At 38.4% G+C, this 108817-nt stretch overlaps 13 protein-coding genes, 1 long non-coding RNA gene and 1 pseudogene across 29 annotated transcripts in view; 8 read left to right on the top strand and 7 right to left on the bottom strand.

Annotated features, from left to right (window-relative positions):
• Positions 1–7111: 7111 nt before the first annotated feature.
• LOC137717566 (uncharacterized) lies at positions 7112–11873 on the top strand. Its single transcript, XM_068456972.2, has 12 exons — positions 7112–7672; positions 8084–8258; positions 8529–8612; positions 8887–9128; positions 9396–9627; positions 9812–9976; positions 10059–10190; positions 10276–10389; positions 10634–10681; positions 10944–11022; positions 11135–11191; positions 11416–11873. Exons 1-12 carry the CDS (start codon positions 7482–7484, stop codon positions 11472–11474), a joined length of 1578 nt encoding a protein of 525 aa, XP_068313073.2. The 5' UTR covers positions 7112–7481; the 3' UTR covers positions 11475–11873.
• Positions 11874–22915: 11042 nt separating this feature from the next.
• LOC137718463 (cold-regulated protein 27) lies at positions 22916–25375 on the top strand. 3 transcript variants are annotated; one of them, XM_088699085.1, is made up of 6 exons: positions 22916–23153; positions 23626–23829; positions 23919–24213; positions 24895–25007; positions 25102–25144; positions 25184–25375. In XM_088699085.1, exons 1-5 carry the CDS (start codon positions 23052–23054, stop codon positions 25132–25134), a joined length of 747 nt encoding a protein of 248 aa, XP_088555211.1. In that variant the 5' UTR covers positions 22916–23051; the 3' UTR covers positions 25135–25144; positions 25184–25375. The 3 variants fall into 3 exon arrangements, with proteins under 3 accessions (XP_088555211.1, XP_068314119.2, XP_068314121.2); XM_068458018.2 differs by having other exon boundaries at positions 25102–25375; XM_068458020.2 differs by lacking the exons at positions 25102–25144; positions 25184–25375 and having other exon boundaries at positions 23919–24233.
• A 947-nt stretch (positions 25376–26322) lies between these two features.
• Positions 26323–28798, top strand: LOC137718345 (uncharacterized). The gene is made up of 4 exons (XM_068457873.2): positions 26323–26827; positions 27113–27308; positions 27961–28092; positions 28250–28798. The coding sequence occupies exons 1-4, from the start codon at positions 26544–26546 to the stop codon at positions 28370–28372; spliced, it is 735 nt and encodes a 244-aa protein (XP_068313974.2). The 5' UTR covers positions 26323–26543; the 3' UTR covers positions 28373–28798.
• Positions 28799–43792: 14994 nt separating this feature from the next.
• On the top strand, positions 43793–47267 carry LOC137718277 (abscisic acid 8'-hydroxylase CYP707A1-like). The gene is made up of 8 exons (XM_068457796.2): positions 43793–44132; positions 44247–44568; positions 44760–44909; positions 45006–45254; positions 45562–45651; positions 45754–45832; positions 46341–46447; positions 46747–47267. The coding sequence occupies exons 1-8, from the start codon at positions 43927–43929 to the stop codon at positions 46960–46962; spliced, it is 1419 nt and encodes a 472-aa protein (XP_068313897.2). The 5' UTR covers positions 43793–43926; the 3' UTR covers positions 46963–47267.
• Positions 47268–47837: 570 nt separating this feature from the next.
• Positions 47838–49181, bottom strand: LOC137718644 (thioredoxin-like 4, chloroplastic). The gene is made up of 3 exons (XM_068458194.2): positions 48659–49181; positions 48487–48540; positions 47838–48207 (listed from the first exon to the last, which is right to left on the bottom strand). The coding sequence occupies exons 1-3, from the start codon at positions 49115–49117 to the stop codon at positions 48085–48087; spliced, it is 636 nt and encodes a 211-aa protein (XP_068314295.2). The 5' UTR covers positions 49118–49181; the 3' UTR covers positions 47838–48084.
• Positions 49182–49787: 606 nt separating this feature from the next.
• LOC137717996 (sterol carrier protein 2) lies at positions 49788–51089 on the top strand. Its single transcript, XM_068457523.2, has 3 exons — positions 49788–50103; positions 50196–50256; positions 50705–51089. Exons 1-3 carry the CDS (start codon positions 49975–49977, stop codon positions 50887–50889), a joined length of 375 nt encoding a protein of 124 aa, XP_068313624.1. The 5' UTR covers positions 49788–49974; the 3' UTR covers positions 50890–51089.
• Positions 51090–51921: 832 nt separating this feature from the next.
• On the top strand, positions 51922–54211 carry LOC137717995 (alpha-amylase-like). Its single transcript, XM_088699030.1, has 4 exons — positions 51922–52094; positions 52203–52332; positions 52528–53333; positions 53744–54211. The coding sequence occupies exons 1-4, from the start codon at positions 52014–52016 to the stop codon at positions 54002–54004; spliced, it is 1278 nt and encodes a 425-aa protein (XP_088555156.1). The 5' UTR covers positions 51922–52013; the 3' UTR covers positions 54005–54211.
• A 1437-nt stretch (positions 54212–55648) lies between these two features.
• On the top strand, positions 55649–58987 carry LOC137717693 (protein CYPRO4). Its single transcript, XM_068457137.2, has 2 exons — positions 55649–57445; positions 58505–58987. The coding sequence occupies exons 1-2, from the start codon at positions 55805–55807 to the stop codon at positions 58805–58807; spliced, it is 1944 nt and encodes a 647-aa protein (XP_068313238.2). The 5' UTR covers positions 55649–55804; the 3' UTR covers positions 58808–58987.
• A 2063-nt stretch (positions 58988–61050) lies between these two features.
• LOC137717936 (protein HEAT INTOLERANT 4) lies at positions 61051–62978 on the top strand. Its single transcript, XM_068457446.2, has 2 exons — positions 61051–61189; positions 61667–62978. Exon 2 carries the CDS (start codon positions 61673–61675, stop codon positions 62726–62728), a length of 1056 nt encoding a protein of 351 aa, XP_068313547.2. The 5' UTR covers positions 61051–61189; positions 61667–61672; the 3' UTR covers positions 62729–62978.
• A 493-nt stretch (positions 62979–63471) lies between these two features.
• Positions 63472–67675, bottom strand: LOC137718245 (protein WEAK CHLOROPLAST MOVEMENT UNDER BLUE LIGHT 1). 2 transcript variants are annotated; one of them, XM_068457758.2, is made up of 4 exons: positions 67490–67675; positions 67298–67357; positions 65836–66716; positions 63472–65637 (listed from the first exon to the last, which is right to left on the bottom strand). In XM_068457758.2, exons 3-4 carry the CDS (start codon positions 66670–66672, stop codon positions 63754–63756), a joined length of 2721 nt encoding a protein of 906 aa, XP_068313859.2. In that variant the 5' UTR covers positions 66673–66716; positions 67298–67357; positions 67490–67675; the 3' UTR covers positions 63472–63753. The 2 variants fall into 2 exon arrangements, with proteins under 2 accessions (XP_068313859.2, XP_068313858.2); XM_068457757.2 differs by having other exon boundaries at positions 65836–66709; positions 67490–67642.
• Positions 67676–81646: 13971 nt separating this feature from the next.
• On the bottom strand, positions 81647–85905 carry LOC148695216 (uncharacterized). The gene is made up of 4 exons (XR_015965004.1): positions 85633–85905; positions 85413–85527; positions 82556–82628; positions 81647–82133 (listed from the first exon to the last, which is right to left on the bottom strand). It is a non-coding gene; the product is annotated as an uncharacterized LOC148695216 (long non-coding RNA).
• Positions 82773–85124, bottom strand: LOC148695217 (topless-related protein 1-like). Of its 9 annotated transcripts, none has more exons than XR_015965000.1 (8): positions 84795–85124; positions 84529–84625; positions 84191–84417; positions 84014–84075; positions 83725–83879; positions 83220–83534; positions 83009–83074; positions 82773–82913 (listed from the first exon to the last, which is right to left on the bottom strand). XR_015965000.1 is itself a non-coding variant. In XM_088698153.1 (6 exons), exons 3-6 carry the CDS (start codon positions 84325–84327, stop codon positions 82887–82889), a joined length of 345 nt encoding a protein of 114 aa, XP_088554279.1. In that variant the 5' UTR covers positions 84328–84417; positions 84529–84625; positions 84795–85117; the 3' UTR covers positions 82773–82886. The 9 variants fall into 9 exon arrangements, 1 of the variants encoding a protein (XP_088554279.1); XR_015964996.1 differs by having other exon boundaries at positions 83420–83534; positions 84795–85120; XR_015965002.1 differs by having other exon boundaries at positions 83440–83534; positions 84795–85120.
• Positions 85906–90130: 4225 nt separating the features above from the next.
• Positions 90131–93738, bottom strand: LOC148695215 (uncharacterized). Of its 4 annotated transcripts, none has more exons than XR_015965067.1 (4): positions 93418–93738; positions 92456–92554; positions 92082–92180; positions 90131–90496 (listed from the first exon to the last, which is right to left on the bottom strand). XR_015965067.1 is itself a non-coding variant. In XM_088698239.1 (4 exons), the coding sequence occupies exons 1-4, from the start codon at positions 93525–93527 to the stop codon at positions 90465–90467; spliced, it is 321 nt and encodes a 106-aa protein (XP_088554365.1). In that variant the 5' UTR covers positions 93528–93736; the 3' UTR covers positions 90131–90464. The 4 variants fall into 4 exon arrangements, 2 of the variants coding, with proteins under 2 accessions (XP_088554365.1, XP_088554364.1); XR_015965066.1 differs by having other exon boundaries at positions 90131–90512; positions 93418–93735; XM_088698239.1 differs by having other exon boundaries at positions 90131–90512; positions 92117–92180; positions 93418–93736.
• A 4811-nt stretch (positions 93739–98549) lies between these two features.
• On the bottom strand, positions 98550–101372 carry LOC137716963 (UDP-glucuronate:xylan alpha-glucuronosyltransferase 2 pseudogene; annotated as a pseudogene).
• A 5612-nt stretch (positions 101373–106984) lies between these two features.
• Positions 106985–108817, bottom strand: part of LOC137717666 (UDP-glucuronate:xylan alpha-glucuronosyltransferase 2) — a 4209-nt gene continuing 2376 nt past the window's right edge. For both annotated transcript variants that reach the window (XM_068457103.2, XM_088699243.1), the window contains exon 3: positions 106985–108134. In XM_068457103.2, coding sequence (XP_068313204.2) covers positions 107191–108134 — 944 coding nt within the window. In that variant the 3' untranslated portion in view covers positions 106985–107190. The remainder of the gene's footprint in view (positions 108135–108817) is intronic.

Below are 108817 nucleotides of genomic sequence, written 5' to 3'. Positions count from 1 at the left end.
TATTCGCTTGGCCCACCGAAGACATATCTGGCCTTGATCATTTGGTAATCTGTTAGCATCTTCATCTGGACCCGACCATAAAACTGGTTATCCAGCGAAAGTGCAATCATGTAACGGAGAAGAGTAAACTCATTGAGGTTGAGATTGACAAACTTAGGGACGCCAGCTTTATTGTTGAAGTCCATCATCCAAATTGGCTGGCCAACACAGTCCTTATGCAGAAGAAGAATGGCAAGTGGAGAGTCTCTGTAGATTTCACAAATTCGAACAAGCATGCCCCAAGGATCCTTATCCTCTACCTCGAATAGGCTTACTTGTCGACTTTTCATTTTAAAAATTTTTAGGTCTTATTGTTTTAAAAACTAAAACTTAGTTACCAAACAAATTTTCAATTTTAAAAAAAAAAAAATTAGACAAAAAGTTGTAAACAAAATGATTGTCGAACACCATTTAATGTCAAAGTTCTATAATTGTGCATGATGGCGGAATCAAAATCAAGAACCGGATTCGTTTGTAGGTATTTCACACTGAGCTTCTTCAAATGAACATCTTGCACAAGGCGATGAAAATCTTCAACGACTATTTTCTTGTACACGCGGTTATATACCCAAAGTTCATAATAACGAACAAATGTGTTAGAAGACACCTTCGACATCTCTTTCAAAGATATGTTTGTCATTTCTTTCGTTCTCCTGCTATGCTCACTCTCCACCCCCTCCAGGAAACCATTACCAGAACAATTAAGATCATGCCAGTTCCACCGTTGGAGGCATGTCCAGCAAAATTCGAATCCACAAGGCGCGCTGCATGTCATATGGTTACATCCAAATTCCTAGGCAGCTAGGAAAAGCGAACCAAATTCCTTGCTTGAAAAGGAACAGAAACCCTAAAAATTTCCGTAAATTAGGAGCAACCCTAAATCGTCTGAGGCGTAAAACTGTTAGACAAATAAGGAATATGGTTGGAGTCCTTGTGTAATTGTATATAATATTATTATTGGAAGAATAACCCGTCCTACAGCCATCAAGCCGTCCTACAGTCGTCCTACCTTGTCCTACCTACACACTAGCCGTCCTACAGCCGTCCTACCTTGTCCTACCTACACACTTGTATCATGTATATATATCCTTGTAATCTTGTAGAGAAACATAATGAGAAAAAAAAAAGCATTCTCTTCCATTTCTCTTCCATTTTTCCACATTCACGTATCAATAACAAATATATTTTTTAGCCTACATACCTTTTTCTACATGGTATACAGAGCAGGTTTATAACCCTAGCCCTATTTTTTTTTTCCGGCAGCTTTCTCTGCCGTTCCCATGGCTGTTCGTGGCCCGTCCCGTCCCTTCTCTGCTCGTCCTCCCCTCCACTGCACCTACTGCAATTTTGATTATCATACCCGAGACACCTGCCATAAACTTCATGGCTATCCCGTTGGCCATCCCCTCCATGGCCAACCGTGGCGACCACCGCGCCGTGCCACTGCTTCCAGTTCTTCCCGCAGCCATGCACCTTCCAGTCCTCCCCGGCAGCCACGGTTTTCTGCTTCCCGGCCCCATAATTTCACCCAGGCCCATCACGTGCAAGGCACCCAGGCCCCCGCCTCCTCTTCTACTCTAGCGACCCACTAAGTGCACGGGGCCCAGCCCACTTTGCATGACTTGCAGCTTGCCATGCCTGACCTCTCTGCCGAGCAGCACTCCCGTGTTCTAGCTGCTCTACGTGACACCACCACCCCTCCTCAGGCCAATGCCATGCTCACTACTGATTTTGCCCAAGGTTTGTTACCTGTCACCTCTCGTCATGGTCAATGGATTCTTGACAGTGGTGTTACGGATCATATTACTTCTTCCGCTTCATGTTTGGTTAATCGTTCTCCTTCACATTTGCCGCCTGTTTCTTTGCCTAGTGGTGCTTCCGCTCCCATTACTTTTACCGGCACTCTTCCTTTAAATTCATCAGTTACTTTGAAGGATGTTTTATGTGTCCCTAATTTCCGAGTGGACCTTTTATCGGTTGGTAAACTTACAGATGGATTATCGTGTTCCATAACCTTCTTTCCTTCTTGGTGTGTTTTGCAGGACTTGGTTTCGAAGGCGATGATTGGTGTGGGTAAGCGATGTGGCGATCTGTATTACCTTGTGGCCCTTACCTCTTCTCTCCCCACCCGTCAACCTCTCTGCAACATCATTACCATCCCCTCCTCCCTCTGGCATAGGCGTCTAGGTCACCCCTCCTCCACTCGTTTGCAAGCTTTAGCATCTAGCTCTCTTAATTGTACTTTTGATTCTAGTCATATTTGTGATGTTTGTCCGTTGGCAAAACAAACTCGTCAACCTTTTCTTTTGAGTTCAATTTCATCAACTTTCCCTTTTGCTTTAATTCATTGTGATATTTGGGGCCCGAATCGTCAATCTTCTCTTTCTGGTGCTCATTATTTCTTAACCATTATGGATGATTTTTCTCGCTTTACATGGGTCTTCCTCATGAAACATAAATCCGACACTCAACAATTAATTAAGGATTTTTTTGCTTATGTCACTACCCAATTCCGCACTACCATCCAATGCATTCGTACTGACAATGGTGGTGAATTTTTATCTCTTCGTAGTTTTTTCTCTGATCATGGGGTGCTTTTACAAACTTCTTGTGTTTATACCCCCCAACAAAATGGCGTTGTTGAAAGAAAACATCGTCATCTTCTTGAAACCGCTCGGCCCTTTCGTTTTCAATCCCATCTTCCTATCAAGTTTTGGGGGGAATGTGTTCTTACCGCTACTTATCTCATCAATCGTCTCCTTACCCGTCTTCTCCATCATAAATCCCCATTTGAGGTTCTCTTTTCGAAAACCCCATCTTATGACCACTTCCGCGTCTTTGGTTGTCTGGCATATGCCACATCTGTCACTCCCACCACCAAATTTTCCCCTCGGGCTCATCGTTGCATTTTTCTCGGTTATCCTCATGGACAAAAAGCCTATACCCTTTACGATCTCGACAATCATCGCATTTTCACTAGTCGAGATGTCATCTTTCACGAAACTACTTTCCCTTATGCCGTTTCTCACCCTCCTATCCCATCCTCTTCGCCTACCCTACCCATCCCACCCCCTCTGGACTTTACATATAACCCACCCCTTCCTGCCTCGACGCCTCACCCTCCTCCACCTTCCTCCCCTTCCACTCCTCCCACAGATTCCCTTGCTGCCCCATTACCCGTTCCTTCCCATGCCCCTGCCCTCTCGGCATCCCCTCCTTTCCCCCCCCCCCCCGCTACTTCCTTACCTTTCACCCTTTTACCCACGGACATCCCTACCCCCCCACTACCTACCAATCCTCCTCTTCCCCGCACCTCTTCCCGTGCCCATAAACCTTCATCCTATTTAAAAGACTACGTTTGCTCGCAGGTGATTCTGCCATCCCACCCATCTTCGACTTCGCAACCCGGTTCTACACAAGGTACGCGATATCCACTTTGTAATTTTCTCTCTTATCACCGTTACTCTCCCAAGCATTTTTCTTACATTAACTCTGTCAGTCGGACTGTGGAGCCTTCCTCCTTTGCCGAGGCTGCCACTGACCCCAATTGGCAACGTGCTATGACTGAGGAGCTTCAAGCTTTACATGCTAATGGTACTTGGACTTTAACTTCCTTGCCCCCTGGCAAAATTCCCATTGGTTATAAGTGGGTGTACAAACTCAAGCACAATTCCGACGACTCTATTAACCGCTACAAAGCTCGTTTGGTTGCTAAAGGCTTCACTCAGGCTGAAGGTATTGATTATCATGACACTTTTTCTCTTACTGCTAAGATGATTACGGTGTGTTGTCTTCTTGCTCTTGCTGCTAGTCAGTCTTAGTCTCTTCATCAGCTTGATGTTAATAATGCTTTCTTACATGGTGACTTACATGAAGAAATCTATATGTCTCCTCCTCCTGGTCTTCGGCGACAGGGGGAGAATCTTGTGTGTCGCCTTCACAAGTCACTTTATGGTCTTAAGCAGGCTTCTCGCCAATGGTTTGCCAAATTCACTAGTGCCATCATTTCTGCCGGTTTTCAACAATCCAAAGCTGACTATTCATTGTTCACTAAAAGGTCTGGTATTTCTTTCACAGCTTTGCTCATTTATGTGGATGATATTGTGATTACAGGCAATGATGCTAGTGCCTTTAATTCTCTGAAGTCTTTTCTCCGTGATCATTTTCGGATAAAAGACCTTGGTGATTTAAAATATTTTTTGGGTATTGAAGTTTCTCGTTCCAAACAAGGGATTTATATTTCTCAATGCAAGTATGCATTAGAGATTCTCAAGGACTATGATTTTTTGGGAGCACGACCCATTGCTTTTCCTATGGATGACACAAAATTATCTGATAAAGGAGAACTTCTCAAGGATCCTGAAAAGTATCGACGATTAGTAGGTCGGTTAATATATCTCACTATCACTCGGCTGGATATCACCTATTCTGTGCATGTTCTAAGCCGTTTTATGCACGAGCCAAGGATATCTCATATGGATGCTGCGCTTCGTATTGTTCGTTATTTGAAGGCTACTCCAGGTCAAGGTTTATTATTTCGTTCTGACAACCAGACCAAGTTAACTGCGTTTTGTGATTCTGATTGGGCAGGTTGCCCTATCACTCACCGTTCGACTACTGGGTATTGTGTATTCTTGGGCGGTTCTTTGATTTCTTGGCGGACGAAACGACAGAAAACCGTTTCGCTCTCTTCAGCAGAGGCGGAATATAGGGCCATGGCAGGTGCTTGTTGCGAGATAGTTTGGCTTCGTTTTTTGTTGAAGGATTTGAACATTCCTTTGGATGGTCCTTCCATTTTATTTTGTGATAATCAAGCAGCGTTACATATAGCTGCCAATCCTGTTTTTCATGAACGAACTCGTCACATTGAGATGGATTGTCACTTTATACGAGATAAGATTGTAGATGGCACAATAGAGACCAAGCATGTGGGTACGGCACAACAGTTGGTAGACTTGTTTACCAAACCTCTTGGGAAAGAAAAGTTTTCGGGTATGTTACGCAAGTTGGGAGTTCTTGACATCCACTCTCCAACTTGAGGGGGAGTGCTAGACAAATAAGGAATATGGTTAGAGTCCTTGTGTAATTGTATATAATATTATTATTGGAAGAATAAGCCGTCCTACAGCCGTCAAGCCGTCCTACAGTCGTCCTACCTTGTCCTACCTACACACTAGCCGTCCTACAGCTGTCCTACCTTGTCCTACCTACACACTAGGACGGCTACCTTGTCCTACCTACACACTTGTATCATGTATATATATCCTTGTAATCTTGTAGAGAAACATAATGAGAAAAAAAGCATTCTCTTCCATTTCTCTTCCATTTTTCCACATTCACGTATCAATAACAAATATATTTTTTAGCCTACATACCTTTTTCTACAAAAACGCACCGTTCCAATAAAACATTGCTACCTTAATTAGGAATTTAGGACATAGAGCCAAATTATAACACTATATATATAACAAACGATACTATCTGCACTAAGGAGGAGAGGTGAATTTAGCCTCACAATGAGTTAACAATAATGTAGTTTAAATTCGCTTTTAGCGAGAATCGAACGTTAGATCTCTCACTTACAAGTTTAGAGGAACATGTTTTTGGTTTATTTTATAGAGGGACAAAATTTATCCTTCTAGCAAATGATGTTATGATTTATTTTTTAATTGTTTTTGCATTTACAATTGAGGTATCTATCATACAATTCTTTTTCTCTCTTTCATCTCATTCTTCCTATTTTTCCCTCTCTTCCTAATTTACAATTGAGGTATCTATCATACTATTCTTCATATTCTTCTTCCTAATTTTCTCTCATATTTCTTCTCTATCAATCGCATACTTCTTGTTCTTTGCACTTCTCTCTCCTCCTCTTCTTTTTTCGCTTTGTTCTCTATATTTATGACATAAATCTAGATTTACCATCATTGTAGTGTCCTCTCCTAACAATATAACATCATATAAACAAAAACTCTTGTCGATGTATTCTTGATAAAAAAATGATTTAGTTGTGTTGTGAATATAGTCTGAATGATAGAAAATGATTTAGTTGTGTTGTGATGTGATGTGAATATAGTCTGAATGTTACGTATATGAATGTATAAAGAAGCAAATCAAAATGGACTTTGGTGACAATTATTAAAAAATTTAGGTGAAATAGTAAACTTGGATGATGACATTTTTGTCAATCAATTTTTTCCCATGGGTGTAAGACTTTCCCATATAAAGGGACGGTTGTAATGTAAAAATTATCCCATCTTTCTACCTACCTATCTTAGCAAACAATTTTTTATTATTTTATTATTTTTTTATTTTTTTTATCAAACGATAGATTTTGTTTGATTACATGTTAGATTACTCACCGACGAGGTTTGAACTCACACCGTCATGCAATGACTCAACATCTTTCCATCACTGTAGTAAATAACCACTTGCTCCTAGCAAACAATTTATGCTGATCTTTATTTTTCCAGGCACACAAGATCAAAAGTAGAAAGTACCAAGCTCCTTTCTCTTTGTACTTGCACTTATTGTCTGATATAATTACGAAAATAAACAGTTTAATACATTGCTCCCGTTCCACTTCAATTTCTAACAAAAATCCTCTTTTTAACTTTTGTCTATTTATAATTATATTCATGCTACACAAATCATTTACACATAATTTGTTTGAAGTACCGGTCAAAGCAGTAACTCAAAATACCAACGCCGAAGCATCATTCCAAATTTCCAGGTACAAAGTAGGTTATGTCCTCTCCAGGTCCACCCCCAAAACCGTAAGTCTCACGCGCTCGATCGACACTCGTACATTCCAGCCATATTCAGATCTCCCCCTTTTCTTCTCTCTCTCTCCTTCTCCTCTCAATAACAAGTCAGAATAAAATTAATAAAATGATAATAAAAAATCCGTCCACCAAGATTCCAGTTCATGCAAGTAAAACGCTGCCGTCGATTGCACTCCATTTCCAAGAAAATCCAGAAAATGTAAAAACAAAAATGATTATTATTTAATTAATTAATTTATTTATTTATCCAGTCAGCATATAAATACTGAATATATTTATAATATTATACTCTCGAGCATATGCCAGTGCAGAAAAAAGATCTTCTTCGGATTCCTTCAGTAAATCCATCAATCCACCAATTTGATTCTTTGAAATTTGTTAAAAATATGGGATTTGTTTAAAAAATTATAATAATTTTAACCGTTGGATTAAATTTCAACGGTCCAGATTGATGACCGGCCGGAAAGAGATCTGGAGAGAGACAGTGCAAACTCCCTGGCATCCTCTTACTCTGTCATTTACGCAAACACTTGGGGGGCCAGATCTCTCATCGAATTCCCGCCACCGGAAGCTTCTCTTCTCCGCCGCTGAAATGCTGAGCTTTTGATCCGTTTTTCTGTGGATTCGAGCTTGATTTGATCGCGTTCGTCGGTGGAAATGGACGGCGGCGATGGGACGATGAGGCTCGGCGCTCTCAACTTGAAGCCGGATCGGGTCGGCGGCTTCGAGTCGGGTCCCGACGTGTCGGTTTCGTCGCCGGTCACACGGCAGAAGGCGGTGGCGGCAAAGCAGTTCATTGAGAATCACTACAAGAACTACCTTCAAGGTCTGCAGGAACGCAAAGAGAGGTACTTTGTGATTGCTTTAGCTTTTAATTCGTCAAAATTTTCAAAATTTGTATTGATTGTGATAGTGTCAGCTTGTTAGCAATAGTTCTAATTGGAATTCTCGAACTTCGTCTTCGATTTCGTGCACACAGTTCTGCTAAGGCTGCATTTGTGCGTTTAAGCTCGATCAAAAATGCTTCATTTTTCCCTTTTTAGCACTTTGCAAATTAATCACAGTTTCAGTTTTTCTTTTGCTGTTTATGTTTTCTGTTTGGCATTTCGAAAACTCGAGCAAGTGGAAGAACTAATTCTGATACGATTACTCGATTAGCTGTAAACTTTAGATTCCGTGTTGTTCACATTGATTGAGTGCTGAAAAAAGAAGGTACTGAAAATGTGTTGATACTGAGATTATATATTTATCTGTTTTAGACGTCGAGCGCTTCAAAGGAAAGCACAAGAAGATCAGATACCGAGTGAGGAACAAGAGGAGATGATGAGGACTTTGGAACGCCGGGAAACAGAATATATGAGGCTGCAAAGACGTAAAATCGGCATTGATGATTTTGAGCAATTAACTGTGATTGGCAAAGGCGCATTTGGTGAGGTATGTAAAAGGGTAGAATTATCGTATTTCACGGAACTATTTCGGTTTGCCCTTATCGACAAATGAGAATCTCTCCAGTTCAAATAGATAGCTTTATGAGTATGTAAGTCCCCTGACATAGCTTTGACAATATTGGGTGTATTCTGAATGAAAAAAGTGGTTACATATATTCTGAGATTTTTAATTGGATGTTTTGACCTACCTATATAGAAATGAGATATACCCTGTCACTAAAATATGGTACCATTCTTTTGTAATTAACAAATGCAGGTAAGGTTATGTCGTGCTAAAGGTAAAGGAGAGATTTATGCCATGAAGAAATTGAAGAAATCGGAGATGCTTAGTCGCGGACAGGTAGCTATGTTTGAAACTTTAAGAACGGTCTACTTCTAAAATTTATTCCTTGCGGTATATAAGAAGACTTTCTTTGCTGCTGTATCCATTAGCTCATTGTATAGTAAGCAGTTGTATGAAGTATTGGTTTTAATCAGAAAACTGAGTATCCTAGAATTTGATTTGTACCAATATACCTACTACAATCAAGTTACTCTAACACAATACGTGTCCTGATACTGCATGACATACATTATCAATTTGCATCATGATATATTGTCTTTTCGCATTTTAGGTTGAGCATGTGCGTTCTGAGAGGAACTTGCTTGCGGAGGTTGATAGTCGGTTCATTGTACAACTTCATTATTCGTTTCAAGATTCTGATTTTTTATACCTTATCATGGAGTACTTACCTGGTGGCGATATTATGACATTACTGATGAGAGAAGATACTCTTTCTGAAGATGTTGCTCGTTTTTACATAGCAGAGAGTATTCTGGCTATTCACTCAATCCATCAACACAACTACATTCATAGGTGTGACAGTTGTGTAACATTTCAGTTTTAGTCAATAGTAACAAATTTTTTCTCCTTTTGATTTTTTTTTTTATCTGTAGTATCTTTCAGTTAAAAAAAATATGATTTAGATGTGTACACATTTGAGTTTTCTAGCCGGTTCTTTCCGTTAACATACACAGACACAAAAGGAACACATAAGCACACGAAACCACATGTTATTTAAAAAGAATGTACTTGTTTAGGAGTAAAAACATGTAAACTTACGGGACCTTGTTCTTCTTATAGGGACATAAAACCAGATAATCTGATACTGGATAAAACTGGCCATTTGAAGCTTTCAGATTTTGGCTTGTGTAAACCTCTGGATGACAAGTATTCCACATTGTTACTGGAAAATGATGATTTGACCTCCCAGGAATCCATATCTGAAACTGATGAACAATCTGGTTGTGACAAGGTTCCTTGGTTGATGCCAAAAGAACAGTTACAACAATGGAAACGAAATCGCCGTGCCTTGGTAATTTTATCCCGTTGTCTTTTCAATTCTTCTTGAAATACTCATCCAAAATATTAAATTAAGTATGCTGACATATCAAGCAGTGATGCACTTTTTTACCTAGAATATTTCAATTTCTAATTTCACTTATTGGGTAATTAATGTGTACATATTCTGAGTTACCAAAAATATCCGAATTGTTTAGGCTTATTCAACCGTGGGAACTCTTGACTATATGGCACCTGAGGTGTTGCTCAAGAAAGGATATGGGATAGAGTGTGATTGGTGGTCCCTAGGGGCAATCATGTATGAGATGCTTGTAGGCTATGCTCCCTTCTGCTCTGATGACCCAAGGATTACATGCCGCAAGGTAATATCATGCTCCTCTTTCTTTGAAATTTGACACGATCCTCGATAATTGCAGAGTTCGACAACATTACTGTTTTCTGTAGATAATCAATTGGAGGACATGCCTGAAATTCCCTGACGAACCCAAAATCTCAGAAGAAGCGAAGGATCTGATCTGTCACTTGTTATGTGATGTTGAGTCAAGGCTTGGGACACATGGAGCAGAAGAAATTAAGGTAGCCAGGTTTAAAAGAACTAATGACGTGGTGTATGATGTTCTTGTTTGATATTTGTTCGCTTATAAGCTAAATGTTTTCTCAGGCCCATCCATGGTTCAGGTCTACTCAGTGGGACAGGCTGTATGAAGGCGAAGCTGCATATAAACCCACAGTCATTGGAGACTTGGACACTCAGAATTTCGAAAAGTTTCCTGAAGTGAGTTCACTGAAAATCAATGTATTGGAATCTGTTATCCTTTAGTGGGACAAAATTTTAAATTTTTTTAGGATGAAGATAATGCCTTTCTTTGCAGATTTGTATTTCCTTAATAGGCCTGGCACTATCTTTTTGTGTCCAGGCTTCCATTTTTAAGCATATTTTTGTTCAATCAAAGCGAAATATTGATAGTAGTTGCCACCCTATGGTTAACTTTATTCCCCTCCCTTTTTCCCTATTATAGGTAGAGGGACAGCCATCAACAATGCCAACACTGGGACCTTGGCGGAAGGTAAACTTCATATTTTCTCCTATATTTTCTAGTTGTGAGTAAAGCTTTGTTTTGGAAACCAAGTTGCTAAAATCTCTTTTATGCTCTTTCAATTTTGTTTTCCTTTAAATAAAGCATTTTTGTCACATGTCCAATTGCGTCCCCTGGTCCCCCTGCCAGCACGTGTAAAAGGATTCTGTGAAGGGAATTGGTTTAGTACTCTTTGCTAATCTGTGTTGCATCAGTACGAAAGCTTATATGATTTGCTTGTTTGGCGTTGCAGATGTTAACATCAAAAGATACCAATTTCATTGGATACACTTTTAAGAAATCCGATGTCCTTAAATCACTTGAAAGTTCAGGTCTGCTTCTGGCATGAGAAAATGGATCATTTTTAATGTGGATTTCACATTATTTTTTATGCCTCTTTCAAATATTATGCCTAGACTTATAATTGGAACATGCATTGTGTAGGTACAGACATGCGATCAGATGGATCTTCAAAGTCCCCTTCTCTGATTTCCTTGTTAGGTACGGTCTTCTTGCAGTTACATCTTTTATCTCAAAGTCTCGGTGTATAGACTTAAAGTTACAATGTCATTATGTTTAGGGCACAATGACAGATTGCCTTGTTCGTGCAAATCCTGTTCTTCAATACTTCAGGATCATCCCAAAATTATAATTATTTTAGTTGTTCCTGGAAAACAGCAGCTGGCGTAATTTGAACTTGCTTTTTCTGCTTCCTGGTAATGCAGGTAGAATTGACTTGCAAGACACCATGATACCGGAGGGTGATCAGAAGCAGGAAATATAAGTTTCGTATTCAATGGAGTATATTCTTACTTTCTTCACGCACGTAATCTACAACAGAAGCAGTTGTTACTATGCAAGATCAGATTCGGCAAGATGTGCTGTTTACACGAAGACATGAATAAAAAGGTCAGCTCAAAGTTGATATGTTCTTGGGTGCTATTTTTTTATTACACCACCCCAAGTATGCCTTGATGTATACCTACTAATCTACTATTGTAAAAACCATCATTCTTAAGTAAACATTTACGCACGCCCCACCCCCGGTGGGAGCTTTGTTGTTTTAACATACAGAGATCCCCATCAAGAAACCAAGATTAGTTTATTTTTGGGACAAATTTTCTTTGTACATTAACAGGTTATTCAGTTTCGGTTATCAGAGCGGATACGCGTTTGAATTTAATATTGCATTAAGTTGTATGGACTATGGATGCTTTGGCAATTCGATACTCTAGGCATTATTTTGACGATGCGATATTCTAAACCATTACTTGCGGGGAAGAAGATTCGAACTTTACTCTGACCAATTCGCCTTACCCACATGTGCCTGCATATGTTGTTTACAGAGTGGTAAGAGCAATCCATTAGCTAGCAATTTAGCAGTAGTTATCTTATCTACTTTCTCTTGGCGCCTTTCCCTTCTATCTTCTATGTTATCTACTCATTAATTGACTAAGTAGTTATATAAGATTTATCCAAAACAGTAAGTTCGTAACTTTGTTTAGTTAACAACTGGATGATTACACGATGATTGATCAATTTTTGCAAAGATGTTTCACAAGATAGATGGTTCCGATTCTAAGATCACATTGCAGGATGATGTAAATTTTTGCAAAGAAATGTGTGCAAAGGTAATTTAGCTAGCGTTCTCAATCAATACTAAAGGATAATGCGTACTTGCTCTACACTCAAATTCGAATCTCTTTTTCGCAGTTTAAATAATTTAGTAGTTTTTTTTTTATTCAAAATCATATTGAGATTGACATAACTTCTCACTTTGGTTCTTAAGATTTAAAATTTATAGAAGAGTATGTGAGATTGTTGACCGTTAATAATTTTGATCTTTCTGCGAGAAATCTCCCTTAAATTAAGGGTATTGTTGTCAAATCAACCTCTCCCCTTGGACTGATAGTTTCTTCAATTTAACGGAAATTTGTCATTGAATGACCAAAATGATTGACACTGAACAATCTCAAAGACTAGTTTTATCTAATGATTTTGAATTTTTGTAACCAAAATGAAAAATTATGACAACTCAATAATCATTTTGGCTAAAAAAATCTAATCCAGTATAATAATTTTATCGTTTGCTATTTTGACTAAAAAGCCATATTTAGTATAATAATCTAATCGTTTTTCAAAAAAGGTTTTAGAATTGGTTTTCAAACATCATTTTATTCCAGTTGATGGAGATGAAAGTTGCCTTTAATTGTAATGATGCAATCCATTACTTTTGCTCGAAAAAGTACCAGAAAGAATGAGAATAGATATGCAATGCACCTGACCTAAAGTGATCTGACTCTGACCACCCCAATTATCTCCTTGTAATTTTCTATGATCAAGATAGCGGCTCAAATATGTGGTCCCACTCATATATTCTTAGCTCAGATTTACGTTGATATTATCTATATTAATGTGATGGAAAAATGTGCTAAGTATCACAATAGGTTAGTAATAATATGGTTTAAATACATCTTTAGTAATAATTGAATCTAAAATCTCTCATTTATAAGTGAAGAGAAATATCATTAAACCGTAGTATTAAGTAACAAATATTTGACAACTTAATAAAAACCAACTTAAAATCCATGAATCATGAGGAAACTCATTTTCTTGTTTTGATTTATTAAGTTGTCAACTATTATAAGATTTTTAAATATAAATTAATAAAATCTTGTAGCTAATATATGTTTGGTCTACACATGTACTAAAAAAAGGACCTTAAGAGAGGAAACATTAAAAAAATGTCCAAAAAAAAACTTTTTCTTCACAAAAATCACTGAACCCTTATTTAATGGAAAAGATACAAATTATAAACTTACCCAACATTTATTAACAACAAAGCCACAAAAGTAATTGAATATTAAAAAACAACAAAAAAAAACCTGTAAACATTAACCGCTCGTGGTCCTGTCAACTAGCGCACACAGACCTACATGCCAGTCAGAAATAAGTGTAATACTAGAAAAAATAAATTTGTAAACTAAATTTTGTAATCTAAATAACATAAAAATTGATAACTAAATTAATATTTAAATATTAATTAACATACTTATTTTTTATTTAACACCTTATTTATTTTGAAAATATAATCTACGCTTTACTCTAAAAATAAATAGCAACCATTTGTGATAACCATAATCATTGGCGTTCATGCGGGAGAATTCAATCACAAGGCTAGGAAGAAAGCCGGTTGGAAATGGTAAAAATTGGCAGCTTTCCCGCCGCATGTCTCTCTCTCCTTTCTCTTTCCCTCTCCCTCTCCGTTCTTTTTTTCTCGTTCACGTCACTCCTTCTCCTTGCTTCATGTTTTCTCTCTCTTGTAGCTCTTTCTTCCATAAACAATCAACTTTTTTATTTGTTTTTTATTTTGTATAAAATTTAAAAATTAGTGAATGAACATAATAGATTTGGACCCATGTTGTTCAAATTGCAAATAAAACATTAATCAAGAAGCAATCATTATCTTTTTTTTTTAACAAATTATTGAAAGAAGTGTCACATCCCGGCCCGGGGCGGATCACTTCCCGGACCCGCTCCACCACCGTAGCACGATATTGTCCGCTTTGGGCTTACCATTCCCTCACGGTTTTGTTTTTGGGAACTCACGAGCAACTTCCCAGTGGGTCACCCATCATGGGATTGCTCTAGCCCTCTTCTCGCTTAACTTCGGAGTTCCTACGGAACCCGAAGCCAGTGAGCTCCCAAAAGGCCTCGTGCTAGGTAAGGATGAGAATATACATTTAAGGATCGCTACCCTGGGCGATGTGGGATGTCACAATCCACCCCCCTTAGGGGCCCGACGTCCTCGTCGGCACACACGCGACCAGGGTTAGGCTCTGATACCAATTTGTCACATCCCGGCCCAGGGCGGATCACTTCCCGGGCCCGCTCCACCACCGTAGCACGATATTGTCCGCTTTGGGCTTACCATTCCCTCACGGTTTTGTTTTTGGGAACTCACGAGCAACTTCCCAGTGGGTCACCCATCATGGGATTGCTCTAGTCCTCTTCTCGCTTAACTTCGGAGTTCCTACGGAACCCGAAGCCAGTGAGCTCCCAAAAGGCCTCGTGCTAGGTAAGGATGAGAATATACATTTAAGGATCGCTACCCTGGACGATGTGAGATGTCACAGAAGTCACTATTTCTTGAAACATTAATTGAGAAATTTCATTATTTTTAAAATATTCATATTTCATGATAAATATTCCCTATTATTAAATATTTATTGCAAAATTTTCACTAATTTCTAACAATCACTATTTTTAAAATATTGATATAAATATAAATATTTTTGTGTTAAAAAACACCTAATTATTTCTATAAAAATACATTTGGTTGTTTGGGAGGTAAGACTGTAGGAGTGACATGAGAGAGAGAGAGTTAAAGCAGTTCTAGTGTTGATAGGCCTCCTGGACAATAGGCAATTCAATCTCCTAAGTAAATAGTAATTGTCTTTAATAATAATAATAAATAATTTTATTTTTAAATTTGGATAATGAAAAAAGATCGGTTGAAAGTATTTGAAAATATTGAAATGTAATATGGTTAAGTATTTATAAAAAAAATTCATAATTTTTTTATTTTTAATTAATTTTTCATAATTTTTTGTATTTTAATTAATTTTTTATAATTTTTCGTATTTTAATTATTATTTTTTATAATTTAATTAATTTTTATAATTTTTTAATACTGACTAACTGTCACAGCCCGTCCCAAAGGTGTATATTATTTTATCCTCGAGAGTAAGGAAATGACTTAATTACCCTTGGACGTTGAGATGTGTTGTGTGTGATATGTTTTTGGTTGTGGTCCAATTCCTAACTTTCCTATACTTTTGGAACTACTTAGGACTTAGGTTTTATTTTCTTTTGTTTTTGGTTGGTGACCCACTAGGACCACACGCACACCCAAACCTCTCCGTTAACCCTCTCTATCTCATTTTCTCAGATTTCATCCGTTGTTCGTACAAGTTGTACGATCATTCTTCAAACTAGCATCATTTTACATAGATCGACGTTGAGGAGGTTGCTTTTATGTTCTTTGTGAGCTCAGGAACTCATCCATACCATTAGTTTGACGTGAGAGCTCGTAAAACCCGAAAACCAGAGAACCTAGCTTTGGGTTACTGTTCATGCAGTTGTGATCGTGGACTTTTCCTCGAGTTTGGAAGTGTTAGAGAGCCTTAGAACTTCTTCACGAAGATTAGGGAGGAATTTTGGAAGGTTTTGGACATTAGGAAGCTCGGGTTTGACAAGTTGCAGAGGTGGCCGGATTATCGTGATTTTTCCGGCGAGATCCCATGAGTTTTAGGACCTAAAAGTGGTAAGGTTTTGTTCCTCTCATCCTAAGCTTCATTTTGGTTTAAATTTCGTGAAGTTTGGTTGAAAAATGAAGAAGATATGACGATTAGAAGTTTTTCCAGTTTCCGGCGATGCAGACGGCGGCGGCTCCGGCGATGATCACCGGAGAAGAAAAATAATATTCCGTCAACTTTGACGGAATATACTAACGGCGTTACTAATGGCATCAGGTATATTTAACAGTATATTCCATTTTTGGACGAAATATTCCCTAACGCTGTTAGGGTTTCTGTACGTTTGCCAAACATGTGCCTGCGCGTGGCCGGTTCGTGTGTCTGTGCCTTGGCCGGTGTGTGGGTGGTCGGAAAATTTTTATAAAAATATGGGGATGTTCGTGGTGTTGAGTAGATTACGTTGGTATATTCAAACACCCAATTTGAGCAATGTATAAGAAGTTATTAGTTAGTTTCGTTTATGTGCTTTAAGTAAACATTTATATGGTTGTTTCGCATATAGGTGAGACCTATCCTCAGGACGAGCGCAGTCAATCGAGGCTTGGGGGCTGCAACCCTTCCACATACCAGTGAGTGAGCTTTTGGTTTTCAGTATATACTTATATACTTGCTATGTTCCCATAAAATGTGTCTAAATGAAATTATGTTTGAAATGCCATGCCTATTGATTTATGCTTAGACTATGAATTTGTATGATATGTGCATATTGTGATTTGACGCGGTGGATGCTCAGGTGAGTTGTAGATTCTTTATGTGAATTGATGATTATGTGAGATGTGTTGAGAGCTCATAAACCTGCACATCGGTGTTAGTGCTCCCGCCCGTGATTAGGGGCACAGTCTTTCAAGTGATGTTCACCTCATGCATCATACGCTCACCTTGGATCCAAGTTAGGTGTATAGTCCTGTCGTACAGACCACTATAGATGGTTCCGACTCGTAGGTGACCCATGATCATTCGCACAGTCTTCACGTGATCATAGCACTTGAGCGTATTTATTTACATCTGGTCCTGTCATACATACCACTTTAGGTAGTTCCGACTCGTGTGCAGGTATATTTGTTGAGATGTGGATTTGAGCTGTACAGGTCACGTTAGGTGACTCCGGCTGACATATTATTTGCATTGATTTATATCACCTGACTTACATATTTTTTTTATGCTGAGATATTTGACATGGCATATATGTGGATTTTGCTATTATGAGCATGGTTGTGGTATAGATATGTATTCTATTTTCTAGGAAATTATACAGGTTTTACGGCGATGGGTTACTATCTTTGATAATTGAAATGGTTTTGAAAAGCTTTATTTTTGATCACTCACACTTTTTGTTTTGCGCCCCTCCATGTTCTAGTTAGGAGTGTTTTTTTGGTGGCTTTCTAGGAATCCATGGCAGCTCTGATAGATTATCACCATTGTATGGTCATCTTTAGGTGTTGTATAATTAGTATTTGTCATGCTGGACTGCACTTAGGCTACTTATGCTCTGGTTGTGAATTCACACTTATTTCGTCTTGCACCTTATTTTATCTAGTGCTCTAGTTAGTTGGGTTTTTATTTATTTGCATTTCTTATATTAATATTGCTTCCGTACTGTGCACATGGCTGCGTCACCTTCACGTGACGGCCAGCACGCATTGATTTCGGTCGGGGTGTGTCACTAACGTCACCATGACATCACATAACTTAGGGGCTAGGCTAGGCAATTATTGCGTGGGGCACTAAGGTCATCTCTAACTCCAACCGATCTGGCCAAAGGGTCAGAGGGCTAAAAATAGCTCCGAATAACACGAAAACCGTCTCCAACCGAGGGTTGGCTGGCTAGAGAAGGCCAAAGAGTCATGTTTAGCCCTATAGCCCTGCAAAAAATTATATTTTAATAAACAATGTCAGGCCATATTTTATACCCTCTCCAACCTAGGGGTTCAAAGGGTCATAGGCTAAACATAGCTCTTTGACAAAAAACTCATTTCCAATCGAGAGGGCCAAAGGGCCATAAGTCAAACATAACCCCCTCAATAATTTATTATTTTAACTAAATTAATATAGTTAATTAAATTAAACTACCATATTAAAATAAAATTTTCAGACATATTTTGAGTATCATTTGTCGCTAAATGAGTAAGCCTTCGAACATCTTATCTTTATATTAAAATAACTTTCCAGATTACTTCTCTTTCTCCTTCATCTCTCTTGTTTTGATTTTCCATTGCAGTTCGTCTTGATTTAGAGGTTTCGGCCCAATGGGGCCCACAGACCATTTGGCCTAACCCTCGATTAGGCCATCTCCAATCGAGGGATGGCCAGAGGGCTCGTTTTAGCCATCTGGCCCTCCAAGATATTAATATTTTAATGAACAGTACAGTGCCATATTTGCCTCCGTCTTCAACTGAGGGCCAAAGGGCCAGAGGGCTCGATTTAGCCCTGTCACAAAAAATCGTCTCCAACCGAGGGCCATAGGGTCAAACATAATTTATTATTTAAATTTAAAAACTACAACAACTTAAATTTAAAAACAACAACAACTTAAATTTAAAAACTACAATTTATATTTAAAAACTACAACTAAAATTTAAAAACGACAAATTAAATTTAAAAACTACAAATTAAATTTGAAAACAACATTAACTTAAGTTTAAAAACTACAACAACTTAAATTTAATATCCATAATCAACATCATCTTCATCATCCACCATCGTAGGAGTATAGTCAAAGGTAAACAACTGTCGTCGGCTCATAATTTTTTTTTCTTTTTTTCTATCAAAATAGGCCTTACTTATAGGAGTGTAATTCGAAGTGTTCTTTTCCATATTCTTATCATCAATCTCTTCTTGTATTTGTTTGGCCCGTTCTTCATGCCTACACTTTTTTCTTCCACCTCAAGGGCATTTTGCTCCGCTAATAATCGCAATGAGGCCGCCACTTCATGTTGAGCAGTGTAATCATCATTTGCCTTGCCCTTTTCCTTCAACCTTCACGCCTTGTTTTGTCCCATAACCCTAGGTATGGAACCTTCAACCGAAGACGGATTTTTTACCCTTGTTTGTTGAATGGTTGGAGATCCATCTTCATCCATATATGCAGCTGAGGATGCAGTTCCGAACACCGGCGTAGGAGCTCTCTGTGGTGGATCTTCAAATAATACCCACCCTTTACAAATTCCCCAACAACTGTGAAACTAAAAGGGTTTCGAGTTGCTGTCCATATACAATTCCTCCGCTTAGCATACCTTGAAAAAAACTAAAGGAAATTAATTTATGAAATTAAATGTAATATAATTAAATATTTAAAATAAATTGTGAAAACACTTACTTCGTCGTAGTGATTAGTGCCGCTTTCATGTCTACTTGCGGCTGCTAACAATGCTTGATGCCATTTGTTCAAATTTGGCTGAAGATGTTTCTTCCATCTTGAAGAACAACTTTCGTGGTTTTGAATATTCACTGGAGTGGTGCTTTCATAGAACTCTTAAGTATTTTTTGAACACACGAGTCCAAACACCGTCATTTGTTTAACAGTTCCCCCTGACACTATCTTCCGACACCCATCTATAAGCCTTGCAAAAAGCTTTATCTTCTTTTTGGGTACAAGCCCTACCTTTCATTGCAACAAGGCCATTTCAAAATTATTAAAAAAATTGAAGGATAGATTTTTGAAAGAGGAAGGAAAATATGAGAATTGAAATGGTGAAATTTTTGTGAGGAATGGTTTAGGTATTTATAGAAAAAAAAAAAAAGGCCCAGAAAACCTAAAAAAAAAAAAGAAAAAAAAAAGAAAAAAGAAAAAAGAATCCAACGGTAACTGGCGCCAGCTAGCCGTTGGATTCAAAATTCTTTTTAAGAATTCTTGTCGGTTATAACTGACATGATTAATCAGTTTTCAGGCCAGCCCTTTCAAATTCTGTGGGGCCTTATCAGATTCCACGAGCCCTCTAGCCTAGCCCTTGATTAGAGATGGTTTTCGGGCCTATTTTCGGCTCTTTGGCCCTCTGGAACCTTCGGTTGGAGATGGCCTTACATATGGTTTTTGTGTCATTCTGATCTATTTTTAGCACTATAGCCATTTGACAGGGTCGGCTGGAGATGGACTAACTAAGCTCCTTATAGCCCAGTGGACTTAAGAGGGTTGGAGGAGATTTTGGTGGGGGAAGGGGATATTATCACGTTGGAAGTGCTCTTAAAGAGAGAGAAGATAGAAAGAGAAGGGGAAAAGGAAAGAAGAGTGAGAAATAACGTGTGAAAAAGAAAGATATAGTTGATTTAGGCTACTTAGTACTACAGTTGAATGATATTCATCTTCAATGGTAAGTGTGAGGTTTTAAGTTTGATTCTTACCAAAGACAAACTTGAACCACATTATTGCTTGCCCTAAACTTAGCGTAGCCCCCACCCCCAACTCTTTAGTGTAAATAATATCATTTGATAAAAAAATAAAATAAAAATAGCTGACCAAGGACCCGCACATTATCCTTCTCATAAATAAGAATAACTTATTGAGGATGGGGACCTGCACTTGTTTGTTTTTTTTTAATATTTTATTATCCATCTTATTGGTAAAAAAATTTTAAATCTCTTTTCATTATTTTTTTTTTTAAAAAAATTCTTAAAAAAAAAACAATTGACAACATACTGCTTAAATATCGATAACATATTAATCATATATATATTGGTAGTAAAAAATGAGATGTTAACAACATATTGAAAAATTAATTATTTCAATAATTGACATTTGAAAAATATCTTTATCCTTGAAAAATTTGAGAGAAGGTTACGACTTATGAGCTTAAATGTCATTGCCAAATTGTTTCCTTTAAAAAAATAATATTTGATTAAAATATATTAGATGAAGCCCGCAGACTACTTGTGTGTGTGTATATATACTATGAAAGAGCAAACTACTTGTGTGTGTGTGTGTGTACAATTGAAGAGAGAGAGAAGATAGAAAGAGAAGGGGAAAAAGAAAGAAGAGTGAGAAATAACGTGTGAAAAAGAAAAAGATCGTTGATTTAGGCTACTTAGTACTACAGTTGAGTGATATTCATCTTAAATGGTAAGTGTGAGGTTTTACGTTTTATTCTTGTCAAAGACAAACTTGAACTACATTATTGCTTGCCCTAAACTTAGCCTAGCCCCCCAAACTCTTTATTGTAAATAATATCATTTGATAAAAAAATTAAAAAAAAAACAGTTGACTAAGGACCCGCGCATTATCCTTCTCATTGATAAAAATAACTTACTGAGGATGGGGACCTGCACTTGTTTGTTTTTTTAATATTTTATTATCCTTCTTATTGGTAAAAAAAAAAAAAAAAAAAAATCTTATTGAGTGCTTTTTATCAAGTTTAAGTTTTTAAATCTCTTTTCATTATTTTTTTTAAAACAAATTGTTAAAAAAAAAAAAAAAATCAATTTACAACATACTGCTTAAATATCGATAACATATTAATCATATATATATATTAGTAGTAAAAAATGAGATGTTAACAACATATTGAAAAATTAATTATTTCAATAATTGACATTTGAAAAATATCTTTATCCTTGAAAAATTTGAGAGAAGGTTACTGTCACATCCGGGCCCGGGGCGGATCACTTCCCGGGCCCGCTCCACCACCGTAGCACGATATTGTCCGCTTTGGGCTTACCATTCCCTCACGGTTTTGTTTTTGGGAACTCATGAGCAACTTCCCAGTAGGTCACCCATCATGGGATTGCTCTAACCCTCTTCTCGCTTAACTTCGGAGTTCCTACGGAACCCGAAGCCAGTGAGCTCCCAAAAGGCCTCGTGCTAGGTAGAGATGTGAATATACATTTAAGGATCACTCCCCTGGGCGATGTGGGATGTTACAATCCACCCCCCTTAGGGGCCCGACGTCCTCGTCGGCACATCACGGCCAGGGTTAGGCTCTGATACCAATTTGTCACATCCTGGCCCGGGGCGGATCACTTCCCGGGCCCGCTCCACCACCGTAGCATGATATTGTCCGCTTTGGGCTTACCATTCCCTCACGGTTTTGTTTTTGGGAACTCACGAGCAACTTCCCAATGGGTCACCCATCATGGGATTGCTCTAGTCCTCTTCTCGCTTAACTTCGGAGTTCCTACGGAACCCGAAGCCAGTGAGCTCCCAAAAGGCCTCGTGCTAGGTAGAGATGTGAATATACATTTAAGGATCACTTCCCTGGGCGATGTGGGATGTTACAGTTACGACTTATGAGCTTAAATGTCATTGCCAAATTGTTTCCTTTAAAAAAATAATATTTGATTAAAATATATTAGATGAAGCCCGCAGACTACTTGTGTGTGTGTGTATATACTATGAAAGAGCAAAGTTTCAGAGAAATGTAAGAGAGAGAAAGAGAGAGCGAAAAACAATCTAAGTTTTTTTTAATTTTTACAATTTAGATATGCTATGATAACATATGCAAGGTTTGAAAAACAATAACACATTTAGTTTATGAAAAATTATATTACTGTCTATAATTTTATTTTATGATAAAATTTTCTTTTGATTGACAAAAATAATTTTATTAATAGTTTAAATTTTGGTCAAATATATTCAGGAAATGCTATGTCAAATATCTTTGACCTCGAAGTTGAAAGGAAGAAACCAAACAAATATCAAGACGAAAACGGTTGGACCAACGACCCGACCCGAAAGCAAAAGAGAGCGCGCGCGTGGAAGCTTTTGCGGGTTGACAGTTAAAAGCGTGGGCGCCACGAAATCTAGAAAGATCGAAAATCAATCAACAAAAGATATTTTGGGCGCTCCCCCAATAAATATCTGGGCTGGACCCTCGAACCCGGAGTGACGTGGCAACGCTATGGCCCCACGACACGTGTAAAAAGCGTGACAACTGTACCGATCTTTTTGTTCCCATCACCTCCCCCAAACCCCCCCCCCTCCACATTTCCTCACATTCCCATTCCTCCAACCATTTCTTCTTCTTCTCGAATCATCTGAAATTTTTCAGAACTCAAAAAAAAAAAAAAAAAAAAAAAATCATAGATTCTGAGAGGTGGGTTTTTTTTGGGTAATTATGAATAATTTCATGGGGGGAGAGTTGAAGGCTTCTATGCAGAACGGTGAGCGGCGGGGCGGGGTTGCTGCGGCGGCGGAGGACCCTCCTTCCGACGACTTGGTACTTCCTCTTTTTTCTATCTGCTGCAAAATTGTTACTTTGATCTTTTTCTGTGTTTCCCAGTTCTTAGTCTTGAGAATTACATATTTTGCAGTAAAAAAACCCAATTAAACTTAACTTTGTATGAGAAATTTTTCATCTTTGAGCTGGGATCTATGGAAATTGCACCCAGATGGGGTTGACTTGTTCAATATATTTTTGTAAATAATTAGAATATAAATTCCTTTTTATGTTGATTAGAAATATGGGTTTTTATTTAATTTTTCTTTTTCTTTTTATAATGTCTGATATTTGTCATGCTACTGCTGTAACTGCTCATCTGGGTAAATATTAATTGAAATTTAAGAATGTCAAAAAAGAAAATTCAAATGATCGTTTTGAACTTTTTATTTGCGTAATATATTGTCAGGATGTAAGAAATTGTTTGAATGTTTCCTGAAGATTTCTGATCATTGTGTGTAACTTATGTTAGGGTACTCCGGCTCTGACGGAAACCATGTCTACAGAATGGACGGATGAGAAGCACAGCATGTACCTCAAATCCATGGAAGCATCATTTGTCAACCAGTTGTATAATTCCATGGATTCGCGTGGTCGGAGCTTGCAAAAGGGGAATTCATTGCACCATAAATTGTCAAAGCAACCGCAGTTTAACTCTCGTGCCTCTTCCGGCCAGGTCTGAATTCAATCTGTTACTTTAAATGGATTTTCATGTTGTATTGTATGATTATGGTTAATTCATTCGGAGTTTATTGTTTATTGCAGTTTAAGGTACTTCGAGGTGGCTGTTGGCAGAAGATCAATTTTGTAAGAGCTGAAGCTGAAGCAAATAAGGCAGATGAAGATCTTCTGACAAATCCGTGGGTCGTGCACTTTAGATCTGCCGGCAAGCCCAAAGAGTTTGAATATCCCGATGTTCAAGAACTGGCTGCATCACAATGTGAAGAAGTCGATTCAAGTAGGAAGAAGGAAATGACGGGTGCACCAGCGACATGCTCAAAGCAGTTTCATGCATCTCACTCTCAGTTGCGCCATCAGGAATTGGTCGGAGGGAATACAGGTGCTCTCAGCTAAATTTTGGTGTGTTTGCTGGAAGATATTTGCCTAACTGTGTCTCGCATTGTTTATCTGCTGTGCTGGTATTGATTTTATGTGTTTTGCTGTACATGTCTTCATTTTGTGCCATCTGTTTACTCGATGATCACTCCACAGAAGAAACAAACAGTCCCACCTGCCATAGTTTTTGACTGAATGGGAGATTCAAAATCTTAATTGATTAGTCAATTATTGTGCCTCATTAATTCAGTCTTGGATTTTTTACCTTTTTGGGTTTGAACTCAGTTATAGTTTGTTTGTTTGCTACTCGCTCACAGTGAGTGGGGCGCCTTACCAACCCAAGTAGCTTAGGGCGTGCTTAAAGTGACCTCACAACAGTGGCGAACAGATCTCAAAAACCATGTCTCACTTGAACTCAGTTATAGTCACTGTGAAGTAGTTGCGATTTAGATGGCCCGGACATAGAAATAAGAATAATGGAATTTCGTAATATGGTTGGACTTCTTTCATGCACTGTTTTTAGACAATGTTCATTTTCAGTGTTGCAAAGTAAGGATGGATGTTACTCCATCAAGGTCGAATAGATCATAATCTGTACTCTCTCTACAATTGCCTGAAACAAGACTTCTATTTCTATCATCTACCTGCCAGAAAGTGTTGACTCATACTTTGTTAATTCTTGCAGAGGTCACAGATCAGAACTTTGTCGATGAAGATATTAAAGAAGAAAAGGAAGTCGGTTCATGTGACGGTAAGAGTATAAAAATGCTTATACTTAATGCCTCAAGTAACGATCAGGTAATTATGGCTTCAATGCATTATGTTATGACCATATTATCATGTCATATAGCAATGGAATCCTAAATTTGTTGTTTGCTTTCTGCAACTTTAGGTTGTTCCACTCCGCAAGCCTGCCGATTCCTGACGACGTAACCAAGACCGTATACTATTTCTACAGTTAGAGGAAAGGAGACCGGGTAAGAGAAAAACGGATGCATTGGACGATTATTTTCTATCCTATGAAATAATGGATGGATATTGGAGACTGCAGATAGAATGTAGACACCGAGTTTAAGGTGCTGTTGTGTACACGCCTACTTTAATGTGTATCTCAATGAGAGGAGGTAGATAAAATTTAATCAAGGCATATGTTCGTATGTTTTGAACACGAGTACAAGTGGCATCAGAACGGCAGGAGAAGGAATCGGGTGCGAGAATGTGCTGTTATTATGCCCGTACAGATTTTGTTGATCTTGTTGTTTGTACCATTGCCAATTACTAATACTGTACTGATTGAATGTAGTATCTCATTTTTTCGGGTGAGGTGGAAACCGGCAGTTTAGACAGCTTATTGTCTACTGCGGCCGAGCCTTCTGCGGCGCAATGACTGTTGTCCCAAGCCTGAAATAAAGTAAAGCATTTCTTTAGGCAACGTATGTATTGCGGAGGTGGATTGTCTGTCCTCCTATTTTCATACTTTCTTCATGTCCTCCTGTGATGTGTGGTCACGGTAAAACTATGTTAATATTTTATAAAAATAATAAAACAAAACGTAATAGGAATATAAAATGTTAACGTGGTTTAACCGTGATTACACAAACATGAGGGTATGAGGAGAGTATGAAAATGAAAGGGCAGACAATCCACCTTCATGTATTGCTTGAAAGTTGGGGATATCTACGAAAACAAGGTAGACGTCACTTGTTGATCACTAGTGGGAAAGATTCTCTCTTATAACAGGTGATATCGCATGATAACTATCTGGATAGTGTCACCCTTCTTGTTAGCGATCTTTGAGATTGTTATTGCTAAAGTTGGTTGTTCCAACTACTTCCGGGATGGAGTACGAACAACGACCTACTTTTCATTTTTTGGTGAAAAGACAAGCAGGTTCTTTTTTGGAGAGTTATGATTTTGTAGTGCTAGATTCATTGGATTAAATCTTTCCAGCGATTTACTAGCTTTAAAAATTGAATTCAGAACGTGTGGATTACGTGCTTGGATATGACATCATATCCGTCTCTTTCTACTCGAGTTGTATCACCTCGTTGTAAATTAAAATAGTTTAAAATATAGACACGTCACACCGATGGAAAGCCAAAAACGCATGCGTATCATCCGATTTTTTGGTGCACCGTCAAATCTAATCCCTCGGCGTCAGAGATTTACGCGGTAAATAATTCTCCTTCTCTCACGTAAATCCCTAGCCCTTAGTCGGATTCCGAATCTCAAGCTTTTCCGTCTCCAGCTTTCCAAACAATTGGGGCTTTCAATCTCCTGTCAATTCGATCCCATCCCGTCGCAATTAGGGTTTCCCGATCACCGAAACTCACAATGCCGCCGTTCTGGTCGAGCACGACCTCCTCTAAGGCGGTGAGGTCCTTGCTCTCCTGGAAAATTGGTCCCAGGTATCTGGTCCGGTCCGGCCGGAAATTTGACCAGATTCGATGCTTTAGTAGCATTGCAGGCATAGAAACCCCTTCGTCATCGGTCCACAAATGGACCGCCGATTCCCAGCTGGATTTCAATTACAGGTCACGTAGGCAATTTCTCGGCTGCGGCGACGGCGAGGAAGGCGGCGTATTATCCAAAGTCTATGAGGAGAGGCGCGTATTGGGGTAAGCCTTGCTCAATTTCACAATTTTCTGATCGTCCCCAATTTCAGCTGCTTTATATGATTTTACCAGTATTTAGAATTTCTGTTGAATTCCATAGCAACGGAGTTCTTGATATGTTCTGTGGCATTACAATGTTTGACATTGCCTTACTTAATGACCCAATTGATTGTCACCCATGAAAGACTGCATCTTGAATGCTGAATTTCAGTTTTGTATCGTTTTGATGTTTCCCTCATTTTATAACAATGTGAGATAGACATGGGCTGATGCATTTTTGGAATCTAGGTATTCTCCAGAGCAGTTATACGATGTGGTTGCTGCGGTAGACTTGTATCATGATTTCGTTCCCTGGTGTCAGCGGTCTGCCATAATTAAAAACTACCCTGATGGATCATTTGATGCTGAGCTCGAGATTGGGTTTAAATTTCTTGTTGAAAGTTACATCTCCCATGTCGAATTAGAGAGACCGAAGCGTATAAAGGCAATCAGTTTTCTTCAAGCTTGCTATGATTCTTTCTTTAAGTTTTTCATTACCATTGGTTTGTTTACTTTTCTACTTGCTGTTAGATAATCAATAGTATTGTAGCTGTTCCATGGGAATATACTCTGGTTTGTTAACTTTGTGAAACAAAATACCTGAGACGTATAAGTTAACTATCATAGAATATCTGAATAAGCTGTTGTAGTAGTTGCCTGGTGATATTCTCTGGTTTTCACTTCTCCTGTTGAAGGAGTTCGGCTTGGGTTTTAGTACACTGGTTTTGAAGTTAATTTATATATATTATGTTGCTGTAGCACTTAGGAGCTTGGAGACGTGGGTTTTTGTGTTAGTGAGTTTGTGAGCAAAGACTAATGTACCCACTGTACACATTTGGAGTTTTGAAGTAATCTTAAGTATGTTTGTGAGTTTTGATTTAAACATTGACAAATAAAAGCAACAATAGATTGCTGCTGATGGTTGAAAAGAAAAACCTCACTGTCACTTTTATGAGTCGTTGGATAGTTGATGATATTTTTCTAACTAGAGTTTTAAGTGGTTCTTACTGAATATACCCTGAAATTGTTTCTTTGCTTTTGGTTTCATTTTTGGAATTTCTGTTCTAATAGTCTCTATTTCTGTTTTTTAATTCTAGACCACTGTGTCAAATAGTTCCCTTTTCGATCATCTCATAAACATCTGGGAATTCAATCCGGGGCCAGTTCCAGGATCTTGCAGCCTTTATTTCTTGGTGGATTTTAAGTTCCAGTCGCCACTTTACCGACAGGTAAGGTTCCTTATTCAGTATTAAAATTTCTCCCGCGGCAGTTATTCAGTAACCATTTTATCCTGAATCCTTCATTGTCTGAAGTTTGAAGATTGGAATTTAAATCATGGTGAACTGTAGATTAAGAATTGTGATGTGGCAATGATTTTTGTCCCAGGTGGCATCGGTATTCTTTAAGGAGGTCGTCTCTAAGCTTGTTGGTTCATTTAATGAGCGATGCCGTTTGATATATGGACCAGGAGTTCGAGTTCTTGAAAACTCATATGGACAAAGGGCATGAGGTTTGACATTTTTCCCCATTAAACAAGGCATTGGACGAGCTTCTGTGGAGTGCAGTCTGCAATATGATCGAATTCAGTTTAACAGTCCCCCATGCCGAGAGGCTCATTGATCTTTTGATCATACGTCAGTGCCTAGGCCACCGGGCGGCGGAGGATTTCTTCTGTTATAACCCAATTTACACTTAATAGTTCAATGGATTTTTTTTTTTAATGTTTGTTCCTTACATGTGCTCAATAGAATGAAGTTTAACATCACAGCAGCATCTCTAGACTAGTATTCAGTTCAATAGGACTACATTTTCATTCTGAAATAGGTTCCGTCGTCGACGTTATTGTTTCCTTGGTTCATGATTAAACATATCTGGTCATAAATTTCTGTCATGTACCTCCGATGGTGACTTCAATCTATAGTTCATTTCTTTGAATCGATTCATGATTGTGTATTGAAATCGTATTTGCGTAAAAACCAACACGGATCCAACAATTATTGAACCAAAATGCGACTGAGGAGACGATGGCAGTAATGGAGGGTGGCAGAACAGATGAAGATAAACTTAGAAGACTATCAAAATGGGTTGTTGGCCCTCATAAGCGTTAGGAATGGGATGTTGACTCGTTTGAAATTTTGTGTTATGCATGGCTTTAGAGGTGAACCGATCTGAACCAAACCGTTCATGATGAGGTACAAGTTGAACCTCATCGTGAACGGTTTGATTCAGATCGGTTCACCTCTGAAGCCATGCATAACACAAAATTTCAAACATAGGTTATTGAAAAGCAGGTCAGGAAAGTATATGGGTCAATACTGATCGAAACCTGGGCAGTAAAATCTTAATCATGTCTCATGTTCTCCTTTTCGCTTGACGATCTGATCATGAAATTCATCCAAGATTTTCTTGTGAAAGTATTTCTTACATGTACACTGATAACTGGTCCGGTTCGGTATTTTAACACCAAAACCGGAAACCAAATCGGTTCAAGCCATAAAAGTTTACGGGTTCTTTTTCTCCGGTTCAGATGCTCACCTATAGCTTAGAGGATTGTATATTTTTGTCCCGATTACCAACCGTACCAAATTGATTTTACACTAAAATTGGTTTTAGATGGGATATGGTACGGTTTTTGTAGCCGTCTTTTGTACGTTTCTACGGCACTCATCCAATCAAATACAAATGCAAGCTATGGTGAAATGTAAGCAAAGCCATCCTTGATCTTGACTCTCGAAAAGGATCAAAGAAAAACTACTAACCCTAATGATCTGAAGCAATTGGGGACCTAAGAAATCTGGGTATTCTTGTGACCGACATTTGGTTTTGTCAGGTTCGAGAATAATTTGATCCACCAATTTTCATGAGAATAATTTGTAAAGAGTTGTGACGGTCTAGCAGCCCATTTGAGGGCACTGTAGATTCTTAGATACCACAAAAAAAACCCTTTAATTCAAACACCTTTGGAGATTCGTCAGCAAGAACTGCGATGTGGCACGTTAAAACTTTTGATTTGGATCCTACTAGGATTGTCTTGTAGTTGGATTGAAGAACAATCGTCAAGGAAAATCTTGGTCTAGGCAAAAGCTACCTTGTATCTTATCCAAACAACCAATAAGATGTTATCAAATCATCATTTACTTTTCATTTAGGCTTTCAATAGTAAGATATCTTATCGATAACTATGTATTTGAAGTATCAAAAATATTAATCATATACGACTTGTTTATAGTTAATAACTTGTCAATTGAGTTGCAGAACATTAAAGTAGTCAGACAACCTAATTAACCTACTATTCTTTAAATAACTACAAACATTGAACAAGGAAGCCTCGAGAACACAGCTGCCTATATAGAATATCTTGCTTCAGTTGCCCTAAGCACCTGTATTGTCTGATCACTCAATCACACATCAATATATTTGTCATTTATCTTTTACTTAGACATCAACCATTGATAGCAGTGACTTAACAATAAGCTTGTTGAAATTAAATAGTCAATATGTCACGTAATCAAGCAGCTTGATTAAAAAATTTCTTTAATAACTATTGGGGATAGCTATATCACAAATATTTCATCAAACGACCCCAAAAGGGCAAATTTATTGGATTACATGGAAGTAAGACCACAGCTGGCTATATGGAATATCTTTGATCTTCTCGATCAACGACTGATTGATGGCGGCAGAACTCGGTTCTTGCCAAAGAGGGGCTATGGAGATATTGGATACATTTAGTTTTGGATATAATCAGTGTTTCGTTCGTTCAATTAATCTAATCACTTGATTTAATTAAAGTCTAAAGATCACTTGTAGGTGACTACGGAGGATGAAACATGTTATCTGCTACATCATTACAACGAGATTACACATACTTATGGGTAGAATTGTTCCTCCTTCCCGGGAAGGAGGAAGGTGCTCGTATAAATCAAAGAAATTAAAAGTTCATTATAAGAATAATGCTTATTACTATAACTATAACTATCTATTTATTCTACATGAGTGACCAAATGGCCTCTAAATTGAATAAACACTAGTAGAGAATATGAAGAATTGCATTTGGCAAAATTTTGTAGGTGTCGACTTTTTCTTTATTAATCTAAAGGCAACGAAAGATATACGGCTGGTTCATGCAGTAGTTTTTACGAGCCGAATATACAATCCTCAAATTTTAACTCAATAATTTGAATTGTTGGAAGAAATATCTAAACTTAGTTACAAAAACAAAATATATTCTCTAACTAATTAACGTCGACGTTCAGCTTGACTCATTTCAACATCTTTAAAATCACATGGTAAATTTAACGTGCATGGTAAACCACATGTACTATTTATAAGTTTGTGTCAAAACATACATGTGCTTTAGGGATTTCGGATTTGGTAGTTGTCTCAATGCAAATTGATGCCTACAATGAAAATGAAATGAGGCATTCCGAATTTAGTACTTTAATTAATATGATTTTTTCACAATAATTTGAATTTAAGGTGCATCAAGTTAGATTTATGAGAATAAGAGTTTTTTTTTTCTTTTTTCTAATCAAGAATATATGAGGACTGATGAAAATTTTAAGATATATAAAAGCGTATGAGACCTAATTTAAAATGACGCACAAAGCGCATATCTTGTTCTCCTTGTCTCTAGTACATAAATAACACTTGTCAATGGATTGGATTTGGATCTAAATTTATGCAGTTAATAGGATATGGATCGTTACTTCCAAACCGATTATCCGAAAAGGATCCGAATTTAATTAATAATCCGATTATAAATGGATTATGGAACAAGTCTGATTCGAAATAATAATAATACAACCCGACTTAATTAGTATGACATATTATTTGATTTTTATATTATTTATATTTTTGTAAGACGGTAGTTTAAGTTTTTATGCAATAAAAATACATTTATATCATATTTTCTCATTATCCAACGTGAAATTTTAATTAAAAATAAAATATTATTCAACTTGAATCACGTTCAAACTTAAACATCATGTTGTAAGACAGTTAAATGTGAAGGTTTTGGGCCCAAAATTGAATAATGTTGATTGGTAATTTCACATGTACACTAATAACAGCTTACATCTATGCTATAAAAAGACTGTCATGATATATGATTTTAATATACTTTTATAACATTCAAGATAAATAATTAAACCTTAATCAATGATCTTAGTTAATTCAAATGTATCTAATGAACAAGATAATTCATTCAATTTAATCAATGGTCTAAATTACTCTTTTTATTTTATTAAAATAAATAGAAATCGCATTTTTCTGTGAAGAGTACTGTAGAATTTCTTAAATAATAATACCCAAACTTTGGATATGTTATATGAATATCATATTATAGCTAGCTAGGTCTAGGTGAGATATCATATGGCCTTCGTCTCTTTTGTTATCTGTAAAGGGAGCTGCATTTTGTGTGTGAATCTTTGGGGCGGCTATCAAACGACACTACCGGTAACCTGACTCATCTCTCTCTCTCTCTCTCTCTCTCTCTCTCTCTCTCTCCAGGCATGCATTGCATATCGCAAACCAAGAAGTGACCGAGTGACAGAAATATATTATGATGACAATCCGAGCACAAATCTTCCTCTTTATTTGATCTGTTTTCTGGAGTTTTGCATGCATTAGGGCAAATCTATAGTCGATATCTATAGCCGCAACTTTGCTCATCTTACATCATAATATATCTAATACTTCCTATGAACTTCAGACCTAATATCTCCCAGTATATTTTTCTACTGGATTTACTTTGGACTCGACTAGATCTCACACAATCTATATCATGACCAGCCCCATGATTATGCTTCTAATTAAATGAGTCCAAGCCGAGATATTACGCTAGATCTTTAGGCATGAAAATTGAAATACCTATTTAATTCCTTCTATACAGTACATTTAGTGTTTAGTGCCGGTGCATGGTATATGAATCATAGGAAGAAAAAAAAGAAAGAAAAAAAAGACCTTATATGTGCCTATCACATATTTGTCAACTAATTTTATTGTGAAACCTCAACTTAATTTGTTCATTTAGGATTTACAGTTTAGGTCAAGTAGTGGTGTGCATATATACCTACATGTGTGTGAGCTAACTAAATACCTATGTGGCGTGTCTAGGATCTGAACCTTGGGGGGTCCCAATGTTAAATACAAGTTTTTAGGTAGGAACAAAATGCAAAGTGTGTAAAAAAAAAAAATCTGTTTAATCACTTGGTGGACTTGTTGTGCACATGTTAATAGATATTGGCATATGTAAAAACAATATGATAAATGATATAGAAAGATTTGTCAAGTGTTATCGACACAACATGTTAACATATGCCTATCATTCATTATATCAAATAAACACAAAAGAAATCCGTTCCAAATATTCGAAAAATCTTCATATGTATATTTTTTAGATTTGAGTGATTCTAGTTAGTCGCTATTTCCATCCGCCCCATGGGTGTGTTGCATATATGTGTGCGTCGCACCTTCTTCGAGCACCATCTAATACGTGATATTGCTGAGTGTTACAAACATTGTTCCCCACTAAAACCAGTCTTGGCAGCCATGAAGATAACTCTCCAAAAAGTTGATTCCTAATTGCACATGTACGTGGTAATGGGGCAGTAGCTAGCTAGCTAGTCCATCAACCTAACAAGTACTCAACATTTCCTTTCTCATCCACGATGTTATTTTGTTAGATTGTTTGATAGTGTAAGATGTTTATATTGTTAGAATATGAATCTGATAAAATGCTAAGATTGATTTTTTACTTTTTCATCAATTATATTTCAAATGTGTATTGCTCATAGTTTGACAACATAAGAAGACAAGATAGCATTATCCAAACATATCTATACGTAACCTTTAAGAGTCTCTCCAAGAAAAGCTCTAAATAATGTTGTCAAAAAACTATTTTGGTTACTTAGATAAACTTTTCATCTCCAACACTGCACTCCCTATTATAACAAACTTTCAATATTTTATTATTAACAATTTAAACTCAACCCACTGATTTTCTAAAACAAACTTTTCTCTTTCCTTTCTTCTTGCTCAAGGGTTTACCTTTGAGTTTTATTATATTTTTAATATTTAGCTGATGAACTATTTGTAATATCCCACATCGTCCAGGGGAGTGATCCTTAAATGTATATTCCCATCTCTACCTAGCACGAGGCCTTTTGGGAGCTCACTGGCTTCGGGTTCCGTAGGAACTCCGAAGTTAAGCGAGAAGGGGGCTAGAGCAATCCCATGATGGGTGACCCACTGGGAAGTTGCTCGTGAGTTCCCAAAAACAAAACCGTGAGGGAATGGTAAGCCCAAAGCGGACAATATCGTGCTAAGGTGGTGGAGCGGGCCTGGGAAGTGGTCCCACCCGGACCGGGATGTGACAAATTGGTATCAGAGCCTAACCCTGGCCGCGTGTGTGCCGACGAGGACATCGGGCCCCTAAGGGGGGGTGGATTGTAACATCCCACATCGCCCAGGGGAGTGATCCTTAAATGTATATTCCCATCTCTACCTAGCACGAGGCCTTTTGGGAGCTCACTGGCTTCGGGTTCCGTAGGAACTCCGAAGTTAAGCGAGAAGGGGGCTAGAGCAATCCCATGATGGGTGACCCACTGGGAAGTTGCTTGTGAGTTCCCAAAAACAAAACCGTGAGGGAATGGTAAGCCCAAAGCGGACAATATCGTGCTAAGGTGGTGGAGCAGGCCCGGGAAGTGATCCGCCCCGGGCCGGGATGTGACAAATTGCTTTGTAAAATCAGAGTAACTGTTCATCTTGCTATGTTAAAGAATCTTTTATACAGTTCGGTGGAGATGTATTTTTTTCATTTGACTCTTTAAAATAGAATTTTGATTGTTTTACGGCACCTCCAAGAGATGCTCAAATTTGGATTTTGAATTTTCAGCCAGAAAGCGCACTAATACATCAAATCATGACTAACCTTACAATTAGTTAAGGTGAAGTATAATCTCTATGGCTAATGGAAGACTTGGCGCAAAATCGTGCGCAATGACTTTTTAGAATTCATATAACCGACCTCACTTAATTGGATAAGACTTGGTGGTTGTTGTTGTTTGGAGTGTACTCTCTACAATATTCTATACCATATTAAAGCACCCGTCCAAGTTGATTAGATTGGCACCACCACCATTTCTCCACCAAACTTGTTCTTAGAATGCTTACAGTAAGTTTGTTTTCTTTCTAATTTCTTCAAAGCATGAACATAAGTAGTACTACTACCACTGCCTAATCAAGTATTAATGCCTTTGAAAGCTTTAAAGCTTAATCGTACATTTGTGGTGTTATGCATGGTGGGATTAATGGTAAATTTGGGCAGCAGAAACAGACACCTGCCCCTATATTACTGACCATCCTAAGTGTATATATCTTCACTAGGATTTCTCTGTCTCAAAACTCCAATCAGTGTCGAACACCTCCCCAACTCTGAAAAAAACAGGGAGTCGAAGAACTTGACACGTCTGGAGGTTGTACACTTTGTGCCTTTCAGTGACGTTCGTCCCATGCATGATTGCCACTTAGACAGGCTGCCAAACCTGCCATAAAAAACCAAACAAACCCGTAACATTGTGTGGGGAGACTTTGGAGCAAGCAAATGTTCGTAGCCTTGTATTTCAATTGTTGGGCATGGGAAATGTGAAAGCGACGGAGACCAACAGAGAGAGAGACCACGACCAACACAAGATATATTGCATCTGTAGAGGCATACACCAGTCACTCGGCCGTTTTGATTTGGACATCATTCAGGTGCGTATATTCGACTTCTGTCGGGAGAAGTCGACAGCACTAATAACTTAAGCTCCGTCTACAGCCCTAAGAGCTGAATAACATGTGGTCAGGGTTGCCGGTGTAGTTCACAAAACGTGGGAACTACATTCTGTGTTAAGGCACTCCTCGTAGTTTGTACATATCTAGTTAGTGTATTGTAAATTAGATGGTAACTAATGTTGTGCAAACACTACATATGGTTTATACAATACTATCGAAGAAAGCTTTGAAACAATTTACCACTTGAATTCTACTTTTAGCTAGCGTGAATGTGTCACATCCGTTAGTTTTCATCAGAAAGGATCAGGGACGAAGTTAGAGATTTGTATGAACGGGGACATCCTCAAACAACAAAGTCAAAATTAAAAATCTCAAGAATTTATCGAACAAAACACTAATATATTAATCCATAAAGTTTTTCATGCAACATATTACAATATTCCTCAAATCGTTTTCATATTTTGAAAGCGTTGCATGACAATATCATTACCAATACCATTAAATATCTCTTTATCTAAAAATAATCATGTTATCATTCATCCATTGATTTCTAAATTAGAAAACTAAATTCTAAATTGAAATGCCAAAAATAAATTAATGAAGTAAAATCGTATAAAATACCTTGTGGATTAAATTCTTGTTTTGAATTTTGATAATTGATTACTTGAACTCCAATTGTCTATAACACTCCAAATTCAATTGAGTTTTGGTTGAACGAAAGGGGAGGAAAAATTTGGAGAAGTTGAGGACTGGAATTGCTTTGCTGTACATGGTGGGATGAGTTTTGTGTGGATTAACGACCTACGGTCAGAAAAACGAGGAGGCACAATTAAATTAATTGTTAATTAAATTGTCATCAAGTAGGGCATTGGGGATCCAAAACGGTAGACTAGTTTAGCTGCCTACCAATTTTTTTAATTGTAGTTTAATTAGGGCTGGTTAGTGAGAATTGGAACACAAACATACTCTTTTTTTTTTAATGAGTGGGATCATCCGTCCCCTCAGGCCTACACTAGCTCTGTCCTTGGAAAGGATTACATGTCGCAAACGTGGGCCCTTTGATTTAGGGTATTTCGTGCTCACTAAATGTGACATCCCATATCGCCCAGGGGAGTGATCCTTAAATGTATATTCCCATCCCTACCTAGCACGAGGCCTTTTGGGAGCTCACTGGCTTCGGGTTCCGTAGGAACTCCGAAGTTAAGCGAGAAGGGGGCCAGAGCAATCCCATGATGGGTGACCCACTGGGAAGTTGCTCGTGAGTTCCTAAAAACAAAACCGTGAGGGAATGGTAAGCCCAAAGCGGACAATATCGTGCTACGGTGGTGGAATGGGCTCGGGAAATGATCCGCCCTGTGCCGGGATACCAAATTGTCATATCCCGGCCCGGGCGGGACGACTTCCCGGGCCCGCTCCACCACCGTAGCACGATATTGTCCGCTTTGGGCTTACCATTCCCTCACGGTTTTGTTTTTGGGAACTCACGAGCAACTTCCCAGTGGGTCACCCATCATGGGATTGCTCTGGCCCCCTTCTCGCTTAACTTCGGAGTTCCTACGAAACCCGAAGCCAGTGAGCTCCCAAAAGGCCTCGTGCTAGGTAGGGATGGGAATATACATTTAAGGATCATTCCCCTGGGCGATGTGGGATGTCACAATCCACCCCCCTTAGGGGCCCGACGTCCTCGTCGGCACACACGCGGCCAGGGTTAGGCTCTGATACCAAATTGTCACATCCCGGCCCGGGCGGGACGACTTCCCGGGCCCGCTCCACCACCGTAGCACGATATTGTTCGCTTTGGGCTTACCATTCCCTCACGGTTTTGTTTTTGGGAACTTACGAGCAACTTCCCAGTGGGTCACCCATCATGGGATTGCTCTAGCCCCCTTCTCGCTTAACTTCGGAGTTCCTACGGAACCCGAAGCCAGTGAGCTCCCAAAAGGCCTCGTGCTAGGTAGGGATGGGAATATACATTTAAGGATCACTTCCCTGGGTGATGTGGGATGTCACACTAAAGCTCGTTGGCACAACATACTTGTGCAAACTTGATTTGGTTCTTTTGTGCTCACGAGCTTTAATAATTGCAATTCACATCCAAGTGCTAAAGGTTTTGAAATGCTGAAAATGCCCCTGAAAAATGTTAAGAGAGTGAATAACAAATCGGGAGAATTATGGAAATATTTCATGTGCATATAAGAAACTGTGTTACTTCTTATGTTGCCAATTGGTTGGACTATTTGATTATCATTTTGTTTTTAGTTGAAAATTGAAAACCCGTTTGGTAGCTACTTTTTGTTTTCAAAAAGCTGAAAACTAAAAGCCAAGTTTGAAAACTCAAGAAAAATAATTTTCACTGTTTTATTTTCATTATTAATTTTTAATTTTTTGAAAACAAAAAATTGAACTCGTTGCCAAACCGGATTTTTGGTTTTTTTTTTTTTTAAATGAAAACTAAAAACGAAATGGTTACCTATGACCTTCAATTTATCATTTGATGGTAATAGAATAATCATCTTACAAGAAAAATGAAAATCTTTTATTTCTATGATATTTGAATTATATTATACACAATTTTTCTTCAATATTTGTGAGTACCGAGTAGCCCGAGAATGAACAGTGAATATTAACTCTACGAAATCGAACTGTGAAAATTGTAACCCATTACATATATTAAAAGAACGGAGGTGACAGATTGCACCATTGTTTGATTGCTTATTTATTTGTCAAGCTATTCATTGTTTGATTTCACATGTCAAGAAACTCCTACAATGTCATGATGGCATTGGTTTACCCTTTTTTTATTTGCTAGATCAACGGACGGTCGCCCCTGCAACAAGAAAGAAGTTCGACACTAGTCACATATACTACTGAAAGGACATACAGGTCCTTTCCTCATTCCCATTTCGAAAGAGAATCTTTCGTTTATCCTTTTAAAATGATTGAAAACTTGCACTCATATATGCCCTACTCATGTCCTGTGCTTTATCGTGCCAAATTTTAATAGGTCTATAGACTATATATTCCCACTTTTGCTCGTACTTTGTAATTGTACATTGCAGCATAATTATTGTCTCAATGAGATTCACTCGGAAATCCACCTTATTTCCTTCAGAGTTCCACATGCACCCGACCAAAATAAAATTTGTGAATATTTCTTTTGCCCAGATTCCAAGTAAATTTCAGTTTGTATATGTCAATAGGGCAACGATTGAATTCAAACTCACAACGTGTACGTGTGAATTTATAAAGTTTTAAAAATCAAGAGTTCTTTGTCACATTTTGGTCCGGCCCCCCACCACATCTAGGGAACTTCTAAAAAGTCTCGTACTAGGTAAAGATGAGAATATACATATAAAGCTTACATGATCCACTTTTCTAGGCGATGTGGGATGTTACAATCCACCTCCTTAGGGGCCCGACATTCTCGTCGGCACACAACCGGCCAGGGATTGGCTCTGATACCAAATTGTCACATTCCGGCCTGGGCCCCCACCACATTCTGGGCTCGACTCCACCATAGCACGATATTGTTCGCTTTGGGCCCCAACCACGCCCTCACGGTTTTATTTCTGGGAACTCACACTAGAACTTCCCAATGGGTCACCCATCATGAGATTGCTCTAGCGCACTACTCGCTTAACTTTGGAGTTTCGATGAAACCCGAAGTCAGTGAGCTCCCAAAAAGTCTTATGCTAGGTAGAGATAAGAATATACATATAAGGCTTACATGATCCACTCCCTTGACGATATGGGATGTTACATTCCTCTTCCTTCCCCATGCATTTTGAAATATATAAAAAAAAAAGGTACGTAGCCGGATGTGATCTCCATGCAATCTCTGTGCCGACCGGTAATAATCGGTCGATGATAGAACAAATTTGTTTTTACCAATGCTATATATCCTAAACCGCGTACAAATTTTCGATCACTCATATTATAATGCATAATTTAATTCAATACGTAAAAGTGTTACATATAAACAAAATGTGTCTCCAGTCAGCCCCAGCCACAGAGATCAAGGAGGACCACGAAGACGATCTGATCTGGAAGGTTAGAGATCATGAGAATATTAGAAACGATGAACTGGATGCCGCTATTGCCGTTCATCTGCCCCCAAGACTATTGATTGTTCCCTCCCCATTTCTGACTCTCTCTAGGTTTAATTAACATCCCACTTAAAAAAATGAAAATGTTCATCACTTGCCTGTTTATACAAAGACGGTTTGCCACATACATTAGGATGGGGTAGATCGAGATGAATAGCAGGTGACAAAAACGCAGGGAAAAGTAGAAAATAGAAAAGAAAGGAAGAAAAGGAGAAGCCGGGGACTGCCACCGACCCTGGCCTCAGCCAGAGTCGGCGCGGAGAAGGGATGGATCAAGAATTTGATAACAAGTTCCCACCAGGTGAAAAGAACTCTCACGAAAAGAGAATAACTTTGACGAAGGAGAGAAAAGCTGCTTGTAAGTTTGTTAATCATATGCAAGTTCAATACCAAAAAGGTTAAAACCAATTAACACAAAGTTAAGAAACTAATCTTGTAGGCATATTCTAACCCCTGTAAGTTTGGAAATGATCGTAAATCAGGTAATGTGTCTAGGGACTGTTATATGTTTCATACTCTAATAATAACACTATTTGATTCCTGATGTATAATGCAATTTCTATTCACTATCTGTGCATTAGTGTCTAACATACACATTCATAAATTATTTGTGGAGCCAAAAATAATTACAAGGCGACACATAGATTTTTGGATAGAAGAGGATAAAAATATCCTTGAGGCATACCGGGATTCCTACGCATGAGCAGCGGGCAATCATCCCTCAACCAAGTCAAAAGTGCCCAAAATAGGTAACAAATTCAAAACTATTTCATCCACTCTCATCCTATATTCTCCACAAGGTAATCATTACATAACCCCCAAAACATTTCTTTTAAATTATGTTAATTAGTCAATTAATGGATTTATTACCTAATTAATCTATTAATGGCTAATTAACTACAAATTACACCCAAAAAATACCACAAATGGCCCGTCCCTATTCTCCTAATAGAGCCGGCCATATCCCTATAAATAGCTCTCCACTCTCTCAAAAAACTGCTTCCAAGTCTCTTGCAAAACTCTACCAAAATTCTCCAAACACTCTTATCTGAAAATTCTAACTTTGACATCAAAGGTTTTTCGGCCAAAGTCTCCCCTATTCATCATGGGCACGTGAGGCTTTTTGGCCTTGACCAAATGTGTGATTTGTTTTGTAAGAACAATTTTGTTCAAGTAAGAGAAAACGGAAATTTGCATCCATATTATTAATTAAAAACACCAAAAAATTTATGTATGTATCAAACTGTAATTTATCTGAAAAAAAAAAAAAAAAAAAATTTAACATACGATCTGTTTTCTGTTATCTTTCATCATGAAGCAATGACAAGGAACTACTGTTTTAAGATTCCAGTCATTATCAAAGTCCATGGAAAATTAATGCAAGTGGCTTCCTGCAGGGAGCAATTAAAGAGGACGGTTATCCGTGGAATGTCATGAATATTAATTACCTTTTCTGCAAAAAAATTATGTGTGTGCGCGCACACACAATTGCAGAGCCAGAATTATATAACAATAGAATCATGATAAGTAAGTGTAAAATTAAGCATATTTTTGTTTATAGTTTGTCCACGTAGTAATATTGTATTTTTTGTTTATATGTAAAGCGCTAACAAAAAGTAAAAGAAAATATCAAACACCACACATGACAATAAGCCACGAATCAAGAAGTCAATACATCCATGAAATATGCAGTTAAGGACATAAGTGAAAATTAGAACACAAGTTTTTTTTGATCAATTAATAAGAATTTGAGTTAAACACATTGTAAGAGACAGAGAAAATTTGAATTAAGAAGAAGATGCACCACAAAAGAAGAAGATAGAGGACAGAAAGAAGAAAATTGAAGCAACAGCAGTAAAGAGGAGACCGTTGAGAAACAAAAAGCTAACCTACAAACCATTTATTTCCCAAACTGATAGGGGTCAAGACTAAAAAAAAAAAAAAAAAAAAAAAAAAAAAAGAAGATGAAAGAGGGAAAACATTGGGTTATTGGGGTCATGTGAGCTCAATGACCCTAGTGTGGCTCCGCTAGTACACACACATATATACATACTCATACTAATCAACACATAGCTAGAAGATTTTCGAATAGGCTTTTGCAAATCGCAATCAAGGGACAACAAGAGTTTAATTTGTCTTGGATTGCCTCCATTTCTCGTAACATCAAGAAACCTAAATAGTTAAGGCCAAGTTAACATGCATGCATTGCATGCCAGTCATGTTTTACACGGATCATATTTTTCTTTTTCTTTTTGGACAAAGGGTAAATAAACTGTACTAATTGGCCAAAGTATGTTTACCAAAGAGTAATGTTATTTATACCATGGTTTTATATCATATTTTTATACCATCTTAGGTAGCATCTGATGTGGATAGCTACATCATTTGTAAAATTTGCAAAACTCAAGGAAATAAATGAGAAAAACTCCTCGTATACCACAATCATCATTAAATTAACTAGTTTTTCTTAATTATTAGTTTATTAAATAATGAACTAAATTTAAAAATCTGATTAATTCAAATAATATGGTTGTCCACATCAAATGCCACCTAAAATGATATGAAAATGTGGTACAAAAACATGATATGAATAGCATTACTCGTTTACCAAATTTGTAACTTTATCTGCTTTAGGATTAGGAGACAGCAATGCGGTTAGAATAGACTGAGGCTCCATGCATCCCTTTGGGGTTACAATATGGATTGTACAATTAAATGCTTGATTATCATGTTCACAATTGTGTGTTGAAAGAAATGGAAAAAACGTAAGGATCTTAATTGATTGATCGAACCTAATTATTTCAAATACATTGTACTTTGTGGTTTCTATTCCTTGCTTATAATCAATTAAGAGTATTGTTAAAATTCTAAATATGGAAAGGGAATGTAAAGCTTTGTTGTTTTTAGTTGATTTACATTTTCAATAGGATAATGTTTGTGTTCTCTTATGGGGGAACTTACTTGTCCTCCGGCCCACTTACGATTAACAAACCTTCACCGTCCAAACCTCATAATTGGAATCGTTCATTCTCTTTATCATCATATAAAGATCATATATGCAAAAAGAAAGTTTTAATTTGAAGACCTTTTTTGCCATTCATATGCATAAAACAAATGGACTGTTCATTATGAAGATGTTACTTGTTATCAAAACCGTTGATTGGTTTAACACGTATAGATGACTAAACAATATCCAAATGGAATGACATTTTTGCATATATGATCTTAGATGATGGTGAATAGAATGAATGGTGCTGATTATGATGTTTGAACAATAAAAATTTAATAATCGTAAGTGGAGGGACAAGTAAGTTCTCCTCATAGGAGCCACAAGCATTATCCTTTGCAATATACCCACATGTCATATGTGTAATTTTACCTTCTTTAACTAGGAGAGGGAAACAATATTTGTTTTGTTTTGTTTTATTTTGTTTAGTTGGTATTGTTGAAGCTATTTTTTCCCAATACAAGTGTTATTCTACACTAAATTCATTTAAATTACTGGAAGAATTCGAACTTGAGTGCAGGGGTGCACACTGCTCTAACCAACTTGACTATATATAAGACCAAGTTTGCAATTTAGTTGGTAATACTTATATTCTTCAATTTTACTATGTCGTATACATATATATATTCTAATAATTCAATTCAAGTTTACAATCTGGCTTAACCCCAACATTAATCAGTATTTATATAAATTATATTGGACTGAGCCTTCTAGATTGCTTGTGACAATGTATTACAAGAAAATCCTAGGGGATTCGTATGGTGTAAGAAAATTTAATGTAGAAAGGTGCAAAATGGTTTGAACAACAAAACTAACCATGCAAGGTGAAAATTGTGCGTACAAGTGATGGATATCTTGTTGCTATTGCTGGATTTTTGTGTACCTTACTTACCATGGAGTAGGATTATTTATCATATACACCTGCCGACCTAATCTCCAATTGACACTTGTCCATATATTTTGTCTGTCTCTGCTCTGTGTTTCAACCTTTTGGCTCTATATAAAGTTAAACTGCCTCCTCCTTCCTCTCTACCAGTCGCTTAAAATTAGCAAAGCATACAACTCCTCTATGTTTTTACTACAAACCTCACTAACTAAATAACATTCTCATTAAAAAGGAGAAAGAGATTGAGAGAAAGCGGTCGGGCTTAGGGTTTAGCGTTTAGAGATCGATGGATGCAATTTTGACCTACGTTTTCATCTGTCTCTGCACCCTTTTGTCATTTGTATTTTTCATGAAAAGGGACAAGAGAGGAGGGGAAGCACCCCAGAAAAGGGCTCAGCTCCCTCCAGGTTCATTAGGTTGGCCTTATATAGGAGAGACCCTTCAGCTCTATTCTCAAAACCCAAATACTTTCTTTTCTTCCAAACAGAAAAGGTACGTAAGTCAAATTGGCCCGATTTCCTCGTCAAATATTTTTTTTTTTTTTTTCTTTATTTACATTGGAGGGTATCGAACTCTAAACATTTCTATGCTTTGTACTTTGTTCAGGTACGGAGAGATTTTCAAGACGCATATTCTGGGATGTCCAAGTATCATGCTGGCGAGCCCTGAGGCCGCGAAGTTTGTGTTGGTGACTCAAGCTCACTTGTTCAAGCCCACGTATCCCGAAAGCAAAGAGCGTTTGCTTGGTCCATCTGCACTGTTTTATCACCAAGGAGATTACCATATGCGGATGAGGAAATTAGTTCAAGGATCTCTATCCCTTGATATTATTCGAAATTTGGTGCCTCATATTGAAGGCTTAGCTGTTTCTGCCACATACTCCTGGGCCACTGGCCAAGTCATCGACACCTTCCATGAAATGAAGAAGGTGAGACTTTCCTAACCTAAAATCATTATTTCTGTTTTTTAAGCAAAACAGTAAATAATTGCACAAAATTATTTATTCCTCAATAGTCGCATGCGAAACACAAGAAAAATACAATTAAATAAAAAATCTTTGACTTTGCCCGTTTTATTAATCAACTGACTTTTATTTTTTAATTTACTGTATCATTGTAGTTATCTTTCGAGGTTGGTATAATTGCAATTTTTGGCAATTTGGAGGCACATTACAAAGAAGAGCTCAAGAGGAATTACACCATCGTGGACAGAGGCTACAATTCATTCCCCACAAACATTCCGGGCACACCATACAAAAAGGCTTTGTTGGTAATTTTCTTTTTGTTAATACATGTAATTACTGATTAAATCCAAATAAAGTGTTTGATAAACTAGTTGTTCGTTAATTGTTTTGATTATTTGTAGGCAAGGAAAAGACTAAGAGTAATTTTGGGTGATATTATATGTGAGAGGAGGGAGAAAATATTACTTGGGAAAGATCTTTTGGGTTGCATGTTGAACTCAAAAGATGAAAAGGGTGAAGTCTTAACGGATGACCAAATTACTGACAACATTTTGGGGGTGCTTTTTGCTGCTCAAGACACTACAGCTAGTGTGATGACCTGGATTGTCAAGTACCTCCACGATGACCCCAAACTTTTAGAGGCTGTAAAGGTACTATAACACACACCAACAATGCTACTTTCAGTCGTTTTCAGGCATGCAAGCAATTTTTCACCGTTTTATCATTGTGAAGATCCACGTTTGATCAATATTTTGAAAATTTCCATACGTATATTACTGTTGAACTCGCATTCCATCGGCAGCCAGAAATCGCTCAACGATGGACACAAATATACAGCTATAGCCATATCATCATGATTCTTTTCCTAGGCTCTACAACAATTCACTTTCACTCCATTTGCGGTCTCTTTATCTATAAAAGAAATGGCACTTTTATGTATACTTGCCTAAATTGTAGGCTGAGCAGAAGGTTATTCGTGAAGCAAATGAAGAAGGCCAGCAACCATTGAGATGGGCACAGACTAGAAACATGCCAGTTAGTCACATGGTATGATATATATACATACGATACAATCATACAAGGCATGGAATATATTTTACTTAATTTGTTGCTACCTGTAGGGAATTACGTATCTTCTTTCTTTCTCAGGTTATTTTAGAGAGTTTGAGAATGGCAACCATTATATCTTTTGCTTTTAGAGAGGCTGTGGTTGATGTGGAATACAAAGGTATAAACAAGACTATAAATTAAACAATATTTTTTTCTTGAAAGTTTATATCTATATAGAGATGAAATTTATATACTATATATTAGGGAAATGATTTCCGCACACTCTTTTCTTCATATTCACACATTTGATTACTTATGTCCATTGATTCTCATTCAATTCATTCAGTCTATTGATTCCCTACTATGCGATCATCAAGCCCCTAATTTTTTAATGACATTTTGTCATACATTTTTGTATCATCGTGTCCCTTTTGAATGACATTGCTCCTTATAAGATATGTATATTCTAGACGAAGGGCGACAGTTATTGAATAAGAAAACAAAAACTAAGTTTTAATTATTGATTACTACATACACATGCACAATCTCTACTTGTTTTGGTCAAATATAATCTCTTGATTTGAGCATATGTGCATTAATTTTTTTAACTAGAAAATGAGATGTAATTGCTATAAGAAAATATAAATCTAGAGACTATGTATGGTTGACGGTGGAATATGTGACAGGGTACTTGATTCCAAAAGGTTGGAAAGTGATGCCTTTGTTCAGGAACATTCATCACAATCCAGAATTTTTTGCCGACCCTCAGAAATTCGATCTCTGTAGATTCGAGGTAGGGTGACTACTACTGTTTCTTTCTCTGTTCTTAGTCATTCACCACGCCATATCTGAACTTCTAAGATGTTAGAAAAGTCTAGAATTCATCAGTAAATGATAATTGTACAATTTAATTATGAGCTTGCGTTATAAAAATTTTAAATTTATATAAAAAGTGTAGCGAGTGCATCTGAACCACTTAAAACACAATCTATATTACTGTACATTGATGTAAAGTAGGATAGATATTACTTCCTATAATTATTAACAACTAATGCATCTTGATGTTTTAATCAAACTCTGATGATTAATTAGGTTGCACCAAAGCCAAATACATTTATGCCATTTGGAAGTGGAGTGCATGCCTGTCCGGGAAACGAGCTTGCAAAGCTGGAAATGCTGGTTATGATGCACCATTTGGTCACCAAGTTGAAGTGGGAAGTAGTGGGTTCCCAAAGTGAGATTCAATATAGCCCATTTCCTGTGCCTCTGCATGGACTCCCAGCAAAATTTTGGAAACAATTTGCCTGAGCTGAACTCTCACAACCCTCCCCAAATTAACTTACCCTCATAATTTGTGTGTTTTTTGTCAGCATCTCCAACCGATATGTTAAAGTGATATGCACGGACACAAAATTGCAAGAATTGAAGGAGAAAAGCTATCCAACTAAGTAATCAAATCCTCGTAGATTTGAAGGCACTAAGGGCAATGTTAAAACTAAATATTATTTTATTTATAATGGTGCTTATGTTTTTCTTCGAAAACATAATAAAGATGATATAATATTTTATATTAGAGTGGACTTCACAATTTTATAAAGGTTCAAATTGCTAGCTAGACCAACAAATGCAAATGTATCATTTTAGATTTGATATATCTCCTTATCTCCCCTTATATTATATGGAACTGATAAGATAGAGATTTTCCATGCAAGACATCTGTCTTTAATCTAATAAATGACAGATCCTTTACTGATAATAGGTCGATACATTTTGTATATTAGGTTGTCATCGACAACGATATTGACACGACTATAGATACCATACAACACGTACACTATAAGAGGAGGGATTACTGTTACGCTATGGTCGTTTTATTTAGACAATAGTCAAGATTACCAATCTAAGAAATTTAAAGTTTTGAGTTCCCTGAAAATCGCTCATTTTTCTGCTAATGATTCTATTTTGCGGAAATGAAATGTCCCCGTTGGTAGATAGTTTGCTTGTTCATCCATTCCCTTCTTCTGGTGCTTGTTCTTTCCCTTTTTGCTGCTTCGTTGGCGTAGTTTGGTTGCTTGTATACGGTTCTTGGTTGCTGTATTGTTGCTTCTCTTATTCACCCAAAAATAAAAAATATTTTCTTGGCCCTTTAGAATGGAAAATCGAATGTCATTCCACACGTTCAATTTGCGTAACAACACTAGCAAATGCTTTGATAATATATATACCACAAGGTGCAAAAATAGCAAAGAACCCTTGAGCACCAATTTGTTGTTTAAGAAAAATAAGAGCTCGTGTGAGAAGCTAATCAAGAATGTGACATGATTGGAAATCGACATGTCACAACATGTATATACTACATATCTGTGGAGCGATTTCTGTTACATAATTTACAGATATCATAAGTCTGTAGACAAAAACTCATTGATTTGCTCAAACTTCTTGAGAAGCTGGAGTTGTGTATTTACTAATGGCCGCAGTGATCCTCTCTTTGTCTCTGGTAGGGAATGCTTCCAAGAGGACTCCGTCTTTATAGAAGTGGAAGAGGGGCACCGTCTGCATCGTTTCATTCAATCTTATAAATTTTCAGTACGAAGTACGGAATCAAACTAAAATAGAACTTATTACAAACTTTTTCTCAGAAATAAAACTAAGAGGGCATTAAACAAATAATAATTCACTTATAAATCAGAGTTTGGTGTCGTTTCACTTCAAATTTTTACTAGTAGTTTGTAGTCAGTTATATCAGTGTACAAGTGAGTACTAATTCGAACTAACAATATAAGATTAGTGTGCAATGTTTCCTGTGAAATCAATCAATCCAGAGAAAGTTACCTTAATTCTAAGTCGATCAGCAACCTCGGATTGTTCATCGTACTCATCAATTACCTGCAGAAATTAGAAAGAAAAAAAAATCGTTTACCACAATTACATATTGAGCTAATAAAGCAAAGTTGAAATCAGAATGAACGTTTTCATGGCGTTTGTACGGCGAAATGATACTGACATTATGCTTTAAGAAGATAACAGCAGCTTCTCCATCGCCAGCTCCCTTGCACAACTTTGCAAACCCTTGCTCTATGTACTTGCAGCTCCCACACGAAGTCCGATAAAAATCCACGACAACTAGAGCACCACTTTCTCTAGCCCTTTCAAGAATTTTGCTGAACTCCGCGTCAGTCCTAAACTCTCTAACACATTCAACGGGACACACGTCGTCGTCGTCCTCTTCGGACAATTCTCCTAGGTTTCCCGTCGCCACTCGGGCCTCTACGTGCCTGAATGCGCCGCGGAATCCCGAAACTTCCAGCGCTGTAGTTTTGATGATGGTTGATGGATTTCTGGTTCTCAGAAGACGTGATTTAACTTGGGAGGGACTCGTTGAACCGAGTTTTGTGTTTGGTTTTGTGACAAAGTTGAATGAGGCTTTGGCCTTGCCGTAAAGAATGCTCTGCCTGTGCATCATTAGCCAATGGGAACATGTATTTTCGGAGCTGATTGCCTCCGGCGGTTGATGAGGTTCTCATTTGCCATATCTGAATTCTGAGTTATGCCGCCAATCAGAAGACGACACGACATCATTAACCATATCGGCTTGCTGTCTGATTTCCCAACTTTCAAATTCCAGTTGTGGGCTATTTTCATAACAACAGTTATGGGCTGATTATATTTCGGCCCAATGGGCTTTCAGCTAATACCCTTGCAACGTTATTTTGTAAAAAAAAAATTTAGTTAAAATGGTCTTGAGATTGACACTTTGGTCATTGAGGTTTAAAAATCGATAAAACGGGTCTGTAAATTTGTCCACAATTAATAATTTTAGTAATTTCCTTAAAAAATCACCATTAAATGCTGATAAGATGATAAAAATACTCTCAAATTTTGTCAAATTATTTTGACTTATTGTTTATTATATTGAGGATAGTGTTGTTATTTTGATTCTTATTTAATAAAAAAATTTCATAAAATAATCAAAATAATTGAGGTAGACAAACTTAACAACCCAATCTATCGATTTTTAATCTTTCAAAATAAAATGAGGAGTTATTTTAATCTCAACAACTGTTTCGGCTAAAGAAAATATCAAGTTGCTGACGTCATCTCGACCAACTACAAGCTACCAGAAACTAATGTTATGGGAATGCGTGCCTTGTCCGTAATCTGATCTCTTCAGGCGCGCGGTTCGTTCGCGCGTGATCTCATATTCCAATTAAGTTCTCAAACCAACCTCACCAGTCCCTCTGGGAATCGGATCGATAAAAACGACGTAGTTGCGAGGCCCTTTCCATCTCAATACTTGCAGAGAGAGGGAAAGAAACAGCAATGGCGAGCGGTGCAGAGCTGAAGTCGGAAAGCTTGCTGGAGCTGATGAAAGAGCACCTGAAAACCGACGCCGGCAAAGAAATCACCAAGAAAATTGGATTCGTGTATCAGATAAACATCGCACCCAAGGTAGGCCCCCACCACCCCACCGACCTCCCTCGAATTCTCTAAATCTAATGAAGTCCCCAATTTTTCCTTGACTTTCTGAGTTGAAATCGCAGAAACTTGGATTCGATGAGGTGATTTTTACTGTTGATCTCAAGAAAGGCGAGGTCAAGAAAGGTTAGGGTTCCTGATTTTGCTTTGCTCCGTATCCTGGTTAATTAATCTATTAGAGCCTGTTGAGATTGTTTCTGGAAGGGTTAAAAGCGTTTTGGGACAGTCAAAAGTGCTTTTCATTGCACTTTTACAGAAAAATTTAGGTGTGTTTTTCTAAAGAAGCATCTAAAAGAAAGTGCTTTTGACTGCGTTTGGCAGAAAATTCAAAAGTGGGGTTTAGATCATATGTAACCGCTTTCCGAAGAGTCACTCGGAAGATGCTTCTGGGAAGCACTTTTAAGTGATTTCCAGAAACACTTCAATTTTAACGAAAATATCGGCATCTCTGTAACAAAAGTGCTTATGAGAAGAATTGGTATTTTTAGAGAAACAATTCCAAACGGCCCTTAACATTTCTGTTTTATGCATGAAAGATGTGGAGCTTTTCTGAAAATGTGAGCTGAAATTACAGGGGCATATGAAGGAGGGAAGCCAGATGCGACTTTCTCGTTCAAGGATGAAGATTTCGTGAAGGTGGCCCTGGGGAAGATGAACCCGCAAATCGCTTTCATGAGGGGGGCAATGAAGGTCAAGGGCAGCCTGAGTGCCGCCACGAAATTCACACCCGACATTTTCCCCAAGCCTGCCAAGATGTGAGATTTGGGATTTCAGACTTTAATCCCCCTTTCTTCTTCTTGCTTGTTTTAATGGATTTATGAAATACTGGTAAACTTTGAACTGATGGAATTTTAGCTTTCCACTAAGAGAGGAATAGAAGTCAATTAAATGAAAGCTTGTGTTCTTGGATATATGAATCATTTCATACTTAATGCAATAAGCTGCCAATTTGAATATGATTCTGAGGATGCTTTTATAAATTCTTCTTTTTCATGTGATTGCCTGCAAATTTGCTGTCTACTTCTGTTATGTTTAGTGTTGCTGGGTTGGATATTTGGGAGTTGGGTGGTTACGGGGAGAATGACTTACATGAAACGGATTCACCGCTATGTGGCGTCTCCTATCCCGTAATGCATTGCCATGTGAAGAATGCTACTCTTGGCTTTAAGAGTTTGATTTGGCTGCAAAACAGCATAAATCAGTCAAATCAATGATAAACTGAAAGGGAAATGAACTCTGCACACCCTTTTTCGGCTAATACACATCCATGTTTATTTTCGTCATTTGATTTTCCTTCTATTTATCCAATACAATGGGCAGAAATAAACTGGGGTGAGCCAAAATTGCCTCACGAACTCTGACAATGAAAAAGAAAGTGTAACAGTTCATTTCAACCAAAAACAACAAGTGAAACAGTTCAATACTATGATGTTCACCGGGGCTGAACCCGATGAGGCAAAATCTTGGGTGTAATCGGTCATTGATCACCTTCACTCCATCTCTCGCGTCACATGATAGTCCCAGCATTGATCAACTTGCGCTTGTCCATAAAGAAAAATGGTTTTGGTTCAAAGAAGTTCAGAGTATATGATTGCCAATCAATTTGATGGATGCTGCCTAACTTTTTGAAAAAACTGATCGCATTCGGCCGAGTCTGCCGTTTTCTAGCCCAACACACGGCATGGTGCTTTGAATTTTCTCATGTATATCTTGTCGTACAAACTGGTTATCCAGCTGGACTTTCAACCTCCGCCGGTCTTGGCTGTTTAATTTCAAAATCTGACTTTTGGTGAAGAAAATTCAACGAGATATACGAGTATAAAGGCACACCAAGTCAAGTGTCTAGCTTCCCTTTACAGATAAAACTGTAAGACCAAGGCACCATGAACTTCCTCCTTTTCTTCTGCTTTTGCCTCTGCACTTCTCTCTTGCCCTCCTTTGCAGCCCCCGCCGTGTTATTTCAGGTAACGAAGCTATACATGCTTCTCTTTTATAGATACACGTTACTCGTTATGTATGCGTGTTCTGAATTTTGATCGAAGGGCTTGGTTATGTCTTTGAATATGATATAGGGGTTCAATTGGGATTCAAGTAAGAAAGGAGGATGGTACAACACACTCAAGACCTCCATTCCTGAACTTGCTGACTCTGGCATCACCCATGTCTGGCTTCCTCCTCCTTCTCACGCTAATGGAACTGAGGGTATGTACTTGCTACAAGCCTATCACTATCTCTGTATAATCTCGTTTGTTTGTTTAATATTCTCGAGTAATCAGTAATGTTCTCTTGCCAGACTGCGAATCAGGAATGCGCCTTCTGGAAAGAGTTATATTGATCAATAATTCGAATTTACAGTCTGACAAGATAATGATTCGTTGCTATTACTCAACATTTCAGGATACTACCCCGGAAGGCTATACGATCTCGATGCTTCGAGCTATGGAAATAAGGATGAATTGAAGTCCCTAATTGCTGCCATGCATGAGAAGGGAATCAAAGCCATAGCAGACATTGTGATAAACCACAGAGCAGCTGTCAAACAAGATGAGAACGGAATATGGAGCATCTTCGAAGGCGGAACGGCGGACGGACGTCTTGACTTCAATGCCTCCTTGATTTGCAGGGATGACAATGACCATCCTTTCGGCACTGGCAACCCAGACACCGGAGACAACTTTCCATACACAGCTGACGTGGACCACACAAACCCTAGGCTTCAAAGTGAGTTGTCTGATTGGATGAACTGGTTGAAAACCGAAATAGGGTTCGACGGGTGGAGGTTTGATTATGCCATTGGATACGGCTCTAGCTTCACCAAGCTCTACATGGATAGAACTTCACCAGAATTCGCAGTTGCCGAGTACTGGCGTTGGAACATTGCGAAAGGGCAGGATGGTAAACTCGAACAGAACCAAGATGCACATAGGAATGAAATAGCTAGTTGGATTCAGGCAGCTGGGGGTGTTGTCACGGCGTTTGATATGACAACCAAGTATATTATGGATGTTGCTGTGGTGGGTGAGCTATGGAGGTTGAGGGATTCAAATGGCAAACCACCAGGGTTGATTGGGATCAAGCCAGAAAATGCTGTGACGTTTATCGACAATCATGACACTTGGTCTCAAAAACTCTTGCCTTTCCCATCTGATCAAGTCCTGCTTGGATACGCTTACATTCTCACCCATCCTGGGACCCCAAGCATAGTAAGTAATCAACATCGATTTGCTCGATAGGAAAATGTTCTTTTGTCAAATTATCTAACAACTTAAGTAGTATACATATGTTGTAAAGTGGGATTTGGATCGCCAATTAGATTGACTCTTTTATAATTCTGTGATCTAGATCACAGTTTGACGACATATTCATTCGTTCTTTAACATCAAATAGCCAGGCCTAGGCGTCATCTTATTGAATTAGGAAAAGTTCTTTTGTCATGTTGTCTAATAGCGCAAGTAGTCTATAATTACGTTACTAGATTGTCAACTTGAATCAGTATTAGTTTAATTCTTTTCTGAATATGTGATTCAGTTTCACAGTTTGATAACATAGGTCTAGTAAGAGAACATTTACTCTGAATTCGACTTACAAAACTTCTTTGTTTTCGATGTTTCAGTTCTATGATCACTTCTTTGAGTGGGGGTGGCCAAAGGAGCCTATACGCAACTTGACTGCAATTAGGGCAAGAAATGGGATCAATTCCAAGAGCAGTGTGAGTATCTTGGCTGCCGAGGCTAACCTGTATATGGCCAACATTGACGACAAGATTATCATGAAGATTGGTACAAAGTTGGACCTTGGAGACCTTGATCCCACAAAGTCGAACTTCCACGTTGCCACCAGTGGACAAGACTTTGCTGTGTGGGAGAGAAACTGAACTACAAAAACTCTCATTTCTGTACTGTATTAGAATAAATAAGGCCAATCTGATGCCATTTCCTCTCCTCCAGGAATAAGGTGGACGGCAATTACAAATTCTAAAACTTTTTTTTTTTTTTTTTTTTTTTCCTGTTCCAAAGATGCTCTGTACTTTGAGTGTTCTTTACTAATTGAACTACGAGCTTCGTGTGTGTGTTTTAGTCAACTTGTCTGAATTTGTTCAAACTATAATGTTGATACTTTGGTTCTAGTAACCTTGTTACAAATAGAAATATTTAAACTCAAACGATAAAAATGAAGCAAAATAACACGTTAATTTTTTTTATTCTTCAAGCAATATTCTAAATAATTTAATCTAAATTCTAAGTACAAATTCAAACTTGAATAAGAAGGAGAGCACACTTTCTTTTTTAGACTACGAAGTTAGCTTTGTAATACTATTCAATGTTCTCTCACCCCGTGATCAAGAAAGGTCACATACTCTTAGTTTTGATAAGGAATTACACTAAGGGGATGGAGGAGTGAGCTAAACCTCACAATAAGTTAGCCAGAATAATATGGTTCAATTTCATATTTGCTTAAGAATCGAACTAAAACTTTTCGTTTACAAATAAAGAGAAATACTACTATATCGTGCTTCTCCTTTTATTTTGAGCCTACTTGTTCTCTAGTGCAGCCTTCCGAATTCCACCTCCCAAGTCCCAACAAATCTTTTCGCATCCCAATTTTTACACTAATATTACGCTAATTAATATTTGTATTTTACTCTCTCATCTCTCTTTCAAATTATTTGTTTAAATTATGATTTTGTTTTTGTTAAATTAATCCATTGCAATTTTTTAATTGATTATCAAATTTGTTTTAGGTTTGTAAACTTGAGCCAGTATTTTTGCTATATTGTGAAGAGCAACCTATAAAATGGAATGGATGATTTGTGGATGAATAATTGTTTGATTGGTTATATTGATAAAGATATTTTAAATAGTATAGATGAGAATATCACGATACGGTTTCAAGAAATGAAAATTCGTCGAGTACAATTAGGATCGTTGTGAATTGGTAAAATTGTCAAAGAATTTCTTGTTTTAGACTCGTATCATATTATATTTTGTTTTTGTTTGTACTTTTGTAGACTATCTGTTTAGATTTATTTTTAAACATTTGGGGTACTGTTATTCACACATATTTTTACCTCCTACATACTCTTGTTCAATTGTCAAAAATTGAGAGATGTGCATGAGAGGTAAAAATTGATGTGTGGATAGCATCATCTTAACATTTGTGAGTGGCCCCTTCTCACAAGAAAAACTGACTCCGCCACTGATATCAAGAGAATAGTTATTTAAGATTGAGTGTTAATGAGATAAATGAAAGTTTGTGCTTGAGTAAACCTGGTTTGAATACAAATTCTTAGCAGATTCTGTTTGTATAATCATCCCCAGACCTGATTTTTGGTATCACCATAAATTTCTAGAATGTTTTAGTTTTAAGTTCTTTTGTATTTGGTATTTGCATAATTAACTAACAATTTTTGTAAAATGCCACGAAAATTTCATGACTTAACCCGGCTCCACTGAACCGACCCGACCCAGGCCCAATCGCCTATTCTCGCTTGACTTTCCACTTTGAGAAACCCTAATAACTGAAAAGTCAAACGATATAGGCTACCAAAAAAACCGCATAAACTCTCCCAAATTTGAAATTTGAACTTTTCATCCCCAAAACACCATCTCACACTCTCAAGACTCCCAAAAGCTCTCATCTTTCACCCACCATTTCCCAAATCTTCATACCATAAATGGGCGGAGCTCACAGCCGCGAACACCTCGAGCTCTCCGACTCCGACGAGGAAGAGAGCGATGAGCAGGAGAGCTATGAGGATGTGGAGGAAACTAAAGCCGACCACCGCCAGAGATCCACCGAGCGGAGACCCAAAACGCCGTCGTCGGCGGAGTTAGACAATGTGGACGCCAAGCTCAAGGCCTTGAGTCTCAAATACGGGTCTTCTTCCAAGAACCCGAATCTGAAGAATCCGGTAAAGCTCTACCTTCACATTGGTGGGAACACCCCCAAGGCGAAATGGGTAACTTCCGAAAAACTCACTTCTTACAATTTTATTAAGACATCTCGAATGGAGGTTGATAATGACGAGGAGGTAGAGGAAGAAGAGGAATTTGATGAGGAGGGTTGTTGGGTTTTGAGGGTTGGGGCTAAAGTTAGGGCTAAGGTATCGGCCGAGATGCAATTACTCACTTTCGCCGATCAGCGACGTGTCGATTTCTTTGCCAGAGGTGTGTGGGCAATGAAGTTTTTCGGTGATGAGGAGTATAGGGCTTTTGTGATTAAGTACAATGACTGTTTGTTTGAGAACACTTATGGGTATGAGGCCACTGAGGAGAACAGGGTGAAGGTTTATGGGAAAGATTTTGTTGGGTGGGCGAAGCCCGAAATGGCAGATGATTCGGTGTGGGAAGATGCGGAGGATAGTTTGTTGAAGAGCCCTGGCTCGGCAACACCAGTGAGGGCAAATCAGAATTTGAGAGAGGAGTTTGAGGAGGCCCACGATGGCGGTATACAGAGCTTGGCATTGGGTGCATTGGACAATAGTTTCTTGGTGGGGAACTCTGGCATTCAGGTAGTTAAGAATTTCTCTCATGGAATACATGGTAAAGGTGTTTATGTGAATTTTGATGATGGGAGCTATGGAGGGGGTTCAAATTTGGCACGGTCAACGCCTAGGAAGGCTCTGCTGATGAAGGCCGAGACTAACATGCTCCTTATGAGTCCGATGAATGAGGGGAAGCCTCACACCACAGGGCTCCATCAGCTTGATATTGAAACCGGGAAGGTTGTTACTGAGTGGAAGTTTGAGAAAGATGGGGCTGACATTACAATGAGGGATATCACAAATGACAGTAAGGGAGCGCAGTTGGACCCCTCAGGATCAACATTCTTGGGTCTGGATGACAACAGGCTTTGCCGGTGGGATATGCGTGATAGGAAAGGAATGGTTCAGGACCTTGCGGCTTCTAGTGGACCTGTTCTCAATTGGAACCAAGGGCATCAGTTCTCAAGAGGGACGAACTTTCAGTGCTTTGCTAGCACTGGAGATGGCTCAATTGCTGTTGGGTCGCTTGATGGGAAGATCAGGTTGTATTCGATCAATTCGATGAGGCAGGCAAAAACTGCTTTTCCAGGCCTTGGTTCACCTATCACTCATGTGGATGTTACTTTTGATGGGAAGTGGATTTTGGGCACAACCGACACTTATCTAATCCTCATCTGCACAATCTTTACTGATAAGGATGGCAAGACAAAGACTGGTTTTAGTGGGCGTATGGGAAATAGAATTTCAGCTCCAAGACTGCTGAAGCTGACTCCCCTGGATTCACATCTGGCGGGCACAAATAACAAGTTTCGTAACGCTCAGTTTTCGTGGGTAAGTGTGTATTTTCAGCCAGTTGGTTAGAAATATTTTTCTGTTATTTGGTGGGATTCTGCAACATTAAGCTGCTTCTTCCTTTTGTTCGTGGTGATGAAAATTTGTGTCGCCATCTGCTATAATGTGCATGATTTAGTGGCCTTTCTTGAACCTGGTTTGTTAAATTCAAGGCAAGAATAGAACCTGACATGTGAATCTACCATCCTGCAGTATAATAAATGGTTGGACTGTTTTTTCTTTTATTTAGCTGTCCCTCCTTTTTGCCATTCTTTTTCCTAAATTGTATGGGCACGCATGCGCTGTCCACTTCAGATCTGAAAGCCGGAATAATTTTCGATTCAGATTATGGGCTGGTTTGGTATTGCCGTGCTTTGAAAAAAAGCTGCTTCTGCTGTGATGTGAGAATAAATAGTTGTGAAATAAAGCAGCAGAGTATTTGGGAAACTTTTTTGTAAAAGTGCTTTAAAAAAAAAAAAAAAAGCAATATTATAGTGTTTGGTAAACTTTTATGTAAAACAGATGTGAAAAAAGATTGGTTTTTCGAAGCTGGGTTTTGCAGCTTCTTGTTTTTGGCTTTTTTTCATCTAAAACTGTGAAAAAAAGCTGAAGCTGAATGTTTACCAAACACAAAAACAGCTCCCAACTCTTTTTGATACTAGCTTTTTTCAGAATCACCTCAGTACCAAATCAGCCCTATGTTTTAATGATTAATTCCCCAAGAGATGGTGAATGGATTGGTTTTCCTTAGAAGGTTTTAATAGTGGGGTTGTCATGTATAAAGCTACTTTGTCTGGCTTTTCCCCCTCTCTTCCAAGTAACTTCTAGATTTTGAATGCTGATTTCGCTTCGAGAACAAAAGTCTGTTCTTACATATGAATTTGAGTTTGGAGGATATCGGTACCTTGATGGTAGTACCGATTTTGGTTGGTCGGAGCATTGTCTATGAATCGAAAATGTCTAGGTCATTTATTAACTCTGAAATCAGTATATTTTTTCTGGCCTTGTGATTTCTTTTGTTATAAGCTTATGATAATCTTGTTTTACATTATTGTTCAGGTCACAGAGAATGGGAAGCAGGAGCGTCATCTGGTTGCTACTGTGGGCAAATTTAGTGTGGTTTGGAACTTTCAACAGGTGAAGGATGGCTCGCATGAGTGCTACCGCAATCAGCAGGGCTTGAAGAGCTGCTACTGCTACAAGATAGTCCCTAAGGACGACTCCATTGTCGACAGTCGCTTCATGCATGACAAATTTGCAGTTACCGACTCACCTGAGGCTCCACTTGTGATTGCAACCCCTCTCAAAGTCAGCTCCTTCAGCATATCCAGTACTAGTAGACAATTGTACTCGGAGATGTGAGAATCTACGTTCAGCTGTCTTAGCTGCATCGCACTTTCTAATTTTCTGTCAAGAACTTAACTTGCATTTTTTATTTAATTAGGGTGTGCTCTTTAAGCTAGGTCGTGTCGTTAATGAACTATGTTGAATTGTAATCACGTTCTGAAGGAATTTCAATGGTAATCTAATGATTTCCAGCAATATTAGTGTTGTAATTCTTATTGAAGCATGGTTTAAGTTAATTTTCTTTTCCCTCTTCCATATATTTCAACATTTTCCGCTTCTTTTAAATGACCTGGGATTTTTAACGTTATGTCCAAGTGGTCGAGAGGTTTCCTTGTGCAGCCATGTCCGTTATCCTTTGTAATAAGAAGATATTGAAGCCCTCATTTGGTGTCGGGCATGGCAAACCAACAGCTCGAGGTTTTTCCCGACACGTAGCTCAAGCACAAGTGCGCCCTACATGGCTCTCTGGGCTTGACCCACCAGCCTACCTTGACCGAAGGTAAGTCCCTCAAGAAGCTGGTTCAAATCGATCTCATTTATCTTGCTTTTTCCCCTATTTAGTTTCACTCTTTGTCCCTCTTCAATAGCTTGGCCGGGGATTTCGGGTTTGACCCACTTGGGCTCGGCGAGGACGGAAAGCTTGAGGTTGTATGTGCAGGCAGAGCTGGTTCATGCTCGCCTTGCAATCCTTGGAGTTGCAGGAATTCTTCTCACAGATGTAAGAGCAACATGGTATTCTGCCTTTTTTTTCTTTTCTTTCTGTGGACTCATTAGAAAATTCTAAAATGAATTTAAATGATCTGATTTGTTTGATCTTTTAAAAGTTTTTCCTTCATTGTATCATGAGATTTGTTAATTTTCGCCTCGTCCATCCATATTTTAGCACGTTGATCATTTTTCCCTTTACTGCCGTGCTTATAGATTTGTTGAAACTAAAAGATACATGGATTTCAAAACTCCTGGATCTCAAGCCCAAGATGGATCATTCTTTGGATTAGATTCTGCATTTGAAGGTTTAGAACCTGGGCAATCTTCTTTGCCTTGGAATCCCATCTTTACGGTGATTGCATAGTAATAGTCACACCATCACATAATATTACCAATCTACTCATATTATAATACGGGTATTTCATAGTTTATACTACACACTACGTCCCATAAAATGTCAACATGACCGTCTACTTATATTACCACTCGTTAATCAGTAACATTGAGTGTATGATTATCAGATATCCCAAAGGTCTGATGCTGAATCCTTTTAGTCTGGCAAAAGAGATCAAGAATGCTCATGAGTGGAAGCTAAAGGGATTAAGAACGGTACAAATTGTTCAGATTCTTGCAAATTCTGCTTCTTAAAATGTAAATCCAAGTATGTATATGGTTTTTGTCTTTGTCATCGGATTTTCGGTTTAGTGAACGAATCCATCCAAAGGTTTCTAACAGTGTTGTATGTGCCAATGTGGCAATGTTGAATGGTTGTAGTACCATCATCATATGTGGATTTATGTTAGTTGTTCATGTCACTGACTGGTCACACGACGAATGAGATACATTCATAATTATACACAATTGATTACATATACACTAAGCTTATTCTTCAAAAAATGCTTGACCCCAAACTTTTATTTGCATCTACCCTCCTAGGAAAAATGTACAAATTATGAAATTATCTTGGTGGATGGGTTCACATGTCAATGTCAGCCACGTTGAGAGAAAAAACTTGTAAAAAGACCATTATGGTTAAGTTTGTTATTCCGAGTGTAATTCAAGAATTTTATTGTACTTTTATTTCACATGTGTGAGTCATGTACAAGTGTGAAAATATTAAAGAATAAAGTCTCACATCAGAGATATAACAAAATAATTTACAATTTATATATGCAAGTTTCACTCTTAAGACCACCAAATCTTTTGTCATAAAATAAACACCTAATGTAGACGGTTAAGTTGAGACAGTATCGGTGAAACAAACACTTAGTATAAATGCTCTTAATTATTTGAATTGTAAGTTTTTTACGAGAATGATTGGGCCGAACTTTACATCGGCTTTCCATTATATCGGCCCACTATCCTTAACCTGTATAATCTTGACCCACGATAAGTGGGACCCGAACATGACACGGGCGGACTTCGCGTCGCGTTGGTACGACGCACCTAACCTTTCCAAGCGGGAGTAGAAAAGTAGATGTTCAAATCTCAGCCGTGGGATTAAAATAACGGTTCAGATGTAATAAAGTGAAACGGTACGATGTGTTGGAGTTTATAAGCAATGAGAGGAGGCGAAGGTTCTCACTTTTGCCTAACAAGGAGCCACCTGCTGCGATTTTGTTTCCAGTTTTCAAAAAACCCAGATTGTGTTGCACTTTTCAGTCCTCGAAGCCACGAAAGACTCTTCGGGTAAGAAATTTCTGTTCAATACGCTAATATTTTGCAGAAATTTTGAATTTTTATTGGTTTTGATTTGGCTTTTTAGGGTTTTATAGGGGCATTTGATTTGGGTTTTTCTGGGTTTTGGATTTTGATTTTTCATAGGGTTTTTTATACCTGTCATTGAATTCTGGGACAATGAACTGCTTTTTGGGTTTTATGATTTTGTATTAGTGTTGATTTGGTTTGAAATTTGGATCTTTCGCTTGAAATGATGAACTGCTCCTTGGGTTTCTTTTATAAATTTGATCTTCGATTAGACGTACGATTATAAAAGTTTAAAGTTAAATCCTTGATTCATATTATTGTGTACAGGAAATTATTTTTCGAAATCGCAGAAGAACTATGTGTGTCTATCCATTGACTTGTGTTATTAAAAGTAAAAAGCCTAACCCTAGGCCCGAAGCCCTGATTTTCGATTTGTATTTTTCTTTGGGTGTTTTGCAGAATACAATGGCGAGAGGAGCTAAGAGGAAGGCCAGCCAGAGGGAAGAAAACAAGGAAAATTCGACCAAGTTGGACAACCACAAAGAACAATCGAGCAAGGCTGCCACTCTGTCGAAGCGGGTCACAGCCTCCCACCCCCAATCCGAGCCTGAGTACTTTGAGGAGCCCCGCCAATTGGAAGATCTCTGGAAGGCTGCCTTCCCTGTTGGGACTGAGTGGGATCACTTGGACAAGGTGTACCAATTCAAGTGGGATTTCTCAAATCTTGAACAAGCATTTGAAGAGGGGGGCAAGCTGCATGATCTTGGGAACAACAAAGTGTATCTCTTCAGTGGTACGGAGCCTCAACAAGTCCCTTATAAGGGTGATTTGAAAATTATTTACATACCCATTGTGGTGGCTGTTGTATCACCTTGCCCACCTTCTGACAAAATTGGGATTAAGTCGGTTCAGAGAGAGACTGAAGAAATTGTTCCAATGAAACAGATGAAAATGGACTGGATTCCATATATTCCTTGTGACAAGAGAGACAGCCAAGTTGTTGAATATAGTCGAAATTCTCATCAAATATTCGTGTTGGGATGCACTCAGAGAAGGGCTGCTTTGAAACACATGAAGATTGACCGTCTAAAGAAATTTGATTACTGCTTGCCTTATCTAATGCCGATCAAGGAAGAGGAGCTTGAGCTGAGCACTGAGGTCGACATACTTTTTCCACAAGAACCAAATCCACCGGTTTACTGTGTGTTTGATTGGCAGTTTGATGAAGTTGAGGAATTTGCTGACGAACGGATAAAAGAGGAGGAACTATCTGCAGATCAGAAGGATGCCTTCATGGAGTTTGTCAAGGAGAAAGTGCGTCAACAAAAGAAAGAAAACCGAGAGAAGAAGGAGGCCCGCAAAGAAGCATTTGAAAAAATGAGTACGGAAACCAAAGCAGCATTTGAGAATTTGAGGTATTACAAGTTCTACCCCGTGCAAACACCCGATACTCCTGACATATCTTGTGTCAAGGCTGCATACATCAACAGGTACTACAACAAGGCTCATGAGGTTCTGTGATAAGTTTCACTTTCACCAAGATCCCTTGTTTGGCCCGCGCGTAGTACTACAGTAATTGAAACTTTTGCGTTTACTGTGTCCCAAAGTGTTGGGAAAAGAGAAAAGTTCACATCCTCCTGTTGTTATTTGATCTCATTCGAAATCATATAAACACCAATGTATCCTTAAATTTTGTAGCTCCGGTCATTTGTTTACCTTCTGTTGGAATAATGCTTCATATATGAAATTTGAGGAGTCTCCATACCTGAAATTGTTTGATGCATTGTTTTACATGAGTAAACTTGTCTTGTTTTCTTGTACGTCCTATTAGAAGGGTTATTTTCACTTGAATGAAAAATTATTGTTCGATGGTTCTGTTGCCCTTGCTGAATCATACGAAGTTGAGACGTCTCGTTATGTTTCGTTCGGCTTTTATTTGTATGTTGCAACATAAATAAGAGATTACTTGGGCAATCCCTTCAAATTTACCTAACACTGCCTTAGTTTCTTTCACATTCTTGTTTTGCGGTATTTGTAGATAGGAAGGGAGATTGACGATAACACCTCATGTCTGGCATTAAGAACTTGGAGTCCGTATCATGGTGATATTACCGATCTTGCCCAGAAAACTGACCGAACACGCTCGAGAGACCAGCTCCCGCCGTCATTTGATTAGTGCCCTTGTTTTCGGATCAATAAAACATCATTGAAACTATGAATGAATGCAAAAAAGTACAAATTTCAACTATTAGTAGCTCATGAAATGTTCAAACCCAAATTCTTTCATTACAGCAAACGCGAACCAACATAATACTGAATTTCTCTTATTCTCCCTTCTCAATAGTAACCTTTGCTCCAAAAACATCCTTACAGTGAGCAAAACTATCATCCAATTAACTTATCATACAACAAACAATTTACCAGTATCGTCATGTACACTCGAGTAAACATCAGTCAGATCAATCTGCCATTTACGGCCACTCTGAGAGAAACAACCTTGTAATAAAGGAGGTAAAAAAATCACAACAGACATGTTCTGGTTTCAATCAAGAGTTGTTTGCCTTGTTTTGATGCGCCCTTCTTCTGGCCAAGAACATAAAAATCCGTGGAAAGAATGACTTCTTTTTCTTCTTTCCCTGCTTTACTTCTGTGGGTGATGGACTGGCTTCGATGGGGCTTCCAAGTCCATACTTGGGGCTTGATGAATATTGCTCAGGTGCTTCAGAATCAGCTGCCCGGTCAAAGTTCTTAGATTCTTTCCTAGCCTCAAAACTAGCCCTCGGGCTTTTAGTGGGAGTTACTGCTGCCTGAGCAGGTTCACCAAGCTTTCGCCGTTGCTCATGTTCGGCCCTCCACTTTCTCAGCTCCTGCTCAACACCCAACTTGCCTTCCTTGGCCTTCTCAGCCTTTTCCATTGCAACCTTGAGTGCTTCTTTTCTTGCAGCCATTTCCCGATTCACTTCTTCCAACTTTTCCAAGCTTTTGAGCTCAGACTCCTTGGCCACCTCGATTTGGGAATTTGCAGCTGCAACTCTTGTGTTCGCCTGTTCTTCTGCATCATGGGCCCGTTTGCTGAGCTCATAATACTCCGCTACAGAAAGTGTTACCCCAGTTGGTGAATCAGTATCGTTGGTGCTTCTAGCTTGTTCACTTTCTTGCAAAGCTTTAATTGCCGCTAACGCCAACTTCTCGGAGGCCCTAGCGGCCTCTATTTCCTTTTGTGCTGCAAGTAATCTACTTTCCACAGTACGTGCTCCAGCCTTTACTTGCTCTGCTTCTTCCCTTGCCTTGCGCAGCTCTTCACCAGCCGTTTCAGCAAGTACCTTTGCCTGGTCAGCCTCTTGTGCTGCTTGCTGTAATTCTTTGGGTAGCTCCACCATCTTCTCTCTGGCTTCTTTCTCCTTCATCTGAACTAGAGCTATTTCTGACCTAGTCTTCTCCAAGTCAGCTTCAAGAGATGCAACGGCCACTGATGCCATTCCTTCTCTCTGCGTAATGGTGGCGAGAGCTGATTTCTCACTTTCAAGTTCCAATTTTAATGATGTGGCAGCCGCCTTTAAGATATTTACTTCAGTAATTGCTTTCTCTACGTTGAGCTTCACTTCCTCCAGCTCCTTCTTTGCAGAAGCAACTGCAACTTGTATATCAGTATGAGTTTTCTTCTCTGGTTCCTGTAGCCCATCTTTCAAGAGTCCTCCATCACTTTCCACCTTTAACCTTGATTCCATATATGCAGCTAATTCAGATTTCAAATCAAGTAGCAAGGCCGAGGCTGTGTCTAGTTTTGACTTGAGATCCTTAGCCGACATAATTTGGTGGTTAAGTTTCTGAATCTCCTCTTCTGCCTGCTTTAACTCTTTCTCCCAATGAAGCGAATCTTGTTCCTTGGCCATGACTGCTCCGATCCTATGTTCCTCCGCTTCCAAATGAGCGGCATGCGCAGCCTCTAATGACTCCTTCATGGCAATCAGCTCAATAGTCAGTTCTTCCACTGTTTTCTCCACTTCCTTGGATGCAGAGACGGCCTCTTCAGCTTTTTTAATAGCTGTATCTTTCTCTGTCACTAAAGAAGCATATTCCTTGTGCAGCGCTTCCAGCTCCTCTTTAACCGATTTCAGCTCTGTCACTGCAGCTGTATGCCTTGCCTTGGCGACCTCAAGCTGTGCCTTGGCTGCAACACTAGCCTCATCCGCAATACCTTGCTCCATTTCTTCCACCCTTAGTTTGGCAAGTTCGGAGTCTTGTTTTGCCTGTTGTTCTTCAGTTTGTGCTCTCTCCAGGTTGAGTTTCAATTCTTCTACGAGTCTCTTAGTGCTGTCTAGCTCCTTCAATACTTGAACCTTTGCTTTTTCGGCAGCCTCAGATTGTTTCCTATACTCAGGAATCTCCTCCTGTGCTTGCTCGAGTTCTTGCTCCACAATTTTTCGTCTCTGCACAGCCAAAGAAGAAATTACAGTTTGTTTTGGAAAACATAGGAACAATTTTTTGGTTTCAATTTAACGCTTAGAAGAGAGTTTCGTAAAAAAAATCAAATAAAACACCATTACGGATTCTAAGGAAAGGAATTGCGAACTCTAACATCAAGGCAATAAATAGCTAATAAAACAGAAAAACTCGAGAAAATTTACCTCCACAGTTTGGATTCTATGGGCTTTCCAATCAACAATTCCTCCAAATTTGGAAACAGCTTCTTTAACTGATTCAAACGGAGCAGTTGTATCAATAAGACCTCTGTTCTTAGCACTCTTAGGGGAATCAGTGGCTACCGATCTTCTCGCAGAGAAGCTAGCAAACTTTGTACTGGGTGATGAGATTACATTGTTCACATATGCCAGCTTAGCACTCTTAGGAGAATAAACGGATTCAGTTTTTTTAACAGCATTTCTGGTAACCTTTATATTGGGAAGAGAACGTGTTGTGGGTTGCACATTGTCCACATTTTTAGGACCCTGAACATCTGTCTCTGTTTTATTGACTGTACTTACAGAGGCTGAGGCTGGAGTATCTGTTGGATGATTTTGTTCCTGAGATGTGCTAATTGAAGCATTATCGACACTTTTGGGACCCGAATCTTCCAACGGAGCATCGTGAGTATCCTTCTCTGTCTGATTGACCATAATGATTGAGGGTGCAGTATCTGTTGGAAGAAGTTGATTTTGTTCTGGAGATTTGCTATTTGAAGCATGTTCTGCAGTTGGTAATTTACCATTCTCTATTGCTGATGAGCTAGAAGCCGGATTATCTGTTGGAAGTGATTGATTTTGTTCAAGAGAGGGGCCTCCGTCAGAAGAACTTTGTGTAGTTTCTAATTTAGGGTTGTCCGTCGTTGACAAAGGACTGTTACTTTCAACTTTGTCCTGCTTTTCTGTATTCACAGGGGCATCCCCAGCGGATTGTTGATCATGGTTGGAGGACGAAGAAGATTCTGTGGGAGGCATTACTTCTGCAGTTTTCACAACCTCCATTCCAAGAAAGTGTGGGAAGGAATGCAACGCGCAAAATCTACAATCTGAGTAAAAGAAATCAGATCAACAAAACAAGGACGAAAAAGTATACAAGGTATCAACCAATCATGAATCGATATTCAGTTTCACCAATGCATAAAAGCCAACAAAATGATAGCTTCTAACAGGTAGAACCTTATGATCAAATCTCCTTGCATTATTTCATCAGAGTTGCATTCTTTTAGCTCAATAATTCATGAAACTGTAGCAAAAATAGTAAGAAACCAACCAATTCGAAATTACTATCCTTTATTTTCTGGGGATGTAATCTCAGAAAAATAGATAATTTAAAAATAAAATAAAATTCAAACAGCTTCCAGGCATACAAGGAACAATAAGAACAATTAAACAGAAAGCTTCAAGCTTCATATAGAAATTACAACAGGAACTTCAAATACTCACTTAAATAAAAAATTCCACATAATATCCAAACAAAATCCAAATTCCAATCCAAAACAGTGAATTAAAACAGAGAATTTGCAAGAACAAGTGTATCAGAGCAAAAAAAATCAACGAAACTCGAACTTTCAACCAAAAATTAACTGAAAAAAAAAAAAAAAGGAAAGAGAGAGGGAGAGAAACGTACCGGAATAACGAGAAGCGATTGAAAGGAAAGTGGGAATGGAGTTTCGGAAATTAAAGGTGGCTGGAAATTAAGGCAAAAAAATACCACAAAAAGGGATTAAAATTAGCAAAAAATAGCAACAAAGAAATCGGAGTTAAAAATAGAGGGAAGAGAAAAATAGCGGGGAAGGGAGGAGAGATGAGTGGAGGCTACCTCGTCGTCGTCTCGTCACACGCGGATTGGATCCATCTGTACGCTCCTTCTTCCAATCTCAATCTCAGAGTCTCAGACTTTTCAAATTGTTTTTGCTTCTTTTAATTTTATTTTTAATTTTTAATTTTGTTGATTAATTTTTTCTGCTTTTTTTTTTTTTTTTTTTTTCTTTTTGGGATTTGACCAAAGCCGGAAAGGCAGGGAGGTTTTGTCCGATGCATTGGGTGGTGCAGCACGGCTCAGCTCAGCTGCCCTTTTCTGTCCAGCTCACCAACCCTCAAATAAGAAAAAAGATTTTAATGCACTATTTATAGTATTATTACAATTATATTACTAAATACATTATATTTGAAAAGTACTCGTTTAGAAAGTACTTTTAAAATCATTGAAAGTTCTTTTAATAAAAATGTTTTTGGAATCAGTTTGTGAACACGAAAAATTTCTGAAACAAGAGACAAGAATACGTGTACAAAATATATTTTTTGTTTGTATTGATTTTGGGGTTACAATCTCTTTGTAATTTGATCCTCTGATTCTATCTTCGTAGGGTGTAGGTTTGTGGATGAGCTGTTGATCCAAAGGGCCGTCGGGGCTTGATCTAGGGATGAACAGTTGATGAACGGATCTTCGAGGGCTTTTGAGCTTGATCTTGAAGACTGGGTGTATGGATTTCTTCAAGGGGCCGTCGGGGCTTGATCTTGAGGGTTGATGGATGAGCGGATCTTCAAGGGCTTTTGGGCCTAATCTTGAAGACTGAGTGTATGGATTTCTTCAAGAGGCCGTCGGGCTTGATCTTGAGGGTTGATGGATGAGCGGATCTTCAAGGGCTTTTGGGCCTAATCTTGAAGACTGATTGGATGTGTGGATTTGTTGAGGTTGTTGATCTAAAGGGCCGTTGGGGCTTGATCTTAGGACGAACGGATGATGAACACTTTCTTCAAGGGGCCGTCGAGGCTTTATCTTGAGTCGGTGGAAGTTCTTCAAGGGCCGTCGGGGCTTGACCTTGAAGGAAAATTTGACGAAGAACGAAGAGTGTTTTCTTGATCCTTCGGGATTTGCTTGAGAGCTTTAGAGTTTCGAGGCTTCAAGGTTTTGGTGTGATGTAAACTCCTTTCCTTCCTTCTTCCTTTCTTTCCTCCTCTTCTTCTTCCTCTTTCTTCCCCTCCTCCAAAATGAATGTCTTGGCCTTCTATTTATAGAATTCCAAAACTTGATTTTTTGGATTTAAATAATCAGATGAAATAAATCATTTCTGCCAGATATTGACACGTGTCCTATTTGATGACCTTTCCAATTTATTTCGATTTTTCGTTGAGTCACACGCTACATGTAAAATTTATGTGACACGTAAGCGTTGAAATTTTAATTATTGGTTAACATTCATTTCACCGAAATTTCGATGTCTACAAATGCCCCCACTTCAAGGCGCGTCGTTGACATGTGCTTGTCACGTGTAGAAGATGCGTTTTGAAGTCTCTTAATGTAGATGTCAACCCAAGGGCCGTCGAGGCTTGATCTTGAATTGAGCTGGAAATTTCTTCAAGGGCCATCGAGGCTTGATCTTGAGTTCGACTGGAAGATTTTCTGGTTTCCTCCAATCGTTGATTTTCCACAAGCTTAATCTTGAACTGGGCTGGAAGATTTTTTTGGTCTCCTCCAAAGGTTTGAACTTACTCCTTTTATCTGGAGTTGAATTTGATTCAAGGGTGGTGAACACTTGATTTTGAATCGGACTTGTGATTTCTTCAAGGGCCATTGAGGCTTGATCTTGAACTGGGCTGGAGGATTCTTCTGGTCTCCTCCGCTCGTTGATTTTCCTTTGTGCTACTCTTGAACTGGGCAGCAGGATTCTTTTGGTCTCCCCCCGAAGGTCTACGAGCGGTTTCAGGATATGGCAGGCAAGTACGAAGTGGAGGTGCTGACCTGTTTCTTTGTTCAATCTTTCCAATTCGTATTGAATACGAATCAAAAAGATTGAAGTTTCCTTGTCCCTTCTCTGGCAGTGTATCAACCGTTGAAGATGACTACTCGAGAGCAATACTAGGTAAGCAATCAGGAATAGATTCCAGGTAGTCGGTTCCAGATCGGAAGACTGACTCCAAGTGCCGGCTGATTGCTTCTTTCACTTTGCCATGCGAGTAAGAACAAGGACAAAGGAAAAGACAGGGAAAAAGCATGATATGAGATACCTTTGCTTTCGAAGAAGCAGCGAATGAATCAACACATATATTTGTTGTGCTTGTCTCCACATGCTTCGATGTATCATTTTCACTTGCCTTACTTGCTCCCCTTTGCAGAAGTGGTATTTCCTTATGCAGGTTTAGCATCTTCTCTTGTAGTATTTGTCCTCCGATGCAGGAGTTGAATGCAACCTTTGCATTTAAATGGTGCTTCACTTCTTGGTGGCAACTGGTTTGAGTGGAGGTTCCGACATATTGCTTTCTCTGTCCTTGTCTTGGCAGGTGAGAACAAGGGCAAAGGAAAAGATAGGGAAAAAGCATGATATGAGATACCTTTGCTTTCGCCCTTGATGATATGAGATACCTTTGCTTTTGAAGAAGCGGTGAATGAATCACCACATGCTTCAATCTATCGTTTCCTCCTGGGTCATCTGTATTCCAGACATCTGGTATCTTCAAAGGTTGAATAGGTTTTCTCAAAGGAAGAAGAAAAATTGAGTATTTCGAGAGGCTTTGCTGGGAGTGCGCCCTCAGAGGTGAGGAAGAGTTGGACATTTTCTTCAGGTCTGCCTTGCCATAAAAGATGAAAGTCGACGTATATAGGGATTTCTTAATAGCAATTGTTGGTCTTGTTCTTTTACCCTTGTCGACAAACGTCTCTTCGATATCTGAACGACGCCTCTTCGATTTCTGAACGACGCCTCTTCGATTTCTGAACGAGCGCCACTTTTGACAAAGTTGCACGCGTTTTCTGAAAAGCAGAGAAAGCGTCGCCGAACTTTGCGCTTGTCGGCTAAAGACGTGTAGTTGCGATGATGGCCTCCACGTGTTCTCGACTTTGTCAGATATCTTTTGACAAAGTTGAACGCATTTTCTGAAAAACCGCGAACGCGTCGCCGAACTTCACGCAGGAAAATCCGGATTTTTGAATCGGTGGTCGTGTCGCTTGGCTTTTTACAGAGGTATCGATCACTCCAACATACATACTCTGAAAATTGCCCATTCTTGAAAACCGTCTCCGGCCTTTTGAGAATTATCTTCATCCACCCATTCTCTCTGAACACCTTTGAAAAAATGACTAACTCATCGAACCTTTGCTTAGATTTGAGTCTCAGCAGCGATCCGGTTGCACCCGGTCAAGGTAATGTATGGCGCCCTTCTTTTTTATCTTCTAACGGTCCTCTTACAGGTGAAGACTCCGTGATGCAGGACGCCACAACAGCTACAATAGTAGCTAGGAACCTCCTCACTCCAAAAGATAGTAGGCTGCTGTCAGGACGGTCCGATGAGTTGGCCGTTCAAGAGTCCCTCGCTCTCAGCGTTCAGTGTGCAGGCTCTGTGTCCAACATGGGCCAACGCCTACTTGCTCGCTCCCGTCAGGTTGAATCGTTGATGGCAGAGGTGGAAAGTCTCAAGCAAGAGATCAAGCAGCTGAAGTATGAGAATAGAAGTTTGCACGTGCTTGCAAACAACTATTCGACGGGCATGAAGAGGAAGCTTGATGAGCTGCAAGAGTCTAAAGGTCGGATTCAAAGTGACCGTCAAAGGTTTTCGTCTCTCCTCCAGAGGCACATTTTTCCTGGGTCTTCCAGCGTTTGGCCAAGTATTGAGGCCTCGAATGCTCTATCTTGGATGCCTCCCGCTCCTGGAGTTTTGCCACGTAGTGGGGCTTCACGTGAACAACCTTTGTGAAAGCTCCATTTTTTTTTTTTTTTTTTTTTTTTTTTTTTTTTTGTACACACTTGTAATTTCTTGGAGATTAATGGACATGCTTTATTTTATTCAGTGTATTGTGTTAAATACAAATAAAACATATACATCACTAAGATTTTTTTTTTTTTTTTTTTTTTTTGAAAGTGGCCAACTTGGCTATGCTTTCAGCTAGACCACAACTTGCAAATGCTTTTGGCTATAAAAAATTATAAAGGAAGAAAAGGAGAAACATTTTCCTTGTTTTGGGGAGGAAAAACAGGAAATTTTTTTTTTTTTTTTTTTTTTTTTTTTTTTTTTTTGTTTTTTTCTTCAACATCCGTTGGGAGCTAGACCACAACTTGCAAATGCTTTTGGCTATAAAAAATTATAAAGGAAGAAAAGGAGAAACATTTTCCTTGTTTTGGGGAGGAAAAACAGGAAAATGTCTTTTTTTTTTTTTTTATTTTTTTTATTTTTGTTTTTTCATAATATTTTTTATATATATATATATTCCCCACATGGTGCAGGAGGAAATGCAGAGGAGCTTGGAGTAGTAGTGCAAAGCGTCGAGCTTCACGATCGGCTAGTCGTTTGACAGCGGTCGTTGAAGTTCTTCTCCAATTCAAATGCAGCAGCAGAGGCAAGAAGATGGATGAGGTATTTGGGTGTGAGTTGACAAACTTTGCTTTTGTTGATCACATTCAAAGGCAGCAGCCATGGCGGAGGCGCAGAAGCAGCCAGAGCTTGAAGTAGTGCAAAGCGTCGAGCTTCACGATCGGCTAGTCGTTTGACAGCGGTCACTGAAGATCTTTGAGCTCGAGGAAGGGTGTCAGAAGCTTGAGGAAGGTTTCCAGAAGCTTGAGGAAGCGATTCAGAAGCAGCAAACTGAAAACTTGCGGCCCAACCAGAATCACCACCCTCTCCTTCAGTAGTCTGCACAACTGTCTCAAAAGGCTTGACATTCTGAAACAAACTAAGAGTTTCATGAACTTGGAAACTCTCTTTACTGACAATCTGTGTGTTAGACCCGAACAGCCCTTCAGAACTACCCAAAGCACGGTCTTTGTTTCGTTCAAAGAAAAAGTTGTCGAGATTGACTCCAGCCAAATCTGGTAATTTGGGTAGATTGGGGTTCTCATTTGAGAGATCAGTCTCAATTTTCTCTGGCCTAGAGGTCCATTTTATTTCAAGATTTAAGAGATCAGACAGACTTAACTCATCCTTCCGTGCAGTCTGTCCTCTGTTTAATTCATTTGCTCCAATAGGTAAATCCACATAAATCCAGTCTGTTTTCACATTTGGTTCGCCAATTTTGAACGGAATCAGGCCTAACTTTGCCAGAGACACTATCCTTGGAAAGTGCCTTTCTTCACCTGGTCCATAGATAGCAGCTGGACGAACTCGATTGATAAAGATGCCATATAGATCTTCAGCCGGTCCATAGTGGTCTGCCATGTCGAAGGTGAAGAGGCCAGCGTCTGCGTAGCGGAACATGGCCTCGACGGCGTCGTCTCGGTCGATTCTGCCCCAGCCACCACTCGTCTGCCACATTCCGTTCAGTACTCGGCATATGTCCAGAGAATCGTTCCCGTTCTTCTCCGTGACTCGGTGGGTCTCGCCGCTGACCTGAGTTGCCTTGCCGCACCTGACCGAGTTGGCTCGGCGCCTGGGTGGCTCTCACCGAGTTGAAATCTGGGTGTTTTAGCAAATTTGATGATGGATTTGGCGATGGAGGTGCGACACATCCCGGAATCTCGCCGGTCCTTTCAGTTGGCTACAACGAAGGTGGTGAGACGGCGACTTAGGATGAGATCGAGGAGAACTTCTCAAGACACCCAACTCCCCCTGCACAGGAAAACCATGGCGAACAGAGACGGCGGAGTACCAGTCATGGTGAAGCAGGGGAATCGGACGACAAGCTGAAGCTCCACTAATCGATGCTGTGAATCTCTGTGCTTCCTGAGTAGACCAGATCGCTGCTTTTTGAGATTGATGTCTACAGAGCCCAGATCACTGACAAGCGTTGACACCATGGAGTTCAGATCCAATCCGACGTGGTTCTTGTTGATGTCTTTGAATCTGGAGGGGGGTCTCTGAAACGGCACCGTTGACGGGGATGGCTGGTACGATGAACATGGACTTGCTGAGGTAGAACCCCCCATTATGTCCATGCGATCCACGGGTTTGCATCCCTTTCGGTAAGTGGTACCGTCTTCTTCGACTGTCCAGCCGGCTTCGTTGCAGAGAGCTTTGAGGACCTCGTTGTTGTCGCAGTGCTTCGGGAGCTCCGTACATCCGCAGCCCGGAGTAGATCTTCGCGGCGATTGCCCGGCGCCGCCGCTCCCGCTTCTTGTTGTTCTCTCTCTCCTTCCACGTCGGCATTCTCGTTCCCGACTTCATCATTCGGTCGCCCAGCGTTTCTTATTAATTTTCTCGGGGAACCAAACGGATCAACCCGCAAGTGGGGTGGACCGGTGGCGCGAACTGGGACTTGGCGGAGCTGCTAGTGACTTGGCCAAATGAAGAGGGAAGCCCTGTTTCACTGAGCAAGAAGAAGAGAGGGAGAAGAGAGTAAAGCAGAAGGAGAGAAGAAGATGGTGACTTGGGCCGAGGAGCTGCAGTTGGTGCAGACGGCGGCGAGCCCGTCAGTACTGAACCCCTCACAGGACGAAAGCACGAGGAGCTTGAAATTCTTGAAGGACTTGGCAATCAGTTCCAAGGTCTCGTCGGTGACGACCATCCTCTTGAGCTTGATCTCTTCGAGCCAAGGGTAGGCGCTGGCCATGGCGGCGATCCAGGGGTACACGTACCCACCCCAGCCGTCGGGGACCAGATTGAAGTCGGCGAAGTGAGGCTTTCCCTTGAGCTCGATGGATCTAATGTCCGGGAACCGCCTGATCACCATCCTAGGGCTGACAGCGTAGCAGTTCCCTATGAAAATCCGCCGCCTGCACCACCGTTCGATCTCGTACCACGACTTGCGCACCGTCGAGATCGAGTTCCGGTCCTGGTCCGTCTGTATGAATGAGAACACGTGCTCTAGCACCTCCTCGGGAAACGAGTTCGCCATTTTCGGCATTTCCCACAGCTCAATCTGGTCCAAGACACTAAAACGACGTCGCTCTTCCGGCTTCTCTGGATTCGAAGCAGCTGGAGAAACAGCGAAACAGAGAACGAGAGACGAAGCAGGGGGAGTGAAAAGAGAGAGAGGAGTCTGGGCCTGGATTTGGGCTGTGTTCCTTAGCTGGGGCTTGTGTGCGGATGGGCTTCATGCGAGGGACACACACATAACACATATACACTCTTTTTTTTTTTTTTTTTTTTTTTTTATATCTTTTTATTTATTTATTTATATATATTTTTTTTTATCTTTTTATTTATTTATTTATTTTTTTTTTTATCTTTTTATTTATTTATTTATTTTTTTTATTTTTTTATTTTTTTTTGATTTTGGGAGAACACATATACATGCATTCCCTTCCTCTATTTTTTTTTTTAACAAATAACATGTAATTTTTTTGTACAAAGAATGTAATAATATTGACTTTCATTAATAAAACATTTATTTATTTATTTTGATGTGACTGTACTTGAAGTTTTGAAGTTTCAAGTTGCCTACGTACTCTTCCAAAGAAGAGATCAAGTCATAACGTAGTTCAAATGAGTGATGGTTTTTATGATGATTTTGGTGATGATTTTGCCGTACACAGTTTATGCTCTTGCGGGCCAGGAGCGTTTTGTTGTCACCTTTTATGCTCGTGCGGACAAGGAGCTTTGGTTGTCGCCTTTTAGGCTCGTGCGAACGAGGAGCTTTTGATTGTCGCCTTTTAGGCTCGTGCGAACGAGGAGCTTGTGGAATTTGTCAAACGATCTTAGAGAGGCATTCCTTGCAATCTTTATAGCAAGGAGTCTTGACTGAGTGATTGAAGAAGTCTTTGGGGAAGAAATCGCGCATCATGATGGCAACGGACGATCTTTGTGTCATAACTTCATCATCCTCAACACTTTCATGTAGCTTTGAAGGTTGACGGTAGCTGCTTTGCCCCCTTTCCGATTGGTGAACTTGTGGAGGAGACCTATGTTTCTTGTGCATTTTCTTTGGAATGACATAAGTTCATCCTTCACTTGACTTGACTGACATGGTTTTGGAGCATGCCCCCAGCGGTTGAGGTGAAGATTTTGAGTTCAAAGAGCCAGAAGTGATGGTGGTATAGTCTGACTTCACCACATCATTAATATCTAGCTCGATGATCCCTTTCTGAGCCAACTTCATGATGAGATCTTTTAGCACAAAGCACTTTTCCGTCGGATGACCAATGAAGCGGTGGAATTTACAGTACCTTGGACTGTCAGTACGGTTCATCTCTTCCGGCCGTTTACACTCAGGTAGGTTGATCACCTTTTTTTCCAGCAAGTCATCTAACATGGCAGCCACGTCAGAGTCGGGGAATGGATAAGTCTTCTCCTCAAGCTCCTTCAAAGTGCGTCTACGTATCTCTTGATCACGAAAAGCTTCGGTTTGAATCGCCTTGCCTCGTGTATGGGTTTTGACTGGAGTTGTGTTGACCGTCATTGCTTCCTTGGTGGGTTTCCATGCAGCCTTATCCACCTTTGGCCCCAAAACTTTGTCATTCTTGTAGTCGGCGATCTGTTCTTTCTTCCCATGACGGGTGATGCTTAACTCCATATCATGGGCGCGGGTGGCTAACTCCTCAAATGTTCGTGGTTTGATGCCTTGAAGGATGTAGTGTAGTCCCCATTGCATGCCTTGAACGCACATCTCAATGGCAGAGGTTTCAGAAAGCCGATCTTTACAATCCAGACTTAAAGAGCGCCATCTATTTATGTAGTTGATGACAGGTTCATCTCTCCACTGTTTCGTACTGGTCAGCTCTAGCATGCTTACAGTACGACGAGTGCTGTAGAAACGGTTGAGGAATTCTCTTTCTAGCTGGTCCCAACTGTTGATAGACTCGGGTTCGAGGTCGGTGTACCAGTCAAAAGCGTTACTTTTCAGCGAACGCACGAACTGTTTGATGAGGTAGTCTCCCTCTGTCCCAGCATTGTTGCAAGTTTCAACGAAATGGGCGACATGTTGCTTCGGGTTGCCTTTTCCATCGAACTGCATGAATTTTGGGGGCTGATAACCCCTTGGCATCTTCAAAGCATCAATCTTCTTGGAGTAAGGCTTTGAGTACAGTGCGGAGTCATGCGAGCTTCCTTCGTACTGTGTCCTGACAGTGCTTGCGATCATCTCCTGTAGCTGCTGGATAGAGAGAGATCCCATGGATGCCGTTGCTTGGTCTAGCTTCGGCTTCTCTTCAACTTTCTCCGCTGGTGGCTCCTCTTCTTCGTCGTCTTCTTTCTTTAATAGGCCAATATTTGGGTCGACTTTTACGTCGGGCAGCGCATCTAGTTGGTTGACAAGTGCGGCAATCTGCAAGTCCTTCTCTTCCACAGTCTGTGTGAGCTTTGCGATTGCTTCATTCATCTGAGCTAGCTGTTCTTCAACAGAGGTGACGCCGATGGTCATGACTTGTGCAACCAATAGGCATGACTTTCCTTCAGACATCCAGGGTGCTGATGAAGAAACCCATTGGCCATTTTGGGATGTCATCTTATGCGCCTTAGCAGCATGCTTTGGTGCCCCCAGCAAGGTTAGGTTGATGATAGACTCGCGCCTTTGATGTTCCCTTTGCTCGCTTAGCGGTACCAATTTTGAAGCGGCATGTTGATGAGTGGTTGTGGTGCCAATGGATGCTCCATTCGTGGCGGAAGTGCTTATGCTTCTTCCCTTGGTGGTTGCAAGAACGGCTTGTCCCTTGCTTGATGCCATTGATTTTGGAGGTGTGCTTTGGTTGTTGTCAACTCCGTAACCATGCTCCTTCAACTTCTTTTGAGTTTTGGTGAGGTCGCGATCTTTGTCGTTGACGGTGTTTGAAACCTTCTTTCCAAGATTTGAAGAGGAAGCAAAGTCATGCCTAGCCTTTGACATGAGTTCGTAGGCATTTGGGTTGAAGCCTTCTTCGGTCCTTTTAGTTGGAAGAGAGCTTGGTTTCACCATGACACCATGTTGCGCCTCCAGACGGTTGATGAGTCCGGCGGTTTGCAAGTTTTTCTCCTCTGCAGTCTTTATCAGCCTTGCAATTGTTTCCTTCATCTGAACCAGCTGTTTTTCAATGGAGGTAGTGCCGATAGTCATGACTTGTTCTTTGTTTGAAGCCATGGACTGTGCTTGAATATCTTGAACGGAGACAGAGATGAGAGGTAGAGATAGTCCCACTGGGCGTGCCAAGTTTGTGAACACGAAAAATTCCTGAAACAAGAGACAAGAATACGTGTACAAAATATATTTTTTGTTTGTATTGATTTTGGGGTTACAATCTCTTTGTAATTTGATCCTCTGATTCTATCTTCGTAGGGTGTAGGTTTGTGGATGAGCTGTTGATCCAAAGGGCCGTCGGGGCTTGATCTAGGGATGAACAGTTGATGAACGGATCTTCGAGGGCTTTTGAGCTTGATCTTGAAGACTGGGTGTATGGATTTCTTCAAGGGGCCGTCGGGGCTTGATCTTGAGGGTTGATGGATGAGCGGATCTTCAAGGGCTTTTGGGCCTAATCTTGAAGACTGAGTGTATGGATTTCTTCAAGAGGCCGTCGGGCTTGATCTTGAGGGTTGATGGATGAGCGGATCTTCAAGGGCTTTTGGGCCTAATCTTGAAGACTGATTGGATGTGTGGATTTGTTGAGGTTGTTGATCTAAAGGGCCGTTGGGGCTTGATCTTAGGACGAACGGATGATGAACACTTTCTTCAAGGGGCCGTCGAGGCTTTATCTTGAGTCGGTGGAAGTTCTTCAAGGGCCGTCGGGGCTTGACCTTGAAGGAAAATTTGACGAAGAACGAAGAGTGTTTTCTTGATCCTTCGGGATTTGCTTGAGAGCTTTAGAGTTTCGAGGCTTCAAGGTTTTGGTGTGATGTAAACTCCTTTCCTTCCTTCTTCCTTTCTTTCCTCCTCTTCTTCTTCCTCTTTCTTCCCCTCCTCCAAAATGAATGTCTTGGCCTCCTATTTATAGAATTCCAAAACTTGATTTTTTGGATTTAAATAATCAGATGAAATAAATCATTTCTGCCAGATATTGACACGTGTCCTATTTGATGACCTTTCCAATTTATTTCGATTTTTCGTTGAGTCACACGCTACATGTAAAATTTATGTGACACGTAAGCGTTGAAATTTTAATTATTGGTTAACATTCATTTCACCGAAATTTCGATGTCTACACAGTTCTTAATAAAAATATAAACGAATTTTGAAAAAAAACCTTGAAGTGCTATTTGCAAGTAGTATATAACTGATGTTTTTGCATGGAATACTTTAAGTGCTTTTAGAATCTAAAAATAATTTCACTAAAAATGTTTTCATTAAATTTAAAAGTACTTTTAAACAAACTTTTACTTATTTTATGAACTAAAGTAAGAATTAGAACTTGAATACAGAAACAAAGAGCGAAACATTACGTTCTAGTGAAGTTAGCTAAACTAAAATACTCTATTGAAAAGTGTCTATTCAAACAATTATGTTACAATATTCTAATATTTCTTAAAGAACTACTCAAGTAGATTTGGATGCACTAGTCTGCAATATATTATATGCAAGCACTTTCTTTAAGCCCTTAAATCTAAAACTTTATACTTTTGTAGTGAAAATAAATTTTAAATTGTTTTGAAGAGGTAGTATCTTTAAACTCAATTATTATTGTGCCTAAATTCAAATTTTAAACTCAACTATTATTGTGCCTGAATTCAAATTTTTATTACAAACGTAGAAGAGTTTTTATTTATTATTTTTTTATGCATTCTTTTATTCTTTAAGTGTTTTTATTAGCATTTTTACTAGAATTTCGGTGAAGGGATATTATAAGCTGGTTATAGACATTGTGGAGGACGGTTTGGTGTCCTTGGGAGAATTCGAGACACAATTGTGGATATTTGTTGGTTGGCATCTCCTTTCTTTGTATGACTTGGAAGTATACTTATCTGAAAGCAAACTTTGTGGTTGATGCTGTGACTAATGTATGCTTATCTCTTCCTAATATGTATATTTGGGATCGAACCCTTGCTTTACCGTCAACACCCACTCTTTTGTTTGATTGTAACAGGTACTGGCTATTCGTGAGATTTGTCGTCTTAATTGATTTCTTTTTAGAGAAAAATAAAATATTCTAATATTTGTAGTAAAAGAAAACTATTTCTTATTGTGTAACTTGTGTTTGGTTTGTACATTGTGGATAGAAAAATCATCCATATGAGTTGCGGTTTTCTTTAATTTATTAAGAAAAAAATTGTGATTACGCTGAAATTATGATGACATTGTCATCTGAATTTTTTGAATTTCCTACATTGCATTTGTTTGATTAAGACTGGAATTATAGATAAGATATAAAATTAAACAAAGACACCGCCCCACCGTGGATGTCTTCTTTACTGAAGACACTCTAGATCAAATGACTCAATTGCCCCCTTCATGTTTTTCATCCAACGTTTGATTAAGACTGGAATTTTTTGTCATGATCATACACTGAAATGAATGTTTTTTTTACTTCTCTTGTTTTTCATCCAACGTTATTAGTGTTAGTGCAATACTTGTATCACTTTTGGAACACTAGCTAGATATCACATCACAGTATAACAGGTCTGAATCCGTAACTTAATAAAATTACAGAAAGGAAATACATGAGCACATTTTAAACATAAGTTTTCGACTAAAGAATTCACTCATTGTATCTAAACAATTCAGAAAGTTTATTAACATGAATAAACAAGTCAGAAAAAGATTCTGTACACGCATTCTCACTATATATATATATATATTTTTTTATTTTTTATTTTTTTTTTTGGATAACAAAAAGTTTAGAGGGAGGAGAGGCTACTCCATTGTAAGCCTAGGGTATACCGCAAGCCTCTTTGAGAATTTATAGAGGAGTCCGTGCCTCATTTGTTGATTTTTTTTTATAGATCAAAGACCGATACATGATTGTTGACAGTGAGACTCGAATTTTGTGGACCGGCACACAAGGCAGTTACCTTACCACCTAAACCAACCTATGTTGGCCACTATATATAATTTCGCATAGGTAAATAGGTTGCAAATTCAACGCGGTTGCATGTGCAACATGCATATAAAACTCTACGCGTATGCTGCCTCCAACGGTCCAAAAACCCCCCATCTGGGCAAAACTGCTGGGACCATTGATTTCAGTTTAGATTTCAAAATTTGAGTAACTGTTGGAATGTGGCGTTTGGCAGGACATTCTCTAGTCCAAAGTTTCTGAGGCTGAGAGTGAGCGATTGAGAGATCTTCCATTTCTGTGGGGATTTGTGGCTCCCTTTTCCAGAATCTTGCCACGTCCTGTGGTTTTTGTGGTACATATACACACACTAAAAAATGAAATAGGTTCCTTCACACAAGAGAGGGGTACCCTGCGACACCCTCAACCCTCTCTACCTCTCACTTTTCCCAAAGAACCGAAAAGCTTTATAGCACTTGGTGGCAGCCACCGAGAGGAAATAGGAGATGGTGAATTAACCCCATAGAGGTCTCATCCCCATGTCAAGAAATCAAGCATGCAGTTTTTCAAAAAAAAAAAAAAAAGAAAAGAAATCAAGCACGCATGCTCACCGACAGCAAGGGAGTCCCCGACCATCCGAAGTCTTTGGGTGCTCAGAGAAGTTTCAAAGCCTCCCACAACAGTTCTCTTTCTCCTGCTCTCTTCCTCACTCGGTGCCCCCAGCTCGGCAAATGCAGCAGCAACCTCCTAATGCTCCGCTCTCTCCCTCTCTCTTCATGGCCAACGACAACAAGGATGAACTCAAGGGGAATTCCCCCAAGACACCAACGCTTGTAGATGCAGAAACAGCCCCAAATCGGCACCATGCACCACCACCTGCACCGTTCCAGGAACTCTTCTCTGTCCTCGCCGCTGTCGTCAACTCCATGAATTTCTTCGAGGTGGTCTAAACCACGCCGTGAAGTTCCAACCAAGTCTAAGTGATGCATGCTCTCTGCTCCCTGCCATCGTCACACTATTAGAAATTTGGCTATAAGCCACCCTTTTCATTTAGTGGCTATTGTCAAGTGTTGCCACTCACATTGGTGGCAAACCTCTATGCCCACCAAACACCCACTAAACTAGAGAGTGTGGCCTATGTAGAGGACTCTATTGTAACAATGACTACCAATATTTCATTGGTGCCTTTCCTGCAGTGCCACCCTTATTCACATCGGTGGCAAAATTGCAAAATAATATTAAAAAAAGAGGATGCCCTGTGTGGGCACCCAGATTTGAATAGGAATATTTCCTTTTTTTTTTTTTTTTTTTTTTTTTGTGAGGAAACAAATTGTAAGATCTTTGATATAAGAATATACTACAAATTTGCATAACTGATCTTTAATACAATTTTGAACAAATGTTGGGACTCAAACTTTGAAAAGTGTTTGAAGACTCTGTTTCCAAAGAGCTTAATCATGTCATGCCAATCTCTCTTTGGCGATCAAACCATTGTCTCTCCAGGTGGGATGTTTGAGCTAGGTTTCTTCAAACCAGGTCAGCTTTCAAACTACTATATAGGTATATGGTACTCCAAGCAAGTAGTATCTAAGAGCAAGTAGTATCTGAGAGGACTGTTGTTTGGGCAGCAAATAGGGAAATACCAGTCAAAGGCAGCAGCAGTAAGAGCAAATGATGATGATGATGCTGCGATGGGAGTTCAAACTAAACATCAAAAGATTAGAGAGAATTGAAGCAAAGAAATACTCAAAAAATTACATTCACATATCCCAAAACAATATATAAAAAAAAAAAAAAAAAAGGAACAGAAATCTGGAAGAAGATGAAAAAATCGATGCAAAACTCTGCTGCACTAAAAAAAAAATCAAAGGCAAGTCCTGATCGCCAAATTTCGAGCACAAAGAGCTGATCACTAGAAAGAAATACAAAAACACATTGTTACTGAAGTTTTACTTGCAGCTAGATTTTTACACAAATCTGGAGGGCACCAAGACTACCAACCATATGCTTAAAGGAACTTTAATTTGTTTGCATAACTACCTGTTAACCAAATCTTGAGCATATTGATAAACCAGAAATTTAAACACGTAAGCGGCCAGATTGCAAGCACGAGACTAATTCCATACCTCAAACCGAAGGCGACGTGCTGTCTAGCAGTCCAAACCTTGATCCTTGATAAATTGAACTTCCTTCTTTGATCTAGCAATCCAAAAATAGATAACTTAGGCAGCATGTCATATCAATATAACACACCTATACGTACACACACATACCAAAACAGCCTACATTCAGATTTGCATCATATCCTTGTTTCTAACTCTCTGGGGAATTTTCACAAAAGATAAGTAATGTTATATTCAAAAGATGAACACTAAACGTGTGATAAAGATGACAATGAAATTGAATTACGGGTTCTTACCGTGCCCTTTGTGAAGTGTCCTTAGTTGAGCAAAATATTCAGATATTTTCTTGATAGGCTTCCACCTAAAAAGGTAAAAGCAGAACATCAAAAATCATGCAAGCGTCCCTGTAGAACCTTTCCAACCTGATGAAAAATAAGGGAAGAGATCAAGACTGACCTGCTCAGCTAAAAACTTGATTTCAACAAAATCTATTAATTGCACATCTTTGTTCTTCTCAGCAACCTGTTAGTCGTAAATTCAAGGATGAACATAGTATAGTAAGACTGTTAATTCACAACACGAACCAATTGATGGTACAAAATATAATCACCTAAGCCTAATCATCTTATATTAAAAAGACATCATACAATAACAATGAATGTTTTACAGTGTGCAAGTGAAGCAGCTTTCATTTGCTAATTTCTTAAGTCATAATGCAAGCTCGATTGCTGGATAAAAAAAAAATAGGGACCAAGAAGACATCAAATCCAATGCAGACAGCAGATAAAATTGAACCCAAAAGGCAAAAGCCTTCTCTAACAAATAGATACATATAAAGAGTCATTTGGGATATAGATATTGGTGGACCTGGAAGAATAGAGACGCACTGAGTAGGAGAGAACAAAGAGAGATAGTGGAATTTTGGAGGAATACCGGATGACGATGAACTGTGTAGCCATAGCTGTTGGTGGCGGTGATTCCGCTGCGAGAGACAGTTCGAAAAAAGGTAATCAATAAATCTTACAGAACTGTAATAATTCAGTCATGAGCTTCAAATCATTGACATTTCAATTATAAGGATTCATAATTTAAATTTTAAGATAGTATTAACGGTTTACAAAATTAGAAAGGTTCAAAGCCATTAACAATTATGTAACTCAGACTCTTCATACCTAGACTTTGCTCACTACAATCTCTATTTTAATCTTAGCGGCAAAGTTCACTTCATATCTCATTACTTCACTCTTCTTTCTTCTTCGTTACCAAAATCATTTTCTTCATGTACTATCTGATCTATTCAGATTTTCCTCAGACAACAAATTGATAGCTGGGAAGAAAGAAGAAAACATGCATCAATAAAATTTCGAATTTTTAACCACCTCTAATTTATAATTAATCTAAGTAAATACACAGCAACCACAACAATAAGAACTTTCAAATAGAAAAGTATCTATTTACTACCATGCAGAGGATCTTCCTAGATCCAACTTCCCACAGCCCTATGTCCCCCACATTGGTACCAACTGAAGCATATACAGAGAACAATCAACAGTCAATTATGAGCAGCAAGCATCTAGGGAAAAACTGTAGAGCCAAAGGTATACAAATAAATATAAGTAGCTACTTAAAAAATACAACCCAAGAAGTAGAGTCTGCTGTGAAGGATGAAAATCCATGCTCATGGGAATTGAGCCCTGATTCAAAGTCCGTGTGACATTCTTAGGCAAGTCATCAGGTGCATTCAAAGCTTGCCCTGGACATGTTACTGGCCACATGTTAACAGGGAGATTAATCCTAATCCCTGATTTCTTGGTATTCCTGTACAAACTGATTATGGCCTGATTTTTTTAAAATCATTCCATAAGCTGCAACCACAACACAACCACAGCAATAAGAACTTTCATGAGCTGAATCTAAGCTTGCAAAAAGCATTCCATGAGCTGCAAAACGCAAATGCAACTGACTACTATGCATACCTTTGAATTTTTCAGATGCTTCTTCGGATATAGTTCATTGGAATCCAGTGTAGGTGGTGGTGCTAAAAGCATACATGTTCTTTGCTTCTTCCAATTTCTACATAAACACAAATTAACAGATTAATCTCCCAATTACAATACGTAGCATGAAATAAAACTGAAACACGGAATCACATTTTCTCATCTACCGAGCAAAAAATTACGAACCCAAAACTAAAATATAAAAAAAAAAATCCCAAAAACTTAGTGCTGCATGAAGTCCATACCTTGGATTTTGAGGAAAGGAATATGGGTTTCGACAGATCGGCAACGTTTGAGAGCGAGAGAGACTGAACGCTTGAGAGTGAGAAAGGCGAGTTTGAGAACGGCGGAAGCAGAAATTTGAGAAAGAGAGAGAGGGAACGGATGAAAAAACCATGAAGATGCACTGGAAGTGGAAGGTCCAGCGATATGATGAACGGACGCAGGACTGGAGAGTTCCAGAGGCATCCACAAAGCGGAATCGAAATCGTCAATCGTGTTGCAGAGCACAGTTTTTCCTTTTTGGATTTCGTTTCTGAGGGAGTCGAGAGACTTCTATTGGCAATCCAGGGTCAAAACCGTCATTTTACTGTGTAATTAACAAAAACAGTAAGACTTAAAGAACAACTGAAGAGTAAAATTGGAACAATACTGGTCATCCACAGTACCAACCCTATGGGTTTTAGTGTATATGATATATTTACCGTGCTTGAGACTACAAAAGCTTTATAAAAGCAGTTGCTTCTTTTTTAATTTGTCCATCAAAAATATTGCAACTGCAGATCCTGGGAATTTAAAAAAAAAATTCCAAGCAAGAGATAAAATGTGATAGTTGTGGTTAAGGAGAAAATTACCATGTTCACCTTAATTTTTTTAGAAGAACCCTCTTCACCTTAGTTTCACCCACAACCTTCCAAGGCTTCCATTCTTCTCGGCCCAGGTTGGAAACAACCTTGATTCACCTTCCTTGTCCCCAATCTTCAACATGCATACAGAAAATGGAATTAAAATTTGAAATCTAGAATTGATCCAAAAAAAATCACTTACACTAGGGAACACCCATGAGGAGAGGTTCATTTTTACCTCTTGGTTGAGGTCCAATTCAGGCAGACTTTGCTGGAAATTGGCCGGAATACCTATGGTCACCGTTTCTTAGATCTGAAATTGAGAAAATTCGGCTACAAATTTGGAGAAACTAACTTGAGGGTTGGAAAGAGGAAGGGAAGAGGATTTTGAAGGTATAGTTTGACGCTCGTTGGTGACGGGAGGATGGAGCCACTGCTGCATGAAAGAGAAGAGTATACGGGAGGGAGGAGAGAGAGAATGAAAGGGGAAGCGAGCGGAGGGAATGAAGGGGAGGAGTTGGACTTTTGTGAAGGGGAGAAAGGTTTAATGGTTTTTTTTTATTTGTTTTATTGGTGTTCAATAAATTGTATTGGTGCCCAGTTAATCACAAATGCACAAAAAAGTATTTTTAAGAAATAAAGTTAGTTAACAGACACCAATATTGGTGGCTGATTTTTTTAGGCCACTGATATCAGTGGCATCTCACTGTAAAGCCACCAAATAATAGTAAGAGTAGCAACTTTATATCTATGACCACCAATTGCAAAGGGTGGGCAAAAAATGGTGTGTAATGGGCATAATTCTAGTAGTGTCATCGGCTCTAAGAATTTCTATGAGAGTGGTCGATGCTCCGTCCCGAGAAAGAAGCCGTATGCGGTCCTCCACCTCCACCACAACCTAGCTCGTTGTTGCTGCCGTTAGTCCCATGAATTTCTTCGGGGTGGTCTAAACCACCCCGTGAAGCTCCAATCAAATTTAAGTGATCCATGCTCGCCGTCCATGCCAAGAAAGAAATGAGCAGTCGATATCACTCTTTGCCGAGTCGTCTCTGCAGTGAAATTTTAAGTGCTCTAGAACACTCGACGAAGTTCCACGGCCACATACTCTCTACTCCCTAACATCATCATCGGCTCTAAGAATTTCCGTGAGAGTGGTTGATACTCTCCATCGTCCATGCTCTGTCCCGAGAAAGAAGACGCATGCAGTCCTCCGCCTTCACCATAACCAAACTCCCACAAATAGCACGAGTCTGAAGAAAGCAAAAACTGAAAGCAGTGGAGATGCAGCAGTCTCGTGTAGAGTGACAACGCAGCTGCCAAACAGTGATGACGACAACATTCCTCTACTATTGCAGCGAAGAGCGGTATGCTCCTTCCTTGGTGATAAGTCCTAGAGAAACCCCAGCCAACAACTACGAGTTCTTTACAAATAGTAGAAAAAGAGTCATCCTGCCCTTTCGAGTACACGCCTGGGGAAAGAAACCACCGACTCTGATGGCTGCAGCAAATGAGAGGAGGGCGACCCCTTACCCATCGTTGTTCATTTATTTTCTTCTTGTGCAAATATGGGAAGTGAAAAGTAATGAAGATGAACAAAGCAATCTCCACTGTGATTTCAAGGACCATATCTGCTGGATTGTTGTATGTCTTTTGTAAAGATCCCATTAAAATTGGGATACCAAAATAACAAAGAAAGCTACAGTAGAAAATGGAAAATAGAGAGGGAAAAGAAAAAAACATATTGTTCATCACGTGGGTGTTATAGCAAGCTTCGGTGGTGAAATCAAAAAAGAAAATGATGTCTTCCTATAATTAGGAAAGTCCTAGCAAAATCATACTTAAAATAATGAGGCTATTGACCCTACAAAGAAACAAGACAAAAACCTCTGAATTACTAACTCTATGTCTTTTGTCCAAGAAATAAAAAGGATGGCAGGAAGCATCACATGGATAAAAGCAACGGCGAAAAGAGAAAGGGAACAGATGCCTATGTTCTCTTTTCTCTGAAGTCCTACTCCAATTTTGAGTGCGTTGTGCAAAGAAAGAAGCTACAGTGGATAAATAAAAGCACTCCTCCGTGGGCTTTATGAATATGGCCTCCATTAAAATTAAAATTATTCATGGAGTCTGAGATGCATGGCACCAAGCAAAGTCAAATAGCAAAGTGTTAGTGGGTTCATCACAAATATACCCATTAATTTTACTTGACGCTCAAATGGAACAATGCCGTTTCAAATGGCATAAAGCCGATTTAATGGCAAGAAGCCACATCAAGTTTCAAAGGGCACCAAGCTGTATCAAATCCCAAATGGCACGAAGCTGAAGAAAAGTCTCAAATGGCATGAAGTCATGTCAAAATTTAAATGGCATGAAGCCCTATCAAATCCCAAATAGCATACAAGTCTCAAATGGCATGAAGCCATGTAATGCTCCAATGACTTAAAGTTCTTGCCTGCATGAGCTAAAATTGCACAAGGCATCAAATGCTCCAATGGCTTAAAGTCCTCGCCTGCACGAGCTAAAACTACACAGGCATTAAATGCTCCAATAGTTCAAAGTCCTTACCCGCACGAGCTAAAACTGCTCCAATGGTTCACAGTCTTTACCCGCACGAGCTAAAATTGCACAAGGCATTAAATGCTCCAATGGCTTAAAGTCCTCGCCCGCACGACCTAAAACTACACAAGGCATTCCTCGCCCGCACGACCTAAAATTGCACAAGGCATCAAATGCTCCAATGGCTTAAAGTCCTCGCCTGCACGAGCTAAAACTGCACAAGGCATCAAATGCTCCAATGGTTCAAAGTCCTCGCCCGCACGAGCTAAAATTGCACAAGGCATTAAATGCTCTAATGGCTTAAAGTCTTCGCCCGCATGAGCTAAAACTGCACAAGGCATCAAATGCTCCTTGCTTGCATGAGCTAAAACTGCACAAGGCATCAAATCCCAACAAATACAAAAAGAACTACAAGTGACTTGATCCCCCAACAAGGGTATGTAGGCAATCTAGGGCTTGACCTAGGTGCAGTCACAAAATCAAACACCCAAATCCCCAAGTTACAATTTATTCATATTGGAATCAAATGGTATTCCTTTCCCAAAAAAAGGTTGTAATTAATAGGCGCTTAGCCTAGAATGGGTTGAATTCAAATTAATAAAACCCTCTTCGGAAAAATGAACGAGAGTGAAATTGTGTTGAATGATTTATTTGTTTACATATTATGCACAATTTTTTATCAACAGTGGTACTAATACATGTTGAACGGAGCTGGTTTTAGGCTTTCAGCTTCCCATTAATTTGGAAGCACCTTTAGATGTGTGTCACGAGAGATTTTAGATCGGATACAACGTGTATATCTTGATTACACAGAAAAATCACGCATGTGAGAGAGAGAGAGAGAGAGAGAGAGTAATAAGACAGAAAATACCCATAATTTCTACTTACTCCGCAAGATACTGTTCATCTTTGATCATATGGATTTTAATTAACACTTAAGTTACAAGTTACTTGATCATCCTATTTGATTAAAGCTTCACCAGAAATTTCCTATAGTTATACAAATTTCATATGTGATTGTTCTTTAATTGGTGCACCTAAATATATGTGCTCAACCAATCTTTCACCATCGTATCCTTTTCCTATCACCCGATCGATCATCGATCCTTGCCTAATGGTACAACCAATCAAATTACTGAGTTTTTTTTCTCCTAATGTTGATATTAAATCTTAATTAAAGACAGTGACCAGCTATCAAATTATTTAATTGTGTGTCACAGTTTGTTAACACAGTAACATTGGCAATCGAAATATTGTTTACTTGCTGCAGGGGAAAAAAAAAGTATGACTGAATAATGAAATGAACTTAGCTAGTTAGTTTCTTCCATAATAACCAAAATTCATGTATGTTCAAATATCTTATCCAACTTCAACTCCGCAAAAAAACTTATTTCTCTATACTTGGCCATGCAAGAGAGATGTATACCTTAGTCGGCATTCATATATACTTGGAAAATTAATTTATTATTATATGTCGGTTTTTCTTTACTAAAGATTATGATTCCTACCACGTTTGATATCAGGGTTTGTTTTACCCGTTTGATATTAAGGATCGTTTTGGTTTCCTCTATCAATAGGGTGTTTTGTAACTCGTAAAATAATAAGTCTGACAAGATGTAGTTTCTATGAGTTAGCTTTTTTTAGTGTTACTTTGTTTAAGATTAATAAAATATTATTCTTAGTATTACGTTCAGTTTGTTCATCGTATGCTCTAATGATACATACATACATACATATGTATACATACATACATATGTATATATATATATATATAATGTTTTTAAGCCATATTCTGTTTTGAGAGATCCATCAAATGATACATTTATTTGAGACATCTTATTCGGTCAATTTAGCAGCACTAGTACAAAACACTTTGCGCGACGCAGGTCTTTCGTCGCGCAAAGTCAAAAAACGTCACGCAAAACTTTGCACAACGGACTTTCGTTGCGCGCTAACTGTCGTGGCAAGGCAGTGACAGAAGGGTTTGCGCGACGAAGAAGAAACCTACATCGCGCAAAGGGGCTTTGCGCGACACATGTCCTGAGTCGCGCAAAGTGACTTTGCATGACGCAACCTACTACGTCGCACAAAATGGATTAGATCACTTTTTGGTTTTGGTCAAAAATATATTTTTTTTTAATTTTTAATAATATTGCAATTAAATTCTAAACAATGATTAATTAACCAAAGAAAAGTATTTTATTATAAAATATATGAAAATGTACATATAAGATGTCCGAACAAAAAAAAAAAATTACAAGTAGTCTTCTAGGTGAAGTGGCTCGAAGGTCGAAGGTGGAGCAAGATCAGGTACTGGTAGTGAGATTTGGATGCCGATCATCTGTATGGCTCGTACAAGGTCTCTCACGTGCCCAACATAGGCTCCTCGCCCTAGGCCCTCATCTGCTGGCCCTAGATCGCAAGCTGACCCTTTAGGGTTGTCACTTCCTCCTTTAACGCATCGACCTCTGCGGTGTTCGACCTGGAGCAGTAGATGCTGATAATGCGGGAAGCTCATTGGTCACACTCCGACGACGAGTGATCACCTGCGACATCTATACACTTTTTGAACCATAAAATTATAACATTAGAAACTAATCATTTCTTGCATTTGAAACTAATCAATTAGCAGCCAAAGTAATAAGTAGGTTACCAAAATTCTTAATTTCAAAATAAGAGGAACTACCTATCCATTTTCATGGCCAACAAAAAAAAGTGCATCAAGTGAAACAAAAAAGAATGGGTAGTCCGACACTATTTTATAAACAGTAAGCTCCATTTTATTTAAAAAACCTATAGGGCGTGTTCGCTTGGGTTGTTTCTAGTTCAAGCCCTCATTTTAACAAGGTCAAAATAAGGAGACTAGGTGAGGCACTAGTCCCACTTAGTGAGATTGCTAAATAGCATCCTATTTGATACAACTTAGACTCACTCATAATAGCTCAATTCGGCAAACTAATGCGGTGTATCAAACATAGCCATAAAGTCCAAGCGAAGCAAATAGCCGAAATCCTACCCCTCCATTTTTCTGATGTTACAAAATAAGGAACACAAAGAATGCAGTAATTGGATCAAGAAAAGTTCTAGAATCAATTAGGCAAATATGAAGTGTTTGTGTTCCAAACAAATTTGGGCATTCCAAATTGCAGTGGCAAACATTTTGCAATCCATCATCCAACCAACTAATGTTCCAATTATTTGCATATACATACATATATATACACACACATATATATGCTTGGAATATGTATTTAATTATTGCAGAGAAGCAAAACGGAGAAATGAGAAAATTAAAGGGAAAAGGAAAAAGGGAGAAGAGAAAGAGAATTGAGCAATCTTTCTTCTTCCCCTGAAAAATTAACAAAGGTTTTAGAATGGTGTTGATAATGATTTCTACAGCTTGCAACTAGTGAATGATTGTGGCTAAATGTATAGAGAGAGTGTTCTCTTAAAAACAATTCTAAGAAATCAACTTCCACATCTTTTGATCAGTGCGAGCATATAGGAAATGGAAAAGACATATAATTTGTTTATACAAAGTTGACATCTGGAGGGCCACATTTTCGGCCTACCACTTCTCCGAATATTTGTGTAAAACGTGTAAGTTCAGGACATGCAGAGCATCAAGAAAGCATTCAACTCAACATCATTTCAAAGACAAACTTATCAGTAAGAAATTTAACAAAAGAATAGAAAACAAAACGCGAAAGCATAAATCTTTTCTCGCTAAAGAGAAAGCAAAAGGCTTAAAGCATGCCACACAAAATGCTGAAAGAATACCTTTTCAACTTTTATAATATTTGCTTAATGGAATATAGGATTTCAAGTTCAACCACCAAATTCTTGATGAGAAATACGTAACAAAAAGAAAATGTGCAAAGGTCTAATTAAACCAATGTCATAACAATGAAACAAAAAGTTTCACATGCCGAAACTGAAACACACACAACACTGCTACAACTTAGAAATTAAAATGCCAATTATCCAAAACTAGTCAATTCTACTTCACATGGCATTGGACAATAACACAATTTTTTCCGACTAATGACAAGTCTGCTTCTAAATGTAATTGGTTTTCTCAAATCATCTTAACACAGAATACTGAATGTACAATTACAGGGATTGTCGTACCTATGGATTCCTGCAAACGGGTAAGAATGACTTACAGCAGGACGAGTTCTTTCAAAGACCAAATGAGGTGAATGCAGCTGCCCTGGAGCTTTAGGCCCCCTATGTTAAAATAAAAATCAATAAGTTTTTAATACATAACGAAACCCAAATGCTCAATGGCTATTCAATCACAGGTGTTTATGCATAACTCAGGCACATTCATGCATCAATAATATATCACATTACTATATTCTTCTCTGACGTGTCATAAATTAAGCATGTGCCACAAGAATGTGATCGCATTAAGACAGATACACACGGAAAAAAAACATAAAACACTAAGTGAAACACATAGTAATGAATTTATATGTTTAATTTACAAGGGTTGTCCTTACCCATGGACTCTTGCAGAAGGGTAAGGTTGACTCGCAGCAGGACGAACTCTTCCAAAGCCTAAAAGAAAAGAATACAGCTGCCATGGAGCTTCAGGCCCCCTATGTTCAAATAAACCAATAAGTTTTTACCAAAGGCAAATGCTCAATGACCATTCAATCACAGGTTTTTATGCGGGACTCAGTATACTCATACATCAATGATATATTACAGCACCATATTTTTCTATGACATATACATTAAACATACACCAAATAATTTTGTGATCGCATTGGAACTAATAAAAAAGACAGAAATCATATAACACCAATTGAAACACTTTTAAGGAATTTAAAAGTTTACAATTCTTGGTGTTGTCATTACCTTCGACAAAACATTTACAAAGCCGGTTTATTTCTTAAGAAAAATAAAGGTACGGCAGTGAAGCTTGGCAAGTCAGATTAACAATGCACATCGGAGTCCCCCCCCCCCCCCCCGAGGGGAAGCCAATGCTTAATTTCATGGAGAAGTTTGACATAAGTGCATCAAAGTCACTACTAAGCCATAGATTATCCTAGTAAAATACATGAGCTTAATTGAGCAGAACGAGTAGTACTTAACGTAAGATAAATCAATTTTCTTCCAATATTAATTCATTCTGGAAATCGAATTTGGCTTCCTAAATTTTGTCATCAACCAAACAGAAAGAGCTGGAAAAAGTAAATTTGTGAAATTCTCGCCAATGAAGCTCAAACTGTCCTAATTTTCTGCAATACTAACTTCCCGAAACTTGAAATTTGATTCTAGACAAACCCCTCGATTCCTAAACCCCAGCTTGACCAGAAAGACACCAATTTTAGCACTAAATTCTCCAAAAAAAAAAAAAAAAAAAAAAACATAAAAATCAGCAATGGCAGCAGAAAGATCTAAACAAATTAAAAACAAAACCCCCAGAAGAATTAAAGATTGAGAAAACAAGACTCACCATTGGAGCCGCAGCTGGAAATGTGGAGGCTTGGAGAAGTGAGAGACGTACTCAAATGAGCTATTATAAAAAACGCTAATAAGAAACGTACTCAAATGGAATGCAAACATGCAAAACTGGAGATGCGAGTTTGTATTTGCCAGAGAACTTGCACAGATTGTTCAAGATTGTGAAGAGGAAAGCTTGCGAACGAGAGGGAGAGAGATGTCTATGGGAAAAAGAGAAGGAGAGATGAGCGAGAGGGAAGAGAGGTATATACAGGAAAGAGGGAAGAGAGAGGTCTATTATACGGGAAAGAGGAGAGAGGTCCAAACTTAGAAAAATTGAAAAAAATCGCCTATTTTTCACTATTGGACCGCCAAATTTATCTTAACTTGCGCGATGTAGGTATACAATTTGTCGTCGCGCAAAGTGGTTTTGCGCGACGACCACGTTAAGATGTCGCGCAAGGTATTTTTTGTTTTTTTTTCAATTATTATAAAAATTACTGAAAATGTGACTTTACTCCTTTCAAATTCAATTTTTTTTTTACATAAACCCCACAATAATATATTTTTCTAACAAAAACCCACAATAATTTTTTTTACATATATATATCATTCAATTTCTTAAGTGTTATAATTAAGTACAAAATAAATAAATTAAAATCTACGTAGTAAATATATATACCATTGAACTTGATGGGATACGAAATTAGTTTCAACGATCTAACCGTCAAACTTGTTTGTATATGCTTCAAGATCATGTACACCAAAAATCGTAAAAAAAAAACATTTAGAGATCAAGTAACGGGACAACACTTTTCAACGGTTATAAACAAAAAAGCACGATTTAACGGTAGTTTTAACTCCGATTTTGATGATTTTTTAAAGCTACACTCCTTGACCCTATATGAATACAATGAACTAATTCGATCTTCAATTTAAAGCATTTACACTAGTGGATACCACAAAATCTTATGTTATACTTGATGAAAGTATAAATAAACTTCAAGTGTTAGTGAATGTATCGTTAATGGGATACGCATTCTATGAAACTAGTTTCAATGATCCAACCATCAAACTTGTTTGTATATGCTTTGAGATCGCGTACGTCAAAAATTGCAAAAAACAAACATTCAAAGATCAAGTAACGGGACAAAACTTTTTGAAGGTTATAAACGAAAAAACACGATTTAACGGTAGTGCAAGAACACCACAAGAAAAGCAAAAGGTAAAAAAAAAAAACGCTTTGCGCAACAAAATAAATAAATTGAAATCTACTTACTAAATATATATACCATTGAACTTGATAGGAAACACATTGTACGAAATTAGTTTCAACGATTAAACCGCCAAACTTGTTTGTATATACTTCGAGATTACATACGCCAAAAAAAAAAAAAAAAAATTCAGAAATCAAGTAATAGGACAAAACTTTTCGATGGTTATAAATGAAAAAACACGATTTAATGGTAGTTTTAACTCCGATTTTGATGATTTTTTTAGAGCTACACTCCTTCACCCTATATGAATACAATAAACTAATTCGATCTTCAATTTAAAATATTTACACTAGTGGATACCACAAAATCTTATGTTGATAAAAGTATAAATAAACTTTAAGTGATAGTGAATGTATTGTTTTGATAGGAAATGCATTGTACAAAACTAGTTTCAACGATCCAACCGTCAAACTTATTTGTATATACTTCGAGATCGCGTACACCAAAAATTGGAAAAAAACAAACATTCAGAGATCAAGTAACAGGACAAAACTTTTCGACGGTTATAAACGAAAAAGCACGATTTAACGGTAGTTTTAACTCTGATTTTGATGATTTTTTAGAGCTACACTCCTTGACCCTATATGAATACAATGAACTAATTCGATCTTCAATTTAAAATATTTACACTAGTGGATACCAAAAAATCTTATGTTATACTTGATGAAAGCATAAATAAACTCTAAGTGTTAGTGAATGTATCGTTTTAATGGGAAACGCATTGTACAAAACTAGTTTCAATGATTCAACCATCAAACTTGTTTGTATATACTTCGAGATCACATACGCCAAAAATCGAAAAAAACAAACATTCAGAAATCAAGTAATAGGACAAAACTTTTCAATGGTTATAAACGAAAAAGCACGATTTAACGGTAGTTTTAACTCCGATTTTGATGATTTTTTACAACTACACTCCTTCACCCTATATGAATACAAAGAACTAATTTTTTCTTCGATTTAAAATATTTACACTAGTGGATACTACAAAATCTTATGTTATACTTGATGAAAGTATAAATAAACTCTAAGTGTTAGTGAATGTATCGTTTTGATGGGAAACGCATTGTACGAAACTAGTTTCAACGATCCAACCGTCAAACTTGTTTTTATATTCTTCGAGATCACATACGCCAAAAATCGCAAAAAACAAACATTCAGAGATCAAGTAATAGGACAAAACTTTTCAACGGTTATAAACGAAAAAGCACGATTTAACGGTAGTTTTAACTCCGATTTTAATGATTTTTTAGAGCTACACTCTTTAACCCTATAAGAATACAATGAACTAATTTGATCGTCAATTTAAAATATTTACACAAGTAGATACCACAAAAGAAAAAGGTAATGGAAGAACCGCAAAAGAAAAGGCAAAAGAAAAGCAAAAGGACAAAAAAAAAAAAAAAAAAAAAGTTTTTTCCTTTTGCTTTTATTTTGCCCTTTTGCTTATGAGTACAAAATAAATAAATTAAAATCTACTTACGAAACATATATACCATTGAACTTGATGGGAAACGCATTGTACGAAATTAGTTTCAACGATCAAACTGTTAAACTTGTTTGTATATACTTTGAGATCACATATGCCAAAAATCACAAAAAAAAAAAAAAAAAATATTCAGAGATCAAATAATGGGATAAAACTTTTTGACGGTTATAAATGAAAAATCCCGATTTAACGGTTACTTTAACTCCGATTTTGATGATTTTTTAGAGCTATACTCCTTGACCCTATATGAATACAACGAAATAATTTGATCGTCAATTTAAAATATTTACACAAGTGGATAGCAAAATTTCCATTATCGAAACTTAATCCGTGAACCGCAAACTACAACACATAACTATACATTCCCAAACTGTCCAAAAAATGGGACAATTCAAGAATTAATTGGACCGTAGTCATGCTTTCGCATCCATACACGAAATCCAACTAATTCTCAAACGGAAAACTAAGCTTTTCTTGAAAAAAATGTACGAAGTTAAGTAGTATTAACTTCGTAAAACAAAAAACAATTTTGTACTTGATGTACAAAAATATGTGCATACAAATAAATTAAATCACAATAATTAGTGAAACTAAATAAGATAGATACAAACTATTAATCCTTCTAAACCAAAAAATGGGACGATTCCATATTGACATCACCCAAAATTTCTATGTTCCACAGTTTTAACTTATTGTTTACCCCTTCCACTCCGGCCTGAAAATTATTGTTTAAGGACCTATATGATGAGACCACGTATTCTAAATCGTAAAGGGTGGAGACTACACCTAAAATGATTACTAACCACGTAATAGAACAGTGGTTTGACAAAGCTGTAAACTGGCTTCTTCTCTAAATCTCCAACATTCTAGTTTCCTCCTCCCAATTTGGTGAGAAATGAAATCTTTCCATTTTTTTAGCACACATCAATCTATCCCTAAATTAGATTAAGTTAACTGAGCAGTTTGCAGTTTCTTAGCTTTTATTTCCCTAAACCTATCAAAATCCTTCATACTCCTTCATTCTACTCATTCAATTGTTCAAAACCAAAACTCAACTTGTTAAAAATAAGCTAGCATTGACAAAGACAATTAAAGAAAAACATAAATACACAAAAATAAAAAAATCCAAACATAAATGTAATTAATAAATAGCTAATTAATTAATCAAATAAATACAATACCTGAAGGTGAAGATGGTGAGGGTTGAGAGAGATAGAGAGTCTGAAAGAGAGAGGTTGAGTGTGAAGAAAAAGGCCCATATGTGTGGTTATTTTAGAAAAAAAAGTCGTTGACTTTGCGCGATGTAGGTTCAACTACATCGTGCAAAGCTGTTTTGCGCGATGTAGGTATGCCTTCGTCGCGCAAAGTTGGGAAAAAAAGAGGTAAGCATTCTTGGTTTGACACCAAAATCTTGTGCGATGCAGTCAACGTCGCGTAAAGTAGCTTTGCGCAACGAAGGAATGCGTCGCGCAAAGCTGTTCTGCACAACGTAGCACAAAGCTGTTCTGCGCAACGTAGCGCAAAGCTACTTTGCGCGACATTTTGTGTTTAGCGTCACACAAACATACTTTACGCCACGAAATTTGCTGCGTCGCGCAAACATGTTTTTGTACTAGTACAGTCTGTTTTGAGGATCATAATTGTCTTTTTTCCAAGCACTTTTTTCATAGTTTGTCATTGGAAAAAAAAAATGGATGTGTAGTAATTTAGCAAACCATTTAGACATCTTATTAGCGTTTAAAAAACGAAGCAAATAAAAATGACTACCTTTAATCAAATGGTTAAAAGTTATGACATTATGGTGATTTTAGAACAAATTTGAGAGAAGAATCTTTTTAACATATTCGATGTTATTTACACTAAAGAAGTGAGATAGTAGGTTAAACTTCATAATAGATTATTGATAATAATTTAAGAGAAGACTTAACAACTGACTGCTCGAATCATTTAACTGCATTACAAGCTTGCAAGCAAAGGCTCAACTAGCTTGTGGTTTGTATTGTGTCTTGTTTTTATGTAAAACTAACCCACATTCTGCGTAATTCTTAACCCTACCCCACATTTTGCTGTCTTGTTTTAGTCCAAATAAGCTTAATTGGTCGAATAACACTTCAACTAAAGTTTCTTCAATTAATCACCTGTCTCGGGCCTCTGATAGGCATCTCATTAATGATGTTCAGGAGATTTTGCATCAGTTTACTCGGGCTACAACTTCTTTCATCCGAGGAGTTGCAACCAGCTTCAACAATGCAAAGCATATCTTGCCAAGCCATGAGCAATTTTAAAACATAAGGCATTATGACTTGAGTTCTTATAAGAGTATATTTCTTTCTAAAGTAAAGAACTTAATATGAACCCAAAGTAAAGAAGAAGAAAAAAAAACAGACAAATTCTTCTATGCCACCAAATGGTGCTGCCTAGGATCTGTGATATTGATCTTCCAATGCTCATCAGGAAACCCTAATTTTCTCGCCTCACTTCGTGTCGAGTCCAAATAATCCTTCCTCTGCTTCGTCAGCCCACAAAACCTCTGCAAACCCTCGTCCACGGTGTCATGAACCCTCCACCACCGCTCGTGCGCCGCGTCACTCGCGAAGACATGGCGCTCTTTGGTGTCCCAGTTACAATCATAATCCCTATAACATAGCCATGGCTTCCACCCTAAGTAATGTATCGCAAATATCTTCGGTGGGTCAGCACCAAACTGCTTATCCTGAATGGTCGTATTGTTTGTCCTATTTGCCGAAAAATACGTCATAGCATTCACCTTATTCAACACTCGGTGCCACCATACGAAGACTTCGTTGAGGTAGCCCTGGTCGCCGCCATTGTTTGAGACTATGTCGTCTCGGTGGTCCATTAAAAACTTGAACGTGCAGTTGGAAGGCTCGATTACCATGATGCCGGAGTTGAATAGGTAAACAGAGTTGCCGATGGCAGACATTTGTGGAAAGTGGAACAGGAGATCGAGGTTTCGGAGAACGATGATGTCGGCGTCGATGAAGATGATTTTGTCGTATTCGATGAGCTGCCATAAGCGGAATTTGCTGTAGTTGTATTCGTTGTAAGTGCCGTTTTTGGCTTTAGGGTTTCTGATTCGTTCGATAACGTGGAGCTTCCACCCGGCGTCTGAGAGAGCGTCACGCTTAGGGGCGGAGATGGAGTTGTCCAAGAGAAGGACAAGGTCACGTTTGGTACCGGTTTGGAGTAGACTCTTGGCTAAGGTTATGGTGCCGCAAACATACGAGTCGGAGGAGTGGAGGACTGTGACGTAGGCTTCTCGCTTGGGTTTGTTTGTTGTGCTTTGGATTTTAGCCAGATCATACACTGTAACAGTTATTAAATTTTCATCAAGTTCAGAGATTATTGTAGAATACAATTATTTGTGTCACATTCTAGTACAATGGTGTATTATCTTTTTTTTTTTTTTTTTTTTTTTTTAAACCTGATGAAATAAATAGATTCGTAATTATATACAACTAGATATGACATATTTTCTCATTTAATACAAACTCTTCAATTTAGATGAAAAATGAATAAAGAATGTTTTTATACATAATAACTACGTATTGATTTTATACAGTAACGTGTCTTTTTATTTTTTGAATATATGTGATATGTAAATCATATGCACAATTGCACACCGCCGATAATAAATAAAAATGATTTTGATGGGAGAAGATGATAAAGGAAACAATATGGTCATAATTTGGAAGCATACCTTGTTGTCCCCAGAACGGCAAAGCCAAATTGCAAGTGCCAACAGGCAATGATACCTTTTGCCGCAACCTAGCCATATCTGGCTCAAATAACCACCAATTCCCTTCCTGTCTCACCAAATCTTCGCACCTAAATATCTCCAACATAGGCCTACACTTGCTCCAAAACAACACTTTAATTGTCTTCCTATTCCCATCCCTCTTTCCTCTCCTCACAGCCAGATTAGCCACTATAAGATGAACTTGGAGCCTAAACACCTCCCTCCTCCACCCTTCTTCCGGATACCTGCATGGCAACTTAGCAACCACCATGTCCATCTTCTCATATATTTGAATATTCGGCATTGGTATCTTTGGGCAAGTTGGGACGTCACTCTCTTCCTCTTCGTCGATCCAATTAGGAAACAAATCATCCCATTTGATGTTATCTGGAATGTGGTTAAAATGGATTGGTATGGTCTTTCCAAACTTATCCCACTCACGCAAATCATACTCATCCATATTTACCACAGCAAATTTCATCGTCCCCTTCCCCATAGTTCCATTCAAAAAGCTTGGTACCTCTATCTTGCTCATACTGCCTTTAGGCCTTGGTATCTTGCCTTTGGTCTCCTCCAATACTGGCTTCATCATGATCTTAACTCCATTATCTACCTGCTTACACAAAACGAATGTTAATAACTAGTGTTGGAGAATAAAGCCTCACATTAAAAATACAATAAAATAATATACAATTTATAAGTAGGAAGTTCACTAATTAAGTATATTGTGACCAAGTTCACATATAAAGACTTGGTACTATGGTTAAGGATTGAGTTGGAAAGTTCTTGATGGGAATATTTGTAAATATCAGGATTGATGTAGGTATTTTAATATGACATGGGCATTGAGTTATAAAATATGTACTTGAATTAGGTTCATAAAGTCATCCAAGTTAGAACCTAAGGGTATGTTTGGGTGAGTGACTTCCAACTTATAAGACATTTAGGCCAGATGATGAAGAAATGGTTCACAAAAAATTAGATAAAAGGATTGGAAAATCACCACATAGCATTACAAAAGGCATGTGAGAGCGATTTGCAAATGACTAGTCCCTCACCCAAACATTTGAAAATCCCTCCCGCACGCTTTTTGTAATACTCATTTGGTGCATTTCTAATCCCTCCTATCTAACTTTTTGTGATCTATTTCTTCATCATTTTGTGTAAATACCTTAGAATTTGAAAATCCCTCACCCAAACATATATACCTAAAAGAAAAGGTTCTTGCTTAACTCCTCAAAAGAAGGGCACATTACTTTGTAATGGCACTCTCGCTCTGAGCACCTCAAAAGAGAAGATGCGTTCTCATAGTAGATGGAGGAAGATGGCTGGAGAAGAAGGGTAACGTAAACAATGAAAAAGAAAGCAATAACAACCAAGTTGATTCGGATCACCAAAGCATTTTTCATCATGTTTTGAAGACCACGTCCAACTTCAATCATTTTAATTTTGGGGCTCTGAGATTTAATAAACACTAGCTAGTTAATGATGGGAGATTAGAAAGTATAAATTTGGTGAGAGGAATTTAGCTGCAGTGGTTAGAGAACTAAAGACAGCGAAAGAACGCCATTTAACAAGCTCCAACTGCCTTTTCCTAGTACTTTGGGACTTTCCTTTCCCTCGCAGACAACAGCAAACAAGGTCGGAGAAGAGAAAGCTTTGCTTCTTCTGTATAGGTGTCAATGATCGTAATCCTTATGGTTATGGACAATTATATATTTTAGATTTCCAGAAAAATACCCTTGGATTGTCTCCACTCTCTCATTGCACAAATCATCTTGAGGTTTTTTATGAACTACTCTCTCTTTTTTAGGTGTAACTGTCTTTAAATCAATTTATTGATGAAATGGAATCACCTCTAAATGTAGGTTCATGACTCAAAATCTAACAACGTGAAATGACAAAAGTATATGTGATAAGATACCATACGTAATTCCATTGTGTTATATATATAACCATTGAGGATGCCATGTCACAAGCACTTGAAGATATCTTTCCATTAATTTCACTTTTTGTTAACAAAAAACAGTGGATTGTATTTTTCATGATAAATGGCAATATTGCTACTTAATTTAAAATGAATACATAGGCAGTGGTGGATCTAAAAAACTTGTTTGGAGGGTTGCATGTAAAAGTTCACAAACAATTCTTAGACATATATTAATTTAAAAAAAAAAAAAACCATAGTTCCTTCATTCGTAATTTATTGAACAAATAACAATACAAGTTACATTTGTCAATGATGCGTTTTCGTACTTTGAAAACGTTGAATTATAGCTTTATTATCAATGGAAGAAAAAACATTGCTCTCAGTATAAAACAACATGATATCACTTAACCATTGATCTCCCAATCGGTTATGCAATGGACTTTTTAAAATATTCATGGTAGAAAAAGACTCTCTCCACTGAAGTAGTAGCAGACAATAGAATTAAAGCCAATGTAATTAGCAATACACATGATTATATACTCTATTCCTCCACGACTCCACCACTTTTTTGCAAGCCTGCCATTTCCCTTGAATGAGAAAATTTAGTACTTGAACGCATATCGCCCAAGTTAATAATTTTTAAAAGAATAATAAGAATGATCGCTCCTTTTTGAAGCATTTTGTTAAGCAGTTAAAGAGCATGTATGAAGAACAAGTCCAACCTTTAAAAAGACAACACCTAAAACATCCATGAATATTCACTAAAATTCGAGGGGGTCAGCTGGCCCCCAAGCCACAAATCTACTCAAGAGGATTTGGATGCAGTAGTATTAACATATTTATGTGAAACCACGTATTTTTAGCCCTTAAAAATTTTGTTTTCTACTACAATAAAATTCAGTGTCGTTTTGAAGAAAACAAATCTTTGAGTATTGCATATGATTATTCTTGTTGTAAACCTATTTAACTAAAGAATTATAAAGGGAGAGAGATGTTACATTGGCAAGACAGAAAAGAGAGAATTGGTGAATTCTGAAGCTTGTGTTATTTCATTCCATTGTGCCTTTATTTATTGTTGTAAAGAATAGAGAATCCTTGCCTTTCAAGTAATACTTCTTAAATAGGACACTATCTAAAAAATACTATAGAATCCCATAAGAATTTACACAATCACACCCATAACTAAATTAGGACTGCAACACTTCTCCTTGAGTGTGTAAATACTCAAACAAAGGTTGCATCAGGTCTTCAATGATGTAGGCAGATGCGAGTCTAAAAAAACAGAAGAATGCATATATAAGTAGTAGAACTCACAAAATCTCGTTATGGTAAAACCCAGGGTAGAGTAAAAACACATAGTCTAAGGAGAAAAATGAGAACTTGCATTAAGTCAAAACAAAACGCTTTCAAGATGCAAGTAGAGCACACACAAGGGTATGATCAACCCATGATGGGTGCCTCGTTAAAACCTCGTTAGGTAGCAAAAATCAAAAGGGAAAAATGTCCTAATCGTAGGGGAAAAAAGTACATTATGATCAAGCCAGTATACTTTTGGATACTCCCACTGAGTTTTGAAAAAACTTCCAAATGAGAACTACAAGCAATCCAATTTCGGCGCAATATGCTTGGTGTTGTGTCCTTTGATGCATCCCTTCTTAATCTGGTCAATACATGCTGCGTTATCTTCTAAATTGTTGTAGGGACGTCAAAGATGGAGAAAGTCTACTAGTGCTTCGAATATGTTCCACAACGGCTCTTAGCTAGAAACATTTATGTATAGGTTCAGTAGGGCAAGAATTTCAGCATGGTTCAAAGAAGCCACAACTAAGGTCTGTTTTGTTGACCTCCAAGATATTGCAGTGTCTTCAACGGTAAAATATAATATATTTGACAACGTGTCTTTTGCGGGTCAGATAAGTAACCTGCATCAGCATAACCAACAAGGTAAGAATTAACTCGATGGCTGAGGGGCGGTGACACTCGAGGTCGCATAGGGGTGAAAAAAATCCAAATTCGTAGTACCTTTGAGGTAATGAAAGATGTTTAACCAGCCTAATGTTTGCATGCAGACATGTTGCTATATCTTGTTAAAAAAATTAACATCGAATGACATGTCTGGTCTAGTGCACTGAGCTATGTACAATGAAGCGTAGATTGCATTGAGGTATGAAACTTCAGGCTCCGAAATCTCTTCCTCATCTTCTTAAGGATGGAAAGGATCTCATTTTGCATCTAGCATCCGAACGACCATAGGAGTACTCAAAGGTTTAATTTTATCATCATTGAAGTGTCTCAATACCTTATAAGTGTAGTCCGATTGATGAACCAAAAAACCATCCAAACAATGCTCGAACTCCAGGCCAAGACAATATTGAGTTTTCCCAAGATCTTTCATCTTAAGTTTCGACTTCAGTAACTATTTGACCCGATCAATGTAAGTTCTTTCGGAACTTTCACATAGATTTCTGTATCAAGACACCCATAGAGATATGCGGTTACCATAAGCTACATATTTAATTTTTTGAAAATTACCAAACCGATAAGGTAGTAGAACGTTATAATCTCTCCTCATGAGAATATAAGGTACTTACTAGCACGTGTGGTCATAAAGCGAGTATATAAGATACTTACTAGTGAGTTTTTGGTCGGTAATTTAATTTTCATGAGAATATCTTGGGATAAATGCACGTACGAGCTTTACTTCATGATGCAACGGATCATGAGAATACCTTGGGATTATCCGTTTTTACATTGCTTCAGCCCATCAAGTTGTGTGATAAGTTTATATGTAAATCTGACTGATTCAGTTGACCAAAAAAGGGATTATTCCATAACACCCCCTTATAATACAATTTCTACATAATGTTCAGTTTGGCCATAGTGCTCCATAGTGATCCTGATAGGTGTTGAACAGAACGGATTTTAGCAACCCACAGGCTCTAGTTTTTCAATTAGAAACGCTCTCATAGTCGGCGAGATTGTGTTTTGCAATCAAGATATAATTTTAGTATCGTCTCTTGTTCAATAAATACTTAATACATATTTAAAAAGTATATTGTTTGTTCAATAAATGCTTGCACCTGGTGCCTTTAGTTACAAAAGAATTTCTCTCATCATATTAGTCGTTAAAAAAATATTTAAAAAATATATGGGTCCGTCAATTAATTATATATACTATCGTTATTTTATTGTTGGAAGAAATTCTTAAATACATGAATATATTTCCTGTTCCACAACAAAATCTATTCTTTTTGTTGTGAGGAGAGGGGTAAAAGAGAAAAAATACAACACAAAAACGTCATTATTTCCACCTACTCCTGAAGATACTGTTCATCGTTGCTGATGATCATATATATGGAACTTAATTAAGGCTTAAGTCACTTAATGTTATTTGATTAAGGGTAAATTACATAAAACTACCTCAATTATTGGCTCAGTCACAGTTTCATACCCTATTTTAAAAAAAATTAACTAAATATTAAAAAATTAAAAAAAAAAAAAAAAAAAACCCAAACCAAACCCACACTCAGATGCCTTTCCTTCCTCCTCACCTCTCTGCAACTCCCGCCCTCTCTTCCTCCATCTCCACCTTCTTTCCATGGCGCTCCTCCCCCTCCCCCTCCTACACACCCATCACCCTCTCCATGTACGCGCACTCTCCTTCCCCATCATCGTCATCCGTACTATTTGTGAACCCTACCACACACCCATCACCCTCACCATTACTACACACCCATCACCCGTCTCCGTCACTGCATCCAAACATCACCAAAACCCTAACGTCTTCAGGAAATCCTAGCCCCCAGAACCAAGCCGGCTTAGCTTGGGCTGAAAAGCGACCCGGCAGCGTTGGTTGTGTGACGACGGCCTGGCAGTTATTGTTCTTGCTGTTTCGGAACTAATTTTTCATCAAAATCGAACGACCGGGAGATCCGGGGTGGTTCACGAATCGTACGGACGACGACGACGGGGAAGGAGAATGGGCGTACATGGAGAAGGTGATGGGTAATGGTGAGGATGATGGGTGTGTAGGAGGGGGAGGGGAAGGAGCACCATGGGAGGTAGGTAGAGATGGAGGAAGAGATGGTGGGAGTTGCAAAGAGGTGAGGGGCAAGGAAGGGGATCTGGGTGTGGGTTTGTTTTTTTTTTAATTTTTATTTATTTTTTTTAAATTTAGTTAATTTTTTAATCTAGTTGGAATTGAAAGTGAGCCTCGTCTCAAGTCACATCACTATTTAACGGAAGAATTGATAGACAAACTGACGGAAGATATGAAATTGTAACAAATTCGTAAGATGAGGTATGATATTAATATTTTTTAAAGATGAGGTATGAAACTGTGATTGGCCCAATAGTTAAGGTAGTTTTATGTAATTTACTCTTTGATTAAATTATTAAACCATACTTAGGCTTTACCATTTTGTTTTAAAAGCATTTTGTTTCTATGTGCAAATAAATTTCCAGTTATACATTCATACGTGATAGTCCTTAATCAATTTAGTTGGTACACCTACTTATTTTTGCTCAACCAATCTTTCACCATCGTATCCATTCCCTATCACACCCGATCAATCATATATCCTTGCCTTACATTACACGGTCCCGATCAGATTAATGAGTCTTTTCTCTTTAACGTTTGCTAATGACAGAGACAGTGACCAGCTTACAAGAAAAAATTATCAGAGTTTGCTTCATCACTGTTAGCACTTAACAAATTATGAATAACCCATAAGTTGACAAATTATAAATCATTCAAACATCAATTTGTGACGAAGTAAACTGATAAAAGTAAATAATGGACATGGGTTTTATAAAAACAAAACACTAATATATAACACAATTTAACCACAATAGTGGAAATGTGTTGAGCTCTTGCATTACGGTGTGGGTTCAAACTCCGTCGGTGGCTAATCTAACATCTAATCTAACAAAATTTATCGTTTGACAAAAAGAAAAAAACACCAAATAGTTTTAACGTTCCAAATCACTAGTTCCCTAACAAATTAACGTGTCCCCTCAATTAAGCTCACTTAGTTTTCTTTATCAATTAGCTAACATAATGCCATACCATAGTGTTTACGCATATCTCTCTAAGCCAAAAGCTATAAATGATTATATCTCATCTATGTGAAATTGTCACGCTGCCATCTCGTTCTTGTTTCCATAAAACATAATTACAAGTTAAAAAGAAAACATCTTATCCCATGAGTATATGCATAATGTATAGAGTCTGGTTATGAAACCGACGTCTATGATACTTCTATAACAAAAACAAAAATGACAAGAAAAATTAATATGAATCCAAAACAATTAATAACATACAGATTCTTCTATGCCACCACGTGTTTCCGTCTAGGATCTTTGATTTTGATCTTCCAATGCCCATTCGGAAACCCTAACTTTCTCGCCTTTCTTCGTTCCCAGTCCAAATCATTCTTCCTTATCTTCGTCAGCCCACAAAACTTTTGCAACCCCTCCTCCATGCCGTCGTGAAACCTCCACCACCGCTTGTGCGCTACGTCACTAGCGTAGACAAGTTGGTCCGCCACATCCCAATTGCAATCATAATCCCTATAACAAAGCCATGGCTTCCATCCCAAGTAATGTATTGTATAGAGCTTCGGTGGATCCGCCCCAAATAGCTCGTCCTTAACCGTCCTCTCGCTTGTCGTGTTCGCCCAAAAGTTCTTCAAAAAGTTCACCCTCCGCGGCAGCCGGTGCCACCACACGAAGACCTCGTTGAGGTAGCCCTGATCGCCACCGTTGTACGAAACAATGTCGCTTCGGTGGTCCATCAAAAACTGGAACGTGCAGTTGGAGGGCTCGATGACCATGATGCCGGAGTTGAAGATGTAAACGTCGTTGCCGGTGGCTGACATTTGTGGGAAGTGGAAGAGAAGGTCGAGGTTTCGGAGGATGATAATGTCGGCGTCAACAAAGATGATTTTGTCATATTCGGTGAGCTGCCATAGTCGGAACTTGCTGTAGTTGTACTCGTTGTAGGTACCATTTTCAGCTCTAGGGTTTCTGATTCGTTCAATGACGTGGAGCTTCCAGCCGGCGGCTGAGAGAGCTTCACGCTTGGGGGCGGAGATGGAGTTGTCTAGGAGGAGGACAAGGTCGCGTTTGGTGCCGGTTTTGAGTAGACTCCTGGCTAGGGTTATAGCGCCACAAACGTACGTGTCGGAGGAGTGGAGGACTGTGACGTAGGCTTCTCGTTTGGGTTTGTTTGTTGTGCTTCGAATTTTTGTCAGATCATACACTTGATCTATTCCTGTAACAATATTAAATTCTCATTAATTATAAATATTACCCCTTGAAACTATATTTTCCTCTACTAAAACCTATCCCTTTTTGTTTTCTTGAATAAAACCCATTGATTAGCCTCCAACTAAACAAATTCTTTAATTAAGTTTGACTTTTCAGATTGTGTATTTTCCGAATGCCTAAACTACCCCTATTAATACTTGGATGGGGTTTTTGGATCAGTTACTTGTTATATCCATTTAATTAATTATATGTATTTTACAAAATAATTCATGCCATTCATTGTATATTCAATGTATTAACTTTCAAATTGTTATAACGTGCCAATTGAAAAATAATAATACTAATTTCATAATTTTGTGCATTAAATATATAAGTTAGTTTACCTACCAACACAACAATAAACCTAAAACAGCTTCAGCTAATACTCCAATCCCTAATACACAAAACAAAAGCTATATGTTCCACGCAATTTTTACCTACAAAATAGTCTAATTTACCTATTCCATCAAACCAAAATTTAAAGGGTCTAATTTACGTACATGATTTATATGCATTAGATTAAAAGTTTATTTAATTGCCTACAAGCACAAACCCACAACATTCGAACATTATCTAATATCACTATTTTTGTTTTGTTTTTTGGAATAGGTAAATTAGTATAATATTTGTATGTAGGTAATCACATGA

Source organism: Pyrus communis, chromosome 8 (genome assembly GCF_041283825.1).
Source record: "Pyrus communis isolate YQ-2024b chromosome 8, ASM4128382v1, whole genome shotgun sequence".
NCBI classification, from domain to species: domain Eukaryota; kingdom Viridiplantae; phylum Streptophyta; class Magnoliopsida; order Rosales; family Rosaceae; genus Pyrus; species Pyrus communis.
The sequence above is the reverse complement of the archived record's forward strand: the minus strand, read 5'-3'. Positions and strand labels throughout refer to the sequence as shown.

Coding starts and splice junctions, on each gene's coding strand:
- LOC137717566 (XM_068456972.2), top strand. CDS start 7,482: ATGGACGGCGGCGATGGGACGATGAGGCTCGGCGCTCTCAACTTGAAG. Junction 8,613..8,886: donor AGATGCTTAGTCGCGGACAG/GTAGCTATGTTT, acceptor TTCGCATTTTAG/GTTGAGCATGTGCGTTCTGA. Junction 11,023..11,134: donor TAAATCACTTGAAAGTTCAG/GTCTGCTTCTGG, acceptor TGCATTGTGTAG/GTACAGACATGCGATCAGAT.
- LOC137718463 (XM_088699085.1), top strand. CDS start 23,052: ATGAATAATTTCATGGGGGGAGAGTTGAAGGCTTCTATGCAGAACGGT. Junction 23,154..23,625: donor ACCCTCCTTCCGACGACTTG/GTACTTCCTCTT, acceptor AACTTATGTTAG/GGTACTCCGGCTCTGACGGA. Junction 24,214..24,894: donor ATTGGTCGGAGGGAATACAG/GTGCTCTCAGCT, acceptor TAATTCTTGCAG/AGGTCACAGATCAGAACTTT.
- LOC137718345 (XM_068457873.2), top strand. CDS start 26,544: ATGCCGCCGTTCTGGTCGAGCACGACCTCCTCTAAGGCGGTGAGGTCC. Junction 26,828..27,112: donor GAGGAGAGGCGCGTATTGGG/GTAAGCCTTGCT, acceptor TTTGGAATCTAG/GTATTCTCCAGAGCAGTTAT. Junction 27,309..27,960: donor AGAGACCGAAGCGTATAAAG/GCAATCAGTTTT, acceptor TTTTAATTCTAG/ACCACTGTGTCAAATAGTTC.
- LOC137718277 (XM_068457796.2), top strand. CDS start 43,927: ATGGATGCAATTTTGACCTACGTTTTCATCTGTCTCTGCACCCTTTTG. Junction 44,569..44,759: donor CCTTCCATGAAATGAAGAAG/GTGAGACTTTCC, acceptor GTATCATTGTAG/TTATCTTTCGAGGTTGGTAT. Junction 45,833..46,340: donor GGTTGATGTGGAATACAAAG/GTATAAACAAGA, acceptor AATATGTGACAG/GGTACTTGATTCCAAAAGGT.
- LOC137718644 (XM_068458194.2), bottom strand. CDS start 49,117: ATGATGCACAGGCAGAGCATTCTTTACGGCAAGGCCAAAGCCTCATTC. Junction 48,541..48,658: donor TTATCTTCTTAAAGCATAAT/GTCAGTATCATT, acceptor TAATTTCTGCAG/GTAATTGATGAGTACGATGA. Junction 48,208..48,486: donor CTGATCGACTTAGAATTAAG/GTAACTTTCTCT, acceptor GAAACGATGCAG/ACGGTGCCCCTCTTCCACTT.
- LOC137717996 (XM_068457523.2), top strand. CDS start 49,975: ATGGCGAGCGGTGCAGAGCTGAAGTCGGAAAGCTTGCTGGAGCTGATG. Junction 50,104..50,195: donor AGATAAACATCGCACCCAAG/GTAGGCCCCCAC, acceptor TTGAAATCGCAG/AAACTTGGATTCGATGAGGT. Junction 50,257..50,704: donor GAAAGGCGAGGTCAAGAAAG/GTTAGGGTTCCT, acceptor CTGAAATTACAG/GGGCATATGAAGGAGGGAAG.
- LOC137717995 (XM_088699030.1), top strand. CDS start 52,014: ATGAACTTCCTCCTTTTCTTCTGCTTTTGCCTCTGCACTTCTCTCTTG. Junction 52,095..52,202: donor CCCCCGCCGTGTTATTTCAG/GTAACGAAGCTA, acceptor AATATGATATAG/GGGTTCAATTGGGATTCAAG. Junction 52,333..52,527: donor TCACGCTAATGGAACTGAGG/GTATGTACTTGC, acceptor TCAACATTTCAG/GATACTACCCCGGAAGGCTA.
- LOC137717693 (XM_068457137.2), top strand. CDS start 55,805: ATGGGCGGAGCTCACAGCCGCGAACACCTCGAGCTCTCCGACTCCGAC. Junction 57,446..58,504: donor GTAACGCTCAGTTTTCGTGG/GTAAGTGTGTAT, acceptor ATTATTGTTCAG/GTCACAGAGAATGGGAAGCA.
- LOC137717936 (XM_068457446.2), top strand. CDS start 61,673: ATGGCGAGAGGAGCTAAGAGGAAGGCCAGCCAGAGGGAAGAAAACAAG.
- LOC137718245 (XM_068457758.2), bottom strand. CDS start 66,672: ATGGAGGTTGTGAAAACTGCAGAAGTAATGCCTCCCACAGAATCTTCT. Junction 65,638..65,835: donor ATAGAATCCAAACTGTGGAG/GTAAATTTTCTC, acceptor TTGGCTGTGCAG/AGACGAAAAATTGTGGAGCA.
- LOC148695217 (XM_088698153.1), bottom strand. CDS start 84,327: ATGTGGCCAGTAACATGTCCAGGGCAAGCTTTGAATGCACCTGATGAC. Junction 83,075..83,419: donor GTGCGTCTCTATTCTTCCAG/GTCCACCAATAT, acceptor TACGACTAACAG/GTTGCTGAGAAGAACAAAGA. Junction 82,914..83,008: donor TCAAGTTTTTAGCTGAGCAG/GTCAGTCTTGAT, acceptor TTACCTTTTTAG/GTGGAAGCCTATCAAGAAAA.
- LOC148695215 (XM_088698238.1), bottom strand. CDS start 93,527: ATGTTTGCATTCCATTTGAGTACGTTTCTTATTAGCGTTTTTTATAAT. Junction 92,555..93,417: donor TTCCAGCTGCGGCTCCAATG/GTGAGTCTTGTT, acceptor ATTTGAACATAG/GGGGCCTGAAGCTCCATGGC. Junction 90,497..92,116: donor TTGAAAGAACTCGTCCTGCT/GTAAGTCATTCT, acceptor TAGATGTCGCAG/GTGATCACTCGTCGTCGGAG.